Below are 131,238 nucleotides of genomic sequence, written 5' to 3' on the forward strand. Positions count from 1 at the left end.
AATTGATGCATTCTTTGAGAAAAAAGATGTTAGCAATTCAGAAATTAGGACACTTGTGGCTGTAGAAACAAATGTTGATACTTCAATACCTGATGAACACCCTGCCCTTTCCAAATGTTCAAGAATTCAATCTGAAGAGATAGATCATGATCAGGATCACGTAAACAAATAAGTGAATTCCCTATTAACAAACAAAATGAAATCCGACAAGCTTATCTCAAAGAAGGTCCATATCAACCTAAAAATATAGACTATCCATACAACGATGATACTCATTGTCGTCGATTTCAACCTTCATGGTTCGAATTGGCCCCCCCATGTAAAAATTCCTGGTTATGTCCCTGGCTCAACCTCTTTAACACATCCACGTTGACCTCTAGCAACCACATTGGTGCGCAACCAACCAAGAGAGATTTTTCCATCTAGTGCACTTGCAAGAAATTCTAAGTGGGCCCCAAGAATCTTTGGTTGCTGGTGTGATACTAGTGATGATGAGTCCATTCCCCAAGCAAATGTACCACAAAGCATAGCAATGTATGCCAGTGCATAACCCCCTAGCATCGCAACCATACCTCTAGATTCTCCACCTTCCTGCCCTAATCCATGGATTGATAGAAACCAAGGAGGAAGAGTTTCTTTGATGAAAGATTGCACCAAAACTTTTTTTACCACTAAATATATATTATTTTTAATGAAATTTAATAAAGAGAATATGAACATTATTTCGTCAATATTTGAGTTAATAAGGCTATTTACAAATTAGTTCATCAATTATAGCGAGCTAGAGGTGCCTTTTCCTCTTCTTGACAAGTGAATTTTTATGTTTATTTTTAATTTATTTGTTAATTTGTAGTCATTAATAACCCGTTGGTACTAAGTGGAGTTGGATGGATTGGGCTGGGGCCATTTTGGGTAAAAGTAGAGGATTTGTTGGCTGGGCTGGGCTAGGTATTAAAATAAAAATAATTTTTTCATAAATTGGTCCGACTTGAATGGGAGAGAATAATATTAATTTAATTTTTTAAGGTTATTATGGATTGGGTTGAGCCTATGACCTTGACCATGAAATGCTAATAATATAAAATTATATCTGCGGGGCCTGAGAATTTGGCAACCCCGGCCACCTTTACATCCGGCCCAAGGCCCATGCCGAGGAGGAAGAAATGCCTGAGGACAAAGTATAAGGGTCTAGGTTGCCCAAGAGCCTTGCCGAGGACAACCCTGTCTTCGGCCAACGAAGACCATGGGAGGAAGAAGTGATGAGCCACCAAAAGCAGCCTTCCTGAACATCTAAAGAGAAGGAACAAGTACGACATGTCAGCCACGGAAGCATGGTGGAGGAGCAAGCCCTGGATGAACTGTCACCTCCACATTAAGTGCACCCACATAAGTCTCTGGCCACATTAATGGAGACGTGACCCCTGGACAGTGCTGCCTCTGTTTCTACAACCCATAGGGGGATTGATAAGGTGGCTGATGGAACGGGTTGTCAAAGGGAGTCATGGGAGAGGGACCACTATCAAGCTCCTCAGACTGGGCCAAGAACAGAATTTGGAGGATAATTTCGATCCATCTGCGTTCGATGGTGGCAGCGAACACTGCATTGGGCTTTGTCCGCTTGCTAGGGCCTAGTTCTTGAACCCACTCTCTACAAATTCATTGTATTGGGCTAGCTGGGTTTGAGTCTACTCACTCAATAGTAGAGGTGCTCAAACCCCAGTCTCTATAATTGGCGTCGTCTGTGGGGAGAACTAGTGCGTTAGCAAGTGCAATGGTCTATTATTCCTACGTTGCTAGCTTGCACAAAGTTTGGCAAATTTTTCGTCACCGCCGCTAACACCGATTCCAAATTTCGTTAGAAAAAAAAAGAGAAAAAGAAAAAGAGAAAACAACGCACCCACCCAAGAAGCAGCTGTTGCAGAAAAATGAAAGGTTCAGAGGATGAAGCAAGTAAACAGTATAGCCTTTTATTAAAAAAAATAAATAAATACATCATGCGCCCAAAGGCTTAGACAAGCTTGTTCTAAAGCTGAAAATACGAACGATGGCCTGGAAAGGCTTGTTCTAAAGCTAAATGGACAAGCGGAAGCTTAGACAGACTTGTTCTAAAGCTAACCGTAGGAAAGGAAGGCTGAGGCAAGCTTGTTTTAAGGCTACCAACAACTCCAGAGCCCGTATGGATGGTACCAGCGACGAGGGAGGAAGAGGAGTGGAAGCGCCGGACGGCCCCATTCCAGGACATTCCCTTAATGCTCCCCTAGGCTCATGATAATTAAGCATTGAAGACGGCAACACCCAGGCACCGATCGTAGCGTAATCTTGCGAACCTTCATCGGCGGTTAAGCTGGGCACGAATCACTACCAGCTTGAAGGGCAGGCATAGATGCATACTGGAGAAAAGCAATATGTTCCACATGAACCTCCCTTCTAACCGCCAGGCATACTACCACCAGGATGACGCCTAAGCCTCGCCACGCTGAAAGTCTGACGCGATCTACAACCGCCGCGGATTTCGATTGAGGAAGGAGGACCTCCCTTCTTGCTCGGTTGAAAGGTAGGGACACCTTTGGCCCCAGTCCCCTTTGCCTCAATTGCATCGTCTAGGGTCTGGGCAGCATCTTTGGTTCTTGAAAGGGGCTCGGCTTCCTGGCCCCTGCCCTCATCAAGGGCCATCGCATTCCCCCGAGCCCTGATCACAATCCTGGCAAGGTGATCGGAGGAGCTTAGAGGGTTAGGGGCTTAGAGTTCTCGTTAAACTCAACGGTACGAGAAGTGTGGAAGAGCGATTCCCCCAGAGGGCCTTATATAGAAGGCGAAGGTTGGTGGGAATTAATCTGCATGAAATTCAAAGGAAGAATTGCCAGCAGCATTAAACCTCACCAATTTCTAAAGGGGCACCTAACCGCCGAACCTGCATCAATCCCTAAAGGTATTAATGAAGGCGTGTCTCGCGCACCGAAGCGTCACGTATGCAACTCGAACAACCAAGAGACACCTCGTAGTCAGGAACGGCGAAAAATTGGCGCAATGGGGCTATCGTCACATGTGAGAACGGAAGACCAAGCCACCCTCATCCAGGTCAATGCTGGACTAGGGGCCCAATCCGCAGAAGAGCCCCTCCTCGTTAAGGCAAGGCCAAGGCCATTATTCCTTCTGAAGTCGGCCTTTCAACGCTGAGGACAAGTCCCTTCGCTTCGAGCAACAAAAACCTGAGTAATAGACTGAACCAAGGTCTTGTATAGTCCTCGAACTCAAACTTATGGGGAAACTAGTTACTTATAGAAGAGCATAAGTGTTAGGCTAAACTAAGGTCTTGCATAGTCCTCGGACTCAAACTTATGGGGAAACTAACCACTTCAAGAAAAACTTGAGTACTAGACTGAACTAAGGTCTTGCATGGTTATTGGACTCAAACCTATGGGGAAATTAATTACTTACAGAAGAGCATAAGTGTTAGGCTGAACCAAGGTCTTGCATGGTCCTCGGACTCAAATCTATAGGGAAACTAACCACTTCAAGAAAAACCTGAGTACTAGACTGAATCAAGGTCTTGCATGGTCCTCGGACTCAAACCTATGGGGAAACTAGCTACTTACAGAAGAGCATAAATGTTAGGCTGAACCAAGATCTTGCATGGTCCTCGAACTCAAAACTATGGGAAAACTAACCACTTTAAGAAAAACCTGAGTACTAGACTGAACCAAGGTCTTGTATGGTCCTCGGATTCAAACCTATGGGGAAACTAGTTACTTACAGAAGTGCATAAGTGTTAGGCTGAACCAAGATCTTGCATGGTACTCGGACTCAAACCTATGGGGAAACTAGTTACTTACAGAAAAGCATAAGTGTTAGGCTGAACCAAGGTCTTGCATGGTCCTCGTACTCAAACCTATAGGGAAACTAACCACTTCAAGAAAAACCTAAGTACTAAACTAAGCCAAGGTTTCGCATGGTCCTCGGACTCAGGTCCCTGGAGAGACTGGCTGCATTCAGCAAAGGCGTAAACAAACACAAGCCCATGAGCATCACTTAAGGCATTCTGAGGCACATTGAACCTAACCCCTTAGCATAATCAACAACTAACGACTTTCTCAAGCATTTTTTACTGTTTACAGTAACCAATTCATAAGATGTTGAACCAATATTACGAAGTTGTTCCCTCAGTATTCAACCCGGCAAAAATAGGTCATGGTGTTACGGTGGTTCAACCATTGACCAAGGTCCGAGTGGGAACTATCACTATGGGCCTTACATTTTTTGGTAGCCAATTTAGAATGAAAAACATGCTGAGCTTCTGAGATTGTGAAGCTAATGATTAAAACCCAGGTTATATAAGTAGGAAAACTCATCACAATAACAATAAACACCAGGTAAAAAAAGAGGATTCGTACATTCCACTTAAAAGTAGCATTACAATGCTTTAAAAACAAAATATACAGCAGTAAATTAAGACGAAGAGTAAGGAAGACTAGGACGGCACATGTCAACAAAGCAAGGTGGCCTGACAAGATTGCCTATTTCTTTAACTTGATAGACAGCTTGTCCTTAGGGATATGCTGAGAAGCTTCATCTGATACCTCGAGATCCTAGCTCGGTAGTGCAACTTCGGAGGACTCCTTCTCGGCGGGGGGAGACTAGGAGTCAGCAGGAGGCTTCACCACATCCTGGGGCGCTACTGGATTGCCGATTTCTTCTTTCCCTAACGACCCTTGGTGCCCAGTCTCCTTAGTAGGCTTGTCAGTTGACATTGGATAGTTCGCAGCACTGGCCTGGCCTTCGTCCGTCACTTTAGAGGCGGTGCCAACTTCAGGGTTAACAGAGGCAGCCTCGCAAATGGCAAGGGGATAATACACCCTCTCTGCCTTCCTAAGCTTAGACAAGACCTCAATCCCAGCTTAGTTGAGGGCCTCATACCAAGTCTGGAAGCAATAGCATCTGCACACCTCGGGCACCTGAGCCTTGAGACTAGCCTCAATCATAGCCACTCCCTTGGCAAAGGTCTTTTCCTCTGCTTGCTCTTTCGAGCTCTCAGCATCTATCCTCGCAAACACGGCTTCTTTTTTAGCCCTTAAGGCCTCGTCCCTGGCGTACTCGGTAATGCCTTTGGCCCCCTCTGCCTTAGCCAGTTTCTTCTTCAAGCCGGCGATATGCTCTTTGGCAACCTGTAGCTGGCCCTTGACATCCCGCAAGCGCCCTGTCTGGTCCTCGACCTATTTCATAGCGCCAGCTAGGTTGGACGCCGCGCTGTCTCTAGCCCTCGTCATCTCCTTCATGTCCTCCTTTGCCTTCTTAAGATCAGTCTCAGATCTCTTAAGGGTATTCGCGACATCCAAGTACTTGTCGCGCTCTTGATCCACGGCTTTACCCTAGTTATCGGCCTCCTCTTCCAGCCTAAAAATGGCCTGGACAGCCTGCCAACCAAAACAAGTACATCGTAAGTTGGGTACTAAGGAATAAAATTCAAACGAAGGCATAAGTGTCCGAAGTCTTACCATACCTAGGTACCTCTTAAGGTTACGGGAAACTTCTTGCCTCCTCATGCCCCTCAGCTCAGCCATGTTAGTGGGGAGAAGCAGGGACCTTACCAGGGCATCGGCTACGCGAGCCCCCTCGCCCCCTCGGAAGTCCCTGAGGGTGGCATCATCCATCAAAGGCTTCCCATGAAGCGTGGCGGTGAGTAACCAGGCCTGGGGCTCGGACTACTGAATAACCCCTTTTCCCTTGTCCTGACCACTAATCCTCAGCTACTTGGAAGGTCGGCGAGCTTCATCTTCCTCTTGGGAGGAATGAGACCTCCCCCCATCCACTGGGTCTTTGTCCTTGGAAGGCCTCTTCCTCTTCGGATCGGTGAACTCGAGCCGAGGGTTTAAGGTCAGCAGGGCGGAAGACGACTTAGCCTGCGCAGGCAAAGACTTGGGTGGGGGAGAAGGAAGCTTGGGGGGAGGTGGAGGAAGCTTGGGTTGTGACTCCCTCGGCGTGTCCTTCCCCGGCTGTTCCTCAAGCAAGTCAAGTAGGCTGGTTTAAGGCTATCTCTTGAAACCTATCTCGGCCTGAGCACCAGTCCTTGGTGACAAAAGGTCTGCTTCAGATAAATAGGGATCGCCTAAATCACCAGAAGGATCCTCGGATAGATGGGCTTGGTCGAAGACACTAAATTCGTCCTTGGATGAACCTAGATCAACTACTTCTCCCTCATTTTCAAAACTTCCTTCTTCGGCCTCCGCGGCTTGGTGGGACGAGGAAGAGCCTGCCAACGGGACGCCCTCTGGGATGGAAGATCCTCCGGAAAACGAGAACCCGTGCTCTACCACAGTGATTTGGCGAAGCCAAGGATCACGAGCCCTGATCACGTGCTTCGAGGCCAGGAACGACTTCTGGGTCGGATCATACCCAAGGATCTTGTGAGCAGCCCTAACTTGACTATCGGTCTCGTTCACGAAGATCTCCACCCTGAGAACGGATTACAAGTCTTCCTTGTTGACTAAATGGAAGTGCCGTTCAAAGCTGTGTGGATCTGCAGAAGAAAAAGCATGTTCTAATCAGCAACCAAACGGTGCAAACTATGGAAACATAGCATATCAACCCTCCCCTACTCCGAGTACCCTACCTGACTCTCCCTCTACTGTTGGGCAATGGAGGCCGTCGTGCCATTCCCCTGACACAATGAGGAAATCCTGATTTAACCCCTTGCTGGACTAGGGAGGCATAGGATAAGCCGAACCCTATCGTCCCTCGTCTTCATGTAGTAAGACTTACCCTTCAGGTGTTGGAGGTTATAGCACCAGTTTACATCATAGTGTGTCAACCTCAACCTCATCTTATCGTTCAAGGCGTCCACACACCCTAGAATCCTAAACACATTGATGGCGCACTGGGTGGGAGTTAGCCGGAAGTGCCTAAGGTAGCCGCTCGTCACCAGCCCCATAGGGATTCTCATACCCCTTTCTAAGAAGGCGATTATAGGAATCACCACTTCGCCCTCTTTCCTCCTAATATACCAATCCCCTTCTTCGCAGTACCTCAAACCCACGTTACTGGGTATCCTATAGTCGGCGATGAATTTCTCCATCGCCTCTTCAGACTCAACTAACTTCTTAAATCTACCCATCCCTAACAACGACTAAAAGACTCAAGAAGGAGCGAAAGAAAGAGAAGAATAGGGGGAAAAGAAAATCAGAAATGGAGAAGCACGAGATAGAGTAGGAAGAAAGCTTACAGAAATGAGGAGAAGCTCCTCGGACAAGCTTTTTATGCTGGAAAGGGATGCAGGTTGGGTTGGAGGTTTGACCGGATTCAGAGTACGTGCGCCAGAATTCTTGAATGCAAAAGTAAGAAGGCAAATCGGTTCAAATGAGTATTTATATCCTTAATTAAAGATAACCAGGTGGAGTTTCCCGCCCATAAAGGCAAAAAATCCCCACCGTCAGATTACCATCACACCGTGGAACGTGGGAAGTATGGAGTCGCCAGAATTTAATATGGGTGCACGCCGTGTATCGAGGTGCCAGAAACGTGCATTGGATAGGAGAAAAGACTCCAACACTGACGTAGGCCAAGATTGGACAAGCTATGATGAAGGCTCGAGGATATCAAAATCCTCCCCCCCGTCCGAGGATACGGACAGCAGGATTTTGAGGGGCTATTGTAGGGCCTGAGAGTTTGGCAACCCTGGCCACCTTTACACCCGGCCCAAGGCTTATGCCGAGGAGGAAGAAATGCCTGAGGACGAAGTGTAAGGGTCTAGGTTGTCCTCGGCCAACGAAGACCATGGGAGGAAGAAGTGACGAGCCACCAAAAGCAACCTTCCTGAACATCTAAAGAGAAGGAATACGTACGACATGTCAGCCATGGAAGCATGGTAGAGGAGCAAGCCCAAGATGAACTGTCACCTCCACATTAAATGCACCCACCTAAGTTCCTGGCCACATTAATGGAGACGTGACCCTTGGGCAGTGCTGCCTCGGTTGCTGCAACCCACAGGGGGATTTATAAGGTGGCTGATGGGACGTGTTATTAGAGGGAGTCATGGATGATCAACAAGTGGAGGAAATGGATCGTTGGAGGAGGACCATATAAGGGGAAGAAACAGATCAAAAGAGGGGACCATCCCCATGGGAGAGGGACCACTATCAAGCTCCTCGGATCGCGTCGAGGACAAACTTTGGAGGATAATTTCGATCCATCTGCATTCAATGGTGGCGGTGAACACTGCATTGGGCGTTGTCCGCTTGCTAGGGCTTAGTTCTTGAACCAGCTCTATACAAATTCATTGTATTGGGCTAGCTGGGCTTGAGTCCACTCACTCAACAGTAGAGATGCTCAAACCCAGTCCCTATAATATCTTTAACAATTTATTCTTCAACCTATTATCTTGATTATATATAATTTATTATTTATATAGTTACAAAATATTACTTTTCATAATATATTATACAATAAATTAGAACTGATTTATGAGTAATGTAATTTACTTACAGATGGAAATCATTTAACAGTATGTTGGAAAAATTTGTGAATCACTGTATTCTAATGATTTGAATTCCCAAAAAGTAAGGATGTTTCCTTTATGGTGAATAGTGCCTTACAGTAACAAGCCAACATCTTATTGATATTTTATCAATTCATTATGTGGTACAATTAGAAAGTGAAGAACAAATAACATAGGGTTAATGCTGAAATTATAATAGATTATGCTCACTTTTCTATATATATTTATATACAACATTTGGCGCCAAAAAATAATTTGGGCCCTGAAATGTATTGCTTGTGACCACATTTTTGTATTATGCAGCTACATAATCATTTAAGTGGATTTTTAAAAGTTTTTAAAATGCATACAAGAGTAAACAAAAACGAAAAACACAAAAAATAAGAATTATTTTCTCTTATTAGGATTCAGCAATGGCAAAGGCACTAGATTAGGTGATGCTAGACTGTGGCATGAATTATGAACTTGGCATATTAGAATTATACTTTAAATCTAACATTTAAATAAAAGTACCATGAACATTTTTTTGAAAGAACATAAACATAAACTTAAACAAGGAAATATATGTTTTGCTTTATTTTGTACCAACAAACATACATTATTTTTTATTCAAATTTAAACATGATAATATATATGAAAAATTATTCCATCAATATTTGAATTAACTAGGATCAATTTTTAACGATAAGTGCAAGAGACACTTTAGGCTTTAGCCTCTAAACACTTTAGTGTCTTGCTAAATCATAGTGAACTATAATTTCAAGAAACCAAAAAAAAAAAAAAGGGGAAAAAATCTACATTATACTGTACTAGAATCACGAGATTTGTAAAATGTTATTATTTTTGTTATTGTATATTATTTAATTCACGCCAAGATTAACAATTCTCCGATAGATCAAGTGAAATTAACCCAATAATTAATGATTCTAACTCCCACAATAATAATAATAATAATAATAATAATAATATTGCAATTCAAACAATACTTCCTTTTCCTTTTCATTTATGTATTCGCTTGTGTTAACGGTAGTACTTGACAGGTTAGCACCAAAGGTAAATGAATATGCCCAAAAGTGAACATCTTGGGCTTGAGAATTACTCAATGTCAAGAGTCGATAATTTGGGATAAACACTAGGAGTCAAAACTACTCCCAAAAATCTAGGCATAAGGACACATCTAGATAATAATTACTTTGTGAGATCATAATATTTAACATCCATGTTCGTCTCTATTGGTTTCATTTTTTAAAAGTAGTATTAACTAAGAATTTAAACCAAAAAAAAACACTATGTAGAACAGTAGGTCTCTTGACCAAATACAGTCATTTCTCTCCCTCCAAGCTAGTCCACATAATACAGAAAGGAGTAAGCCGCAAAATCTCACCATGGTCATGATAATGCAGACACTTAAATCAGAGTCACCGTCACCCAATGCATTCCAAATAAACACAGAGTTAATAATTAAAACTCTTTGGCCATGACACAATGTAGACTCTTTCCTCTTTTATTCTCAAATATCGACAGTCAACCAATGAAGAGCTTCAAGAGGCTCATAAAATGAAGAAACCTCAAAATCACGTTTCTTAGATAGCCTCCAACACACTGCATCTTCATAATTCAAGAACTAGAAGATTAAAGTGCAGGGAATCCTAAAAAAGGTGTCAATTGCCTCTAGCTCCCAATCTTGTAAAGGTCTAGCGAATCCAATATTGCAAAGTAGAGCTCCTTCATGAATCTTACAATGGAATTTTAATTAGGACATTAAACGTGTTTAAAGTATATGAAACTGAAAGTTGTAAGTCCCACAATGAGTGTCATTCATGGGTCAACATTGAGTGTCATGTCCTCAAGTGTTTAAAATACAAGTTTAAGAAAAGAAAATGGCAAAGATCAAGTACAATTTTTCCAATTATGTACATTCACCAAACTCTCGGCCATTCCATCATAAAAGCAATTCGAGGTTGTATCCTTTTAACACTACCTCTTAAAATCGGGAAAACCAAAACATACAAGAAGTGTCAACTATGTAGACATCTGTGAATGAGAAATACAAGTGACTACATCAATTTTGTATGGTATCAAAGCCCTAGTTAGCCCATTTGATCACAAAAAAATGTTTACCTATAGAAGATTTTGTTAACAAAAACTTTAGTTATCATGGTCTGTCTAGGACATTGCAGTTTGCCTAATCAAGGGTGGACTTAATCCGTGCCATTCCACTTTATTATGCTTGAAGTGCTAAACCAGGTAAAGGAACTAAAACCAAATTGGTTGATATACTTTTGGCAATGTAGGAAATAAATTTTGTTAATCAATAACTTTTTGCCATAAACAGAGCCCCAGAAACAGAGTTTGTTAGCAGATACCCTAAACTAAAGGCAATTCATGGCCTTTATAGAGTAGGTTGAAAAAGATATGGCATTTAAATGGAAACATATATTTAACCATTTAGATTTATAAAGGAAAAGAAAGACAATCACACCATTGAACTAGGATTAGAAGTTTTGCCTAAAAAAAATAAAATAATAAAAAACTTCAAATAAATAGTGTAGGGTCTGTTTTTGTAGCCCAAGCCCAAAAGATATGGGTTAAAGGCCCAACGAACCCAAGACAATGAATTTGTAGAGGGTGGGCAAAAAAGCTGGGCTGGTTATGAAGTAAACAATGGTTGGCTAGGTTACTTGCAATGATGATAACATGAAATAATGCTTGTGCAACTCCATGAATGAATGTCCAAAGAGGTGTTTTATTAAGTGAACAGTGGTTACAACATTCAGAGTTACAGTAAAGGTTTTCTCTTTTTTTCTCCTCCCCCCTCTTATCAGGGACCCTTCTTCTTTATATAGCACCCTTTACCACCATCTCCACCGTCCACCTGTTCTTCATCTGCATATCCACTCAAGTGCACGTCACGTCAGGTGTCCGCTTTAGTTCTTGGTGAGTGGCGGTAGCTGAGGTTGCACTGTTCAGGGGTCTTCTCCACATAAATGCGGCCAGAAAACCTGTTGTAGTGCATTAAATGCGGAGGTAGCAGCTTTTCCTTTAGATATTTTTTGTTCTGATCATCTCCAGACCTACCCAGGACTTATCATTGTCATTGAGATTGCTAGGAAGATTATTCGGACCTTCCACACGTTTGTTTGGTCAGGACTATTTGTGGCCGAGGAGTAAAACATCTTCGGACTAGTAGGGAACTCTTCGGACGGTACTTCCCCTCTACTTCTAGGCTTCCTGCCTTCAGATGGACCGTCCCCACCCAACTGTTGCTCCTCGGAAATATAATGCTTCTTAACATGGTGCCCTAGGCCCGTTAAGTAGCTCTGGGTTTTCACCCCCCACAATAGCCCCTTAAAATCTCTATTTTTCCCTCGTGTCCAAAGAGGAAGAATGGGATTTTGACTTGTCACGGAGTAAAAGCTTGAAAAATAGACAAAAATTCGGCCTGGCATGTGTGTAGGTATAGATGCGCGCTCTCCATCATTACCGTCGTCGTCTCCCATATTCCCAAAACGCTACATTAATTACTCCAGGGGGCGCCTTGTCCTTTGCATCCAACGGTGGGCTATTAATCCAACGGACGGGGTTTTTCCTCGGGTTCTGGGCGAAATAACTTCCGCCCCTTCGTTTGACCTCGTATAAAATCTCAGAGGTAGACATTTCTCCTTTACTTTGCAATTCTCAGATCATCCCACAAGAACAAGCACACAAACGCTCCGAGCTCTTTTAATCGCTGATTTCGCTTATTCCCAGAGTCCTCAAGAATCCTTTTGCGAGTTCAGAGATCGGTTTCTAGTTCAGTTCCTGTAAGTTCTCATCATCTCAATCCTTCAGTTTCTCTTCGGCTGTCCTTTTTTCCCTTTGAGCGACCATTTCCGCGCTGCTACATCGTACCTCCATTTTTTCGTTGAGTTATGAGTAAACTCGAGTATTTGGTAGACAGTCTTGCCCAGTTGGAGAAGTTTTGGGCTACATACCGCATACCTCCAAACGTGGGTGTGAGGTATTGTCCTCCAGAGAAAATATTAACTGATCGGAAAATGGGGGAAGTCGTGATCCCTGTCATCGCCTTCCTAGAAGGGGGGATGATGATTCCTATGGGCCCTATCACCACTAGCTACCTTCGAAACCATAGGATCACCCTTTGGCAGTGCACGCCTAACATGTTTAGGATCTTAGGAACCATTGAGGACCTTAACCGCCACCTAGGATTGGGGCTCACTTGGCTCGACGTGGTGCACATGTATGAGTTCCACAGCCAGCAAGGAGCGGGATATTATTTAAAATCTCGTTCCGACATTGTTAGGCTCATTTCCTGCCTCCCCAAATCCAATAAGGGGATGAAGGATGACTATGTGATCATCTCGGGCGCGTGGCATGACGGCCTTCACTGTCCGACCAAGCCAGAAGAGCCAGGTGGGACACATTAGACTTAGGCACACTAACCATAGGCTCAGGATCTTCGTCTTTCAACAGTTTTTGATTCTTCTTGCGTTGCTGTTTTCCAGTTTCTAACAAGGCTCTGTTGTGACTTGTAACAGATAAAAGGAACATCTCTCCTCGGCTCAGCCTCACCAACTTCGCCGTACTTAACATTTTGCTACGGTCCGAGATCTTTGTAAGCGAGGACGGACAACTCCGATCGGCTCCCCTCATCTTAGGGTACAAAGCGAAGCTAAAAGACTTCCAACCGGTCGGCAACGCTATTACTCAAGGAGATTATCGCCTCAACCGCATTGACGTCGCGTGGAAGGGTTTCTTGGCACCGCACGATCTTCCACCAGTACCACACCCAAACCCTCAGGGTATACCCCCTTTCGTCCAGCCACCTCAGCAAGTTCCCCTCGGACCAGAGGTTGAGGGTGAAAAAGTTGGTTCTTCTACCTCCTCACTAGAGGAGCAGATCGACAAGTTCCACTTCGGGGGGGAAGCTTCGGGGGCAAAACAAGTGGTAGAGGTCTCGGACGCTGAGGAAGAAGGTGACAGGCAGTCCAGCGTCCACCCACTTTTGATAATTGCCCTTCCCGACGACTCTTCGGACGAAGACATGGCGGATTTGAAACGCCTAATAAGGAACAGGGGCCAAAAGACCGAGCAGAAAGGCGCTAGGACCTCTCACCCAACAGTGACCCTGCCTCCAACGCCTCCTCAGGTTCCTGACGTCGGCTTGAAGCCCATGCCAAACCTGCAAAAGAAGAGGCCCCTCGAACCTGAGGATAGGGAGCATGGGGTGCCACCAAAAATAAACAAACAACAGAAGACGGCGAGGGAGTCTCGAGGAAAAAGGGCCTCTTCCACTGAAAGTCGAGATGAGGTCCTCGGGGCTGAGGTTCGCCGAGGAGGGGAACCTCGCATCTGGTCCCCAAGGCTGGAGCTGGATGGCGCCTCCATTCCTTGGGATACATCCCTCAGGAATTATGATGGGGGAAGGGCAGGATATGTTGCTGAGGCCCTGCAGCAGCCACTCCTCCTCCCTCATGATATGGAGTCCTACATGCATTTTAACTAGCAGGAGCTCTTCTTATCCCTTAAGAGGGATATGGCCATGGTAAATGAACTCACTCTCTTAATTCAGGTTCTGTTTTCAATTTTCTTTGCTTCCTTTCTTCACCTTATGCTGAAAATATTGTCATGCAGATTACTCAGCAAATCTATGTGGCCGAGGAATGGAACAAAAAGTCCTACTTTAAGGCTCAAGTAGCAGCCCAGTCTCAATCCGAGGCGGAGAAAGCTTTTGGCCAGCTGAAGGAGGAGTATGCTCGCACGACTAAGCAGCTTAAAGTCGTGACCAGGCAGAGGGACAACTTCAATGCCGGCCTTTAAACCGCCGAGACCCAGGCCGAGGAGCAGCGCAAACAATTGCGCATGTTAGAGATCAACCTGGCGACCGAAAGGGAGCTAGTGAAGGGTTTCAAGGCTGAACTCCAAAAAGCCAGAGAGAGTGCCCGAGTAGCTGAGGAGAATGCTCGGCTAGCAAAGGAGGCAGTTGAGGCTGAGAGGAAGGCAGCCTACCAGCTAGGGGTAGAAGAGGTCGGGAACCAGCTCACAGAGCAATTTGCCACAGTTGCCCGAGATTACTATAATGTAACTTGGCAAAAGGCGTTAGACGCAGCTGGAGTCCCCCTCGATTCCAACCTGAGGTTACCTGGGACCGTTTATTATGATCCTGAGATCCAAGTGCTCCCAAGGTCTGATCCTCCTCCTCCTACACAGCTTCCTGAGGCTTCGGAGCAACCCCCAGTCGGCCAATTCCCCTCAGATAGCCTCGAGGTTGCAAAGGAATCTGGTCGGTCTGACGCGCCTGTTGAAGCTCCTCAGGACGAGGGCAAAGCTTTGACGGAGGAGAAGAAGACCCTTCCAGAGTCCAAAGACGAAGTTGCTGACCCCTCGGTCACACAGAGGAAAGCCTAGGGACTTAGGGGCCTCTCATTTTGTGTTTACTATATATTTTTTATTTGGTGAGGATTTTGTAAACTTGTCTCCCTTTTGATTAATGAGGACTTTTGCTTTTATTTCTCGCGTCTCCTGTTACATTCTCTATGACTCGTTATTGCTGCACATGACTGTTACTTTTAATTGAGATAACAATATAGCTAGGCTCATTCATCATATCATGCAGAAGATGTAAGCAAAAGTTAGTATTAAGAGAAACCGCTAGTATAAAACTTACTAAAAAGTTATGAACGAGCTTAAGTTGTAACGTTTAGGAAAACCGCAAAGGGGACCAACCCAAATCATCTGGTCCGAGGACTACAGGCATGAATGGATTTAAGTTTAAACACTTAAAGAAATCGTAACAGAGTGTTAACTAACCCATATCATCTGGTCCGAGGACTACAGGCATGAATGGATTTAAGTTTAAACACTTAAAGAAATCATAACGGAGTGTTAACTAACCCATATCATCTGGTCCGAGGACTACAGGCATGAATGGATTTAAGTTTAAACACTTAAAGAAATTGTAACAGTGTTAACTAACCCATATCATCTGGTCCGAGGACTACAGGCATGAATGGATTTAAGTTTAAACACTTAAAGAAATCGTAACAGTATTAACTAACCCATATCATCTGGTCCGAGGACTACAGGCATAAATGGATTTAAGTTTAAACACTTAAAGAAATCGTAACAGTGTTAACTAACCCATATCATCTGGTCCGAAGACTACAGGCATGAATGGATTTAAGTTTAAACACTTAAAGAAAACGTAACGGAGTGTTAACTAACCCATATCATCTGGTCCGAGGACTACAGGCATGAATGGATTTAAGTTTAAACACTTAAAGAAAACGTAACGGAGTGTTAACTAATCCATATCATCTGGTCCGAGGACTACAGGCATGAATGGATTTCAATTTAAACACTTAAAGAAATCGTAACAGAGTGTTAACTAACCCATATCATCTGGTCCGAGGACTATAGGCATGAATGGATTTAAGTTTAAACACTTAAAGAAGTCGTAACAGATTGATATGCTGATTAAAAGAAAAGTTTGATTAATAATAATACCTTTTGAGGTTATTTACATTCCATGGGCGTGGTATCACATGATTGTCCAGGTCTTCAAGGAAATATGCCCAAATGCCAGCTCCTGAAATAATACGATATGGCTCTTCCCAATTAGGCCATAATTTTTCCCAGGCTGGGTTCTTTGCAGTGCCAACTACCTTTCTTAGTACCAGATCACCAGGTTCCAGAGGTCTGAGCCTTACGTTGGCGTCGTAGCCCTGTCTAAGCTTCTGTTGGTAATGCGCTAATCGGACCATTGCATTTTCCCTCCTTTCATCAATTAGGTCTAAACTCTTCTCTAGCTTTTCATTGTTACCCGTCGGATTAAACGAGCTAGTTCTTAGCGTCGAGAACCCGGTTTCCAAAGGTATGACAGCTTCAGCCCCGTAGGTCATTGAGAAGGGGGTCTCTCCAGTAGACCTACGTGGGGTAGTTCTATAAGCCCAAAGCACATGTAGCAATTCTTCTACCCATTTACCCTTCGCGTCATCTAATCTCTTTTTCAAGCCATTCATAATGACCTTGTTGACAGCTTCGGCCTGGCCATTACCCTAGGGGTAAGCTGGGGTGGAGTACCTATTTATGATCCTTAGTTCACTACAATAACTCCTGAATGCTTTGCTGTCGAACTGCAGGCCATTGTTCGAGATGAGAATACATGGGACTCCAAATCGAGTAACTATACTCTTCCACACAAACCTTTGCACGTCTACGTCTCGGATGTTGGCAAGAGGTTCTGCTTCGACCCACTTGGCGAAGTAGTCAGTGCCGACCAGCAGATATTTCTTGTTTCCTGTAACCTTAGGGAATGGTCCCACGATATCCAGGCCCCATTGGGCGAAAGGCCATGGGCTGGATAGCGGGTTGAGAGTCCCCCCCGGCTGATGAATGTGTGGGGCAAATCGCTGACACTGATCACATTTTTTAACATAATCCAGGGCTTCTTTTTGCATGTTTGGCCACCAATAACCTTGAGTGATGGCTCGGTGAGCCAAGGATCTACCTCCGGTGTGGCTCCCACAGATTCCTTCATGCAGTTCTTCTAATAACAACTCGGCCTTTTCAGGATGCATGCACAACGAGTACGATCCTGAATAGGAACGTTTGTATAGTTTCTGATCTTCAGACAACCAGAACCTGGCTGCTTTCCTCCGAATTTTATCGGCCTCGCCCTTCTCTTCAGGCAAGATATCTTCCTTTAAAAACTTAACCAAAGGGTCCATCCAACTAGGTCCAGCTCTGACCTGATGTACTTGAACTACTTCTTTTCCTGTTTCGGTAGGTTTATGCAAGTCCTCGACGAGGATAACTCTTGGGAAATCTTGTGCCAAAGAGGTGGCTAGAGTGGCCAAGGAGTCAGCATGTGAGTTACCATTCCTAGGAACATGCAGCGAGCTGAAAGATTCGAACCCTGACTGCAGATGTTTAACTCGGCTTAAGTATCCCTACATTCTTTCATCCTTTGCCTCAAACTCCCCCTGTACTTGACCCACAATCAGCCTTGAATCCGAGAATAACTTTACTGCCTTTCCCCCCATCTTTTGGACCATGCTCATCCCCATCAATAGGGGTTCGTATTCTGCCTTATTATTTGTTGTCGAGAAGCCCAGCCTTAATGCTTTTTCAATAATGATTCCCTTGGGGGATATCAGCACTAGCCCCACTCTAGAGCCCCTCTGGTTTGTAGCACTATCCACGTACGCCTCCCAATGGGAAGGGCCTTGTTGAGAAATCATACCAACCGATTTTCTGTCCATGTCTGATGTTAGCTTTACCTCTTCTAATCGGGGCTCCGTGAACTCGTCCCCTATTTTGCAATTCTCCTAGTGTAGTCTGCACTTCGGAGTATAGCCCTGAGCGGAAGCTGGGTGAGAACGATGACTGTATGGGCTTGGAAATAATGTGGGAGCTTTCGTGTACCGAGCACCACTGCTAAAATAGCCTTTTCCAACGGTAAATAACGGACCTCGGCTTCATGCAGCGACTTGCTTACACAATAAACGGGTTTCTGCACACCGCCATCTGTTCGGATCAGTACCAAGCTTACAGCATGGGTAGCTACAGCGATATACGCAAACAAGACCTCGTCGGGCTTAGGGCTGGACATGATTGGTGGTCGAGCTAGATAATATTTCAACTGTTGGACGGCCACAACACACTCTTCTGTCCACTCGAACCCTTTCCACTTGTTAATCAAGGAAAAGAAGGGCTGGCACCTATCCGCTGACCGAGAGATAAATCGATTTAGGGCTGCCGTCATCCCTGTCAGTTTCTGAACCTCCTTGGGATTTCGAGGAGCTTGCAACTCATTGATGGCCCTTATCTGATCAAGGTTGACCTCAATTCCCCTGTGAGTCACCATATATCCCAGAAACTTGCCTGACCCCACACCAAATGAGCATTTAGCAGCGTTCAAGCGTAGCTTGTACTTCCTGAGAACTTCAAAGGTTCTTTCTAGGTCCTTCATGTGCACGACCACCACTTTACTCTTCACCACCATGTCATCTATGTAAATCTCAATATTCCTTCCCAGCTGTGGTTCAAACATTCTCGTCATCATCCTTTGGTAAGTAGAACCCGCATTTTTTAAGCTGAAGGGCATCACCTTATAGTAATAGTTACCTATGGGAGTCACAAAAGCAGTCTTCTCCTGATCTTCCTGGGCTAAGGGTATCTGATGATAGCCTTGGAACGCGTCCAAGAAGCTCATTCGGGGGTGTCCAACGGTGGCATCTACTAGCCGATCAATTTTAGGTATGGGAAATGGATCTTTAGGGTAAGCCTTATTTAAGTTGGTGAAGTCCACACATACTCGTCATTTCCCGCTCTTCTTCTTCACCACCACAGTATTTGCCAACCACTTCGGGTAGAAAACCTCTTTAATAGCCTTAGCTTGCTTGAACTTTGCTACTTCTTCTCTGACTGCTTCAGTGTGTTCCTTAGATGGACGCCGAGGAGGCTGCTTCTTAGGGGTGATCATGGGGTTTACTTTCAAATGGTGGCATATAAATTCCGGATCCACCCTAGGGGCTTCATAAGCGTTCCAGGCGAATACATCGAGGTTTTCCTTAAGAAGTTGCACTAACTCCTCTTTTTCCTGCAAAGGTAACTGGGATCTGACTTGAAAGAATTTTTCGGGATTATCCCCAATGAGGACTTTTGTCAAATCTTCGCACCCTACGCCCTTGTCCGGATCTTCAGTGGGCGATAACCGGTGCTTTGGTTGTTATAAGCCCCTTTCGGCTCTGGTCAATGACTCGGCTCCTGGTTCATGCTGAATGGCAGCCACTAAGCATTGTCTAGCTACGGATTGATCCCCCTGGATTTCGCAAACCTGGCTTTCGAAAGGGTATTTGATTTTCTGATGTAAGGTGGAAGAAACCGCCCCCAGCGCATGAAGCCAAGGTCTGGCTACAATTGCCGTATAGGGTGAAAAAACGTCCACAACTATGAAATCCACCTCCACCACCTCTGAGCGAGTCTGAACAGGTAGTCGTATTTGGCCCTTCGGGGTAACAAATCTTCCTTCGAAATTGATCAGCAAAGAACTATATGGTGTTAAGTTACTTAGTTTGTGGTTCAGCCCCTTGTAGAGATCAGGGTACATTATTTCTGCAGCGCTACCTTGGTCAACCATCACCCGTTTCACATCATACCCCCTAATTCTGAGGGTGACGACCAACGCATCATCATGAGGCTGGACAGTGCCCACCTTGTCCGCGTCCGAGAAACCTAAAACTAATTGATCATCCAGTTTACACCTCTTCGGACCCTGGCCAGATTCCCCCGCAGGTAACCGGTCCACCGACATGACCTTGGATGGCCAGGATCCTATTCTCCCTGGGGCTGCAAAGATAACATTGATAGTTCCCAGAGGGGGTTTCAGAGGATCATCCCTCCAAGACTCCGCACTCATCGGACCTCCTCGGCCACTAGTGTGATGTAGGAGATGTCGCAGTTTCCCTTCGCTGACTAGTTGTTCCAAATGAACCCACAAGTTTCTGCAGTCCTCAGTCATGTGTCCATGATCCTGGTGGTATTGGCAGTAGAGATTGCGATTACTTCTATCAGGATTCCCTGCCATCTTGTTTGGCCACTTGAAGAATGGCTCGTTCTTGACTTTTTCTAAAACTTGATGGACTGGGTCTCTGAATACGGTGTTGACAGTCTAGGGATTGGCTACTCCTAACTGCGCAGGAAAATCTCTCCTCGGTTTGCTGTTGGTGTATCGATCTGACCTGAAATCCCTCCTCTCTTGGGGGATAACCTTCTCCTTGCCTTTCCCTTGTTGTTGGTCTTCTTCAACTCTCTTATACTTCTCAATGCGGTCCATTAGCTGACGCATGCTAGTAACGGGTTTACCAGACAAGGATGTCCTTAAACCATGATCAGTAGGGAGGCCGAGCTTAAACGTTTCTAGGGCCATTGCATCAAAATTGCCCTCCATGTCATTAAACATCTCCCAATATCTATCCGAATACACCTTCAGGGACTCTCCTTCCTGCATGCTCAAAGACAGCAGAGAAGACAAAGGTCAGGCCACTCTTTGGCAGGTGACAAATCGTGAACCAAAAGCTTGGGTGAGCTCTTTGAAAGAGCTGATGGAATTTGGGTTCAGCCCATCGAACCACCTCATGGCAACTGGCCCAAGACTGGAAGGGAAAACCTTACACATCAGCGCTTCGTCCTTGGAGCAGACAGCCATCCTTTGGTTAAAATGACTCACGTGTTCCACGGGGTCTGTTTTACTGTTGTAGATGGTGAACTTTGGTTGGTTAAAGCGTCGAGGAAGTCTTGCCTCTTCAATCCTGCGCGTGAAGGGTGACCTAGAAATTTGGTTTAGAGCCCTGCTCATGGCGTCGTTTCCCACGTCTCCACGTGATGGACTTCTGCATTGCCCCTTGTGATGAGATTCCTCTTCATAGGTATAGGACTCGCTGGCTGGTGTCCTGGATTTGTGTTGATAAGTGACGTCCGGCTCGTCATCAAGGTCCTCATCAGAATACGAGGAAGCCCGTTTCCTCTTTGCATGACGTAACTCCCTTTTTAGCTTTTCAACCTCCCGCTGAAAATCTCGGTTCTTCTCTGCATGGGACATGCGGCTTCCGCCATGTGATTGGTTCTGACTAGGGGGCACGGTGTGCACGCTACCCTCGCGGTCTTGTCTTCGCTCCAGGTTAAGAAAAAGGTCCACGTGCTGAGATGCCCTAGACTCCGCTTCTTGTTGACCGTGTCCAGCCATCACCTACTGTTGTCTTCACCCCTGCACAAGCTCTCCCCACAGACAGCACCAATTGTAGGGTCTGTTTTTGTAGCCCAAGCCCAAAAGATATGGGTTAAAGGCCCAACGAACCCAGGACAATGAATTTGTAGAAGGTGGGCAAAAGAACTGGGCTGGTTATGAAGTAAACAATGGTTGGCTAGATTACTTGCAATGATGATAACATGAAATAATGCTTGAGCAACTCCATGAATGAATGTCCGAAGAGGTGTTTTATTAAGTGAACAGTGGTTACAACATTCAGAGCTACAGTAAAACTTTTCTCTCTTTTTTCTCCTCCCCCCTCTTATCAGGGACCCTTCTTCTTTATATAGCACCTTTTACCACCATCTCCACCGTCCACCTGTTCTTCATCTGTATATCCACTCAGGTGCACGTCATATCAGGTATCCGCTTTAGTTCTTGGTGAGTGGCGGTAGCTGAGGTTGCACTGTTCAGGAGTCTTCTCCACATAAATGCAGCCAAAAAAGCTGTTGCAGTGCATTAAATGCAGAGGTAGCAGCTTTTCCTTTAGATATTTTTTGTTCTGATCATCTCCAGACCTACCCAGGACTTATCATTATCTTTGGGATTGCTAGGAAGATTATTCGGACCTTCCACATGTTTGTTTGGTCAGGGCTATTTGTGGCCGAGGAGTAAAACATCTTTGGACCAGTAGGGAACTCTTTGGACGGTACTTCCCCTCTACTTCTGGGCTTCCTGCCTTCAGATGGGTCGTCCCCACCCAACTGTTGCTCCTCGGAAATATAATGCTTCTTAACATGGTGCCTCAGGCCCGTTAAGTAGCTCTGGGTTTTCACCCCCCACAAATAGTAAGGAAACTTTGACTAGAATGAGAGCAAACACTAACATTTGTTATATCTTTTTTTTTTTTTTTTTTTTTGAGAAATAACATTGATTATATCTGAATGAATAGTAAACGTAAACCGTAAAGTATATATCTTGGCTACAAAAGGAAGAATAATGCAGAACATCAAATAGGAAATTTCATTTTCGACACCCTTCCTAATTTTTTTTTTTTTGATAAACAAACACACACAGAAAAAGGAAAGAGGTTTTAACATATCCGATCTCCAAAGCAAAAACTGACAATAAATTGAGAAATTAAAAGATGTACAACAGACTAACAAAAAAAAAAGTTTGGTAGATAACTTACTGAGGGGTACTATAGATGCATAAGCAGATATACAATTTTATTTTATTTTTTACAAATTATGTTAGTATTTGATGAAATTGAATAACATTTGATAGCATATTATGTAGACTCAACAAATAAAAAAGAAAGCTGAACAAAGAGAATCAAAAAACCCTCATTCCATTGAAGGTAATGAGAGAGACGCAATGAGCTTTACCTTAAATGACACTTCCTCCACCTAAAAGAGTAGGTGGCAGGTGAGGTTGTGAGTGGTATTGTGTGTAAAATGATGAAGGATCTATTATCTACAATTTTTTTTAGATAAAGGATCTACAAATCTTAGTGCATGTAAAATTGTAGCCGCACATAGTGCGGGTTACATGCTAGTTTATTTTATTGAAGAGATATCCAAATTACTGTGTTGATTTTGTAAAATGGTATGTAATCTAACTTTATATCATCAACTTCAATCTTTTTTCTTTTTTTTTTTTCACAAACGAAACTTCTTTTCTAAACCAACACAAGTGAAACTTCTAATACAAAATATTGCGTATCATCAATTAAAATTCTGTAGTTACTAATCATATGCGTGCTTAAATGTGTTTTATTTTTTTAAGTGCAAATTTTAATTTCAATTATTTTCCTTATATTTGTAGTCTAATGAACTACTTACTATTTCATTTATATATATAATTAAAACTCAAAAAGTGTCACAGGTATACAAAATTTTCGATTTTTTAAACATAATATTATATGAAAAGTTAACCGAAACATAAACATAAACAAAATAAAATGTTTTACACTCTTTTTACCAATAAATATATATTATTTTCTATCAAATTTAAAAATGAGAATATAAACATCATTTCATCAATATTTGAGATAATAAGCCTATTTACAAATTATTCCATCAATTATTGCTGCTGGAGGTGCCCTCCTTTTCCTTTCCTGGACATGTGAGTTTTTATTTTTTTATTTTTAATTAATTTATTAATTAGTGGTCATTGATAACCTATTGGTACTAAGTGGAGTTAGATAGGGTTGGGCTAGGGCCATTTTGGGTAAAAGGCGAGGATCTGTTGATTGGGCTAGGTTGGGTTAGGCTAGTTATTAAAATAAAATTAATTTTTTCATAAAATTGGCCAGGCTTGAATGAGAGAGAATAATATTTATTTAAAAAAAAAAAAAAAAGGTTTTGATGGATTGGGTTGAGCCTATGACCATGATCATGGCTGTGAAATGTTAATAATATAAAATTATATTTTTAATAATTTATTCTTCAACATATTATCTTGGTTGTTACATTATTTATTATTCATATAGTCACAAAATATTACTTTTCATAATATATTATAAGATTAATTAGAATTGATTTGTGAGTAACGTTATTTATTTACCATAGGAAGTTAAGAATAGGAATGAAAAAAATGAGTCTCAATTTAATGTTACTTACGCATTTTCTATATTATTGATTTTGGTGGCAACTTCTTAAACGGAGGGTACAGTAATTTCAATCAAAGTTACGTTGCAAGGTGGTTTAAGGATAAGCTTTTCCTCAAATCAAGGCTATTCTTCTAATGGATAATAATGTCATCCAGAAACAAAACCAACATTTTACTAATATTTTATCAATTCATTGTGGTACTATTAGAAAGTGAAGAACAAATAACATAGGGTTAATGCTGAAATCATAATAGATTATGCTCATTTTTGTAATGGATAAATTTATATATAACATTTCGCACCAAAAAAAAAAATTGGGCCCTGAAATGAATTGCTTGAAAGATAGTGACTTTTATGACTGCATTTTTGTATTATGCAGCTAAATGATCATTTAAGTAAATTTTTGAAAGTTTTTAAAATGCACACAAGTAAAACAAAATAAAAAACACAAAACAAAATTAATTTTATTTTCTCTTATCAGGATATAACAATGGCAAAGGCACTAGTTTAGGTGATACTAGATTGTGGCATGAATTATGAACTTATCATATTAGAATTATTTTTTAAATATAACATTTAAATAAAAGTACCATGAACATTATTTTTAGAAAGAACATAAACATAAACTTAAACAAGGGTACATATCTTTTTCCTTTATTTTGTAACAATGAACATATGTTATTTTTTTATTTAAAAATAAATATGATAATATATGAAAAATTATTCCATCAATATTTGAATTAACTATGATCAATTTTTTAACTTGTGCGTACCCAAAATTTCCTTACTGGGCTGGGCTTAGGATTGGGGTCACAATTTATTTATGGCGAAAAGCACATTTTCGTCCCCACATTTTCACGCGATTCCCATTTTGGTCCCTAACTTTTTTTTTCACCGCTTTTAGTCCCTATCCTGGAAAACGCCTATCATTTTAGTCCCTGCCGTTACATCAGAGACGGAAAATGCTGACGTGGCAAACGGATGACACTGTTGGCTGATGTGGCCATTAAAATAATAATAAAAAATATTATTTGGTATTAAAAAAATTTAAAAATTAATTTATTAATTTTAACTAAGTAAAAAAAATCAAAACAAAAATAAAAATAAAAATTTATATGAATTAAGATCAAAAAGTATCTTGAAGAAGAACACTAAGAACACCAACACCAAATGCTCTGGTACATATCATTCAGTCAATATCACGTGACTGGTCCCAAATTTATCCTTTTAATTTAATTATTAAATAAAAATAAACTATCCTTTTATTTATTATTTTACTATTACATTAAATGATTTACATCATCGTTCTCCCCTTTCTTTAAAATCAAAAAGGAAAAGTTTTGTTAATAAAAAAAAAAAAGTTCAGACCGAGTCACATTCAAAAACATCTCAAACTCAAAACTCAAAAACGTATTAACGGTTCACGGAGTCGACTCAACCGGCTAACTCTCAAAAGGTACTCTTCTTCACCATCCATTTCATCAAATTTCCTCTTTCGTTTTCCATATTTTAATCGAATCAGATCCCACATTTTTTTTTTTTGATTGGATTGTAAAGAAAAGGGATGAGTGAGAGCGAAGCGAAGAGTGGTGGATCCGATGCGACGCGAATATCGGACGTTGAGAAATGGCTAGCTGCTCGATTCGGCGATGCCGGCAAAGAAGTCCCCGATTTCGAGTACACTCCCAGAAGTGTCTCTTATTTACACAAAACTCCCAGAAATAGTTGGTGTGTTTGGGTGGCCGGAAATGGTGGTTTGGTGTTTGGGTGGCTGTGGGTTAGTGTTTAGGTGGCTGGGTTGGTGTTTGGGTTGGCCGGATCTGTGTTTAGGTGGCCGGAAATGGTGGTTTGGTGGCTGTGGGTTAGTGTTTAGGTGGCTGGGTTGGTGTTTGGGTTGGCCGGATCTGTGTTTGGATGGCCGGAAATGGTGGTTTGGTGTTTAGGTGGCTGTGGGTTGGTGTTTAGGTGGCTAGGTTGCTGTGGGTTGGTGTTTAGGTGGTTAGGTTGCTGTGGGTTGGTGTTTAGGTGGCTGGGTTGGTGTTTGGCCGGAAATGGTGGTTTGGTGTTGGTGTTCTTAGTGTTCTTCTTCAAGATACTTTTTGATCTTAATTCATATAAATTTTTATTTTTATTTTTGTTTTGATTTTTTTTACTTAGTTAAAATTAATAAATTAATTTTTAAATTTTTTTAATACCAAATAATATTTTTTATTATTATTTTAATGGCCACGTCAGCCAATAGTGCCATCCGTTTGCCATGTCAGCATTTTCCGTCTCTGATGTAACGGCAGGGACTAAAACGATAGGCATTTTCCAGGATAGGGACTAAAAGCGGTGAAAAAAAAAGTTAGGGACCAAAATGGAAATCGCGTGAAAATGTAGGGACGAAAATGTGCTTTTCGCCTTTATTTATCTAGTGGGTTATGAGTTTCCTACTAAGGGTAGCTCCTTACCGAGTATCTTAGCTGCACTCTTTAACCCTCGTGAATTTCTCCCCTCTCTCCTTTAAGTTCCTATCTCTAGACAGTAATCTCTCTCTCCTTGACTCTCTATTTTTGCTCAGAATCACCAACCCCTTCTCTCGACTCATATGGGTGGGGTCCAATTTGATTATTCCTGACAAGGAATATGCTTCATTGAAAACAGTAGTAATGGCATTGAAACTGGTTCCAGCCTCCAATAGATTGCTTGGCAGCGATACTCCCTAAGGCAATACCGAGCTGCCGAGATCACGGGTTGTTCCGAGTAAGTATATCCCCAACCAATCCATGCCTAATCAGCATGGGCTTGTCTAACATGCGATCAAATGAGATGGGCTTACTGTTAGACTTGAGCTTGAGAATGTTCTAAGAGAGCGTTCGAGCCAAGGCTTAAGGCCCAATGGGCTTGGGGCTGTATACTGTACAATAGCCCCCCTCCCCCCTCCCCTTGATTTGTGTTGGCTATCGAGAACAAATCTAGGACAGTCTGACAGACTAAAGATTCCTCAGGAAGTTTAACTGTCAATAATTAAATGGAGGATATGACGGTTATTAATGCCCTCTTAAAAGAAACGTTATGACAACCTGTCAAGTCTAATCGCAATCATGACCTAACAGTTGGTGAACCAAGGCCACGCATGTGGGAGTTACAAGAAAGAATTTAAAAAGATTTTCTTGCCCATTTTCATTAAATGTCTTCCCCTTATAAATAATACCCTTTGACTCTTCATACTATTTTTTACGCCCCTACTCCTTCAACTTCTTCTTTGTAAAGTATACTCTTCCCATGCATAGATTCTCCAACCAAGATCACAAATTCCTAGAGCCCATAGTAAGTTTCTTCATTCATTTCTTTTTCTTACTCTAGAGTTAAGAATGGGTTTCTCTCATCTCCTTAACACCAAGGCATCTTTAGCTAACTTTAGGGCAGTCTATGATATCCTTGGGGATGTAGAAGTTGCTAATTGTCATAAAGGTGATATTGCTCTACAGTGGTGCCCTCAAGTAGTTTTTTTTTTTTTCCTTTAATGGCTATTTTAGAAGGAGGGGTTAGATTTCCCGTGGACCCTTTAATACCTAATACCTTTAGATTTTACGGTTTATGTCCCAACCAACTCCCCCCTAATCTTTACTGAGTAGTGAGTTGTGTCAGCCGATTAAACCAATTATACGGGCTACAACTAAACCACCATGATATAAATTTTATGTACAGTTTATGTGGTAACATTAGATTGACTACTACCTAAAAGTTAGGGATGTACAGGTACGACTCATATCGTGCCTTCTCGATTCTAATAGAAACTTAGCGGGAGAATATGTACGGGTGAGCGGCAATTGGCATGCCAACGAGCTTACCTGCCCAATTGTGCGTACACAAAATTTCCTTACTAGGTTGGGCTTAGGATTGGGCTCACAATTTATTTATCTGGTGGGTTATGAGTTTCTTACTAAGGGTAGCTCCTTACCGGGTATCTTAGCTGCACTCTTTAACCCTCGTGAATTTCTCCCTTCTCTCCTTTAAGTTGCTCTCTTTGGACAGTACTTTCTCTCTCTCCTTACTCTCTATTTTTGCTCAGAATCACCAACCCCTTTTCTCTACTCACTTTCACTATTTATAGCTTGAGGTTGGTAGAGTGCTCATGATTACGTTTTGGTCTCACTTGTGTGGGTGGAGTCTAATTTGATTATTTTTGATAAGGAATATGCTTCATTGGAAACAGTGGTAATGGCATTAGAACTAGTTCCAACCTCCAATAGATTGCTCGGCAGCAGTACTCCCCAAGCAATACCGAGTTGCCGAGATCACAGGTTGTTTCGAGTAAGCATATCCCCAACCAATTCATGCCTAATCGGCATGGGCTTATCTAACATGCGATCAAATGAGATGGGCTTACCGTTAGACTTGAGCTTGAGAATGTTCTAAGAGAGCGTTCAGGCCAAGGCTCAAGGCCTAATGGGCCTGGGGTTGTATACCGTACAATTAATATATATTGGTTTCCCAAAAAAAAAAATTGTTTGACACTTTGACCAATGTTCTCTAAATATAATTTTCAAAAAATTATATTATGTTCTCTTTGTGCAAAATAAGATTTTGAAAACATTTAAGATGATGTTTTCAAGACAAAGAAAATATTTTTAATGGCATAATTGTAAATAAATTGAAAATAGTGAAATCCATATATGCCCAAACTCTTCTATCTCTTTAAATTAAGGATTTTATCTTTATCACAAAAAAAGGGCACATAAGTGAACATCATTTTTTTTAGTATTTTGAAAATTATTCTTAAAAGTGGAAGTCAAACACATATAATGTAAAAATTATTATTTGAAAAGTGAAAACTAGTTTCAAATTCAATTTTTAAAAAAATTGTGGATTCGAAGCAACTAAGATTTTCAAGAGATGAGAAAACGGAATGATGTGAAGTGATAAAGAGAAAATGGAGAGTGCCTTTAGACAACCAACTTGGAAGACAAAGTCTCAGGGCAAAAATTTGGATTTTCATGCTGTGCGGTGCTAGAGGGAAATATGTGAGACGAGCAGGTAATAAATAATTCTAGAGATATACCCATTCACATACTCAATATCACAATATATTGATATGTGAGTGGTGGACACTTATGCTTGTAAGTTATGAAAACTAGGTGTGAGAATACGCGCGTTCTAGGTGCGCAAACTAGTTGCAATGTCATCTTTTTGATCGTTAATCACCACAGTACACTAGTTCACTGTAGATTATATTATTTTTCCTCCTTCATTTAGAGTGGTTATTATTGGGTACTTCCAGGGTTTGCTGAACAATAGATACAATTGATGTAATGGCCTAAAGCCCCCAAATAAAAGAAGGCCTTCACTTGTAAAAAAACATACATGCATATATAGAATGAAAAAAAAAAAAAAAAAGGTTTCTTATCAAAAAAGAAAAAAAAAATGATAATAAGGATCAAATTTATCACTTGTGTTCTTGGTGTCCGTTTCTGATTTTCTAATTGAATGAAATATTTGATACTAATATATTTTGGCTTATTATTTGCAGATTCCTCTAATTATATATAAGATGCATGTAACGTTGCAAAAAAAGATATAACATTTATGAAATAGATATTTCTAACTATTTACAAGTTTATACAATATATCTTGTCAGACCATGTGCCTTATTGACCCATCTAACGACCAATTGGTAAAGGATGAGGGGGCACAAATCTTTTATAGCATTCGATCGTAGACCAAGCCCATTGCTATTGGAGCGAATTGTGAAATCTCTTACAATCCCTCCCTTACAATGCGGCTCCAACGACTTGAACCTATGACCTTGGCTTTGATACCACTTGTCGGACCGTGTGTCTTATCGATCCATCCAACGACCAATTGGTGAAGGAGGAGGGGGCACAAACCTTTTATAGCATTCGATCACAGACCAAGTCCATTGGTATTGAAGCGAATTGTGAAATCCCTTACATATCTTAAATGAAAAAAAGTATGTGCTAAGATATTATTTTTGTTCTTAAAGTTTGTACTATGTCATAATATATAATTTAGAATTAATTAATTTATTACACATTCAAATATATGAAAAAATATAATAAATTTGCATTATAAGTTAATAAGTGAGGAAATGGGGGAGAAGAAAAATGAATGAGAGTCTCTGTGTTGAGAGAGAGAGAGAGAGAGTGAGATGAACAAGAGTAAATAGGTTGATATATGGAATGAAGTTGATAATTATATAATAGTATAATATTTGGTTTTAATTTAATTATACTTGTGTGATTATCCCTATATATATTGATTATTTGAATTGAAGAAGAGCTTATGAAACAATTTGTTATTGTATAAGGGTCCTGTTAATGGGTGCCCTTGGAGTATTTGTTAATAGACCATTTGAAGAAATTTTAAATACTATTTTCATGTGAAATATAAAAAGCTGTAAAAAAATTCATTTACTTTTTTCTTTTCTCATAAAAAAGTTTCTTAAAATATAAACTCAACCAATTCTCATACATCCCCTTACAAATCCTACCCATCTCCATTAGGAACCACTAAGCTCTAACATATTCCCAAATGGACACTTAAGGGGTGATATTTGCATTTCTACCACAAGAAAAAAAAAGAATAAAGAATTCTTTTCATATGGGACATAGGAAATGTTCAAGCTAAACTGAACAATCAATATCACGGGAAGAATGGCAAAAGAGCCTTAATTTTTAAACTATGAAGCCAAACAGCCCCCTTTTCAAAACTAGTCCCGGCAGGACTTGACATTAGCAATGTCGAGCTCTATGCATATTTTGCCATTCAATTTTTTTTTTTTTTTTTTTAAATTTTGTATAGAACTCGGCATTTCTAATGTTGAGTTCTAAAAGAGTGGTAAATGCCCTTTTGCTAGAAAGTTTAAAAATATGGTTGTTTGACTGCATAGTTTAAAAAATAAGACTATTTGGTCATTTCCCCCACCAATATCAAGTTCCAGATGTATAATAAAGGCATGCGATGGTAAGTTTTAACCTGTTAAGCTTTGATCATCACTTCTTTTTTTTTGCCCTGCATTGTAACATAGGAGGAAAGTTCATATATGATTTTCTTTTAAAGTTCAAATAAATTAAATTTTTTAAAATTTGACATGTCAATTTTCTTTTTGTTAAGAGCTAACATGACATCATTATTTTAAGGTTTCTGTTAGTGGATTATGACATGGTATAATTTTAATAAATTATTTTAAAATGAAAGGTTAATATTAAAAGAAAGATATATGATAGAGTACTCTAAGAACTCAAGAGAATCTTTATTCAAAATAGAGAGGATTATATTACCAAAAGCTCAACATTTGCCTTCTAAATTAAAATTTGTAAGACTAAAAGAAATTCGCATGGTAGAATACCTTAGGAACTCTAGAGGATCTTAATCCAAAATAGAGAGGATTCTATTACGAAAAGCTCAACATTAGCCTTCTAAACTAAAATTTATAACAAATTTAAGAAAATGACATTGTTTTGTTATGAATTGGGAAAAAATTAAAATGGGACTGCATAGGAACTCAAGAGGATCTTGATCCAAATTGGAGAGATTCTTTCACGAAAAGCTCAACATTTTCCTTCAAAACTAAAATTTGTAACTAATTAAAGAAAGCAACATTGTTTTTTTTTGAAAGGGAAAAAATATTAAAATGGGACTCTTTATCTCCCCAAAAAAATTATCTTATAAACTTATTTACAAACTTACACAATCTGATCTCATGTCTTTAAGAGTATATGTTTATACATATGTGCATATAAACATATAAATATTATATATGCTTAAATAGAGGCACATAAGTTTGGGAAATACAAGGTTGGTAAATCTAATTTTATTTTTTAAGATCATAAAAGAAAATCATTATATCTAATTAACTCAATTAATATAATTTTAGCAAGAAATTAGTTATTAATTAATCATTAGTATAGCTTTTTATATTTATAAATTTACATACAGTTTTGAGAGCAATCAGTTTGTTTGTAATTATCATTTTCTTAATGTTCATTCTCTACGAGATGAAGAGACAAGATATAAACTTTATAAAATACTGTTTTTCAGTGTTGTAAAACCAAAGTTACGAATCTTCAAGAAGGAAGAGAATTAGCAAAACAGGTACATTTATTCTTTTGTTTTACCACTATTATCATAAGAAAATTTTACAATTCTTAGGTTTATGCCTACACACAAATGTCCCATTGTTAGGACAAAAGCATTGTATTTTTCTTTTTCCATAGAATATAATAAGTACTAAAGCCATGTAATTTTAATTTCTCTTTTGATCTAGTGATGTATTTCATTTAATTGTTTAATATAGAGGTATATTCAAAAAGGTTTTGGCAACTCCAAACACACACCCACACCCAATATATTCCCTTGAGGATTTCCAAGCAAGGAAGGCTATCCATACCAACCATTAAATTGGTAACGGTACTTCACTAAAATGTACTGAATAAAATATCTAGCTATATCGAAGATTTTTTAGGTGTTTCGACCATTATAATAAACAATAATTAAAAAAGTTAAAAAAATAAAAATTATTAAACATGTTATTTAAACTAATACATTGGATTATTTTATCTAAGCTAATATTTGGGCTTATAAAATATGTGGATTTAAAATTATATGTTTATAAACATGTAAATAAATAAAACATATGTACATATAAAAATACATCCACACATATCTTATACATGTAAGTATATAAATAGAAGTAACCCCAAAATGGTACATTAGTATCAATTGATATGAAAACAATTTATTCCTCTTGCCAAACTAAAATGACATTCAGTATGAAATTGACTCCCTTCCTTCCAAGATCTTGAGTTTAATCAAAAAACAAGATCTTTTGTTTGTTCATGTTATTCCATAGTGTTCGTGTGTGTATATATAATGAAGTGGTGTTCAAGTCTTTGCGAGACCATTCTACTCTCTACTCACCCTCCTTAGAGAAAACTTTGCCCCTCTCACTCAGAAGTAACACTCCAATCTTCGTTTCTAGTGAACAAAGTTGTGTCTCTTTCTCTCTTTGACTAAGCAACTAATATGGTTTCTGTACGTATTTTAAAAAACCAGCATTTATGCACGAGGGACTGTCTATTGAATAGACACTTTGTTTTATAAAAAAATAATTACTACACGGTAAACATCCTATGTGGGACTCACAGATTCCACCAATTTAAACCATCTTTAATAGGGAACTTTAGCCATCAATTTCTTATTCACTCCTAGCGCATTTTATAGTGGACTCTGTAATAATATTTATTTTATTCTGATATACTGTGGATTGACATCTCATATTGTTGTGAAAATATTGTAAGATTTTATCGTGTCCCTATACGAACTCAAACAAAATAGGTCCCTTATGCAAGAAAAAGACTTTGCCACTTAAGGGAAAATAATAATAGTAATAATAATAATTAAAATGACACTCCTTTCCTCAAACTTCAGGCTTCAGTTTTTCCAATTTCAGTTTAGAGTAATGTTAGTAGCGACATGTTGTGATATTGATAGCATATGTGCTTAAGCTCAACTCTTGGGGAGGGCACTTTGAAATGTGGTTTCTATAGCCATAGGTGCCTCCTAATAAATTTCAACAAATAAAAACCCAAGCTTTCGTTTCAATTCAATTCAATTTTAAATCAAACAACCATTTTAAATCTCTAGGGCTTTCTTCTTTAGTGAATTGGAGTGACTTGGGCGGTGTCGTATTCTTCTAAAGAGGATCAAAAAATCAAAGGTCCAAGAGAAAGAGGCCCACTATTACTACCACTACCAATGCCTCTACTTGTTAGCATTTTAACATTTCCAGATGAGATTAAAACGAAAATATATATATATATATATAATAATAACTTTTCTACAGATGGTTAAAATCTTATAATTAAGTACCACGTTTTAATAGATGCCTAATACCCTCCCCACGCATAATCAAATTATTGATTTTGTATTCTTTATCTAAAACATGATTTTATCAAAGCTTACCTTAGAACATTAACAAATCAGCAATTCTAAAAATATGTGATTTTAACACATCAAAAAGTTAATTTATTATTTTAGTACACCATTTCACAATACACCATACATCACACCTTCTATTTTTTAGTTCAATATATTAAAATAATATATACACATATTAAAATAATGTATAAAAAATTAAAAACTCCAACAATATAAAAAAAAAAAATACAAAATACAAAACCCATATAACACCACTGCCACCATCACCCACAGCCCACACCCACCACTATTATAAACCCACCGCACCAATTAAAACCAACCAAACACCACTAACAAGCAAAATTAACCAACCAGCACTGACCATCTTAAACCCAACTCAAAATCAACCTAACCACCACCGGCCATCATAAAAACAACCACCGGCCATCATAAAATAATGTATAAAAAATTAAAAACTCCAACAATAAAAAAAATACAAAATACAAAGCCCATATAACACCACTGCCACCACCACCCACAGCCCACACCCACCACTATTACAAACCCACCGCACCAATTAAAACCAACCAAACACCACTAACAAGCAAAATCAACGAATCGGCATTGACCATCTTAACCCCAACTCAAAATCAACCTAAACGCCACCGGCCATCATAAAAACAACCACCAAAATCAACCCACCCCAACAATGGAGAGAGAGAGAGAGAGAGAGAGAGAGAGAGAAGAATTGATTAAAATAAGTAAAACAATTTTTATATCTGCCATTCTATCATACTATTCTATTATTAGAATGTTATTGTAGATGGATGCCAAATGTTTTAGAATCTGAAACATGTGATGTAGACCTTTTTTTGTGTTTGGTATGCCAAATGCTAAAGCCAAATGATGCTAATGTTCTTAGTACCCTCGCAACATAAATTTATAGTTAAAATCGAATATATGTAAGTGACCTATCACATGATAAAAATTTGGATAATTGGTGATAATTCTGTTCACTTTATTTACAATCCATGCACTGTCAATGACCTAACACATGAAAGAAGCACAAGCAGGGATGGTACCCACACACTCATCACAAAACGAAAAGAGGTGTCGATCCATAGTCTAATATCCACACTATCAAGTATTGCACTGCCCATTCTAAAAATTCACCTTTTCAACCCAAAATGCATGTTTCAAATTGGTACCAAATGGACAAAGTTGATTTCTTAGTATCATTTAGTGATTTTATTTATTTATTTATTTTTATTTTTTTACTTTGAATAAGTCCTACCAAAAGAGCACTTACTTCAGGTAGATCTCGCCTATTTATTGGCCTATATATCTCACAGTCCTATTGAGTGAGAACTAAGATATGTAACAATGATGTAGTCCTTTATTTTATGTTGGTTGGAGGGTCTAATCCATTTTATTCAAACAAGGCTAATTTGTGTTTCCTATGTGCATAGCTCACCAATCCTGCGATTTCTCATATTTCTGCAACATTAATGCCCTGTATGCCATTTCATCTATAGGATAATAGTGAGAAGAAGACTAGAAACATCAAAATAAAGTTGTGATAGTAAAAAATTGTGGTCAAGCATATGATTTCACATTAGTATTATGCTACTATAAGCCTATAACTTCCCAAAGAAGAAAATTTTCATTGTTGATTGAAATCATGATTCAAGACAAGATAAATATCTCAGTATTTACACACATGACATCACATATTATCATTTGCAAGAGGTGAAAGCCAGTCAAGCATAAAGGGTTTTGAATTTGAAGTGCCTTGGATAGCAAAGGCAGTGTTACTGAGTGATTGCAACAAAGACAGATTTTTTCACCTTCCATCTCCAATTATGCCACCAAACATGGTTTCAGTAACATTTATAGGAGAAGGCAATGGATTACCAAGTTGGCTAAGATCAGTGTTATCCTCATGATGCTTTCTATCTTCTTCACTCAAAAAGCTACTTGTTCTATCTTTGAAATTCCAATCAGTTAAATAACTCAGCTTTGATGTAACAATGCCTACCTCAATATCTCCTGTAAGCATGGCCACAACACGGGACATTGGTGGCCGCATGTTTGGTGATGCCTGTGTGCACATTAAAGACATTGCTATCACTCGAGCAGCTTCATTTTCATCAAATTTTGATAATGTGGGATCTAACAGCCTTAAACTCTGATTATTTTCATGTAGAGTCCATGCCTGGTGATTCATGACAAGGAGAGAAAATAAGAATTTTCTTTTTAATGCAATAAATTAAGAAATGGAAAAAGAGAGAAAAACTTCCTTTCCCATACCCATTCAAGGAGATAAATTTTTTCAGTGTCCAAGCTGTTGTCCGAGTTTGGTCTCCCACTTAGGATCTCCAAAGCAACAACACCAAAACTGAAAACATCAGCCTTCTCAGTCAAGTGCCCACGCATTGCATATTCCAGTGCCAAATAGCCTCTGCAAGATTTAAAATTATTATGCAAGTTTATTTAAAACTATCAATGTATCTGATCGGGTTCAATTTCCATAGGTAAATTGATTATTAGTAATGAAAAAAAAAAAATCCAATAGCATCCTCAAGTTTGTAATAGTTATTGATCATTCTTCAAATGAATCTAGTGATTATTGATTGACTGTTAGATACTTATATAAGGATCTACATCTTACACTGCATTATGCATCTTGGTACAATATAAAACAAGCATTAAAGACAATGGCTTTGAGAAAGTGGATAAGGAGTTTACATGGTCCCTGTAACTCGGGTGTTGATATGGGTTTTAGTGTCATCATAAAGCTTTGCCAATCCAAAATCTAATATTTTCGGGCATAGCTTTCCATCAATCAAAATATTGCTAGCCTTCACATCTCGATGTATAATCCTTGGCCTTGACTCTTCATGGAGATAAGCAAGTCCTCTTGTAGTTCCCAAGCAAACACTGAAGCGGGTAGGCCAATCAAGATGCAACTTACTTTTTCCTGCATTAGTAGTAGCTCCCATCTAATTAGATTAAGAGTCATCAAGCAAATGCCAAATCCTTATTTAGGAGTTATTTGAGTGCAATGATACAAAGCTTCCCATATGGATATTGTCAAAGAACATTATAGTTTGGAAAAATCAAATTATGTCCTAGGTAAAAAAACATATTGTCATATGAGATTTGGGCTACTTCAAATTATTTGGCAGTGGTCCAAAACATAATTGACAATGCTTAATGACATAATAACATTGCCTTAGTCCCAAAACTTGGGGGTTGGTTATAGATCCTCCACAGATTAATCAAGATTAGGCTCATGTATTCACTTTTGTCATTCTATCTTATCTAAAATCACACTTTTTGTTACTTCCTTAATTGGCATGTTTTTTTACTACTTCAAGCAATATTAATGAGAATATTAATCACACTCCTTGCACATAACTAAACCATCTCAAGTGACTCCCTCTCATCTTTTCATCAAATTTTCCTCTATTTTAAAGAAAATTTCTTCGTTTTAAATACCATTTTTCTTTGTATTTCCAATTATTCATCTTAATATTCTCATTTAAACTACAATAATTTTATGAACATGTTATTTCTTAAGATCCTAACATTTAGTACCACGAATCATAGTTTGTATTATAATAGTCTTATAAAATTTTTCCTTTAACTTAATAAGTACTCTACGATCACCCAATTTTTCTAATGTGCTTCTCCACTTCCTTCACCTTGCTTTCGTATATCCTATGTTCACATCATCTTCAAACTCTCCTCCCTTATGAATTGTGGATCTAAGATATCAAAGGCACTAACTCTTTGGTATTTCTTGACCCTCAAGTCTTAGAACTTATGAACTTTATTTATATTGTTACCAAACAAACATTCTATGTACTTCAATTTTTTTTGATAGGTTGTACTTTACTTCAATTTTTATTAGTAGAAATCCTTCATATTCTAAAACATCCCTTTAAATTTCTGATTTGACATTGATTCTGCATTTAGTTCATCCACTAAAACTATATCATTTGCAAAAGCATAAATCAGAGGATTTCATGTTGAATTGATTTGGTGAACTCATATAGCCAACACAAAGAGATATGGATTTAATATTTATCCTTGATGCAAACCTATAAGGATAGGAAACTTACTTGTGATGTCTTTCTATGTTCTCTTTCTAGTTACAACTTTGTCATATATATCCTAGTCAACTTAATATACAAAAAAGTAACTCTTTTTTTCTCTTAAAAATCACCACATAAACTCTTCAAATAACCTATCATAAGATTTCTCTAGGTCAATAAAACCTATATGGGGATCTTTACTGACTTCTTTATATCTTTCCTTTAGATGTTTATGCAAGAAAAAAGTAGGCATAAAAGCAAATTGATTCTCTGATATTGTTGTTTCGTGACTTAATCTATATTCAATCACACTCTCCCAAATTTTTGCAACCACCAAAAGAAAAGCACTACTCACATCTGTGTTATGCTCCAAAAGGGCTAGTGTAGTCACAATTGAGACTCATGATAGTTTTCATAAAACCCACAACCTAGTATACACCTTATATGGGACACAAAACACTTTGCTATTAACCATAAAGTGACTTCTTGAGGTATAACACATGATCCAAAAAGTGTGGATCAATGAATCCTTTTGGTTGAGCCACATAGACATCTTCTTTAAGGAACCCATTCAAGAAAGCAGTCTTTACATCCATTTGATAAAACTTGAACTTTAAGTGACATGCCAGGGCTAGGAGAGTCCTAATGGACTCTATATGGGCTACTAGAGCAAATGTCTTATCATAGTCTATTTAAGAGTATCCTTGAGCCATAAGATGAGCCTTGTTGAGGATTACATTACCCTCCTCATCAGTCTTGTTGCAGAAGATCCACTTTGTGCCAATGATGTGCTCACCTTCTGGTCTAGGTACCAGAGTCCAGGCATCATTCCTTTGAAACTGAAGCAGTTCATCATGCATAGCCTTAACCCAGCATTCATCCTTAAGAGCTACCTCAACCTTGGTAGGTTCAACTTACGAAAGATAACAAGAATATGACACAAAGTTAGCAACACATTTATCAACTATATGCTTCCTTAGTGTAAGTTCATTCATGTTTCTCACAACAAATTTAGGTGGATGATTCAACTTAATCCTGGAGGATGGTCCTTCCTCTTCATGGGATTTAGAGTCAGGTGAGGTAGGTATGTCTATTGAACCTTCTGCAACACTTGGAGTGCCGAGAGTACTTGGAGTTGTGGGCTCTTGATAAAAAATTTCGTTAACATCCTTGGGCTCAAGAGGAAGAATTTCTTTGGGAATTTCCTCACTAATTTTCTCAAAACCAGACTCTGAGGCTTCATCAATCACAACATTCATAGTTTCCATCACCTTCTTGGTTCTTTTGTTGTAAACCCGATAAACCTTACTTGTAGAGGAGTATCCCAAAAATATTCCTTCATAGCTTCGGGATGTCAAATTTCCCCACATTCTCTCTATCGTTGAGAATGAAACAAGTACTACCAAAGATTATGAAATATTTAACATTTGGCTTCCTTCCCTTCCATAACTCACAGGGAGTCTTCTTCGTACCGGGTCTAAAATACACCTTGTTAACCGCATAACACACAGTGTTGATGGCTTCTCCCCACAAGTTTCTAGCCACGTCCTTGTTATGCAACATGGCTCTACCAATCTCCTGAATAACCCTGTTCTTTCTTTCTACTACACCATTCTACTGTGGAGTGATAGGAGCAGAGAATTCTTGAGATATACTTAATCTAGTGCAAAAGGACTCCATGTAAGAGTTCTCGAATTCTTTACCGTGGTCACTTCGAATTCTATCAATCTTTAAACTCTTGTCATTTTGCAATTTTGTGCACAAGGCTTCAATGTGCTCAGGAGCATCTAACTTGGATCTTAGGAGAATGACCCAAGTGTACTTGGTGAAGTCATCTACCACAACCATGATGTATCTTTTCTCACCAAAAGACTCGGTTCTAGTAGGACCCATGAAATCCAGATGTAGTAGCTCCAATGGTCTAGATGTAGCGAATGTTTGAGTGCCCAGATGTTTGGCTTTCGTCTGTTTCCAAAGCTGACACAGTCCACACACCACATTGTTCACTCTACTAAGCTTTGGTATCCCCAAAACTAATTCATGCTTAGATGCAATTGAAAGATGTTTGTAACTAGCATGTCCCATTCTTTGGTGCCATAGATCTTTATTTGGCAAACGAATGCTATTACACACAATATTAGCATCAGGGACCAAACCATAACAATTTTATAGAGTGCGAACACCACTTATGAGTTTCTTTTCAGACTTATTCAACACAAGGCATTTCCCTTTTAAGAATAGCACCATAAAGTCTTGATCACATATTTGACTTACACTTAACAGAATTGCTCTTAGACCTTCTACATATAGCACATTTGCAATGTCTGACAGTCCAAGTAGAGAGATGGTTTCCTTTCCTTTAATCTGTGATTTGCTTCCATCACCGAAAGTGACATTACCACCTTTCTTAGACTCGAAAACCTTAGAGAGAAATCGGTCTCCAATCATGTGTCTTGCGCAGCCACTATCAAGGTACCACAAACCTGTGACCATAACCTTAAATGCAAACTTCATCATGAAGCACATCTCATGCTTAGATGACAAATCAGTAGGAATGGTGTTTTCTCTCATCTGCCATTTATGAACAAAGCTTTTAACTTTCACTTTGAACAAAATTGATTTTTGAAAATCTCGATAAATAGGTTATCTATCGAGCAGCTATTGAGCATTGGGCTAAACAAGCCTTTTAAACCTCGATAGATATTATTTGTCTAGCTAGCTATTGAGCTTTAAAATCCACTCTTCTTCACTTGCTTCTTGGACAGATTTGCATGGCTTTAACACTTGGACTTGAGCTCTTATTCCTTGAAGTATTAAACACATCCTAGATCTACCAACTTACAAGTAAAATGCATTTTGTCAAAGAATTAGCCAATTCTAAATGACAATATGTTCCTAACATGATTCACATATGTCCTAATAGTTGCAAAGTTCTTCAGTTCATCCAGATGATAAAGATCAATAAGCTCCTTAGTTACAAAACCCTTGGCGCAAAGACAAAACAGCTTCTACAAAGAAGATGAAGTAGGGCAAATTGTCTCCGGTCACAATTTGAGTGAATAATCACTTTACATCAAGTTGCATCACCTTAGAGGGCTCTTAAAATAATCCTTATATATGTCTAGAGTTGTGAGAAAAGAAACCCTATACAAATAACTTGGATGTGCGTGAAAAACAGATCTGGAAATCTGAATTTCGTAATTCTCGATAGATATAGTTTCTGTCAAGAATTATACATTAAATCTCGATAGATTTATATGTCGAGCTTTAATGAACAGCACTTCTTCACTTGTTTCTTGGACAGACTTGCATGGCTTCAATACTAGACTTGAACTCTTTTTCCTTGAAGTATTAAACACATCCTAGATCTACCTAATTACAAGTAAAGTGCATTTTTTTTTCAAGGATTAGCCAATTTTACATGACATATGTTCTAACAAGTTCCACATATGTCCTAACACATCCCTTGTCTTGTTGTCCCAAGTATATCAAGAAAAACTTTTAGCTAAACATTTGGACAATTTACAAATTCGAACAACAAGGAAAATCTACAAAACAATTAACATATTCAGATAATAATAAAAAAATCTTTGGATATGGTCTAAGTAAAATAATATATATATATATATATATATAACAAATCAATTATAAATCCTAGTAAAACAAATCACAAAAACCCAATAATCTTTACGCAATTTATGCCTCTCATTTGAGAGCTTTTTGTCCCTCTCAAATAACTCCACCCTACAGTCATAGAGACAACTCCTATTCTGCTAATCACTCCATCCACACACCAATTAGTCTCACCAACAACTAGGATTAGTTGATGTCTTTAACTTAATCTATGAAAAAAAAAAATTATTTTTGAAAGAGCTGCTACTCTTTAACACAACCTGTGAAAATTTTTTATTATTTTTGAATGATAGAATTTTATTAATTTTTAATGTTTTATTAACTTTGGAACACACTTGGCATGCATGCATAAATGTAATACACATGTGAAACAACAAAAATCTACTGTTTTGTGCCTTACCTAAACTACCACCAAAGCATGTGTGTGATTAGGCTATTGGTAATAAACTTTGTGCCTTAGCTAAGTTAATGTGGTATTGGGAAAAACTTTATTATTTACATAGTTGAAGACTCAAAGTTACTGTTCATTATCACGTAATTGTTTAACAAATCTCCTTTTCTTTTCTTTTTTTAATACTTTTTCAAAATGGCAATTTTTTAAAGGAAAAGATCTCACATCTTTATGCTACCTCAACCATAACCAAGTAATTATTTGAAAAAAAAAAATCCTTAACCAAGACACCAATAATTGTCTCACTCTTTTTTTCGCTAAATATTAGTGCATGATGTTGATTAACCATTATTTTATTTGTTTTATTAATGTAATACTAAACATGGATTTGAAATTTTAACTACAGTTTTTGTTTTTTTTTTTTTTTTTTTTTAATTTTTTATATATAGCATTATGAAGTTATTAGGTATAGAATTATGTGAAAAGAATAAATAGATACCCCCCGCGGTTATATATTCAAAAATCACAATTTGACTACGAAAAAAAATCTTGATTATTAGACCTTGAGATCATGGAAATGTCAAAATAAGTTAATTGTGCCTATTGAATCTTATATAACTTAATTTTATGGATCATAAGAAAAATATAACCAAAGGTTTTCTGTTCCTATATTGTAGGTATTTGTTATATCATGTAGGGAGTAGATGATATGAGTATATCAGGTAGGGAGTAGATGATATGAGTATGTCAGGTTAAAATTGGTGCTTTTCAGAGAATATTAAAGATGTGAGAAGAACCAATGAATATTTTTTTTCAAATTAAATGATATGATGGAGTAACATTGTTGTGGGGAAGTGTGAAATTATCATTGCAAGTAAAATTGGAGAGAAATATCAAAAGTAACAATGAAGAAACCGTTCAAACTAACTAAAGTCCTTCTTATGGATATGGGTGACGATCAATAATCGTACGAGGGAGAGGCCATGGAAGACATAGCTAATCCAAGACTCACGATAAACCCTACAAATAGATTAAAATACAAATAGATTAAAATTTTTATTTTTTTGCAAGCCAAAGCACCAATGAGCCGAGGCAGTACAACGAGTCAGCTTCGGACCCACTTTTGTATCATTTAATAATTAATACCCTAGCCAAGAAAGAGCCAACCAAAGCAAAAAAGGTTTTCAACACCAAAAATAACTTGGGAGTCACTAAAAAAGGTGGGTCCTTGATTATCACATCCACTCTGTTTTGCTCTGAAACCTAATAGAGGAATATGATTTTCTTTAAAAGTTAAAACAAAGGGTAAATTATAAAGTTGGCTTTTATACTTTATACCATATGTCAATTTGGTTCTTAATATTTTAATTGTGTCAATTTGGTTCCTAACATTTTCTATGTTATATCAATTTAATCCCTAACCTAAATAATCAAATTCAATTTATAGCAAATATATTTTTTTTTTTTAGCACGGTGCTTTAATTATGCATTGAACCATGCCACCAGTTTCACACAGTACACACATATAAAATTCAATAATACTATATTGTATATAGGGATAATTACAGTAAATCCACCTGTACTATGGCCTGTTTTCACTTTACCTACCCGTGGTTTAAACATTTACAGTTTGCCCACCTAAACTTTAATTTGTTACCCATCCGTTACCCACCTCTGTTAAAATCAGGGGTAAAAATGTATTTTATCTTCACTTTTATGTCTTTCTCCTCTAAAAACAAAAAATAACAGAAAAAACTCAAACAAACAAGATCAAAGAGGGAGGGTTTTGTAGAGAAACAAGATGTGTATCAAAACAAGATCAAATGGATAGGCCAACACATTTGGTTCAAAATGGTTTTCTATCTCTCATTTTATGTCTCTTTCCTCTCAAAACAAAAAATTATACCAAAAACAAGAAAAGAAGATCTAAAAGTAGATTTGTAAAAAATTTTAAGCTTGGGTTCAAGAACACACTTCCTCTTGGTATGAACAGTCTTAAGCCAATCAATCCAAATAAAATTTTCATATTCGCACAAATCATAAAAAAACATTTACAAAAATCCTACACTTGAAAGTGCTCTACTCTAATTTGACAAAAATCCTTTCAGATTCTTTCAATCATTCACAAAAATCATACACGGCTTCACGTTAGTTCTCTCTCAAATCTCAAACCAAAACGAAAGCAAACCCCTCTTTAAAACCCAGACCCACCACACCTAGCAACACAAACATAGACCCACTACACTCCAACAAAGAAAATAAGATAGCAGAGAGAGAGAGAGAGGCAGATCGAAATCACAGTCGAAGCCAAACTCAACGTCAAGGAACCCATGGCCAAAGCTAGAACTTGTCGAAATTGACCATAGAAGCTGCTTTGGAAGCAGTGGCCTGGACATCTTGGGGCAAGTTAGAAGTGGGTTGGGGTGGTGACCCGACTAGTTTGGGGAAGTTAAGGATGGCCGAGTTTCCCTTGATGCTTAGCGCTGCTACGTCGTGGGCCCAGGCTGCCATTTTTGAGGTCGAGAATGTTCCAAGCCAGTTCTGATTTTTCTTCCTGGGCTCTTGGATTTCGGACACCCATTTGCCCCATGTTCTCATTTGGACCCCAATTCCAACTTCAAACCCACTATGAATCCTAGCCATAGTAGGGAGAGAAGTCAAGATTAGAGTGGGATTTGTGTGCTATTCCTCCACTTTGTTCTTATAGAAGTTCTTAAGCAATCAAAACCCTTACTTTTTTTATTTTTGTTATGTTTGTTTTTCCCTAAAAATGTGTTTTTCTAATGACAAAAGGAAAGGTGGGCAACAAATCCCTAATGGAAGTTATCTCAGGTGGGCAAAGTGTAAATGTTTAAACCACGGGTAGGCAAAGTGAATAGGGCCATACCACAGGTAGGTTTACTGTAATTATCCCTTTTATGTATTACACATTAATAATATGTTTAAAAAAATAAAAGGAATCTGACAAGCCCGTTCTTCTACACCACGCTTTTTTCTTTTTCCTTTTTTTAGAATGAAATGAATTCGCTAATTGAAACGTTATATTTGTGTGATTATCATTATCCCTATTTTCACTATTTTGAATTTGAAAAAGGTTGATGAAACAATATGCTATATTGCATAATATAAGTAAAGAGTTTTACACGACAGCTTTATAGAATTTAATTTGTGGGTTTCAGTTAACTCAACTAGTAAAGTCTCTAATGGTAAAATAACAAATTTGGGGTTCAATCCTTGCCTACACCAAAAACTGATTGTTGTCTCGGTCTGATGATAAAAAGTGTAAATTTTTGATTTACAACAATGTTTTATGTTGGCTTTATTCCATGACAAAAAGTGTTGTAAGTGCATTAAATTATTTCCTTGTATTTTGTGAGATTTTATTGTATTGGGTTTAGTATTAAGTTGGTGAAGAATCGAGCATGAAATGAAGAATCAGTGCAGTTTCGCGATTGGAAGTGTTCCCGGAAAAAGGGCACACGAGAAGCACATGTTAGAAGCTGAAGAGTCATGCCAGCCTGGAGGATTAAACTAGTGTCTTACGGGTAAGGCCTTCCTATGAAATGCCACGAAACGTTCTGCTTGGAGCATTTTAAGAGTGACTTTCTTACCCTTCACCCATATTATATATACCCTCATTACCCACAAAAGTATGAGAGGCCATTCAGAAAAAAGAACCCTAGATAAGTTTTCTACAACACACACCCATCTTTTAAAGAGAGAGCTACTCATTCTTAGTGAGAAATCATTGTAACATCTTCTCCTTCCCTCTCCCTTTGACATACCATGAGAGGAGATTTGTACCCAAACACAACCCACACATTTTCGAAATATAGAGGCTTGGCGGATGCAATTGGGCGTATTGTGGGATCCGAAAAGCTAGAGAAGACATAACTCTGAGAAATCCGTTGGTCGCAGGAGCTTGGAGGGCTCAAATACATGGGGTAAACTAGGCTTAGAGAGTCTTTTGTTATTCGTGTACTCCAACTTTATTCTCTAGTGGATTGATTTCAACTTGGAGGGTCACGGTGAGGTTTTTCGCCGAGTTCTTCTGTTTCCTTTTCGATAACACATCTTGGTGTTATCTTGTATTTGCATCTCTCTTCCCTTATTCTTGTGCTTTACATTTATTTCTATTTATTGTTCATGATTGTGCACTAAAGTTATATCGGTTGATTGTGTTTCATTTACTTTTGTTCCGCACTTAGATAAGTTAGAGTAAAAGCAATTAAGCCGTAATTTTTTGGGGGGGGGGTCTAAACAAACTCTTGTGTTTTCACACAAATCCAAGCTTTCAATTGGTATCAAAGTAGGTACACTTGTTTTGGCTTTATTACCTAAGTGTGATCCTAGACCCCTTGTGTATTGCCATGGATAATGCTTTGTATGCTTCTATGGATGTTGTTGAGTGTAACAAGCCATGTGTTAGTGAAATTGTCTCTATGAGTGTTAAACATCATAATTATGATGACATGTTACATGAATCTATGGGTGTTGTTAATATTCCAAATGTCAAACTCTTGAAGAAAAAGTTTAAGAAGTTTCATGTGAATTTGAGCAAGTTCACTAGGGAAAAGGATGATTTGATTGCTAAGCTCAATGAATCTAATAAATTGGTTGAAAAGTATAAAAAACTTGCTGAAATTCTTGTGAAAAGTTGAAAGAGTTTGAATGTTTGAATATGAACTTGGATGCTAAACTTGTTTTGCCTAACAAACTTATTGATGATCTTAACTGTGAAAATGAATCTCTTAAGATACATGCCAAGTGTTTGATTGCTAAACCGATTGTTGAAAAGGATGAAAATATTTGTTGCAATCATGTTGTGGTACCCGATTTTGTGCCTATTGTGTGTTCTACCTCTGAAGGCAAGTCGGTGTATATTCCTCCACACAAAAGAGATCAAAAAGTGGAGAGAAAGACTCTTAAGTCAAAGCCTCTATTTAGGTCTCAACATAAGGTTTTGGATGGATCCAAATTTGTTCCAACTTGCCACCATTGTGGTATGATTGGTCATATAAGACCCCAATGTCCAAAGTTGAAGAGAAAATAAAACCATGTTGTTAGATCCCTTTCCAAAAAGCCTTGTGGACCTAAACACATTGTTTGTGCCTTCGGTCATTTTAGACCTCATTACTCTAAGTTTCAAGCTCTTAAAAGAATCAAAAGAAAAGAGAAACATGAGCTTCTTGAAAGTTGTGCTATGAAGAAAAACTGGATTTGAGGGAAAATGGTAAGTTGTTGAAGAAAGTTTTTGATGTTCTTACCTCCTTGTCTATGTGCATCTCCGGTTCTCATTCTTCCAACCCTTGTCCCACTTCTCATGAGACACTCATTCCAAACAATCATTCCGTTTGGATGAGGAAGAGTTCCTATGGTTGAGTTTATGCTCTCTTGGTCCTTGATCCAATTCTTTCAATCTTTGTAGGACTTTTCATGCATTAGATGCTTCATACACATGCATTTGTGCATCATGCATCTCTTTATATGCATTGTTTTGTTTTTGTTTTTTATCTTACTTTTATTTCTTTTTTTTGTGCATGTAAAAATCCAAAACCACATAAAAAGTGAAAAATTCAAAAAGTTTGATCGTATATGTTTGAGCACATATCACATGTGAGTTTGGCCTAGTACCTTCGTACTAATGGCGTAGTGCATTTACGAGCTTAGCTTGTTATGTATGCACATTTTCTAAGTGTGAGCGACATCTAGAAATCTATATTTTGATTGTTGTAAATAGATCTTTAAGCTTGTCATGAATGATTGGTCAATAGTCTTGCTTAATCTTGATACATGAGTAGGCGTGTGCCTATATATCTCCTCACACATTTTTTTTTTCTTTTTCAAGAGTTCGACAAATATCAATCTTGAAAAGAGATATTGAGCTGAAAAAACCATCGTACATACTAGTATTTGACTAGGAAAAAGGGAATCCGATTTGTATTAAAATGTATGGTGCCAAAGCCAAAGAGAAGTACATTTGATTCTCCAGTTGTATGCTCACTAAACTGTATCGAAGCCAAAGACAGTTTAGTGAGCATACATTAAAACATGTATCAAGTGACTCATCCACAATCTTTATCATTTTATTCTCCAAATTCCTCTACTCTTACCCTTTTCATCGACATATCCTTGAGAGGTACATTTGCAAATCCTTATCTAACCATACCTATATTAGTAAGGAGGTGTTTTGGTGCTTGGGAAGCAGTTCAAAGAGGACCAATTCATTTGGTTCATGCAATGGGCTTATTGTGGGATCTAGTAAGTTAGAGAAGACAAAGTTCGGCGTAACCTTATTGGAGCAAGAAGCTTGAAGGGCTTAGATTTACTAGGTAGATTAGGCTTGGAGGGTCTTTTGCTATTCATGTATCTCAACTTCATTCTCTAGTGGATTATTGATTGCTTGGAGGGCAGCGGAGAGGTTTTTCGTCGAGTACTTCGATTTACTCTTCGATAACACATCACCGTATTATCTTTGTGTTTGCATCTCTCTTTCCTTTCTCTTACCTTTCAATTGTGGCTGTGTGTGTAATTAATTATGGTTTAGAGTGTGTTACCAATTTGGATATAGCTTATATTTCATATTTTGCACATATACTGTTTAATTATAAGCTTGTGTTGGTAATTTTGTATTTGGGGGTCTAAACGTTCATTGGTGTTTTATACGCTATTTGAACTTTCAGGGAGTATGGCCAGATGAGCTACTAGGAGATTTATGGGCTTATATGACGACTGTGAGGACCCCTACAAGGAAAACTCCTTTCAAGCTAGCCTATGAAAGTGAAATAGTTATACCTGCAGAAGTGCACATGGAAAACCACAGGATGATGAAGTATCAAGACGAGGATAATGAAGAACAACTTCGTCTCAACCCTGATCTGATAGACGAGGTAAGGATGAACGTGGAGCAAAGGACAACGAGGTATAAAAATCTCATGGCTAGACAATATGATGCAATGGTGAAACCCAAGTGCTTTAACATTGGGTACCTCATCCTAAAAAGGGTCTCTTTGACAACCAGAAACCGAGCCCATGGGAAACTAGAACCTAATTGGGAAGGACCCTACAAGATTATTAATTGCAAGAGACAAGGATCATATTACTTAGAAGCCCTGGACGGGAGAAAGCTAGAGCACCCTGGAATGTTGAGCATTTAAGAAGATATTATTAGTAAAACATCAGCCTGGATGAACATCATCTTGGACGAGATCATCCTAGACGTTGTGGTCGCCCTGGAAGAGCTGAAGTTGTGTGTTACTTTCTATTACTTGCATTTACTTGTGTTTGTTATTAGTATTATATGTTGTGTTTTAATTCCCTAAGGGCATCAACTTCTAAGCATGTGCCAGAACTTGTGGACGATGTTTTGTAAATATGGTTTGGATTTCCAATGTATGTAAGGTTGTGTGAATTTCCAATTCTCATGTTGTTGAAGCTCTCATCAAAACTAATCCACAAGAAAGGCTAAAATCCCAAGACGAATAAAATATCTGGATGCTGGGATGTAACATCTATATGCTTTCCTTGAAATAAGGATAAAGCGGAGAAATAAGCTTAAGGCATATTCATCTGACCAATGGGCAAGGTAAACCCTTAAGCGTCTTCGTTCAACCAATGGATGAGAAAAATGCGTGCATGAAAGAATATTCAAAATCCATGGATAAATATAACCAGCCAAAACAATCCAATCTTTGGACGAGTAAAAGCTGGAAACATCTTGCCTAAAGATGAGTCCTATGGACAAAAAATAGAACCAACTGTCAAATCTCTAGATGATTATAAAACCAATGTCATTCGTAAGACGAGTTATACTTGCAAAATTTAAAGAATGGTGAAAATGTTGAACATGAGGAAATTATCTTAACATTGACAAGCTAAATGCCTTCATGAATGGACGGACCACACTTAAAACCAGTATAGTATGGATGATATAAATAAATAAAATTCGTCCATACAATAACATGTTCAATAGTAAATAAAAAGTAAATGAAATAAACATTCATTTCTAAAAGTTTAGAAAAGGATAGACGACTACCGTCCAAAAACCCTTATAATGTAAAGCCTAAAAGGCAATTGTTTGGAAGCTCATCCCAAAGATTATAGTTGAGTAAATTGTACTTATATAAATTCAAATGGTCCAAAACAATGGACCTCATAAAAAATAAAAAAAATTGGGGAAAATAAGATGGTAAAATTCATATTTTTACTGTGGGGGATTATCTTTAGTTTTAGGCTCGTCCTGGGTAGGCTAGGGGGAAGCATCATCCTCAATGTTCACATCTTCAGAACTAGTCTAGAGAAGAGAGCTTGCAGCACCAAGGTTGAGCTTAATGGAGCTAAAGTCCACTTCAGGAAAGCATTCTACAACGTCCATACGAAAATCTTTGAAACCAGCAGTATAGTTCGTGTCTAAAAGGTTAGTAAACTGTTTGGAAGCTCTGACCTCCACAACAATGTCCTTTTTGGCATTCTCAAGAAGGGTGCTCAGCTCATCATTCATTTTCTAAAGATGGTCAAGGTAGGTATCCTTTTCGACAATGTCAGCCTTAAGCTCTTCGACGAGGTTTTTCAGTTCCTTAACCTTGTCTATAGCCTTGGGTGCCACTTTAGCCCAACCCCTACAGTAGTCTTTAACCTTCTGGATCCTCGACTCAAGCTGTATCCTCGTCTTGTCCATCTCTGTGGCCTGCCTGGACGCTGTGATAAACTTTGACATTGCCTAAAGTTATTAAAAAAAAAAAAAAAATCTTGTTAGACGAGAAAAATGTAAAATGCCAAGACGAGGCAAAAGTGAAATTACATACCTTGAAGAGATCATGAATAACAGAATGTTCAAATTCTTTCAAGGACATGTCATAGCATGCAACCACGTCCTCATCAGTCACAGCCTTCTGAAACCGTTCCCAAGCCAAATCCTCATTTTCAACAAGATTCATAGGAACTCTTTGAAAAGGCTGAAACGAAGTAGGAGCAGTAGTCATGGATGTGGTGACTTCAATAGGCACAAACGAGTCTACATCATGAACTTGGATGGACGGCTATTGAGAGGTAGGAAGAATAGTAAGGTCAGGCTTGACAACCTCAATTTTGGATGACCTATGGTTCGCCCTCTTATTCTTGCGATGACTTGGAAGATTTTCCAAATCAACTGTCTTAGACAAATGTTTTCTCTTATCCCCAACAGAAGGACGAGGCTGAGACTCCGTCTCTAGTAAGGTTTCCTCATTCACTACCCCTTTCCATTATTTTCTTTCATGGTTGCCATCCCTGAAAAGAAAAAAATTAGAATTTAGCTAAAGTGTAATACTCAAATAAACTCTTAAGTAAAAACTCACGTGTACGAATAGTGAGCTCGTGAGCTAGAGCTTCAGGAGATGGTTTAGGACCAAGTCCCTAAGTTGCAAGATGATAAGGGGTGACTAAAGAATGGAAACTCCTGTCAGCAAATAGACAAGCTCTTTGGACGCGTTCAAGGAAGAATCTATTCAAAGATGGTCGTCTAACAGCTATATATATATATATAAATAAATTAAAAAAAAAAAAAGAGAGAAAAAAAAAAAAAAAAAAAAAAAACTTCCCTTTTCCTCTTTTTTTTTTTTTTTTTTTTTTGGAAAAGAATAACAAAAACAACCTAGTATGAAATGCATGAATATTATGCAATGCAAATCCTAGAAAAACAAAGAAAACAAAAGGGGAAATTGCAATTTACCCACCTGTGGTTTGGCCCGTTTTAACAATACCCACCCATGGTTTGAAATTTGTCACTTATCCCACCTGAGGTGGCCTCCGTTAGACCCCCGTTACCCACCTCTGCCATTTCCATTAGAAAATCCTCTTTACTATATAAGCCAAAATTAGAACTCAAATAGAACCTAAAAAAAGGAACGAGCTCTCTCCCTCTCTCTACCTTAGAACCCCAAACCCATTTCCTCTATATCAAGATCCCTAAAAATCCCCCTCAAAAAAATGAAGTTGTTCACGCAGAGCTCTCACCACTCTCTTCGAATCCTTCAATAACTCATTTGGAAACTAAAATTCAAATAAAATGCAGTTGGATTTTGACTAATGAACATTGAAAGTCAGCCCTAACTCATTGAAAGTCAGATCTATGTTAACACAACAATATGATAACCCGGGAAAACCAAACTGATAAAAAACTTGGGGAGGATTTAACCTAGCTATCCTCAAGGTAAAACAGATCCACTATGAAAGAATTGAAGTTTTACAATAGCAACTTAGACCACTAACATCCTATTGCTACCTTGAATAGAAAACTTACTACCATGATCACGTGACAGCTTCGAGTCCACGGACTACTTCTTTCCTTGATCCACAACGACTACAAGTACTCTCACTTGTGTTTTTCTTTAAGCTCTTTAGGCAGCAATTAGAACGATCATCAAGCTCTCGACATGAATCTTGATCTTGATAACTCTAAGTATGTATGAGGGCAAACACCTTTAGATCTCACAACAGATTCACACACACAGCATAAACAACAACCTAAAAACATGGCTAGGGTTTTTCCGTTTATATTTAAGGTAAAACATAAAACCCTACACGTCATATGGGCTTGGGCTGAGTTGGAAAATTCTGCAGAAAAACATTCTGCATGAGCTTCGATCGATCAAGTCTAATTTTCAATCGATCGAGCCCTGTAGAAAGTGAACAGTAATTCTTTGCAATTACTCGATTCCAAATTTACAATGAACATACTTTGAGCAGTCTAAATCTAGACTCTAAATTTTGATCATAGTTTGCCAACATTACACATGGAAGTTTTAAAATATTTAGATCCTAAATCCTTAGAACCTACCAGTCTTCATTTATTTAATGCCTTTTTAAAAAAAAATGGAAATTTTTAAATACTTAATTGTATTTTTTTTAATTTTAAAAAGTCATAAATAATAAGAAAATGTTGAACACTTAAATAAAACATTTAATGGAAATTGAAATTTAATGGATTTTTTTTTCTTCTAATTTTGTGCAAACTTTTGACAAAAATATTGGTGTAGGATGTCTAACTTGTCATTGTGATACATAAGACAGTTACTATTACAGACACAAACTCTGCAAACTCTTTTACAATATTTTTACAAACATCTGATGTAACTTTAGCATTCTTCAAATAATTATTGGTAAGCAAAAGTGTGATATTTTTACCAACATCACACTTATGCTTACCAATAATTATTTGGAGAATGCTAAAACCATATCAGTTGTTTGTAAAAATACTGTAAAAACATTTCTGTCTGTAGCATTATTTCTACCAATTATATGGTTTACCAAATATATCAATTTAGTTAAAATTATAATTTACCCTAAAACTTAATAAAATAAAATACAACAAAACATAGATTTAGAAAATATAATGCAATTCATGTGTTTAAATGAACTTATTTATCATTTTATTGGTGTAAAAATAATTGTACATTGAAATGAAATGAAATGAACAACTTATTAAAACATACACACAAATAAAAATTGATAGATTTGGCTTTGCCAACGTTTAAATTAAACCCCATGTGATGTGCTTGCTTTACTGCAATTTTATTTTGAGCCAACTCTATTACAAATTTGATATATTACAATTTAGGGTAAATTACAAAATTGATCTCTATCCTTTACATCATATCTCAATTTAATTCCTAATTTTTCAGTTATGTCAATTTGGTCCTTAACCTTTTCAGTGTCATGTCAATTTAATCTCTACCGTTATTCCTTGAATGGAAAAAGTTGATGCATCAAACAGAGTAATAAAAAAATATTTTTTTATGCCACATCAATTGCCAACTATATTGCCTTGTCGATATTAAAAAAAAATTAAAAAATTAAAATTTGCACACGTGAGATAAGTTTTGGGGAAATTAATAGGTCCTAAAATCCCTAAAATTAGTAATCCATCCCTTCTCCCTCTTCTCTATCCTAAAATCTGGACAATAAAGTTTTGTCGATTTATTGCCTATGATTATAACGGCAGATTGGCTTCAACTTCCAGGTGCTTTGATTCTTCTGATGGTGGTAGCCCCTAGTTTATTTGGAGACACCATAAGAGGCAACTGGGTTGGCGTGTTACTGTTAATATGCCTTGCCATTGTGTGTTATTTGCTGCAAGAACACATCCGGGCTGGTGGGTTCATAAATTCTTTCACAAGGGCCAATGGTCTATCAAACACAACTGGAATAGTCCTTTCGTTTGTCTATCCCGTTTGGCACTGGTACTTGATGTGCTATAGGCTCACTCTTAGCAGCAGTTGATTGTTTAATTGCTTGCAATTTTAGAACCTATTAGTTTTTCCAAACTTATCTCATGTGTGCAGATTTTATTTATTTATTTTTTTTAATTAACTGAAGTAGTGGTACAGTTACTCAGTTAGTAATTGATGTGACATAAAAATTAATCCTATATTGTTCCATTTGACACATCAATTTTTTCCATCCAAGAGATAACGACAGAGATTAAATTGACACAGCATTGAAAATGTTAGGGACTAAATTAACAAAATTGAAATGTTATGGCTAAATTGAGCTATGGTGTAAAGGATAGAGACCAATTTTGTACTCTATCCTACAATTTATATATACAGATTTAAGAGGTTCGTTCAGTACATTGAAATGAACAATTTATTACAACACACACACACAAATTAGTTCCTTCAGATGGATCTATGGTAGCAATTTGAGCATTTGAAATGTCAAACGATAGTAGGAAGAAGAACGAGAGACAGTAACCATAAGCAAATATTGATGAAGCTGGTGGCTTCACCTTCAAATTCATCTTCATTGCCTCCTATTTTACATGAAAACTGAAATATTATTTTGTTTAAATAGGTCATGTTAACCTGTGCTCTTATGATAATTGTTAATTAATCATTTTAGGAAAATTTTGATACAACTTTTATGGAAAATTAAAAAAAAAAAAAAAACAAAAAAACAAAGTTATCAAAACATTAATTGTCTTTTTCTTTCTTTTTCTTTTTTTTTTCTTTTTTTTCTTTTCCCATAAAAATTTTCCTAAAGTCACAAATTGCATCACCAGGGCTCAAATGTTAACAGGCAGAATTTTCTTATATTCACCTAATAAAAATTGAACAACAGCAGCACAAACGCAAAGCCACACTTCGCATAAGCTTCAATTTTCAGCCCAAGCTAAATATATCCATCATTACTGTTTATATGAGTTGGAAAACTATCTTAAATATCATGTTCCAAATACACGTTCCCCCTCATGAGTTTTTGTGGAGCAATCAATTTTGGAGGCATTTGGTTTGCCGTAATGTTATATTATGCTATAATATTACGTTATTGTAATATTAATACAAAAATACAACATTACATTATTTAGGAAGGTGATGAGATTAAGATGATTTGATATATTTTGTAATTTTAAATTGTGATAATGTTAAAAAAAAAAAATTTTAAAAAAAAACCCTTAATGTGACATGATCGTAATGTGCATCACATCAAGGATCGATCACAGTAAACGAAACACCCCCTTTCTGTTTTCTAATGGAGGTGGTAGTATTGCGGTGGCTAAGAACCATATAGGCATGTACCTCAACTAGCATTTCTTACTTCATTTAGGGTATGAAATTCACATACCCTCAATTATTAATTTATTACCAAAAAACAATTTTTTATGTTTTTTTTAATGAATAACTTCACATAATTAAACAACGAAACATAAAAACATACATGCATATATAGAATTAAAAAAAAATGGTTTCTTATCAAAAAAGAAAAAAATGATAATAAGGATCAAATTTATCACTTGTGTTTTGGTGTCCGTTTCTGGTTTTCTAATTGAATGAAATATTTGATACCAATGTATTTTGGCTTATTATTTGTAGATTTCCTCTAATTATATATAAGATGCATGTAACGTTGCAAAAAAAGATATAACATTTACGAAATAGATATTTCTAAGTATCTACAAGTTTATACAATATATCTTAAATGAAAAAAAGTATGTGCTAAGATATTATTTTTGTTCTTAAAGTTTGTACTATGTCATATTATATAATTTAGAATTAATTAATATATTACACATTCAAATATATGAAAAATATAATAAATTTGCATTATAAGTTAATAAGTGAGGAAATGGGGGAGAAGAAAAATGAATGAGAGTCTCTGTGTTGAGAGAGAGAGAGAGAGAGAGAGAGAGATGAACAGGAGTAAATAGGTTTATATACGGAATGAAGTTGATAATTATATAATAGTATAATATTTGGTTTTAATTTAATTATACTTGTGTGATTGTCCCTGAAGAGGAAAAATTATGCATGACAAAGCTATCTAGACGAAGGTGGCACGAACAGACGTGGCATGTACGGACCGAAAGGCCATGTGGTATCCGACCCATTATTATGTGGTCTCCAAGGAACCTTAAATAGAAAATACTTGCGACACACGATTAGCTCTGGTTTGTAGAGTCCTAGCATGAGTAGAATTCTAGAATATACACGCATTAATGAGTATCTTCCCTATAAGGAAAAAACTTGTTCCACAAACAAAGGAGTCTGGCCTTACGCTACTATAAAAACCTAAAGACCCTTAAGGAAAAGGTACGCACAATTTCTCTAAAGCTCATACTCTCTAGCATTGTTCGAACTCTCTTCTGACTCAACCTTCGGAGGGTCTTTGGCCGGTACCACATCGGTACTCTCTGTAAGGTCTTCTTCTTCTTTTTTGTGTTGGGCAGGTCTGGTATCGTGCGAGTTGGAACTGTGTGGCTCACTGGTAATTTTTTCAGCATAATCAGTTGGCACCATTTGTGGGAATCGCAGTTGAGATTCGTAAGCCATATTATCGTTTCCCGAACAAAAGGGTTGCATGGTACTCACTCGATCTATGGCAATCACTAACAACGTTCAAGGAGAGGAACCACCCACGACGGCTCTGGAGAGACAAGTCCAAACTCTCGCAGCTGCCGTGGAACGCCTAACCAAATAGAACCACGACCTGGAAGAACAGCTGTGCTAAAAGAATGCAACACCAAATGACCAACAAGAAGATTAAGAAGGGACCAGCGCTGAAAGGAGGAACCTAGAAAAACCTGAGGGTAGCAACGCCCTGAGCAGACCAGAAAGGCAACACATGAGCCTCCCATCCCTCACGAGCGCGGCTCCACCCTCTATTGTCGCGAAGATACAGGCAATGAAGGAACAGATGGAAGTCATGATGAACGCTCTCAAAGGACGAGTATCTAGCGACTTCGACGACCTAGTCAACAGAACTGACTCACCATTCATTGCCCCCATCAATGCCTTTCCTCTACCTCATAAATTTTGCATGCCGCATATAGACAGTTATGACGGAGTAAAGGATCCACTGGATCACCTAGAGACCTTCAAGTCCCTAATGCACCTTCAAGGGGTAGCAGACGAGATCATGTGTAGGGCCTTCCCTACAACGCTTAAAGGCCCCACACGGGTATGGTTCAGCTAACTGACGACGAACTCCATCAGCACTTTCAAGGAGCTAAGCTCTTAGTTCTCTACACACTTCATCGGGGGACATAGGTATAAGAAGTCCACAGCATGCTTGAGGAGCATCAGGCAACGAAAGGACGAGACGCTGAGATCCTACATAACGCGCTTCAATAAGGAAGTGCTCTCGATTGATGAAGCCGACAATAAGATACTGGTAGCAGCCTTCACAAACGGGCTGCGAAAGGGTAAGTTCCTTTTCTCTCTATACAAAAATGACCCAAAAATGATGTCAGAGGTCCTCTACAGGGCTACTAAGTACATGAACGCTGAGGACGCACTTTTGGCTCGAGACGAAAAGCCAAGAAAAAGAGAAAGGCAGGAAGATGCCCGACAAGACTGAGATCGAAAGGATGACAAACGCTCCGAGCCCACTGCAGGGAAATTCACGAATTTCACCTCATTGACTGCCCCAATAGACCAGGTACTAATGCTAATCAAGGACGAAGGATCCCTGACCTTTCCTGAAAAGTTAAAGGGAGATCCCAATAAGCGATCTAGGGACAAGTATTGCCGTTTCCACCGTGATCACGGAAATGATACGGCTGACTGCTACGACTTAAAACAGCAAATCGAAGCCTTTATTAGACAGGGAAAATTGCAGAAGTTTATCAGCAAGGAAAGGATGATCAGCAACATCAAGAGCAGCCACCATAACGAGAAAATGAGCACCCCAGACCACCTATAAGGGATATAAGAATGATCGTAAGGGGCACGATAAAGCTATCGGTGGCACGAACAGACGTGGCATGTACGGACCGAACGGCCACGTGGTATCCGACCCATTATTATGTGGTCTCCAAGGAACCTTAAATAGAAAATACTTGCGACACACGATTAGCCCTAGTTTGTAAAGTCCTAACATGAGTAGAATTCTAGAATATACACGCGTTAATGAGTATCTTCCCTATAAGGAAAAGCCTTGTTCTGCAAACAAAGGAGTCTGGCCTTACGCTACTATAAAAACCCAAAGACCCTCAAGGAAAAGGTACGCACAATTTCTCTAAAGCTCATACTCTCTAGCATTGTTGGAGCTCTCTTCTAACTCAACCTTCGAAGGGTCTTTGGCGGGTACCACATCGGTACTCTCTGTAAGGTCTTCTTCTTCTTTTTTTGTTGGGCAGGTCTGGTATCGTGCGAGTTGGAACCGTGTGGCTCACTGGTGATTTTTTCGGCATCATCAGTCCCTATATATATTGATTATTTGAATTGAAGAAGAGCTTATGAAACAATATGTTATTCTATAAGGGTCCTATTAATAGGCGCCCTTAGAGTATTTGTTAATAGACCATTTAAAGAAATTTTTAATACAATTTTCATGTGAAATATAAAAAGCTGTAAAAAAATTCATTTACTTTTTTCTTTTCTCATAAAAAAGTTTCTTAAAATAAACTCAACCAATTCTCATACATCCCCTTACAAATTCTACCCATCTCCATTAGGAACCACTAAGCTCTAACATATTCCCAAATGGACACTCAAAGGGTGATATTTGCATTTCTACCACAAGAAAAAAAAATAAAGAATTCTTTTCATATGGGACATAGGAAATATTCAAGCTAAATAGAACAATCAATATCAGGGGAAAAATGGCTAAAGAGCCTTAATTTTTAAACTATGAAGCCAAATAGCCCCATTTTCAAAACTAGTCCAGGTAGGACTTGACATTAGCAATGTCAAGCTCTATGCGTATTTTGTCATTTAAATTTTTTTTTTCTTTTAAATTTTGCATAGAAATCGGCATTTCTAATGTTGAGGTCTAAAAGTGTGGTAAATGCCCTTTTGCTGGAAAGTTTAAAAATATAATTGTTTGACTACATAGTTTTAAAAAATAAGACAATTTAGTCATTTCCCCCACCAATATCAAGTTCCAAATGTATAATAAAGGCATGCAATGGTAAGTTTTAACATGGTAAGTGATAGGTAGAAATTCTTGAAGTAAAGCTGACGAACCTATGGTAGCTGACGACTTTGCTTACATGCCCGTAAACAACTCCGAAAAACTGATGATCCATCTCAAAGACTGACGAGCACACTTGACAGTCGTCAATGTATGTAATAGAAACGATCAGAAGGCATTGATGGACAATGAGGCTGATGGGATAAAGCTTACGGGTTCAGTATAACTTAGTCTACACGCATAAGTATATAAGGAAATATCTTGCGCCCCACAATTAACCCTAATCAAGAAGACTTCTACAAGGAAAGGATTTCACAAGATACGCAAAATAAAGAGTTTCTTTCCTACAAGGAAACATCTTCTTAATCAAGGCACGGATGTCAACCCTACATTACTATAAAAATCCCAAGAGCCTTACAAACCAAGGTACGCATAATTTACCCCAGCTCGGGCACTCTAGAGTTGTGAAAAAGTTCTCTGACTTAACCTTCAAAGGGTCTTTGGCCGGTACCATACCGGTACTCTTTGAGGGTTTTCTTTGTCTTTGTTTTGCAAGTCTTGTTTCGAGCATGTGAGTATTGTGCGACTTACTGACGGGTTTCGACTTCATCAGTTGGCGTTGTCTGTGGGGATTCAGCAACAGCAACTTATAAGCCATATTATCATTTCCCGAACAAAGAGTTACATGGTACTTACTCGCTCAATGACGACCACCAACAACGATCAAGGAGACGAACCACGCATGACTGCACTCGAGAGATAGGTTCAAACTCTCGCTGTCACCGTAAAGCACCTCACCAAGCAAAACCATGATTTGGAAGAATAGTTGGGCCAAAAGAACGTAAGCCCTAATACTCAGGAGGAAGACCAAGAAGGCACTAGCGTCGAGAGAAGGAACCAAGAAGGGCCGAAAGGTAGTAACGCCCCAAGCAGGCCAAAACGACAAGACACTAGCCGACCATCAGTCACAGATACAATTCCACCTCACATTGTGGCCGAGATGTAGATGATGAGGGAACAGATGGACTTCATGATGAATGCCCTTAGAGGACGGGTGTCCAGCGACCTCGATGACTTGGTCCATCGAACTAATTTGCCATTCATAGTGTCTGTCACTTTATCCCCCCCACTACTGAAGTTTCAAATGCCGCAAGTAAAAAATTATGACAGATCCAAGGACCCCTTGACCACTTGGAGTCTTTCAAGACCTTGATGCATCTTCAGGGGGTGCCGGATGAGATTATGTGCAAAGCCTTTCCCACCATGTTGAAGGGACTTGCAAGAATCTGGTTTAGCAGATTGACACCCAACTCCATTGGTACCTTCAAGGAGTTAAGTGCCCAATTTGCCTCGCACTTCATCAAGGGGCGCAAGTATAAGAAGTCCACTGCATGCCTAATGAACATTAAGCAATGGGAGGACGAAACGCTGAGATCTTACATAACCCACTTTAACAAGGAAGCCCTCTCAATCAACGAAGCGGATGATAAGATACTCGCAGCAGCATTCACCAATAGGCTACAGAAGGGTAAGTTCCTATTTTTCCTATATAAGAATGACCCGAAAACTGTGTCGGATGTGCTTTATAGGGCGACCGAGACAGGAAGAACTACGGTCGGACAGGGGATGGAAGATGGCTAGGACCGAAGAACGGTGGGAGGATAAACGCTCTAAACCACCCGCAATTAAGTTCACAAGCTTCACCCCGCTGACTGCCTCGATCAACCAGGTTTTAATGCAAATTAAGGACAAAGGAGCCCTAACATTCCCGGCAAGCTGAAGGGATATCCTAATAAGAGGTCTAGGGACAAGTACTGCCATTTCCATCGTGATCATGGCCATGAAGTAATAAATTGAAGCTCTTATCAGGCAAAGAAAGCTGCAGAGGTTCGTTAGCAAGGATAGGGTGGATCCACCTCAAGAACAGGCTCCTCGCCGCGAGAACGAGCGTCCTAGGCTGCCCATAGAAGACATAAGAAGGATTATAGGGGGCACAACAATTACTGGGTCATCCAAAAAGGCCCATTAGACATACCTTAGGATGGTTCAGAATGTCCAACTGACGGGTTTCGTACCAAAGATGGCACGGATTGACAACCCCATCATTGAATTCTTGGAAGAAGATGCCCGGCATCTTCACCACCCGCATGATGATGCACTTGTCATTAGCATACGAGTAGGGGATTATAACACGCACTAGGTCCTAGTTAATAATAGCAGCTTAGCTGACATCCTCTACTACCCTGCATTCCAGCTAATGAGGATTAATAGAGAGGGACTGGTTCCGACGAACGCTTCGCTCGTTGGTTTTGGAGGAACAAGGGTGTTCCCCCTTGGTGCAGTAACATTATCTGTGACAGTGGGCGATTACCCCTAGCAGATCACCAAAGACATAACATACCTTGTGGTCGATGTGCGTTGACTTCACTGACCTAAAAAAGGCATGTCCTAAAGATAGCTACCCCCTCCCACGGGTCAATGTCCTAGTTGACTCTATGGCTCAACACCAACTATTAAGCTTCATGGATGCTTTTTCGAGTTACAACCAGATTAAAATGGATGAAGTAGATCAAGAGAAGACTTCGATCATCATTAGCCAGGGCCTCTTCTACTATAAAGTGATGCCATTTGGCCTCAAACATGTGGGCACGACGTATCAGAGGCTCATGAACAAGATGTTCACATAGCAGATTGGAAGAAATGTCCAGGTCTATGTTGACGACATGCTAGTGAAAAGCCAAAAGGAGGAAGATTACTTGGAAGACCTCAGAGAAACATTCAACACCCTTCGTTCCTACAACATGAAGCTCAATCCAAGCAAGTGTGCCTTCGAAGTGATGGTGGGAAATTTCCTGGGATTCATGGTGTCTCAGAGGGGTATCGAGGCCAACCTAGACAAGATCCAGGCCATAATATAGGTGGAACCCCCAAGGAATGTGAAAGAAGTACAAAGCCTCAACGGCAAGATAGCAGTGCTGAACAGGTTCATGTCGAGGGCAACGGATAAGTGTCTACCTTTCTTCCGCACACTGAAGAAATCTTTTAAATGGATGATTGAATGTCAGCAGGCATTCGAGGACCTGAAGACCTAACTCTCATCTCCCTCGTTGCTAAGTCCTTCCCAACCAGGGAAACAATTGTTCCTCTACTTAGCGGTATCCTCGGTAGCCATCAGTGCAGCCTTAGTCAGGGAAGAGGAAAGGGTACAGAAGCCTGTGTACTACACAAGTTGAGCACTCTGAGGCGTAGAGGAAAGATACCCACCAATGGAAAAGATTGCATTTGCTTTAGTTATAGCAGCCTGTAAACACAAGCCATACTTCCAAGCCCACACAGTGATCGTCCTGATTGACAAACCTCTACGGTGAGCGATCCCGAAGCTGTTGGATAAACGGCATTATTGGAAATAGAGTTGAGTGAGTTCGACATATAGTACCGCCCACGTACTGCCATTAAAGGACAAATAGTCGCTGACTTCATTGCGGAATTCACTAACGCAGAACACCAAGGGGCAGGGGAGTATCCTCAGTAGAGTATACATATAGAGGGATCATCCAACAAACAGGCTGGCGGAGTAGGCATTGTACTTTGTTCTCTAGAAGGGGACGAGATTGAATTCATGGTTCATCTCGACTTCCCTATGACCAACAATGAAGCAAAGTACGAAGCACTAGTAGCAGGGCTAGATCTCGCCAAAGCAGCAGGGGCCGTAAGTGTGATTATTCATTACAACTCCCAGGTCATCACAAACCAAGTAAACGGCGATTACGAGTGTAAGGATGAGAGGATGAAGAAATACTTGGAGCAAGCAAAAAGAAAGGTGAACGAACAACAGGCCAAGATCATTCAAATCCCCAGGGGGGAAAACGAGCAAGTTGACCATCTTGCCAAGGCCACGTCAGCAAAACACGTGGTCATCCTTGACAAGGTACTCTCCTTTATTTAGCTTTCGCCATTGATAGATACCCTTTTAGCCTTCTACCTGAAAGACAGCACATTTCCCAATGGTAAAAAGGCTGCCAAAAAGCAGAAGGTTCAAGCGGCACGGTTTGTCTTGATAAAGGAAGTACTATATAAGAGGGGCTCCTCTCGACCATACCTAAGATGTTTGAGCCCTAAGGAAGTAGACTATGTCATGAGAGAATTCCACAAAGGGATCTGTGGGAACCACTCAAGGTCACGATCATTGGTACACAAACTGATTCGAGAAGGATACTACTGGCCCACTATGCATAAGGATGCCCAGACTTATGTCAAAGCTTGCAAGAAGTGCCAAAGGTTCAACAACGTTATCAGACAGCCATCAGAAGAATTGACCCCGATGACAACCTCATGACCATTCGCTCAATAGGGGTTAGACATCATAGGCACATTCTCGACAGTGATACAATAGCTAAAATTCCTTATAGTAGGCATAGACTACTTCACGAAGTGGGTAGAAGCTAAAGCCTTGGCCACCATCACAAAGAAGAAAATGTGGAGCTTCGTCTGGAGGAACATTGTCTGCAGATATAGGATCCCCAGAGTCTTGGTTTTAAATAATAGGAAACAATTGGACAACGACTCCTTCAGGGATTTTTGCTCACAGTTGGGGATCAAAAACCACTACTCCTCCCCCGCCTGCCCTCAAGCCAACAAATAGGTTGAAGTCACAAACCAATCCTTGCTTAAAATTATCAAGACTCGGCTCGAGGAGGCAAAGGGTATATAGCCTGAAGAGCTTCTAAGCGTACTATAGGCATACAGGACAACGACAAGAACACCTGCAGGAGAAACATCGTTTCAGCTAGCATATGGGAGAGAGGCTGTTATTCCAGCAGAAGTCGAGCTCATAAGCTATAGGGTGGACAATCACGATGAAAGAAAAAATGACAAAGCAATGTGTCTACAACTTGATCTACTAGACGAAGTCAGGGTGACAACTGAGCAGAGACTCGCATGGTACCAAGATAGGAGACCTCGTCCTAAGGAAGGTAATAGGCGCCACTAGAGACACCACCCAAGGAAAGCTCAGCCCTAACTAGGAAGGACCCTATAGAATCACGTCATGGTAGAGGAAAGGCACCTATCACCTGGAGACACTAGATGGGCAGCAGTTGCACCATCCATGGAACACCGAACATCTCCGCAAGTAGTACCAGTAGATGATAACATGAAGAGCAACACTCCTTATTTTCCAATTTATTTTAGTTTATTTTTGCTACAATACCTTTTAAGCCCAAATGGCAGGTCTTTTTCTTTAAAGAAAAATTTTTCTTCATGCATTTATCATAATAAGAGGAGTTTATTTAGATATATTCATCTGTTTCTACATATTTACTCTATGCGTTTATCAAATCTACGGTGGATGGATCCATAATTAAGTGGACGGGTCCACAATTAAGTCCATAGGTGGATGAGTCTATCCCACAAGGATGAACCTAATATTATCAAGTCCACAAATGGACGGTTTCATGATTTAGTCCACAAGTGGACGGATTTATAATTAAGTCCATAAAGAGAACGAGTTCATCCCCAAAGTGGACGGGTTTATGATTTGGTCCACAAGTGGACGGATCCATAATTAAGGCGGACAGATTTATAAAGTCCATGAAGAGGACAAATTCATTCCATAAGGATGACTTAATATCCACAAGAATTACTTAATATGACTTAACATGACCCACAATTAAGGTGGACGGATCCACAAGAGGACGGGTTCATAACTTAGTCAATAAAGATGACGAATTCATCCCTTAAGGATGAGTTAATGCTGCTAAGTCCACAAGTGTATGGATTCATGATTCAGTCCACAAGTGGACAAATCCATGATTAAACCCGTAAGTAGATGGTAGAAGTCCACAAATGGACAAGTTCATCACATGAAGAGATTAAAATCCATAAAGGAACAAGTTTCTTAGCCCACAAAGTGGACGAGTCCACTATAAAGTTTATTAGCCTACAAATGGACGAGTTTGAAACAGACGAATCAAAATTATTATGTCAAAAAGTAGATGGGTTCATAAGGACAAGTGATAAACATACACATACTAATAAACAACACACATATTGAAAGTGACGAATATGAAATACCATAAATAAAATGAAGTTTTTACAAACAAAGCCCAAAAAACAAAAGGACATTAAACATTCTCTAGAAATTAGATAAAATTTACAATAAAGAGGAAAGAAAAAGGCAAACTTCAGGAGGCTGAGGGGTCTTATGGGATCTCATCACCCTTGGGAGAAAGGTCCTGGACATCTTAAGTTGAAGGATCTTTAGCATTTGGAGTGTTGGCCGACGAGGTCAGAGGAATGATTGGCTAGTCCACAACAGGTTAGGAAAGAACGACATTATCATCCTTTGGATCTGCCTCGGACTCGATGGAGTCATCATTCTCTTCAAGAGTAGTGTTGCCTGCAGGTGTTGATGGCAAAGGGTCATCCATGGAGACCTTAGACAAATCCAAGTGAGAGTAGATGGATTTGACTTGTTTAAGGCAATCCTCAAACCTGTCACCATAGTATTCGGCACAGGAATCAATGAATGTATGTGACGCCCTAAATTCCTTCACGGCGTCAGCCTTGACCGTCTCCACCTGGCGTAAAAGAGTCGTCAACTCCTTTTCCGCCACCTCCTTGGCTTCTTGCTCTTTTTTCTTCTAACGACCCTCCTCTTCCAGTTTCTCTTTCAACTCCTTTACCTCCTAGTTAAGGTTACGAAGGGCGCTTTTATATTGTTATTACCCGTCAATCAGGTTTTTAATACGCTTATGTAGATGGGTAATCACCCCTTCCTTGGCAATGCCCCTATCTTGCAAAGCTTTCATACAAACCAACGCCTACAAGATAGGATAACTGTCAGCTATTAAGCATAAAAATGAATAAATAGAGAAATAAAGGAAGAAACATACCCGAGCAAGGTCAAAAAGACTTGATGCCCCTAGCTCCTCTGTGGCTTGCTCAGCACAAGGGTCCACATCCTTGTCCCTAATAATGGATTCCATCATCTCCAAGGAATAGTCCTTGTGAGTAAGAAGACGACGCTTAGGATCTTAAGTGATGAGGTCGGACGTCATCATCAGCCCCTTGCCTGCCCCATGCTTTGGCTTGAGAGGTGATGGCTTCTTAGGAAGCTTCTCTCCAGGAGTGACAAACACCTTTTTGGACAAATGGTCATCCTTCTCATCGCCCTTCCTCTTAGTAGCCCCCTTACTGACGGCCTTGGGGGCTGATGAGGATGCCCCCTCCTGTCCTTTCCCCTTTTCCTCCTCTTTCTTGCATGCAGCAGCTACCCTTACCTACGCCCACAACCTAGCTGCCTCCATTTCTGCAAAAGGGCAAATAACGAGTATTGGAACAAGTGAGGCCTTGGACAAATCGATGGAAAAAGAAAAAAATAAGGGTTAAAGTGGATAAACTTACGACAACGAGAGTAAGCATTAAGACGATGGGCTACCAGTGTTAGCTCTGGACCCCCACAATAAGCATGTAATGTGTCGAATGTAATGAGATCTCGACACTTTCACTCGTCCAACGGGATTTCTGTTACCAAACGAATAAAAGCTTCTTGCTCATCTGTGATATATGGATGAACACTAGCTGAAAGAAAAGAAAAGTAGACGATATTAGAAAGTCGAAACAAATAAACTAAAAGAAGCAGATGGGATTAACCTGAATCCTTGACATAAGCCCAAGTGTTGATGAAACCATGAGGCATCATCTCCCACTCTTCCTGACGATGTACCAAGTTCGTCCCTTTGACGAAGAAATATCTGCCCTTCCAATTCCTATTAGAATCGGGCATATCGGATACCAGCCTTAGCCCCTTCTTCCTTTGCAGTGAAGTGGTATATTCCCTAGGACGAGACGATGTGTTGAGGACAATAGCACCAAAAGAACTCATCAAGAGTTAGTTTACGATTCCCTCCACTTAGATGCCCCCACAAGATCTTAGCTCCAATGAATATCCTCCAAGCATTGGGAGCAATTTGGTTGACAAACAACCCCAAAAAATTGGCCAACCGATGGTGAAGTGTCATCAGAAGTAGTCTCAATCCTGCCGCGAACATGTTGTCATACAGCCAATGTCCACGGTCTTCTCTAAATAACACTTCTCAAACTTCCTAGGTAGACGGATTAGGATGTTGTCCAAAATTTAGTAACGGTCACATAAAGTGTTGAAAACCTTGTCCGACATCGTCGGTACAAAGTCATTAACCGTCCATTTTTTAGGGAGAGTGAAAGGACGGTCATCTCTTGGGCTTCCTGAAGTACTCTCTAAGACCTCCTCATCACCGTCATTTTCATCCCCATCACTCTCTCTCCCCCTTTCATCCTCGTCATCCTCGTCTTCGCCCACACTTACTACCTCATCTTCTCCTTCACCACTTTCCATTTCCTCGTCAAAAGATTGGGCGGACATTTCCCTCTCTAACGACTAGGAGAAGCCCTTCTTGGGCTCATGACTTGATGGGAAGACCTCGTCGTAGCCCGCTTCCTCGCGAACTGACGACTGTTCACTCGTCGCCTCTCTAGACATCTGACTACCTACAAGCGACGGAGGTATTCTAAGAACCTAAGTTGACGGCCTCTCTAAAAACGTTTCACAATCAAATAGGATAAAAGTAAAAAGATAGGAGGCAGTTAGAGTAAAGGTGACTTACCAAGTAACTGTTAGGACATATGTTTTTTCACATGTTAAGAATATATGTCACTTATTTATGTAAATTGGTTAATCCTTTTGACAAAACGCACTCTACTTGTAATTGGGTAGTTCTAGGTGTTTTTAATACTTCAAGAAACAAGGTTTCAAGGTCAATTGTTGAAGTCATCAAATCTGTCCAAAAAAAATCAAGCTGAAGTGTAAATTCATTAAAGCTCGACAACTGCTCGATAGCTACCTCGACACCTGCTATTTGTCGAGATTTATAATTTTAGATTTTCTAATCTGATTTTCTTGGGATCCGTGAATATGCTTTTAGGCCTTCTTTTCTCCAAACCCTAAATATATAAAAGGATTGTTTTAAGAGCCGTCAAATAGTACACAAGTTGCAAAAGCATTGAACAATCTCTGTTCAAGCAAATTGTGATCAAAGACGAAGTTCTTGACCTAGTTCATCTTCTCTGAAGAAGTTGCTGTGTATTTGCACCAAAGGGTTTTGTGACCAAGCATCTTCCTGATCTTCATCATGTAGGATGAACTGAAGAACTTTGCAGCCAACCTCTCCTTCTTAGTTGTTGTTTTGAAGTCGCGTACTAGGATCTGCGCATTGGTTTGTCACGTATTTGGGAGCCGTGCATCAAAGGTGAAAATTGTCACTACAGATCAAGTCCAATTGGGTATTAGGGTAAGGGTTCAATTGTAGATTGGTAAGGTACTTGGGATTCCTTTACTTGTAACCGCTTGATTTAATAATAGTGGAGTTTCGGGAGTGGTGACCTGAAAATCACCCAGTGGGGTTTTTGCCGCAAGGGTTTTCCTCATTCGTAAACAAATCACCGTGACTTTTAATTTCCGCTGCATATTTAGTTTTTGGTGATTTTTTTGTGCTTCCATGCAATTGCATGATAAATTGATTAATTAATAACTTGGCTAATTAATTAATTGGTTTAATCACAAGGGGTCATTCAGTTTGTGGCCTATCAAGTGGTATCAGAGAAGGCACACTCTGATTAGGTTTAATCTTTGCTGTGTTGATCCATTAACCCCTGTTGTCATGGAAACTCTTAATTGTTTTGATTTACATGATCTTATGTTGAATGATGATGATGATATTCAAGATGCCTATTGCAAGCTTTATAATTTTTGTATGAAATCTCTTGAATATTCTGCAAAATTAAAAGCTAAATTTAAAAAGGTCAAGCTTGAAAAAGATGATTTGATTACAAAAATGGATGAAGCCAATAATTTGAATGAGAATTTTAAAAATCAAATTTCATTTCAGGTGGACAAAATTAAGAGTTTGGAAGAGCAACTAGTTGAATTTAAAACTGAAGTTGAAAAATTAACTAGTGCCAAACTTGTTGTTGAGCCTAACTCAAAAGAAAAAGATTTTTATTTTCCCCCATTTAAAAGGAATAACGAAGAGTTGAAGGCTAATATTGCTAGGATAGACAAAGGTAAAATTTCTGATGTTAACGCTGAAATTTCTAAACCTATGTCTAAAACTCCTCCTAGGTTGAATAAAAATTCTGAATTTGTCCCCACTTGTCATCATTGTCATATTGTTGGTCATATTAGGCCAAATTGTCCTAGGTTGTCAACCTCTAAGGTTAGACCTCCTTCTAGGAAGTCGAGTAGCTCTAAAACTACTCATGTTTGTCACCATTGCAGTGGTTCTGGTCACACTCGCCCTAATTGTTTCAAGTTGTTTCCCCATAAGCGAGTGTCAAATAGGTCTCATCCTTTGTCTAAAGGCTCTATACCTATTCTTGGTGAGTTATTAAAAGCTTTGAGCTTTTTGACTCAATTTCAAGGGAATTCTAATTCCTCTATGTCCTTTAGTAATCGTACTAGGACACGTGCCTTTTCATCTTCACAGCCAAAGACTCGTGCTGTGTGGGTGATAAAGGATTCTAAGACTTAATTGTCTTTTCTGTTTGTTCTCTACTTTAATTCTTTCTATCTATAGTAGGACTCTCTTTGCTTGATTTCTTATCTACTTTTGAAATCATGCTTTCATGCATCTGTATCTTTCTTTCATGCCTTCATGCATTTGTATCTTTATTTCATGCTCTCATTTTGATTAACATGTTTTTGTGTGTTTACTTTCAGTTTTTTTTTTTTTTTTTTTTTTTTGATATAAAAATAAAAATAAAAAAAAAAAAAAAAACTGATATGTTTCCTCTTTTTTTTTTTTTTTTTTTTACAAAAAAGGGGGAAAAATCTTACACTATGGCATAATGCATACACTTATACTCAAGATCTTACACAAGCTAATTTGGTGTAAGATTTTTTTTCCTTCTTCATATTTTAAGCTGGTTGGGCCTATTTTTGGCATCTGGGCCTTAAAAAAAAATTGATTCTGATTAGGCCATGATTTGGTTCGAGAATTAGGCCTAAATTTGTCCTAGCTTGACGGGGCTCACGAGGCACGCAGAGTCCGTCGGGGGTGGGTTCGGGCCCCGAGAAAAACCCATTTAGTAAACGGGTTGGGTCTAGGCCGTGGGTCGGGTTTGGGTATGGAAAAACCCGGCCCGAACTCGACCCATTGCCATTCCTAAATTTCAGTTTAAAAGGCTAATGTTGAGCTTTTCGTAATAGAATCCTCTCTATTTTGGATTAAGATCCTTTAGATTTCTTAAGGTATTCTACCATGTGGATTTCTTTTAGTCTTACAAATTTTAATTTAGAAGGCAAATGTTGAGCTTTTGGTAACATAATCCTCTCTATTTTGAATAAAGATTCTCTTGAATTCTTAGAGTACTTTATCATATATCTTTCTTTTAATCTTAACCTTTCATTTTAAAATAATTTATTAAAATTATACCATGTCATAATCCACTAACAAAAACCTTAAAATAATGATGTCTTGTTAGCTCTTAACAAAAAGCAAATTGACATGTCAAATTTTTAAAATTTTAATTTATATGTACTTTAAAAGAAAATCATATATGAACTCTCTTCCTGTGTTACGTTGTAGGGCAAAAAAAAAAAAAAAAGTGATGATCAAAGCTTACTAATGAAGCCAAAAATTGTCAGTAAGCCGCACAATACTCACGTGCTTAAAACAAGACCTGCAAAACAAAGACAAAGAAAACCCTCAAAGAGTACCGGTGTGGTATCGGCCAAAAACCCTCCGAAGGTTAAGTCAGAGAACTTTTTCACAACTCTAGAGTGTCAAAGCTGGGGTAAATTATGTGTACCTTGGTTTGTGAGGGCCATGGGGTTTTTATAGTAGTGTAGTGTTGACATCTATGCCTTGATTAAGAAGATGTTTCCTTGTGGGAAAAAAACTCTTTATTTCACGTATCTTGCAAAATCCTTTCCTTGTAGGAGTCTTCTTGATTAGGGTTAATCGTGGGGTGCAAGATATTTCCTTATATACTTATGCGTGTAGACAAAGTTATACTGAACTCGTCAACTTCATCCCATCAGCCTTGTTGTCTGTCAATGCCTTTTGATCGTTTCTATTCCGTACGTTGACGACTATCAAGTGTGCCGTTAGTCTTTGAGATGAATTGTCAGTTTTTCAGAGTTGTTTATGGGCATGTAAGCAAAGTCGTTAGCTACCACAGGTTCATTAACTTTACTTCAAGAATTTCTACCTATCAGCTACCCCCTACTCCATAATCTCGTCAGTTCTAGCTATCGGGTTGTGGAGTATATATATATATATATATTTCAATAAATGGGGCATTTTTTGATTGGTTCCTCAAGTAGCCATAAATGTTTTAACACGTGGCTCAAGCCAATAGGCCTTGTTTCTGGATAAGGGTGTCGCTTCATCCTTTGTGCACTTTTCATCCTATATATACCCTACTTCCTTCCTTATTTTCTTCTATTTCATTGCTATTGATCATTAGAGAGAACCCGTCACTTCAAGGACTTCGCTCACATCATCGTGCTTTTGTCATCATCCTTTTGTTGAGACCGTCATTGCTCTCGGGACTGTTTGCATTACTGATAGGCCACAAATTGAATGACCCATTCTGATTAAACCAATTAATTAATTAGCCAAGTTATTAATTAATCAATTTATCATGCAATTGCGTGGAAGCACAAACAAATCACCAAAAACTAAATATGCAGCGAAAATTAAAAGACACGGTAATTTGTTTACGAATGGGGACAACCCTTGCGGCAAAAACCCCACCGGATGGTTTTTAGGTCACCACTTCCGAAACTCCACTATTATCAAATCAAGTGATTACAAGTAAAGGAATCCCAAGTACCTTACCAACCTACAGTTGAACCCTTCCCTAATACCCAATTGGATTTGATCTGTAGTGACAATTTTCACCTTTGATGCACGGCTCCCAAATACGTGACTAACCAATGTGCAGATCCTAGTACGCGACTTTAAAACACCAACTAAGAAGGAGAGGTTGGCTGCAAAGTTCTTCAGTTCATCCTACACGATGAAGATCAGGAAGATGCTTGGTCACAAAACCCTTTGGTGCAAATACATAGCAACTTCTTCAGAGAAAATGAACAAGGTCAAGAACTTCGTCTTTGATCACAATTTGCTTGAACAGAGATTGTTCAATACTTTTGCAACTTGTGTACTATTTGATGGCTCTTAAAACAATATTTTTATATGTTTAGGGTTTGGAGAAAAGAAGGCCCAAAAGCATATTCATGGATCCTAAGAAAATCAGATCAGAAAATCTGAAATTATAAATCTCGACAGATAGCAGGTGTCGAGGTAGCTATCGAGCAGGTGTCAAGCTTTAATGAATTTGCACTTCAGCTTGATTTTTCTTGGACAGACTTGATGACTTCAACACTTGACCTTGAAATCTTGTTTCTTAAAGTATTAAAAACACCTAGAACTACCCAATTACAAGTAGAGTGCGTTTTGTCAAAAGGATTAACCAATTTACATAAATAAGTGACATATGTTCTTAACATGTGAAAACACATATGTCCTAACAATCTCCCCCTTTGGCAATCCGTGACAAAACCACAACAGACAAATGAACATATGAGAGAAGTCATAAATCACTCAACTCATATTCGCTTGTTGAATACAATAAAATCTATCCTAACACAAACTCTTGAAAAACTTTGCAAGAAGAGAGTTTATGGCAAGTAGATTTTGACAACCTGTATTTCTAAAACACTTTAAACAAAACTCATCAAGGCATCTTATGTGAAACAGAAATAATGTATTGCATACAAGTATAAAGAACATGTGTATAAAGATAGAGAAGAAACAACACATGGAGAGAGAGGTGAAAGAAACATACATACGCATATAGAGAAAATAAGTACAATATATGTAAAACTGGTCAAAAGACCTCATATACAAGATCAATATATCTATAAAGAATAGAAAAGAAAAGATACATCAAAACCTCACTACATCCCTCAAAAATATCAACACTCCCCCTATCAAAAATATCCTATACTAACTCTCCCCCTAAGATGACTACTCTCATAACCCAAAACTACTCTCCTTTTTTGTCACGAGTGACAAAGGGTAGAGTGTCATGTAGACATTTTATCAGTAGAGCTAGCATCTCCATCATCATCATCCTCAGAGTCTGAAGCCACTAGAGAAGGTGGTGAAGGAGTAGCCTCTGGAGCAAAACTACCCATGGTCACCTGCCGTTGTGCAATACAACCAACACGAACATTCACCTGATACAACTCAGAGGAGAGTGTATCGAGGCGAGCATCCATGCGCTGCAGCTGCGCTATGATGTCTCCAAGAGATACATCGCTCGTAGAGGAAGAGGGAGCAGATGTAGGTGGAGCAGATCTGGATGGAGCTGAACGAGAGGGAGGAGTGGAATCTGTCTGTCTCGACCTAAACTGAGCCTCACTACGTTTTACAGTAGCGGCATCTATGACACAAATGTGTGTGAAGTGGTTGGACACAGGAAAGGGAATAGAAAAATGGCGTAAAATCCTCGTGATAGCGGAAGGAAAGATGAGCTTATCACGGGACGCCGAATCAAGATGAGCATCTATGATAGAAAGAATAAAGTGATAAGGAAAATCTAAAGTAAGATGCTCTAAAAGAGATAACAAAAATCGAGCACGAGGCTCTGTGATAGAGTTGTAGTGAGAGAGAGGATGGAGTACAAACATCATCACCATGTTTAGGAATCTAGGACCTTTAGCAAAAGGTCTACATGATGTGTACTGATGCTCACCCCAACCAGCAGGACGCTGACAAAAGGCAGAAATGAGCTCATCTTTGGACACAGTCCTCAGATGCTCACAAGAAGGATAGTCAGGAAACTCTATCCTAGGAACCCTAAGCACATCCGCAACTAACTGCGGTGTGACAGGGATGCGCGTACCTCGAATGTGAGTGAAAAAGAAAGGTACTGAATGATCTATCCCGTGCATGTTGGAGTAAAACTCCTGAATCAGCACGAGAGGACAAGTGACCAAGACGTCACATAGTGACTTCCATCCCCTACTGTGAATGACAGAGGGAAGGTCAGTGTCGGCAAAGTCCGTCAAAATAACTTGGTGTTCCGAATGAACACCTCGTCGAGAAAAGTTCTTCGAAAATGCCTTATGGGCATCTCCATCACGGAACTAAAGGTTAAGAGGAGCAGAATCAGAGGAAGAGGAAGCTCCAGAACACAGAGGGTTCCGAGCAGGAGTGGATTTACGTTTGGGTGCCATAGACACTGCTAACGTAAAAGAATGAGAAAGAGATAGAGAGGGAGACAATCATAAAATACCCAACACAGTTCACATATATCAAATATATTGAACAAGACGTATGTATGCATGGGAATGCATGAACATGTGACATGCAAAGTGAAAAACATCATGGGCTCAGCCCAATCCAATCCTACCAGCACACAAACATACAACACACATCTAAATGCATGTAAATATCATTTTAATGCACATGAAATGCAATGTATGACATTTTGAAAACATTTAAGCGAAAACCTAACCCAAAATTTCAAGAAAAACTTATTAATTTTGAAAAACCCCAAAAATTTCCAAAAATCTCAAAACCTAAGTATCAAAACATGAAATGCATGAGAAAGGAAGGGAAATTAGATCTTANAAAAAAAAAAAAAAAAAAAAAAGAGGAAACATATCAGTTTTTTTTTTTTTTTTTTTTCTCTTCTTTGTTAATTCAGATTTTTCACCATCAAAAAAATAAAAAATGCAAATCACAATCCCAAACATAAACATAAACAAAAACACAAATCAGCTTGTTTTTTTGGCTCTTCTCTGTTAATACATATTTTTTACCCAAAAAACAAAAAAAAACCACAAATCACAAACAGAAAACAAAATAAATAAATCCCTATTTTGATTTTTTCGTATTCGATACCGGCATCAATGTCGCCGAGCGACATACGCGCTGTGGCGGCGTGTGCAACTGAGTCTAGGTTGCATAGATCGTCGAAGGAAGATATCATTGTTTTGATTAACACATATGAGTCTTACACTTAGCCAACAAGGAAAAACATCCGCTAGGATTTGAAGGATCTGGAGCGATCGGCTGTGTCTGGAGAGTGAGAGTGAGGCCGTGAGGGTGGGTGAAAGTGAGTCCGTGAGGGGGGCAACGACCATGCAGGTGGATGAGAGGAGCATGAGACAGAGCGTGACTGCGTGAGTTATGAGGCCGTGTGCTGTGTGAGGCAATGAGGGACGAGGGTGAGGACTGAGGAGGTGTAAACTAAAATGAGGAAGTGGGGGTAAGGAAGCTGGACTCTGGAGGCGTAAGCTAAAAAATGAGGGAGTTAGGGTTAGTGTTTATAGTTATATATACATATATATATATATAGGGGGTTTTTTAGTAATTTCATGGTAACTGGGTCTTATCCGGGTTGGGTTTCAGATCGGGTTTCGAGTTTTTTTTATAAAACCCCGACCCGACCCGCACCTGCTTCGGGGTTTTTTTTTTTTTACCCATACCCGACCCTATTCTTTATCGAGCCGGGTAAAATCCAACCCATTAGGATCGGGCCGGGTCGGGTATCCACGGGTCGGATCTAAATTGCCATCCCTAGTAAAATTTATAACTAATTTAAGAAAATGACATTGTTTTGCCATGAATTGGGAAAAATTAAAATGGGACTCCATAGGAACTCAAGAGGATCTTGATCCAAATTAGAGAGATTCTTTTATGAAAAGCTCTACATTTTCGTTCAAAACTAAAATTTGTAACCAATTAAAGAAAGCGACATTTTTTCGTTGGAAAGGGAAAAAAAAATAAAAGGATACTCTTTATCTCCCGAAAAAAAAAAAATCTTATAAACTTATTTACAAACTTACACAATCTAATCTCATGTCTTTATGAAAGTATGCTTATACATATGTGCATATAAACATATAAATATTATATATGCTTAAATAAAGGCACGTAAGTTTTGGCAATACAGGGTTGGTAAATCTATTTTATTTAGATCACAAAAGAAAATCATTATATCTAATTAACTCAATCAATATAATTTTAGCAAGAAATTAGTTATTAATTAATCATTAGTATAGATTTTTATATTTATAAATTTACATACAGTTATGAGAGCAATCAGTTTGTTTGTAATTATCATTTTCTTAATATTCATTCTCTACAAGATGAAGAGACAAGATATAAATTTTATAAAATATTGTGTTTCAATGTTGTAAAACCAAAGTTATGAATCTTCAAGGAGGAAAAGCATTAGCAAAACAGGTACATTTAATTGTTTAATAAAGAGGTATATTAAAAAAGGTTTTGGCAACTCCAAACACATACCCACACCTAATATATTCCCTTGAGGATTTCCAAGCAAGGAAGTTGTACGACACAGGATCCCCAGGCCCATTTGGGCCTTGAACATGAACCTTAAAATGCAGCCCATGGCCCCAATCCCTTTGTTCGAAGCTAGTCCCTAAGCCTGCTGAGGGCCTCGAGCCCAGGCCCCATGCCTTTATAATCGACCCAAAGCCCATTCGGCATGCAGTTCTACTCTACACGTCAAAGTTCATAATCTAAGGCTTGCCCAGCTAATCACATCTCAAACGGGAACTTGATTGCTCAAGAGCCTTATATCTCGACTACCCGATATTGCCCTAGGGAACACCGCTGCCGAGCATCCCTCATGGAGTGGGAATCAGTTCCAATGTCACTACCACCTTACCCACCTAAACACCCACTTAAAGACAATAGAATTGGACCTTCATTCGAACTAATAGAGTGAAATAATCATAACACCTCCACTTATCTTGGCCTATAAATATGAGAAGAGGATAAGGAATCAGGGGTTGGCAATTCTGGGAAGAATACTAAGAGGAGAGCAAATACTCAAAGAGCAAAGGAGCGATCCTGTGAGGGAGAGAGAAAGGCTTGAGGAAATAGAATTGTATTTGGGTCTACCAAGCATAGGACCACCCACAGTAGGAAACACCAAAGCCCATGAAACAAATAGATTGTGAGCCCAAGCAGAGGTTAAGCTCAATAGCCATATATTTTGGGTCACAGAAGTCTATCCATACCAACCATTAAATTGCTATCAGTACTTTGCTAAAATGTACTGAATAGAATATCTGGCTATATCAAAGATTTTTTAGGTGTTTCAACCATTATAATAAACAATAATTAAAAAGTTAAAAAAAATAAAAATTATTAAACATGTTTTTTAAACTAATACAATAGATTATTTTATCTAAGCTAATATTTGGGCTTATAAAATATGTGGATTTAAAATTATATGTTTATAAACATGTAAATAAATAAAACATATGTACATACAAAAATACATCCACACATATCTTATATATGTAAGTATATAAATAAAGGTAACCCCAAAATGGTACATTAGTATCAATTGATATGAAAACAACTTATTCCTCTTGCCAAACTAAAATGACATTCAGTATGAAATTGACTCCCTTCCTTCCAAGATGTTGAGTTTAATCAAAAAACAAGATCTTTTGTTTGTACGTGTTATTCCTTAGTGTGCGTGTATATATATAACGAAGTGGTGTTCGAGTCTTTGCGAGACCATTCTACTCTCTTTTCCCACCCTCCTTAGAGCAAACTTTGCCCTTCTCACTCAAAAGAAACACTCCAATCTTCGTGTCTAGTGAACAAAATTGTGTTTCTTTCTCTCTTTGACTTAGCAACTAATATGGTTTCTATACGTATTTTAAAAAACCATCATTTATGCACGAGGGACTCTCCTTTGGTATTGTGCCATATGAATAGACACTTTGTTTTATAAAAAATAATTACTACACGGTAAACTTCCTATGTGGGACTCACAGATTCCACCAATTTAAACCATCTTTAATAGGGAACTTTAGCCATAAATTTCTTATTCACTCCTAGCACATTTTTATAGTGGATTCTGTAATAATATTTATTTTATTCTAATATACTGTGGATTGACATCTCATATTGTTGTGAAAATATTGTAAGATTTTATCATGTCCCTATACGAACTCAAACAAAATAGGTCCCTTATGCAAGAAAAAGACATTGCTTTGCCACTTAAGGGGGAAAAAATTTTAAATGGCACTCCTTTCCTCAAGCTTCAGGCTTCAATTTTTCCAATTTCAGTTTAGAGTAATGTTAGTAACAACATGTTGTGATATTGATAGCATACTTGCTTAAGCTCAACTCTTGGGAAGGGTAGTTTGAAATGTGGTTTCTATAGCCATAAGTGCCTCCTAATAAACTTCAACTAATAAAAACCCAAGCTTTCATTCAATTCAATTCAATTTTAAACCAAACAACCATTTTAAATCTCTAGGGCTTTCTTCTTCAGTGAATTGGAGTGACTTGGGCTATGTCGTATTCTTCTAAAGAGGATCCAAAAATCAAAGGTCCAAGAGAAAGAGGCCCACTATTACTACCACTACTAATGCCTCTACTTGTTAGCATTTTAATATTTCCAGATGAGATTAAAACCAAAAATAATAATAATAACTTTTCTACAGACGGTTAAAATCTTAAAATTAAGTACCACATTTTAATAGATGCCTAATACCCTCCCCACGCATAATCAAATTATTGATTTTGTATTCTTTATCTAAAAGATGATTTCATCAAAGCTTACCTTAGAACATTAACAAATCAACAATGCTAAAAATATGTGATTATACCAAAAAGCTAATTTATTATTTTAGCACACCATTTCACAATACACCATACGTCACATCTTCTATTCTTTAGTTCAATATATTAAAATAATATATACATATATTAAAATAACGTATAAAAAATTAAAAACTCCAACAATATAAGACAATACAAAATACAAAACACATATAACACCATTGCCACCACCACCCACAGCCCACACCCACCACTATTACAAACCCACCCCACCAATTAAAACCAACCAAACACCACCAACAAGCAAAATCAACCAACCAACACTGACCATCTCAACCCCAACTCAAAATCAACCCAACCACCACCGGCCATCATAAACATAACCACCAAAATCAACCCACCCCAACCATGGAGAGAGAGAGAGAGAGAAGAAGAAGAAGAAGAAGAAGAAGGAGGAGGAGAAGAAGAAGAAGAAGAAGAAGATGAGTAAAACAATTTTAACATCTGCCATTCTGCCATATTGTTCTATTATTAGAATGGTATTGTAGATGAATGCCAAATGTTTTAGAATTTGAAATATGTGATGTAGATGATTTTTTGTGTTTGGTAAGCCAAATGCTAAAGCCACACAATGCTAATGCTCTTAGTACCCTCACAACTTAAATTTAAGGTTAAAATCGAATATACGTAAGTGACCTATTACATGATAAAAATTTGGATGATTGGTGATAATTCTGTTCACTTTATTTACAATCCATGCACTATTAATGACCTAACACATGAAAGAAGCACAAGTTGGGATGGTACCCACACACATCACCAAACAAAAAACAGTGTCAATCCATAGTCTAATATCCACACTATCAAGTATTGCACTGCCCATTCTAAAAACTCACCTTTTCATCCAAAAGGCATGTTTCAAATTGGTACCAAATGGCCAAAGCTGATTTCTTCGTATCATTTAGTGATTTAATTTTTTTTTTTTTTAACTTCAAATAAGTCCTACCAAATGAGCAGTTACATCAGGTAGAAATCACCTATTTATTGGCCTATATATCTCACAATCCTATTGAGTGAGAACTGAGAAATGTAAGAATGATGTAGTCCTTCATTTTATGTTGGTTGGAGGGTCTAATCCACTTTATTCAAACAAGGCTGATTTGTGTTTCCTATGTGCATAGCTCACCAATCCTACAATTTCTCATATTTCTACAGCATTCATACCCCGTATGCCATTTCATCTATACGATAATAGAGAAGAAGACTGGAAATGTCAAAATAAAGTTGTGATAGTAAAAAATTGTGGTCAAGCATATGATTTCACATCGGTATTATGCAGCTATATGCCTATAACTTCCCAAAGAAGAAAATATTCATTGTTGATTGAAATCATGATTCAAGACAAGACAAATATCTTAGTATTTACACACATGACATCACATATTATCATTTGCAAAAGGTGAAAGCCAGTCAAGCATAAAGAGTTTTGAATTTGAAGTGCCTTAGATAGCAAAGGCAGTGTTACTAAGTGACTGCAACAAAGACAGATTTTTTCACCTTCCATCTCCAATTATGCCACCAATCATGGTTTCAGTAACATTTATAGAAGAAGGCAATGGATCACCGAGTTGGCTAAGATCAGTGCTACCCTCATGATGCTTTCTATCTTCTTCACTCAAAAAGCTTCTTGTTATATCTTTGAAATTCCAATCAGTTAAATAACTCGGCTTTGATGTAACAATGCCTACCTCAATATCTCCTGCAAGCATGGCCACAACACGGGACATTGGTGGCCGCATGTTTGGTGATGCTTGTGTGCACATCAAAGACACTGCCATCACTCGAGCAGCTTCATTTTCATCAAATTCTGATAATTTGGGATCTACCAGCCTTAAACTCTGATTATTTTCATGTAGAGTCCATGCCTGGTGATTCATGACAAGGAGAGCAAATAAGAAATTTCTTTTCAATGCAATAAATTAAGAAATGGAAAAAGAAAGAAAAACTTCCTTTCCCATACCCATTCAAGGAGATAAATTTTTTCAGTGTCCAAGCTGTTGTCTGAGTTTGGTCTCCCACTTAGGATCTCCAAAGCAACAACACCAAAACCAAAAACATCAGCCTTATCCGTCAGGTGCCCACGCATCGCATATTCCGGTGCCAAATAGCCTCTACAAGATTTAAAATTAATGTACAAGTTTATTTAAAACTGTCAATGTGTCTGATCATGTTCAACTTCCATAGGTAAATTGATTATCAGTAATGAAAAAAAAAAAAAAAAAACCTCCAATAGCATCCTTAAGTTTGTAATAGTTATGAATCTAGTGATTATTGATTAACTTTTAGATACTTATATAAGGATCTACATCTTACACTATATTATGCATCTTGGTACAATATAAAATAGGCATTAAAGGCAATGGCTTTGAGCAAGTGGATAAGGAGTTTACATGGTCCCTGCAACTCGGGTGCTGATGTGGGTTTTAGTGTCATCATAAAGCTTTGCCAATCCAAAATCTGATATTTTCGGGCATAGCTTTCCGTCAATCAAAATATTGCTAGCCTTCACATCTCGATGTACAATCCTTGGCCTTGACTCTTCATGGAGATAAGCAAGTCCTCTTGCAGTTCCCAAGCAAACACTGAAGCGAGTAGGCCAATCAAGACGCAACTTACTTTTTCCTGCATTAGTAGTAGCTCCCATCTAATTAGATTAAGAGTCATCAATCAAATGCCAAATCCTTATTCAGGAGTTATTTGAGTGCAATGATACAAAGCTTCCCATATGGATATATTAAGAGAACATTAGAGTTTGGAAAAATCAGGTTATGTCTTTGGGTAAAAAAACATATTGTCATATGAGATTTGGGCCACGTCAAATTATTTGGCATTGGTCCAAAACGTAATTGACAATGCTTAATGACATAACAACATTGCCTTAGTCCCAAAACTTGGGGGTTGGTTATAGATCCTCCACAGATTAATCAAGATTAGGCACTTCTGTCATTTTATCTTATCTAAAATCATACTCTTTGTTACTTCCTTAATTGACATGTTTTTTTTTTTTTTTTTTGCTACTTCAAGCAATATTAATGAGAATATTAATCACACTCCTTTGCACATAACTAAACCATCTCAAGTGACTCCCTCTCATCTTTTCCTCTATTTTAAAGAAAATTTATTCATTTTAAATACCATATTTCTTTGTATTTCTAGTTACTCATCTTAATATTCTCATTTAAAATACAATAATTTTATGAACATGTTATTTCTTAATATCCTAACATTTAGTACCACAAATCATAGTTTGTATTATAATAGTCTTATATAATTTTTCCTTTAACTTAATAAGTACTCTACGATCACACAATTTTTCTAATGTGCTTCTCCACTTCCTTCACCTTGCTTTCATATATCCTATGATTCATATCATCTTCAAACTCTCCACCCTTATGAATGGTGGATCTAAGATATCAAAGGCACTAACTCTTTGGTATCTCTTAACCCTCAAGTCTTAGAACTTATGAACTTTATTTATATTGTTACCAAACAAACATTCTATGTACTTCAATTTTTTTCGATAGGTTGTACTTTACTTCAAATTTTCTTAGTAGAAAACCTTTATATTCTATGTAAGGTTGAATTTATTCAATCATTTGTTGGCTTTATTCTGTGCCAAATTTTCTTGTAATTTAGCAATTAGATACCCTGTATTTAGGTGGGAATTATGTAAAGGCAGTGTGTGAGAGAATGTGAAGAAATCTCAAGAGTGTGCAATTCAAGGGAGTCTCGCGACTAGCAAGTTACCAGAATGGCACACGTGTGAAGCATGTAAGGGGGAGCTGAAGGGTCACGCCAGCTAGAGCACTACAGGACAAAACTTCCAATCTGGCCAGGCAATTAGCTCGCGACTCAAACTTGCGAATCGTTCCAGTCGTGAGCTTGAGTCGCCAAAATACCCTATTTGTTAGAAACCTGACTTTTTGCATTCCCCATACACACCACTATAAATACTCTTATTCCTACGAAATGTAGAGCGCTTCCAAAGAAAATTTTAAGAGAGAAACCCTCGAGAAAAACAAGATTGACTCATCCAAAATCTTCATCCTTTGATTCTCCAAATTTCTTTACTCTTACCCTCTCCATTGGCATATCCTTGAGAGGTACATTTAGCCAAATCCTTATCTCACCATATCCATATTAGTGAGGAGGTATTTTGGTGCTTGGAAAGCAGTTCAAAAGGGACCAATTCATTTGGTTGATGCAATGGGCTATTGCAGGATTCGGTAAGCTAGAGAAGACAATGATCAGCGTAATCCTGTTAGAGCAAGAAGCTTGGAGGGCTTAGGTGCACTGGGTAGATTAAGCTTGGAGGGTATTCTACTATTCATGTATCCTAACTTTATTCTCTAGTGGATTATTGACTGCTTGGAGGGCGGCGGTGAGGTTTTTCACTGAGTACTTCGGTTTCCTCTTCGATAACACATCGCCGTGTTATCTTTGTATTTACATCTCTCTTCCCTTACTCTTTACCATTTAATTGCTACTATGTTTGTGATTAATTATGGCTTAGAGTGTTTTACCAATTTGGGTTTAGCTTATATTCATATTCCGCACATATATTGTTTGATTATAAGCTTGTGTTGATTATTTTAAATTGGGAGGTCTAAACGTTCATTGGTGTTTTACACACTAATTGAACTTTCAATTGATATCAGAGCGGGTACACTTGTTTGGTTTCATTACCTAAGTGTGATCCTTGACCTCTTGTATTTATTGCCATGGATAGTGCTTTGTATGCTTCTATGGATGATTGTGAGCGTAACATGCTATGTGTTTGTGATAATGCCTTTATGAGTGTTAAATCCTCATAATTGTGATGACATGTTGCTTGAATCTATGAGTGTTGTTGATATTCCAAACATCAAACTCTTGAAGAAAAAGGCTAAGAAGTTTCAGAAGAATTTAAGTAAGTTCATCGGTGAAAAGGAAGATTTGGTTGCTAAGCTCAATGAATCCAATAAATTGGTTAAAAAGTATAAGAAACTTGCTGAAAATTCTCTTGAAAAACTAAAGGAGTTTGAATGTGGACTTGGATGCTAAACTTGTTTTGTCTAACAAACTTGTTGATGAGCTAAAATGTGAAAATGAATCTCTTAAGATGCATGCCAAGTGTTTGATTGCTAAACCTATTGCTAAAAATGATGAAAATATTTGTTGCAATCATGTTGTGGTACTTGCTTTTATGCCTATTGTCTGTTCTACCTCAAAGGACAAATCAGTGTACATTCCTCCACATAAAAGAAATCAAAAGGTGGAGAGAAAGACTATTAAGTCAAAACCTTCATTTAGGTCTCAACCTAAAGTTTTGGATGGATCTAAGTTTGTTCCAACTTGTCACTATTGTGGTGTAATTGGTCATATAAGACCTCAATGTCATAAGTTGAAAAAAGAACAAAACCATGTTACTAGATCCCTCCCCAAAAAGCCTAGTAGACCTAAACACATTGTTTGTCACCATTGTGGTGCTTTTGGTCATCTAAGATCTCATTGCTCTAAATTTCATGCTCTTAAATAATCAAAAGAAAATAGAAACTTGAGCTTCTTGGAAGTTGTGCTAAAAAGAATAAATCGAATTTGAGTGAAAATAGCATGCTGTTAAAGAAAGTGTTTAATGCTCTTAATTCCTTGTCTATGTGTATCTCTGGTTCTCATTCTTCCAACCCTCGTCTCACTTCTTATAAGACACTCATTCCAAACAATTGTTCCATTTGGATGATGAAGGGTTCCTATGGTTGACCTTTTGCCCTTTTGGTCCTTGATCTAATTCTTTCGATCTTTGTAGGATCCTTCATGCATTGAATGTCATATCTTCAAGCATTTTGTGCATCTTGCATTTATTCATATGCATTGTTTTTGTTTTGATCTTACTTTTATGTTTTTGTTTTGTGTGAGTAAAAAATCCAAACCCATATAAAAAGTGAAAAATTCAGAAAGTTTAATCGTATATGTTTGAGCACATATCACATGTGTGTTTGGCGTAATACCTTCGTACAAATGGTTTAGTGCATTTATAAACTTAGCTTGTTAGATCTTTGTGGGAAAAATCTTGACATCTATGTGTGATTGTTATAAATCGATCTTCAACCTTGTCATGAATGATTAGTCAATAGCCTTGTTGGTTTTGATACATGCATAGACTTGTGTCTATATCTCTTCCCACTCATTTATTTTGCTTAAGAGCTCAACCAATGTCAAATCTCGAAAAGAGATAATAAGCTGAAAAAGTTATCGCACATGCTATAATTTGACTAGGAAAAAAGGAAAGTGACTTGTATTGAAAATGTACGGTGCCCAAAAGCCAAAGGCTTGTTCATCAAATTGAAATATCAAAAATTTCAGGCATCAATCTTAAAAAGAGATGTAAAGATAAAAAATGATCAAATGTTGTGAATTGTAAAAAAGCCAAATGAAAAGCTTCAGAGATATGTAATCATTTTCTTGTGAGAGGTCATATATGTTCATTTCTATAATTAAGATAGACCACTTGACTTAGTACTAGTTGTGTATAACTTGATTGAATTGATCATTGAAGTTTCACTCTAGACTAAGGACTATTCCACATTTGATATTCATACACAACACACAGGTCTTATGTTCAATGAATGTCTTATTCATTTTTTCGATTGTACTTGATTAAATGTGTTGTATGTGGGCTCAACTACATGTTTGATCAAACTAAAAAAATTTTGATCATTTTATATGCATTTGGAAGTGATTTTTATCACTCTTTGTGTTCATGTTTTGTGCTTACTTTGTTTTTCATTGTTTTAAACATGTTTTGTATTAAAAAACGTCAGAGTTTTTCGTGACTCGCGAAAATTTTTGTGACTCATCTTGCAACTTGCCCTCATTTCTTCTTGACCCTTTGGCTATTTGTGACAAAAAAGGGGGAGAGTATACTGAAGAGTTTTGTCATTTCTATATGACTCTTGTGCACATTTGTAAGGGGAGAGATATTCCATAGGGGAGATGCATATACCAAGGGGGAAAAGACATTGTGTTAATAAGAAAACTTTGTTTTGTTTGTTTGTTTGTTTGTTTTTGTTTTTGTTTTTTTGTTTTTTTGTATTTTTTTGTTTTTTTTATGGTGCTTAGAGTTATGCATAGTATTTATGTTTTGTTGTTCTCATTGCATCATGTTTATGTGTTGGACATGCATACATCCTTATGCTATTGTTCTTCATTGAATGCATGTTCAGATGATGTTTTGCTTTGCTATGTGATCATTGTAGTCATTTATATATGACTATTTTGGTGTATGGTCAAGTTGCTTATATATTTTACATCATGTTTGCTTGATCGCAATTTACCTGTTACATTATACTTGTCATTTTATTACTTGCTTTACCTTGAGGGTCTAGTGTGTTTTGTACAAGTGTTTCAGGTTACAGGTATATATGTTCCAAGTTCATCACAGATCCTATGATTCATGATAGGGGGAGTGATATGATATGAGGAGAAAGAGAGAAAGAGCTTTATGTTATATTAACTATGTTTTTCCTTTACTCATAGTTCATGATTATGTTTAGCTGTTTAAACTATGCTTCCTATGATTCATGATAGGGGAGTGATATGATATGGGGAGAAAGAGAGAAAGAGCTTTGTGTTATATTAACTATGTTTTTCCTTTGCTCATAGTTCATGATTATGTTTAGCTGTTTAAACTATGCTTTATTTATGTACCCATGCTTATGTAACTTAGTACTTTTAGTTAATGTTATGCATTTTTTTTAGTACATCACTCTTGTGCCCTTGTTGGATTTTATATCCTTGATGCAATTACCTTGTGTTTTTGTATCGGTTGAGTGTTGGACATGCAAATGATACTTTGCATTGAGCTTATTAGCTTGCATGTCTAGATGTTCATTTCTTGTGTGAATGATCATTGTGATCGCTATTTATAGTGATTGTTCATGTTTGGTCACGCCATGCTTTATTGCTTTAATCTTTATTTCTTGATCGCATTGTGCTTGCTCCGTACGCATTTCAAGATTTCTGCTTACAATGATCATCTTGTGTTGTTTTTTTCAGGAAATACTTATTCATCTGGTTCAAGCGCTTCACAGATTCTAGAGTTAGGTATGAGTGAGTTTTGGCAACTATTCCCAACTCACATATTAAGTCTAGAGTTTGTTTTAGGGTTTTGTCAAGGAATAGCCAAATGGAGAGATTGTAAGGTTGAATTTATTCAATCATTTGTTGGCTTTATTCCGTGCCAAATTTACTTGTAATTTAGCAATTAGAAACCCTGTATTTAGGTGGGAATTATGTAAGGGTAATGTGTGAAAGAGTGTGAAGAAATCCCAAGAGTGTGCAAATCAAGGGAGTCTCGCGACTAGATCTCACAATTGGCAAGTCGCCAGAATGGCACACGTGTGAAGCATGCAAGGAGAGCTGAAGGGTCACCCCAGCTAGAGCACTACAGGACAAAACTTCAAGTCTAACCAGACAATTAGCTCGTGACTCAAACTCACAACTCATTCTAGTCGCAAGCTTAAGTCGCCAGAATGCCCTGTTTGTTAGAAACCTGACTTTTCGCATTCCTCATACACACCACTATAAATACCCTTATACCCACAAAACGTAGAGAGCTTTCAGAGAGAATTTTGAGAGAGAAACCCTAGAGAAAAACAAGATTGACGCATCCACAATCTTCATCCTTTAATTCTCCAAATTCCTCTACTCTCACCCTCTCCATTTACATATCCTTGAGAGATACATTTAGCCAAATCCATATCTTACCATATCCATATCAGTGAAAAGGTATTTTAGTGCTTGGGAAGCAGTTCAAAAGAGACCAATTCATTTGGTTGATACAATGGGCGATTGCGGGATTCAGTAAGCTAGAGAAGACAAGGTTCAACGTAACCCTGTTAGAGTAAGAAGCTTGGAGGGCTTAGGTGCACTGAGTAGATTAGGCTTAGAGGGTCTTTTGCTATTCATGTATCCCAACTTTATTCTCTAGTGGATTATTGACCACTTGGAGGGCGGCGGTGAGGTTTTTCGCCGAGTACTTCGGTTTCCTCTTCGATAACATATCGCCATGTTATCTTTATGTTTGCATCTCTCTTCCCTTACTCTTTACTATTTAATTGCTGCTATGTTTGTGATTAATTATGGCTTAGAGTGTTTTACCAATTTGGGTTTAGCTTATATTCATATTCCGCACATATATTATTTGATTATAAGCTTGTGTTGGTTATTTTAAATTAAGGGGTCTAAACGTTCATTGGTGTTTTACACACTAATTGAACTTTCATTCTAAAACATCTCTTTAAATTTCAAATTTGACATTGATTCCACATTTAGTTCATCCACTAAAACTATATCATTTGCAAAAGCATAAATCAAAGGATTTCACATTGAATTGATTTGGTGAACTCCTATAACCAACACAGAGAGCTATGGATTTAATATTTATCCTTGTTGCAAACCTATAAGGATAGGAAACTTACTTGTGATGTCTTTCTTTGTTCTCTTTCTAGGTACAACTTTGTCATATATATCCTTAGTCAACTTAATATACATAAAAGTAACTTTGTTTTTCCCTTAAGAATCACCACATAAGCTCTTTAAATAACCTACCATATGATTTCTCTAGGTCAATAAAACCTATATGGGGATCTTTACTGACTTCTTTATATCTTTCCTTTAGATGTTTATGTAAGAAAATAGTAGGCATAAAACCAAATTGATTCTCTGATATTGTTGTTTCGTGACTTAATCTATATTCAATCACACTCTCCCAAATTTTTTGCAACCACTAAAAGAAAAGCACTACTCACATCTGTATTATGCCCCAAAAGGGCTAGTGTAGTCACAATTGAGACTCATGATAGATTTCATAAAACCCTTAACCCAGTATACACCTTATATGGGACTCAACACACTTTGCTATTTGAAGTGGGTAACAATATGGATGACGAATCCATTTTAATAAAACTTGATGACTCTAGATCAGTGGGGCTATGGTGGACGGATCCAGAGTGCACGGACATAAGGTGGATGGGTCCAGAAGGCCACGTGGCATCCACCTGGTTTAAGTAGTTTCCAAGGAATCCTAAATGGAAACACCTTGCGTCTCACGGTTAACCCTAGCTTATACAGTCTCAACATGAATGGAATTCTAACGTAAGTAGGATTCCAGAATATATGCTCATTAATGATGATCTTCCCTATAAGGAAACGCCTTCATACGTAAGAAACGAAAGTCGATTCTACACTACAGTAAAAACCCAGAGACCCTCAGAAAACAAGATAAGCATAATTCTCCCCAACTGTGGCACACTTGAGTTATTGGAGATTCTTCTATCACTAACTTAACCTTCAAAGGCCAATGAGAAAATGACCTGTATAAGGACGAAGGCAAGTTCGACGGAGGATAAGCTGAACAAGCTGATGGCCTGGAAGACGGTCCAAGAGAAGAAGCTTAAATTGTCAGAGGAAGTTAGGGATGATCTAGAGAAGCAGACAGAGCAGTTGAAGCTTATCTTGGCAGACAAAGAGAAGGAAATCCATGATGACAAAGACTAACTCTAGCAAGCGAAGGAAGAGGCGATACTTGAGTACCGTGACTTTGACACCCTTCTAGCAGAGCTTGGGAGCTCCTTCGCTGAAGGATTCAACAACGTTTCTAATGTCACCATCAATGCCTAGAATCAAACCTCAATTCAGCCCATCATCTCCGAGAGTACGAATGAACTTTTTACTGATGATGCCTCTATCAATGACCTTTATGGTGACGGAGGAAATGTTGTTGAAAGTCAAGCCAATGCATACTTTGAGTCCTCAGGGAGGAGGACGAGTAGCTTTTCTATGACGGAAGGGCCCTTCATCAAACCCTCTTTTCCCAGGCTAAGAGGAGTGACCGTATTCATGGTTTCAGCCTTTAACCCCACGACGAGTTCATTGACGGTCTTGGGCTTTTTAGGTTAATGGTCAGACTTCTCTGGCTACTCCTTTTGGTGGACGGGTGGGCTGAACCCATCCCTTTAGAGGACTGGCCGCCCTGTTGTTTCTGCAAGGCAGCTTGCTGCTTAACTTACACTCTCCTCCTGGCAACATCCATTTCTACATAAAGAGGACGGATGTTAGGATATTAATAATATTAAAATCAAAAACAATGAAACCAAAGCGTGGACGATGGACTTACGTTGATGAACTTGAGCGTCATAGCAACGGGCGGCTGTAGTTGGCTTTGGACCGTCACAATACTAGTGAAAAGTATCTAAGGTGACCAACTTGGCCCACGTCCTCTCTTCTAGCTTGGATTTGCTAAAAAATTTCACCAAAAAACTCCACTGCTCAAGTAAGACTTATGGACGGGCTCGAACTGTAAAAGAACACGGTTAGTGACATGTTAATCAAGAAACTAAACTGAATATAGACGGATGCATACCAGACGGAGGCATTATGCCCCATGTTGTGTCAACGAGCATATGTTTAGTGTCACCAAGACGACACATCCATTCATCACCTTCCATGAAAAAATACCGACTCTTCCAGTTTTTGTTGGAGTCAAGGGTCTCACACACAAGCCTCAACAACGGGCTTCTAGGCACAAAGCTACACATGCCCTTTGACTGGGCAATCTCATCTGGACAGTAACAGTGGAAGAATTCCTCCACTGTCAACATCCTGGCTCCATTGGACATAGCCCCGTATAAGACCTCTACACTGAGAAAGGCCCTCTAGGCGTTAGGGGAAATCTTGGTGACGACCAATCCTAGGTATTGGAGGAGGCGACGAGCTTAGGGGGAGTTTGAGCCCTGCCTTCAGTATCTGCTCATAAACCCCGACACCTTCAACACCCCTATAATAGCATTTCTCTGACTTGTAGGGTAGATGGAAAGGTATGTTGTCGGGTATTTGGTACTTAGACCTAAGTGATTTAGAATGAGATTCTTTGATTGAGGAGTTAAAATCATTAACCGTCCACAAAGGTAGCATGATGAATTCCCTGAGTCCATTAGGACCAATGATGGATTTGATTGAGGGCTCAGCACTGTCTAGGCCATCACTAGAAACACCCTTTGACCTATCCATCTCCAAACCCTCATCTCTTAAGGAAGGAGAAGTGGTGGACAAACTCCTCTCTTCACTTGAAATGTCAAGGTCTTTTTGACCTAACGGGAACACTCCATCATAGCTCTCCCTTTCGCGAGCAAATGATTGATTACTCAACGCACTAAACATCTGTCAACTACACGTGACGATAAACCCTAAGACACTAACGAATCTAAAATAGATGATGACAGTATGAAGTCTAAAAAATAATAAGAAATTTGAACGGACGGAGAGGGGTACTTACCAGTTAGAGATGAGCAGCAAAAAGGTATAGAAGACGGATGCACCAGGTGTACAGTATGTTTGGCAAGAGTGACGGTAGCGCTCTGATCATAAAATTTCTGAGGAAAGTGGAAAATGAGTGAGGAGGAGGCAAGTTTATATAAAGGGAACAGCACGAAAGACGAAGGGACACTTCGTTCCAAGTGATTGACCACTAAGTAGATGTCGCGTGTCCTTACGACATTAATGACCCTAAGCCAGCCTGTCAGGCTAGGTATGCTTCTTAGGGAACATATTGAACCGTCACTCCATAGGACCATCCACTCAGAGATCACGTACCTATAGAGTGAGGGGGCAACTGAAGTGGGTAACAATAAGGATGATGGATCCATTTTAATAAAACCTGACGGCTCTAGATCGGTGGGGCTATGGTGGACAGATCCAGAGTGCACAGTCACAAGGTGGAGAGGTCGAGAAGGCCACGTGGCATCCACCTGGTTTAAGTAGTTTCCAAGGAATCCTAAATGGAAACAACTTACGTCTCACAGTTAACCCTAGCTTATAGAGTCTCAACATAATGGAATTCTAACGTAAGGACGATTCCAAAATATATGCTCATTAATGATGATATTCCCTATAAGGAAACTCCTTCCTACGCAAGAAACGGAGGTCGATTCTATACTACTATAAAAACCCCAAAGACCCTCAAAAAACAAGGTACGCATAATTCTCCCCAACTCTGGCACTCTAGTGTTGTGAAAAGTTCTCTAACCTAACCTTCGAAGGGTCTTTGGCCGATACCACACCGATACTCTCCTAGGGTTTTCTTTGCTATTGTTTTGCAGGCTTTGTATCGAGCACGCGAGTATCGTGTAGCTTACTGACGATTTTCAGCTTCATCACTATTCAATATCAACCTAGGGCATCACAAGATCCTCCACGTAAATCCATAATGTTCTCGTCCAAGCCCACTTTGTGGGGGCAATGTCTCTGAGCTCAACAAGAGGTTACCAAGTTGGCTTTAATATTATTTGTAACCACCTGGAAAAAAAAGTGCTAGCCCCGTCTGCTCTATATCCCAAAAAGACTAGTCTAGTCACTATTGCTCTAATACAATGTTAAATTACCTATTAGAAAATGGTAAATTTAATCATTTAGCCACATAATTTTAACACTCTCCCTCATATGTGAGCTTAAATGTCTACAACAAAATGTATTTTCAATGATGAAAGTTTTCGTCACTAAATGTCCAATACGGGGGATTTTGAATGAGAGGTAGAGTGGAGAAAACAATGATCAAACTTAGGACCTCCTAAGTTGATACCATTAAATTATTAATTCTCCCAAAAGTTTAAGCTATTAGGAGATGGTGGATTTAATAATTAAACTTCATAATTCTAACAATAATTAAATATTTCTAATAATTGAATGAATGATGATTTTATGTGTGGCATGGAAGGTGTGAAATGAGTATAAAGTATGTTCCTACCAAATAGTGCCTGATCAAGGCTTCCGTTTTCAAGATATTCATAAACAAGAAGGCGCCTTTCTCCCTCAATGCAGCATCCGTATAGTTTTACAAGGTTGCAATGTTGCACAGCAGATATGGTAGAAATTTCAGTTACAAATTGTCTCTTCCCTTGGTGAGATGCCACTGATAATTGCTTCACAGCTACAATCCTCCCATCAGATAGTGTGCCCTGTGAAGTAAAAATCAGTGACACGAAAAGTGAAATTCAGGGTTTTTTTTTGGTTCAAAAATGGGAATGTTGGTATGTTCCTTGAACATTGCACTACTCATTTATTCTTTTAAGCAACTCCGATAAATAGCATGACAAAACTTTATTACTGACTGTAGCTAAAATGTTAAAGATAGCCAATTACATACAATTCTTAAGAAAAAGGTCATTTTCAGTACACAAAGCTCCCACTTTTTTTTAAGCCTTTGTAAACATAAATATATATTTTTTTAAAAGAAATTACTTTCTTAAAAGAATATTTTAGTTGCGTTTAGTATCATTTAGGTGAAGATTTTGCTGACTTAGTTTTGTCATCAAACGTAATGTCAAGTGTCTATCCAACATTACATACAATAATGTACTTTACCTTAAAAACAGGTCCAAATCCTCCCTCCCCTAACTTTTTTGAAGGGTTGAAGTCTTCAGTCGCACTTCTCAGCTCAGCATAACTGAAAGTGCTTGGTCGGAGGACTATTCCAAGAAGCTCTGCAGGTTCAAGCAAGAGAGGATCTAGTTAACTGATTTAAACTCTTCATTATTGTCAGAGTTATACATTTTGAAGAATTTGATTTTTCTTTTGACCGGGGGGGGGGGGGGGGGGGGGGGGGGGGGGGGGGATTTTTTTTTTTTTTTTTTTTTTTTTTTTTTTTTTTTCAGGCGTGAGAGGGAGCAAAGCGGAACTGTGCGCTACTGTGCGGATACGGTTCACATGAACAGTAGCCGCATTTGTTGACTTCTGTCCATAAACAGTGCATTTGTGCACTGTTCACGGACCCACAAATTTCATTTTTTATCAACTTTTTCATTAAAAATGGGTCCCACGGTACTATTTACACATTTAAAAATTATTTTGCTAAAGTGTTTTCAGTTTTCAGTTTTCAGTTTTCAGTTTCAGCAACAATAAGTTCAATCCAAACGGACCCTTAGTATCATTTAGGGGAAGATTTTGCTGACTTAGTTTTGTCATCAAACGTAATGTCAAGTGTCTATCCAACATTACATACAATAATGTACTTTACCTTGAAAACAGGTCCAAATCCTCCCTCCCCTAACTTTTTTGAAGGATTGAAGTCTTCAGTCGCACTTCTCAGCTCAGCATAACTGAAAGTGCTTGGTCGGAGGACTATTCCAAGAAGCTCTGCAGGTTCAAGCAAGAGACGATCTAGTTAACTGATTTAAACTCTTCATTATTGTCGGAGTTATATATTTTGAAGAATTTGATTTTTCTTTTGAGGTGGTAACATAGGATTTCAATTTAATGATATTAATTATGTAGAAAATTCCAGCTAGACCCTCATTCCCTTTCATGAAAAGGATCCATATCATTATCCAAGCAATAATAGTACTGATACTTTTCTAACAACTACTCTAGGATTTAGCCTTTTCAAATATCAGAGAGTAACTTGAATTTTAAACAAAAGTGAATGGTACAGAGTCCATTAGTGTTTATTTCTTAGGCTGTATTTCACCAGTACCTCCACTACTGCTGTTATGTTCTTACCGTCCTCATTATTGTGCTGTGGTTTTCTCTTCATGTAGAAAACTGCAAATATGAAAATCAAGCTCACGACTCCAACAGGGACTGCAATTCCTACAATCAAACCCAACCTGCTTTTCTTTCCTCGATTGCTTAGTGGAATCCCAGTAACATTAGATACAAAATCTGAGGTAGTATTTATTATTAGTAATAAGCTGAAAATAATCATATCAAAAACATCACAAATCAATTCATAAATCATATCATATACATTACCTGAAACAACATGAATGGCTGAAATTAGTGGCCCATAATAACCTTGTATAGGTACGCAACAAGTGCCCTTACCAGCCCAAAATAGATGAATTTCAAGATAATTCTCTGACACATTAGCCCTAAAAATCTTCGGGAGTGCTCTCTCAACGCCACCTGCCTCCTTTGATATGTCAAAGTCCTTCAATTCTAGACTACCCTAGAAAACAAATTATATGATAATTTTATATTTCTTATTGAATGAATTAAATTCCATTTTGAAATTAAAAAGAATTTGTATTATAGAAACTCTACACGAGGAGGTAATGATCTTTATTCAAGAATGGAATATATTTTTCTCTAAAGCAATCTATAGTCACCTGAATGTAGATATCGAATACACGCCTCCCTTGACTCTTCCAAGTTTGAGAGCTTCGATAATCAAAACCAGTTTCCGCAAAAAACAAGCTGACATTATAAAGACCATTATCAAGACCTAGGCCATAATATCTAAGTGATTCTGGGGACATCCTTGAAGTTTGGTAAAGTTCTGGGATGTTAGTTGCAATGACTTGTGATTCTGTGTGTTGAACATAACTTTGATCAGTTCTCTCTGCAAACAACCCCACATTGCTGACTGCCCATTTTTCTGTATTAGTTACATAATACCATGCTGCACCAAAGGATGATGAGTTTTCAGCGTCGTACACTATACCCTCAGCAGGCATCTCTGGGCCACCACACTTGATTGAAAAGTTTGCATCTGTAGAATCATTATGATTGCACTCGTCATGATAGAAAATTAAAACTTCAAAAATAAAAGATGCACACTGAAGCTTTTAGATTATTTAAACTCAACCAATTTCACTTACTGATGTTTTCCCAAAAGAAGCTAATACAAATTTCTGTTCAGAATAAATATATTCAGGTTGATCTTGGCTTGGAACAGTGTGATTATATAAGACCAATTTCACTTACTGATGTTTTCCCAAAAGAAGCTAATACAAATTTCTGTCCAGAATAAATATATTCAGGTTAACTCTGGCTTGGAAGAGTGTCATTATATAAATTACATGCCAATGCAGTATATTTTACCTTTCATTTCCAAGTATAATTGAAATTAATAAAGTAGGCACCATACATTAACCATTCAGGTTATCAGGGTAAAATTAATAGTTGCAGAAAGCAACAACTCTCTCTCTCTCTCTTCTAATACACACAAGCATGTATAAAATAAGAGGGTATTGCTTCTGTCCATCCTAAAGTTGGCTCTATAAAAGATGAAGGCTCAAGTTTGTAAAATTTCTGGCTTTCCAAGTTGTAGCAAAGTTCATGCATACTCTTTTGTCAATAACCATCTGAGTTTTAGATTATTTAATCTCAAAAGGAGTTGTAATGAGTACAGCTCAGAGCTGCCACAAAACCAAATTTCAGTATGACTTTCTTGTTCCTTTTTTGACATCTATAGAATTAACATAAGCTAGCCTGCCTTCTTACTTCAAGTTTCTCATTGCAGAGCAATTTTCCTTAACTTGATATTAAATTAAATCATAAATAACTAAAGGGATAATCTATGGCAAACTACCCTATCAATATTAACAGGGTCTGACCCACTTTCTGCTATAATAATGCCAGGTTTTGTAAAAATTCGTCCATTCAACAGATCAAAGGAAGCTCTTAAAAGGGGAAAGATGAATTAGATTATTCTTTCCTTTTTCAAAAAAATGAACATAATTTTTTAGCTTATACATGAAATACCATTTATTGTTCAAATATTTTTGTCTACACAATACTCAAGAAAATTGGAAGATATCTAATTTTTTATGGTTGTAGATTAATTTGATACAGTTTGATTTGAATCTATATATGATCCCACCATCCTATGGGAAAATACCGGGGCCCATCAATCATGATAGGTTGTGCCTTGCAATATCCCATAACAAAGTATAAGAAAGAAATAACTTACAAAGTGGAGAATTCCTATTGCATGGGAAATTTCTCTGGAGGCAATTCAGTCCTGGCATAACACTGCAAACACAGGGAATGACTACTGCTTATTTAAATTAACAAATTTCGTGAAAGAATTCATTCAACTAAAGATCTGAAATGGTAATCACTTTCTTTCTCATGCCTACTTTTGGACTTTGTTAAAAGAGGGTGAGAGGAGGAACCACAGCTCACCTTATGTTTGATTTGTCAAATACGAAGTTGTTTGCCACCAAATTCCTACATAATTTCATCACTATCAACTGATACTTATTACTAGAGATGATATATAGGATAAGAAATTAAAACATTGGTACAGCAGATATTTACAAATGAGCACTGGCTCCTGAAGTCACCCTTCTTCAAAAATCAGTAGTTAACACCCACTGAGGTATAGTGAAGAGCATTGTTAGGGTTCTCATAAAATAAGGGAAAACGGTTAACCAAGTAATAGAAGAGGCATAAAGATTTATTAGCGTTTGACATGACCTTAAAATAAAAAATAAAAAGAAAAGAATTATGCAGGATGGGCTATACCTAATATAGTTTCCACCATCTTTGTCAACCTAGTTAACATGATGTTTATTTTTTCTTTTCTTTTCTTAGTTTTAAAATGGACATTAGAAATTTTCTTTTGAGGTAGCTAATCATCATTTCCAGAAGCTCTAGTATAGATAGACACCCATAGAATGAAAGAAATCAAGTTCAAGTTTCTAACCAGTATTTATTAATATTCTTTAAATTACCATGGCTGGAATAAATTAATTTGATACTTCAATTACATTCATGTGGCATATACTAAAATAAATAAGTTAGGCTTATGTCAATAGCACCCGGTGTTCATACCTAGGTGTTAAATTCAGAAAAAGATATGAAAGAAAAGAGTACTATCACTTGAGATACATACAGTTGTAAGTTTGAGGATGCAGTTACCCATGAGGGAAATCCTCCAGACAGTTGATTGTAGGAAAAATCTCTGCATGCAGAAGAATGTGAAAAGTATTGAGCAGACACATAATGCACCCCCACCAAAAAAAAAACCGAATAAGAAATCTACAAAGCAACTAGACTGTTTTATCAATTGGTCACATGCCAAATGCAAAATGTTCAGATTTGAACACTTTATTGCAAGAAATTTAGAAGATACCGTACAAAGTAAAAAGGTTTCTTCTTCTACTTCTCTTTTTTGCCCCTTGATCAATTTAATATAAGAATTATGCAAACTTGAAATGATAATAATAGCAATTAATTAATATTTTTAGGTATATTTTACATATTTTATTTGTAGTTAGGCAATAAAAATAAAGAAAGAAAAGAAAGTAGAATACTAGAATATGACAATACTATTATTTAAGCAAATAAAAAGGGGGAGTTTCTCCATTTTATAGGGACAGGAAACTTTCTCCATTGTTAGGGTTATACTAGCCGCGAACCCGCGCGTTGCGCGTGATAATTATTTTTATGGTGATTTTATTAAAAAAAAAATTTACAATTTAAACTAATCTAATAATGAGTAATGTATTTCGTAATTATATTTTTATTTATTATAAGAACAATCATAAATGTAATATATGATCAATCCAAAACACCAAAAAAACATAAACTAAAAAAAATTAATAAAACTTAACAATGATTAATTCAACCAATATTATGATAAAATTTTGTTTTTGATAATCTATTAAGGTTATTTTCTTTGTAGAAATTATAATTTCGGCCCCTCAAAACATATTATCAAATAAACAATTATTAGCAAAATCTAAGAATTAAATTTCTATACATGCATTGTAATAAAATAATAATAATTAAAATAAAATTGCAAAAGTTAAAATTTGTCACCTATCCGATTATTTTTGTTTGGCTAACCTTTGCTTTTCTTTCGTTTGGCTAACCTTTACTTTTCTTTAAATAAATGGCATTATAAAGTACTTCTAGTATAACTATTAAGANGAGAGAGAGAGAGAGAGAGAGAGAGAGGGAACCTTTTTTTTGTGAGTGAAAACTATGCATAGAATAGAAGAGATAGTGACAAATTTATAGTAAGAATGTGTGAATAAGAAGAGACAAAAATAAAGGAAGATGAAGGGAAAGAGGAAGAATGATATTAATGTAGAGGGTAGTGGGGAGATGAAAAGGTAAATGAGGGAAAAAGATTGAAGAAGTAGTGGAGAGATGAAATGGTAAGGGAGAGAGAAAGGTTGAAGAAGTGTAAATAAGTAGTAGAAGTAAATAAATAAATAGTGGATTGCATTTATAGGGTTGAAAATTTAAAAATTATTTTAAAATTGTAGGAAAATTATATTTTAAAAAAGAAAAGAAAAAAAATGACGTGGCAGCTGATGTGGCGCAACGTGAGAACAGCAGTATTAAACGCTACGCTTCAGCTTTTAGTAATATATAGATTCGCTCAAGTCCATGTGTGGGCTTAGGCTCATTGTACTATTTCTAGAGTAATTTTTCTACTAGTCCTTAAGGTTAGCAGTTGTATGGATTGTAAAGTTGTAATTTACAATTATGTGTTTTGTTAGCTTTAATTATGTGCCAAATTTGATTGTAATTCTATTCAATCTTTTGTACCCTGTATTTAATGTGAGATTTCATTGTAAGGATCGTGTGTGAGAAAAAGTGTGTGAAGACTCAAGGCAAATTGAAGACTGAAGTGTTTTTGCGGGTAGCTTGCGAGTATGCATCCCGCAAAGTGATGCATGTGCTCTGCACATGACTGGAATGTGAAGAGTCAGGATAGGATGGAGACAACTGGTTTTCACGAGAGTCTCGCAGGTAAGGCCTTCCCGTGAGACACTCTTGAAACATTCTGTTTTGCCAAATTGTCATTTCTGATACACACTATCTATACCCACACTATATATATACCTACATTACCCACAGATGTTGAGGAGTGCTTCTAAGAGAAAACCTTAGCCACAAACCTTGAGAGTTAGAGATTGTTATATCTACAATTTTCTACACAATTGCTTGTGGATTTTCCTCAACGCCTACCTCTCCATTTCCATACCATTGAGAGGTTGATAGCCTAAACACTTACCACACCTTTTTAGAGTGTCAAGTAAAGTTTTGGTGCTGCTGGATAGCATTGGAAGAAGACAGGCTTTGGCGGATGCAATTAGGCGTTTTGTGGGATTTGGAGAGTTAGACAATACATGGTTCTGAGAAGTCTTGTTGGAGTAGAAGCTTGAAGAGCTTAGGTGCATTGGGTAGATTAGGCTTGGAAGGTTTCTTGCTAACTCATGTATCCCAACTGATTGTCTAGTGGATTGATTACTGCTTGGAGGGCGGCAGAAAGGTTTTTCACTAAGTTCTTCGGTTTCCTCTTCAATAACACATCGGCGTGTTATCTTGTGTTTGCATTCTTCTTCCCTACTCTTTTACTTTTCATTTTACTGTTGTGTTATAATGATTATGGGTTAGAATACCTTATTTGCTTATCCGCTCGCATTTACTCTATTTCGCACTTAGTATTAAGTTAAAGTAAAATTAATCAAGCCGTAACTTTAATTTTGGAGTCTAAATAGCTCTTGTGTTTTCACACATTTTTGAACTTTCATGGATCCTAACTTGTGAAGGAAGAATTGGAGTAATTCAAGGTAGTTGTGGACTCCCAAGAGAAGGTAGAGAGAATTTAGAGAGAACTAGCTTATCATCTACATTTATATATATCTAAAAACTGAAGCTTAACATTTACTATTACTACGCTCCCATTGAGCTACATTAGTTCCATGTCATTATCTTAATTCTTTCCAATTTTTATATAATTGTTTTTAACATTTATTTTTTTAATATTTACACTCTCCAACTTTTCTTACTCCCTTACTTTTTCATCTCCCTACTACCTCTCCAACCTTTTTCCCTCCCTTACCTTTTCATCTCCCCACTACCCTCTATATTAATATCATTCTTCCTCTTTCCCTTCATCTTCTTTTATTTTAATCTCTTTTTATTCACACCATCTTAATATAAATTTGTCCATATCTCTTCCATTTTATACATTTTTTCCCTCAAAAAAAAAAAAAAAAGGTTCTCTCTCTCTTCTCTCTCTCTCTCTCTCTCTCTCTCACAATATTTTGGTGGATTTTTTTATTTTTCTTGCATCTCTTCTTTAGGTTGATTTTTTATATTCTTTAAAACTCTACTTTGGGTTAATGTGATTTAGTTTTTTTTTTTAAATTGTTTTTTTTTCCCTCTTTAATTGTTAAATGTTATCCTATTGCATTATAAAGAATTAAACATAACATAAAAAAAATATATATATATATATATATATGATTCTATTACATAGTATGATTTGGATAATTTGGTATTTATTCTATTACAAAACATAATTTTTTATAGTGCTCAATTTAGATGTTAAACTATGAGACTTTACTAATTTTTGTTTATTTTTAAATTCTTTATAGCGGACAAAGTACTCTTAATAGTTGTATTAGAAGTACTCTATAATGTCATTTATTTAGAAAAAAGCAAAGGTTTTGCTTAGCGAAATGAAAATAATCAAATGGGTGACAAATTTTATTTTAATTATTATTATTATTTTATAACAATGCATATATAGAAATTTAATTCTTAGATTTTGCTAATAATTGTTTATTAGATAATATGTTTTGGGTGGACGAAATTACAATTTTTGCAAAGAAAATAACCTTAACAAATTATCAACAACAAAGTGTTTTCCTAATTGGTCTAATTGATCATTGTTAAGTTTTATTAATCTTTTTAGTTATGCTTTTCAGTGTTTTTGATTGTAGGTAGAAAAAATAAGGTTTGAGAAAGTTTGTTTAAAACTAAAAAAATAATTTCAAAATTTTATATTCTTTTTAATGATTCACAAAAAGTTATAAATAAATTTTATTAAAATTGAATATTTTTGTTAACTTGCCTTATGAATCTCAGAGAAAAATTGTATTGTTCTCATTTTGGAACGACAAAATTTATATTTATGATTTATGATTGTTCCTATATTACATTTATGACTATTCCTATAATAAATAATAATATGATTATGAAATACATTACTTCTTATTAAATTAGTTTAAATTGTAAAAAAAAAATTATTAAAACCACCATAAAAATAATTATCACACGCAACGCGTGAGTTTGCGGTTAGTTCACATAATGCGCAAGTATAAATACATGATTCTATTTATACTCGAGATCTTGATATTTTTTAAGCAAGATTATCTCTAAATAACTTCTAATTAACGAACCAATTGTAACAAAGTGCTCTAACAACTACCTAAATGAAATTCAATCTTTAGCTTCCTACTTGCCTATTTCCCTCACACGTCATGATTCTCACACATAATTCCTACACGTGATGCTACTTTCACACGCTTACACACATAATTTTGGCTGTTGGCTTGCTTGCACACGACATATGGGTTGGGGTTGCGTGGCATGCATAGCACAAGGCCCTTACTAGGTTCCCAAGATATCCCTCCCTTTGAAAAGCACCTTGCCCACAAGGTGAGGGAATTGGAGCTACAAGGTATGGAATAACTCTCATGTAACATAATCTGCATGAGTGCCTTGAGTTGACAAGCACCTCTATAGCAACCTCGTTGCCCAGCTCGATCACTGTTCTTTGTAAGATTTCTTTGAGTTCGGGAGAGAGATCCCCCTCTTTGTTAACTTGAGGATATGTTGACAAAGGAGTGGTGTGTTTTCCCAATTTTGGCCTAAGGTAGATACTTGAAAGACTGGATGGATCTAAAATTCAAAGGAACCCTTTGAAGGATCTAAATGGAACAAAGTATATTGGTGACAGTTTCAAATGGCTTCGAAGTCCCAAATATTTTTGTCTGTAAGGGAGTCTCAAGAAAAACCAATCATCCACTGAGTATTCTTAACTAATTATGTGTTGTCAGCTTGTATTGTCATTCTTTCTTGGGCAGCTACAAGATTGTTTTTGAGGATGGACAAGATCTGCCCCCATGTCTTCAACCATCTATAATTTGCTAGTACTAGGTATGTAGTCTATGAGCCAAGGGGGTGGAATTGGAAACCCATACAAGGCTTCAAAGGGAGTCTTGATGGTGGTATGAAAAATGCTGTTATTCCAAAATTTTGCCCAGGGCAACCAATCTGACTACTTTTTAGGCTTGTAACAAGTATAGGATCAGAAGTAATGCTACTCTACCCAGTTGACCATTTCAATTAGCCATCTTTCAAAGGATGAATATTGTTAGAAGATACCAAATACTCACTCACACACACAATTAGACACAAATTTGCTTAAAATGAAAAAGATACACATATCCAGGAGATTCACTTGAAACATAAAAAATAAAAAAGAATAATGTTAAAGCATATTGAAAAATTAGAAGGGTTAACATTAAATATTTAAGATGACATTATTATAATCTCATTGGAACATAAGAATAATGTTAAATCATACTGAAAGGGAAAACATTAAGAGACTAAGATGACGCATTATTATGTTATGAGAACTTACACATTCAGAAGTCCTTCACTCTTTAGGCTAGGAAGTGTTCCAGAGAGACTATTATTTCCAAGAAACCTAACCATTTTGATAGTGTAAGAGAAAGCACAGGAGAATTAAAAAAGGACTGGGGTGGGGTTGGGGGGTGCAATTATGCATGGATAAAACATAAGTACACGATGATAACAAAAGAGGGCATAGATCAAGATTTTTAAGCAATGGGGACAAAGTGCTCAGCCCTAGCTTAGGTGGTAGAGGGGTAGGTTGGGTGTAGGCCTTAAGTTTGTAACTTTGAATCCTTCTGTTGCAAGAAGAAAGGAAAAACAAGAAGGCAAGGGCATACTTACAAGAATTGGAGAGAACTTATACTGAACAAACCACTTGGTATTTCACCTGTTAGGTTGTTGAAACTCAAATCCCTGAAAAAGTAAGTGATAAATTAAGAGAAATAAATAGAACAGAAAGAAGTCTCAGAAATCAGTCAGAATTTAAGATTTGACTGTCCATTGGAACTTACAGTATTTGTAACATTTTGTATTCTCCAATATCAGATGGAATATTTCCAGTAATCAATGCATTTCTTAGAACTCTATGGGAGAAATAACAATGGATAATTAGTGCATAGGTGAATGAGTTTAGATTGTATATTTGGTAAAAAAAAACAATGTTGGATGGCATATGAGCGAATGGCAGGGTAAGTTAACTTACAGGTTAGTCAAGGACGTCAAATTTATAATAAAGTCAAGGGAGGAGCTCACATTGTATATATCACTGATTCGCCTACATGTATACACAAACATTATGAAACTAGTCTTGTTGAGAGAGATGTAGATTACAATAATTTGAAAAATATACTCACAAACTTTGCAATGAGGTCAAGTTAGAAAAACTGGATGGTATTGGACCTTCAAAAGAGTTTCCTTGAATTCTCCTACAAAAACATTTAACCGGCTTATCAACAGTAGGATTATAGTAGCCATACTTCTCTACTTTGGAAGAATGCATTAAAATCTAGAGACGACTACAACTTATCATCCACGTAAAATACACTTGAAGATGTAACCAGAAACTTTGATGGCTTACAGAGCTGTTAGCTTTGTCCAGTTTCCAATGAAGTCTGGTATCCTTCCAGTGAAAGGACTGTCTGATACCCTCCTGAAACCCAAGCATACCTATTGTAAGCTGTGCCCATGATAAAATCTTCATCTACATGAGTAATATAAATAACTAAAAGTGATGTCCTCTTAACATGATTCGCATGTTTTGAAGGTTGGAAAATGTCGAAGGGATTTCACCACCCAATCCACTACTGTCAACGTAACTGCAAAATTCACAAGCCAATATGATTTAGACATTGCAATTTGACACAATCTTGCATATGATTAAATTGAAGTAAAAGAACGTTAGAACTTACATTTGCTCAAGTTTGACCAAATTACCCAGTTCTGGAGGAAGTGTTCCTGAGAAATTATTTGAAGCCAAAGACCTGCGTGGTATACATCCGGAGAAGTTATATGTCAAAGAAATCATCAAAATTCATATGGTGTATTTTTTTCTCCCAGTAATCAGTTTCAAAACTGATTTCTTTGACTATTTAATTAAATGCAACTTCTGATTAACATTCAAGAGCTTTTTCAATCTAGTAGTAAAAAAGGCCTTCTTTTTATTTATTATGAAATAATGTTTAGACAAAATGAGCCATATAAAAATTTCTAATTTTGATATTATCATATTTTAAGCATCAGTTTTGCAAATCATCAAAACTAGTTAAATAATGTCAAGAACAGAACCAGGTGAAATTTATTTTAAGTTCATGATCCTAGATGACTAATGTCTTAAAATACAAGTTATCACTGCCATTTAAGAGGTTTCTTGACTTCTGTAGTAATGTTAGATAGAATGAGCCTTGTAAAATTTTCATTTTTAAGTTGACATTTATGAAAGCTTTATATTTGTTAAGTTTCCAATGAAATAAGTGAGATAATATCAAAGATAGTCCTAGTTAGATTTCTGTCTATGTACCTTTTGGACATTGAGCCTATTATCATATCAAAAAATTCACAATTATAATCTAGATCACTTGAATATTTATGTAAAACTCTTAACATTTCTAGCAAAACACAATTTGGATAGGAATAATAAAGTGACAACTCAGAAAGGGTAGCTAGTATCCAGGCCCAGAATGCTACCTTTTAAGAATTTTCAGATAAGTCATTGCCAATAACAATAGGTAGTATTTTTTGCACAATGAAACCGTTCCCAAACTCACTTTTACTTTCTATTATATTATTTGCAAGATTTTAAAATGAATCTTCATTCCATGGAATTCAGAGAAGCAATTAACTTCCATCAAAATAAGGCCATGCATTTACAAAACAAAACTTTTGATTGATGCTTTCTTTTCACAGAATAGTTGATGTTTCACTGTAGGGTTCTTTCGTGTCTTACAGCATATTTAGCTCCTTCAGGTCTCCAAGCTCCTTTGGGATGGTCCCAGAGAACATATTGTGGGCAATTGACCTAAAATGTTAAAAAAAACAATAAATCTACGAATCAACAACCAGATATTCTCAGCAACTATACTTTATAATTTACCCACCAGTATTGATCAATTATTTCTATAAATAACATCACATTATATTTATATGGAAGTATCAAAAAGCATAATTAAGAAAATGAAATAATTGTTAAAATGAACAAATAGTAAACAGATTATAACTGGAAAGGACAAAAGAATTTTGGTATGAAAAATGTCCAAGACAGCATACGTTGCTGGCTTAATGTGTAACTGTCTAAGGTAGCAATAGAAGTCCTAAGGCATGATAATTCTTGTTACATGTAAGGTTTCACCTTTTTCAAGCGAGGGTAACAGAGGATTTGAGGAGCCTGGATAACTAATTGAATATCAACGCATGTTAGGCACGCATTATGCAAGTTCCTGTGCTGCTTGCGATGTGGATTTGAGGAGCCTTGATGATTACTTGAATTTTTTGTTGTGAAGATTCATATTATCTGAAATTCATTTGCTGGGGAAACTCTCTCTATAGCCCATTTTCGAAATGCAGAAGGCCTTTGAAAATTAGATATGAACTAATTCTCCTCTTAACAACTATTAAAATAAAATAGAAGGCAAGGTTTAGGCCTTTCATTTCATTCCCTCTCTCCATCCACATGATGGGTACTTGCATTCATCCACGACACAAGCAAAAGTTCTACTGAACCAAAATGATTCATGGTCAGATAGTTTATATTGCACTTAACAAGTTGGGTATGTTTTACATGTTTTTACCGAATATAAATGCAATTTAACAATGTCCTTATGTTACCTTAGTCATTGCAGAAACGTGAACGTACTCTAATAGATGACAAGCATAAAGTCAAATATTTGCTTCAAAGTTTGAACTATATATATGCCTTCTTTCAATACTTACAATAACTGCAATGCAGATAAATTTCCAATAAAGGTTGGCAAGGGGCCTGTGAAGAAATTTCGATCAATCTTCCTACAGATGTAGAACAAAATTATCATCTTTAAATCTGAATCTCTCATTCAAATGAAAATTTTAACAATCTAATAAACAATAAGTTTCTTTTCCCACCTTAAAAAAGACAAATAGAAAAAATGAGTTAACTATCATAAATCAAATGCAGAGAGTGAAGAAATCCATACAAGAAGGTAAGAAATTTTAAAGCCACAAGTTCTTCTGGAATCACTCCAAGTTTGTTCAATTCATACACCCTCCTGGAAAAATATAAGAACAGCTAGCTTGCAATAAGTAAAGAAAATGATATGTATTCAAAAAGATATGTTAAGGTTAGTACGTGATAGACTACAACTTATTCCAAAAGTTTAAATTGATTGAAAAATGGTGAATCTAATCACTTAACTATTATCCTAACAATCCCATCACATGTCAAGAGATTTATGGCTTAGTGACTCTATCGATTCTCTCTCATGAGGAGAGGTTGGGTTCAAATCCCCCCTCTCCCACTTGTTATAAGTCAAAAAATCCCCTTACATATGGGCTCAAAATTGCCTTCAATAAATAGGATCCAACGTGTTGAATAACTTTTAAATTCAAGGTAGAGTGAAACTAGACTCAAATTCAAGAGTATCCATTGTCCCACAAAAGTTTAAACTGGAGGTAAAATGTGAATTAAATCCTTACAATACTAAGGAGGAGGGTTGGGCCTAAGAAGAAATGAGGAATGAAAGTAGGGCACTATGTATCTATTAGGACTTAGGAGACATGTCTCCACTCTCCAATGTTGAGTGAGAATCTCTTGAGGTGTAACATTATTGATGGGCGATGGCACCCAAACATTTTTTCATGGCCTCTCTAAGGGAGTTGAATATATCTCAAGGGGTCAACATGGAGGGTCTATTTGGGATTCACTTATTTTGCTAAAATTGAAATTTTTTTGCTAAAAGTACTACAAATAAAGGTAAAAGTTAGCTGAAATAGTACAATAGAACCCATAAATAGTACCAAAAATGCAGTAAAACCCATAAATAATAATAAAAATAAGTTGAATAATAAAATAAGTTGAGAAAAATAATATTTGCCAAACGAACACAGAAAGATAAAATATACTCTACAACCTACTATCAGAGTTTAAATAAATCTTAATTCTGAACTACCTATACATGTGAATCTCGAATGGATATGGAGTCCATTTCCTTGGTTGTATTAGAGAAAAAAGGCACAAGAAGGTAAGATATTTGGACATAACTTGGGTCCAGTGCACTCTGAACCGATACAATGAAAACACGTGTCCAAACCTTGCCACTTGTTTAGACCCAAGGCTAGAGTGAATATTAGAACTTGAGAATAGATTATGGAAGGAATTTGGTGATAAAATGCAAACTAGTATTTATTCTCTTTTGATGTCCTATTATTTTGAGAGAGAGAGAGAGAGAGAGAGAGAGAGAGAGAGGCATACAATTGTGTAACATGGCAGATGGTACCATTGCTGTAGGTACAGTCGCATTTGATAGATGGGTTATTCATTGGGTCCTCCAAATCAGTATCATTTACGGCACTTCCGCTACATGGGTTTCCACTTATGTTCCACAATGCCACTGCTTGTGCATCCCATTGTTGGAATATTGAGTTCAATGCCCTCACTGTAACACAACCCTCAATATCATCACATCACTATCACATACTCAAATGATATAACCAAAATATAAAGATGTTCCAGATTCCAAAATACGCTTTCATATAAAACAAAATTCAACTTCAAAATTTCTTGCAAAAGGACCTAACCAAATCTAGTATATAATATATAGCCAAGGCCCAAGATCTTTTCTCTTAGATTTTTGGGGATTAGATTGTTATGTAGCCCAAGGCCCAAATCTCATATATAACTATAGATGGCTAAGGCCCAGTACACTTTTTTTTTTCTATGTAGCCCAAGATCTATTTGGATAATCCTAAAGGCTAAAGCACGTTAAACATTTCACCAAAACAATAGTTTTAAAAGTCTCCTATCAAGTGATAGTGCACTATTAACGAGTAATGACATCCATCCCTTAAGTTATGTCGTGATTTCCTTCCCCTCTCCTACTATTTATCTATCACCAATACAAATAAAATAAATAAATAAATGAAGCAATCTCTCTATTCTTTGTAAATTGTTTACTGAAATCTAATTAAGACTTTGTTTTTTGGACAAAATCTAATTAAGACTTGACACAAGGAGAATATAGATTTGTGTGTGAAAATAGATGTGTCTAGGGTTAAATTTTCTCTCTGGAGTTATAAATATTATTCTATTATCTTTTTTAGTTGGTTCTATTTGATTTATGACTGTGTTTATTCTATATTCATCATATCTTTCATTTTTTTTATTTATTTGGTCAAGGAATAAGTTGCCCAATTCATAGATTAAATTTTAACGGGCAATTAGTGAATCATTTGGTTATGAATTATCGATTTTCTTTTTTTTTCCTTTTGAGTTTCACTCAATTCATACATTTATAGATTTATTTGTTAGAGTTCTTTTCTTCTTTTTTTTTTTTTATAGAAATATAATTATTTTGATGACCCTTTTTTTGTTTCCTTTGCTACATTTAGGGAAAAAAAAAATCATTTTAACTAATAATTCTTAACTATCAAAATGTTAAAGGAAGTTACTTTATTATTAATTAAAAACAAGGAAATCAATTTTGTACCGAAAGCCGTTTCAGTTTAGCTAATAGAACGATATATTTCGATACTGATTAATACTGATGTATTATTTTGGAGTTACCACTATATATATATATATATACATAGTATTTTAAATCCTATGTCTTTGAGTATATTAGGCTCAATTCATCATTAATTTTATCATTTTATAATAGCCCAGTCCATTACATATAAATCTAAATGGTCTAATCATTATATTTAAAAAAATAATAATAAAACTTAAAACAAGTGTAAAAAGCATATTTCTCCACGAAAAAAAAAAAAGTGCAGAAGGTATAGACTCTACCTAACCCACGTGAATTCTGAATTGAATTCCATGCCTGACATTAGTTCTCACTTTTACCAAAGCCGCATGTTACTTCAAAAAAATAATAAACACAACTTCACAGCCACACGATTTAAAAATGCATTGAGAAGCTATAAACGACTGGTACGAGAAGTCTGTGTTGGGCGAAGAAGAGAAGACAAACCAGTAAGAACAAGAGATGCAGATTAACAGAACGAGGACATGATGCAGTGGCGGGCTTCGCCAGAACTTCGTCATTGTATCAGTGTCACGGATCTATGGGTTTCTACCGGAAAAAATCAATTTCAAAGAGGTAATTTTCTTCTGAAATCAATATTTCGGCCGAAATGATCGGAACTTTCCGAAATAGCCGAAATAACCCGAAACAGCCCGGTATAAAAAGCGGTACGAAACAGGGGTCACCTGTACCGGTTTTCCCGCCGGAAAGAGAAATTTCGGCCGTACCGGCCGGTATGGTTCAAAACTGACTTCTTTGACTAAAAATGAAAGCTACTTAATTTATAATATTTGGATGGTTCCAAACTGACTCCTTTGACTAAAAATAAAAGCTACTTAATTTATAATATTTGGATAAGTACAAGCTACTTTAAAGTCTTAACTACGAAATTAACAATAATGAAGTTTGACTAAACACGCCGCCCTTGATAAAAATTGCATTATGTAGTATAGTAGTACCTTTTTTCATTTTTTGGTCATGTGTTGTCACAAATGTCAATGCCATGCTTCAAAAGTTTTGACTGTCGTGCTCAAATAATTCCAAAGTGATTCGAGAAAGGAAGCCTTGTCAATGCATAGGCGTTGGTGGTGATGAAACAGAATAATTTACTTGGAATTTTGTTCAAAATGCTTAATGAGATTTTTCAAATCAACATTCACTTTTTGAACGTAGAATGAATTGTTTAACCGGGAAGAAAATAAATAAATAAATAAATAAACATCTATGAAATGAGGTTTCATATTTTAATTTTTCAATAGCTAGGCATTTCAATCTCGAAACAATTAAGCATTGTCTGTAGGGCATAATTCTTCAGTTAATTAGTATGGTTTTTCTAGTGACTAAAAATAAGAAAAGTGGTCGTTTATATCCTTATGATTTCATACACTTTGTCCTCAAAAAGTTATAATAAACTTCATTCAATTTAAATTAAATTAATAAAGTCATAACATATAAATTGATACATTTTGCACGGAGGTTCTGAGAAAAGAAAAAAGTTGATGCAATTAAAGTAACAAATAATTGACGATGTGATATCAGGTTCGCACGAAAATATATCAATCAAATTAAAAGTTAAAACTATCAATCTCTAGCACATCTCATGAAGATGCCACGTTTCTTGGTTAAGATACATATATGAAGTAAAATAAAATAAAGATTAAGAAAATATAATGTAAATAGTGTGTTTGGATGAACTTATTCATCAATTTATTAGAGGAGAGAAAGAGAGAGAACTAAAGTGTGTTAATTTATGTCGGTGCAGGTAAACTTGTACTACGAGCTTCTCTGTATGAGTGAGTCCTTGCTAAAATCTCTTAATATCTCATACAAAGCTAGGAATAAAAATGGACAGATTTGGTTTTGCCAACGTTTAAATTAAACCCCATGTGATGTGATTGCTTTACTGCAATTTCATATCGAGCCAACTCTATAGAGATTTGGTTTATTAGAATTCATATATACAGATTTGAGAGGTTCATATCAGTATATTGAAATGAAATGAAATGAAGAATTTATTACAAAATATACAAAGAGAGAGAGTAGTACCTTCAGAAGGGTCTGTGGTTGCAGTTTGGGCGTTTGAGATGTCAAACGATACTAGGAAGAAGAACAAGAGACAGTAACTATAAGCAAATATTGAAGAAGACTGTGGCTTCACTTTCATATTCATCTTCAGAGCTTCCTATTTTACAAGGAAAAATGGAGTAGATCTAGATATATATAACACTTTCAGTTACATATATCTTAGTAGTAGCAATGACCAATGGAGCTTAAACACTATATAGGGACACGTGACAAGACAAATTAAATTTATTGTTCAACTTGGAGGTATTGGCCACGTGTCAAGCAGTGAACCCAAAACAAAACCAAGGAATAGTGATAGCCATTGTGTGTACGGATTACATACCTATGTTGTTGTGTTTTCATCATTCTCAGTTACAATTAAAATTGCATTTTTGAAAACATAGTTTTTATAATTGGGTCCTATTAACGAGAGTTTTTATGTAATGATCAATAAACCATATTAGAAAAGTTTTAACACCACTTTTATGAAAAATATAAAAAGCTATTTGAAAAATTAATTGTTTTATTATTTTCCAATGAAATGTTTCTAAAATTAGTCTCTAAATCAATACCTTGAGGGGATTTGTCAACATTTTTCTTTATAATTTGTGTGTACAACCTAGGATGTAGGGACACGAACACGGGTACAAGTGCAGGTATGGGTACGACACAACAACATGAGCAATTATAATATGAAATGGTAGGTACGATACTAATATGACACATATATAACATAGATACAGTACTCTTAAATGAAGTGTACATGCATCTTAGTGTACAACTAGTTGTATGTAAGCAACAATAATTAACATAAATTTATATATATATATATATACACACACACATACTAGTTAAGGCAACACGTACTTGCCATGGAAAGAGAGTAGTGATTAAGGTATTTTAGATTTTATTTATATCACAAAAAAAAAGATATAAATAATTTTATTTCTAAAGTACATAGAGATTTATATTAATCAAAAGAGATATTAATTTTAAAAATTTTAATAATTATGTCATAAAAAAGTTAATTTCGTTCGTATAAGAATTTTGATCACCTACAAAGATAGGGTAGTTATTTAACATATAAATATTTATTTTACTATAATAGTTTTTTTAGTACCTATTTGCTAAAAGCAATATATCCATTCACTAAAAAATTCTAAGAATGGTAATGAATATCACCATCTTTCAACAATAAACAATTGAGTTTTGCTAAGGTTAAAAAAAAAATTTTTTAAAAAAAAGACGTGTTATCGAATTTTTCATTAGATAAATTACAAGTTTCAAAAATTTAAACCTAGAAAATCAATGGTTTTTAGATAACAAATAAAAAAATTTATATCATCATTCCAACTTTCCAGGAATTACTATTATCTAAAACTCAAAATACATGAAGAAAATTTTTGGGATGTTAAAATTTAGTGGGAGTATTTTAGACATTACACAATAAATATTTTAAGAATCATAAACTTTCTTTAGGGTTTAACTGAGAGAATAACAATATGGCATATTTGCTATTTCCCAAAATATTAAAGGAAAAATTGCTTGATTTTAAAGTTTAGGAGGAATTGTAAACTATCCCAAACATGAAGGATGAAAAGTGTTTTTATCTTAAGTTTTGTTTTGTTTTATTGTTATTATTATTATTATTATTATTATTATTATTATTATTTAGTTTTTATTTTTTATTTTTTATTTTGTAAAACTATGTGTTTTTACTTAAAATGATGCATAAAGAAAAAAAAATACAAAAAGTCAACCTAAGAAAATTGTATGTGAAACGGTGAATTTTAGCTCAACAAAGTTAACTAAACCAACAAAAGATTTCTAAAAACACAAATGACACAAAATTCTCATAATACCTTTATAATTTTATATATATATATTTACTTGTAAAGAATTGACAGCTCAGCAGTTTTGAGAATATTGTGATGACAACAAGATGTCTTGCCCCCATGTGCATGATATTTTCCTCTTCGGGCCACCCCAAGAGGACAATATCGTGCACATGGGGGCGGGGCGTGACATCACCACTCCCGAAAATCTACTATTATCAAAATAAACGATTACAAGTAAAAGGAATCTCAATACCTAATACCAACTTATAGTTGAACCTTTACCCCAATATCCAATTAGACTTGTAATGTAGTGATAATTTCTTCTTTCAATGCACGGCTTCCAGTACATGACTAACCAATTGATGCACAAATCCAAGTACGTGACTAACACACCAACTTGAAGAAGATGTTGGTTGTAAAGTTCTTCAGTTCATCCAGTGATGAAGATCAAGAAGCTCCTTAGTTACAAAACCATTGGTGCAAAGACGTAACAACTTCTACAAGGAATATGATGAACTAGGGTAAATTCTGTCTTCAGACACAATTTGCATGCACAATCAAATTGCATTGAGTTGCATCACTTTGCATCACCTTTGATGGCCCTTAAAATAATCCTTATATATGTCTAGGGTTGTGAGAAAAGAAACCTTACACAAATACACATAGATATGTGTGAAATTAGATCTGAAATCTGAATTTCGTAATTCTCGACAGAAACAGCTTCTGTCGAGCTGCTATTAAGCATCAACATTAAACCTCGATGGATATGGATCTGTCGAGCTTTAATGAATAACACTTCTTCTCTTGTTTCTTGGACAAATTTGCACGGCTTTAATACTAAACTTGAATTCTTGCTCCTTGAAGTGCTAAACTCATCCTAAATCTACCAAATTACAAGTAAAGTGCGTTTTGTCAAAGAATTAGTCAATTTACATAACATATGTTTCTAACAATATCCACATATGTCCTAACATATATGCATCTTACGCGTGAGATACTACGGAGTTTGTAAACCTATATCTTTTTAATTCCTTTTATAGAGCCTTAACATTGTGACAAGGGAATGCAAACCTTCTATCCGACCTTTTGTGTTTCACTTTATACCATATCCATTGCAAATTTCTTTGTATTCATTTGACTTTCATTATAAAATAACAACAATTTAAAATGGAAAACAAAAACGTGACATGCTATGAATGGTGAAGGATATAGAACATAAAAAGTGGGAAAAATGTCTTGGAATGAATAATGTTGTGCTGGGGCTGCAAATGCCATAAAAATTTGGGTAACAAGTAAATTCTCAATGGGTCTCTCACTTATCAAGTCACTAGACTACATAAACAGACCTACCATAACTAGTGCTTGATTGGTGTTTAAGACCAACCATGTTAATAATTTTAATTGATGTTGAAGTTCAACAACATATGATACTGATTTATGGTCTGTTTGGATTGAGGGAGAGAGAGGGGGAAGAGAGTAGATTTAGCATAAAATTATTTACCCCACCATACTATCCTAGGTTTAATACTCAATTATCATGTTTTTCTCACAACCGTTGCATTTCATAACACATACCCTAAGCAACCCTATACCTCTCACATGCCCTACATGCCCTCTCTTGGCTCAAACGGGCCTTACAGTTAGGTTTTGGGAATTCACTTTATGTCTAGGGTGGCACCAACAACAGTAAGAAGGGAACATAACAACAGAGTATCAAAGGTTCGTGTAATAACAGACAAGAGATAAAGACCCAACAACACTATCATCGGCCAGAAAAGAATGGCTCTGATACTAAAATGAGGGGAAGGGGACGCATAGCTAAAGAGATGGAAGCACAGTATAATATATTGAAAGTATATTGATAGTAAAGTAAGCAAAGTAAAACCAGCCAAGAAGGCGGTATTGCAAGTACAATTGAAGTGCAGATAATTTAAAACAATACTAAGGCAGTAGAACCAGCCAAGCAGTATATATCAAAATAATTCAAAGTATCCTAAGCAACCCTATACCTCCTACATGCCCTACATGCCCTCTCTTGGCTTAAACGGGCCTTACAGTTAGGTTTTAGGAATTCACTTTACGTCTAGGGTGGCGCCAATGACGGTAAGAAGGGAACACAACAACAAAGTATCAAAGGTTCAGGTAAGCATAGACAAGAGATAAAGACCCAACAACATAATCACCGGCCAGAAAAGAATGGCTCTGATACTAAAATGGGGGGAAGGGGACGCATAGCTAAAGAGATGGAAGCACAGTATAATATATTGAAAGTATATTGATAGTAAAGTAAGCAAAGTAAAACTAGCTAAGAAGGCAGTATTGCAAGTATAATTGAAGTGCAGATAATTTAAAACAATACTAAGGTAGTAGAACCAGCCAAGCAGTATATACAAAATAATTCAAAGTAAATGAAAGCAATTTAGAACCGTCTAAGATGGCGGTAGCAACAAGTAGTATATTAAATAGAAAGCTAAAAATACTTGTTATTGAAAGTAGAACAAACACTTACAGTAGTAGTGAATACAAGATCTCAACAGTATAGGTTAACAGTTACAAAACTTGAACTAGTCCTCGTTACAAGGTTTGTAGGGAAAGTAGTAGTAAGAACAAGATAGTAGGAACTCTCTAACTCAAAGGAAAGCTTCTAAGGAAAGAAGGTTTTCTAAGGAGAGAATTTTGAGAAAAATTCTTTGAAAAATTCTGTCTTAAGCTAAAGGGACAGCCCCCTTTAAATAGGCAAAAATTAGGAGTGAACAGTAAAAAGTGAATAGTGTCAATGAATAATAATCTGTGAACAATAAAAGTGAATAGTGTTTTTTTCACTTTTTGGCTTAAAAATCAGCTGAAAATTTTTGTCCTTTTCTTCATCCTATAATGTCTAGACTTTGTCGGAAGAAACATGGCAATACCAAAGTATGAAAGCATGACAAGACCAAGGATTCTTTTTTTTTTTTTTTTTTTTTTTTTTTTTTTTTCTTTTTCTTTCAAGAACTCCAATATGAGCCTTAAGGAATATCTCTATTCCTAAGGGCTTGTCAGACGCATGGGATTACACAGGGACTTCACAACAGGCGTATAAGTTTGTTAGACGCATGGGATCACACAAGGACTTCACAATAGGTGCATAGGACTTCATCATAGAATTTTTTGAATATTGTAACATTTTTAGCCATTGTGCATTCTAGACAAATAGAGAAATCAACTATCAGTCAACTGCAAGATTAGGAGTACCTTGACCAAACAGTTTATAATTGTGGGAGTAGTATGAGAGAGTAACTTTATTAGTGAGATCAAGAATTTCAAAACAGTAGTACTATAGCAATAACAATAATCCGAGGAGGCCACTCATTAGTCAGTGGAAGGAGCATTGGATGATAACCCTCAAAATGATCAAAAGGACTTTGTGGAGAATCACATTCATGCTCATGGTAAATAGCTTATTTTCAACCAACTCTACTCTACCCTACTCCCCTTCACTACCTTTTCTTCCCCCCTGAAAGTTCAAAATGTGTATAAAACACCCTTGAACGTTTGGACCCCAAATTATAAAATATCAATTCAAACTTATAATCAAACAATTAATGTACGGAACATGAACATAAGCCAATCACAGAATTGATAACTAATCTAAGCCAAATATAAACACATCCACAATAGTAAATATAAGGCAAAGATAAAGGAAGGAAGATGCAAACACACAGACAACATGCGATGTGTTATCGAAGAGGAAACCGAAGCCCTCGGCGTAAAACCTCTCTACCGCTCTCCAAGCAGTAAATAATCCACTAAAGAATATAGTTGGGATACATGAACAGCAGAAGACCCTCCAAGCCTAATCTACCCAAATACTTAAGCCCTCCAAGCTTCTTGCTCCAACGAGGTTACGCCAAACCTATTTCTTCTTTAACTTCCCGGATTCCGCTACTATACCATAGCATCAACCAATGTATATTGGTTCCTTCCAAACTGCTTCCCTTAGCACCAAATGAACCTTCTCACAGACGTGGGTGTGGTGAGATAAGGATTTGGTCAATGGCGTCTCAAGGATGTAACAATGGAGAGGAAGAGAGTAGAGGAATTTGTAGAGTCTCTAAGGTAAAGATTGGGGATGAGGCAATCTTGCTTTTCTCTAGGGTTTCTCTCACAAAATTCTTTCTGGAAGCTCTCTTAAAATTGTGGGTATAAGGGTCTATATATAGTGGGGTGAGAAAGGAATACGAAGAAACAGTTTTTGCCAAACAGGGTAAATTGGCGGCGTGGTCTCGCGGCTTGTCCAAGTCGTGAGTTCAAGTTGCGACGTAACGACCTGGCCAGCCTGGGACTTTTGTCTTGTAGTGCGACAACTGGCGCGACCCTTCAGCTTCCCTGTGTGCATCTCACGTGCCTGCATTTGGCGGCTTGTAGCCGCAAGCCACCCACGAGCCACCTGCGAGTCCTAGCAGTGAAGCTCTGTTTCTTTGCACATACTTGAGCTTTTCTTCACATCTTCTCTCACACTACCCTTACAATAATCCCACCTAAATACAGGGCTACTAAGTGCTAAACTACAAGTAAATTGGCAAGGAATAAAGCCAACAAGATGGTTGATAAATTTCAACCTTACAATCTCTCCCTTTGGCTATTTCATGACAAAACCCTAAAACAAACTCTAGACTTAACGCGTGAGTTGGGAACAGTTGGAAAACTCACTCACACCTAACTCTAGAATCTGTGAAACTTTTGAACCATAAGAACAAGTATCTCCTGAAACACAACAACACAATAAGTTCATTGTATACAGAAACTTGTAATGCATATGAAGCAAGTACAATGCGATCATGCACAATGGAGTAAAGCAATAAGCCATGGCAAGACCAAAACAAGCAATCTCTATAACCAAGTGATCACAATGCCCATTCACACTTGGAATGAACATCCGGACATTCAAGATGACAAACATAAGGTAAATCACTTGAATGACCAACACTCAACCAATGCACAATACATGAAGTATGTGCATCTAGGAAAAATCCTACACGGGCACAAGAGTGACAGTACTTCACAAAGAATGCATAGCATTAGGTTAGAAGTATTGAATTAACAAAGCACAAAGGCTGCATAAAGCATGACACAAACCACAAAGGCCTACAGGAGTGCATGAAACTAAACCCTTAAAGCTTACATAAGCAACATGGGTACAAAACACAAAAACCAAAAACCTTAAAACCTACACAGTTAGCAGAGGTACAAACCAACACATAAAGAAAGATGTGTTGAATAAATACAAAGTGGATACTGAAATATAATATGGTAGAAGCTAAAGATAGGCAAAAGCAATAAACAAAAGCCTGTTAGCTGAAATCTCCCCCTTTTGTTAAGCTCCCCCTGCCAACAGCATTTCCCCTTTTTTGTCATGGAATAGCTAGTCTTCATCATTTTGTAGCTTTCTCTGAATTTGATCCAATTAAGCTTGGAGAGAAGTGAACTTTGTATCCCACCGAAGGTTAAGATGGTGCAAGATGGATGTAAGTCCTGACATCTTTGTACCCAGCTCGTTGACAGATGCTACAATAGAGTCTAGCTTGTCATCGGTGGTGAAAGAACTAGAGTGTGAACCACTGTGGGACACTGAAGCTTCTGTTTTGATTCCTTTCTTGCGATGGCCAATGTTAGCGTTGAATGTATGCATGTTGATTGGACATGATTTTGGGCATGGAAATTCATTTTCAGAGGGATGGATCCCTTTCAGCTTCAGAATCCTTGAAATGAGGCAGCAAAAAGGAATGCAGATTCTTGACTCTGTTCGTAGAACAGTTTTACAAAGGATATGAAATATATGTGCACATATATCAATCTCAACATCAAAAATCAGATTATGAAGGAACAGTGCTCGTCCGAGGTTCATATACCTGTGCTGGATAATGGATACAGGTTGTGAAACATGACAATCGTAAGCACCCTCAATTTTGGAGGAAGAGATGAAACACTGACTGAGTTCCCATTTGAGGAAAACTCCAGATCTTTTCCAAGAACAGCTTTAAGTAATTCCTCATCTGGATGGAGATCATCATAAACTAGTGAGGCCCCAAGCATTGGCCGATTGATGTGCAGGATTTCTGCTAAGTATGTGGGAGATACCAAGAAACTCTTTCCTCTAACCCAACACTTAAGTTCGTCTCCATCGACAATTGCATTGGCATAAAATTCTTTTACCAGATTTTCATATGCATCATCAAGGTCGGAAAGGAGATAATTCCAATCCTTGTAGGCAAACCATTGAGGTATGTTGGTGTCAAAGAGAGAATGTTGGTCAAAGACTCTTTCAATTAATGGTGTAGCCTTTTTGAAGTAATTTTCAAAAATCTGAAAAGCAGCATACGATTGGAACTTGTTAGGATCGAAACCACCGGATGGGGAACGAGTCCTTTTTGGTGTAGGGGAAAAATCATCAATTTCAATGACAGGTTCTTTCCCTTTGCTGCTTCCTCCTTTCACAGCTGATCTCTTGAATGGAGACATTTTGTTACTGCAACATGATTTAACACATACAAGAGATACCAGACAAGACAACAAACATTATTAGCAATGTGTCATTTTCACACCATGGATATTGAAGAAAACCCTAAACACATGAGATTTAGGTTCAAATCATGACAATGAGACTGTGTATACACCCAATAACCAAAGAAGGTACACAAGGTAGAGAAAATAAGTGTAGAGATCATCACAAACAGACATTACAAACATTAAATGAGAAACCCATGTTCAAACATGATACACCACAAACCACAATAAATCAGCACAAATCAAAAAAAATTCCCAACGCAGTAGGTATGAAGGAAAAGGAAGAAAACCCATACCTTTTTTATGAAGATTTGAGAAGAAATAATGCAGAAATGGATGATTTTTAGAGAAATACTCTGAGTGTTTGTGAGAGTGAAATGGGGAAGACAATGAACAATCACAATAAGTAAGAGGGAAAAATTGAAAATCATTTTAAAACTGTCTTCAAAACGCAAAACACACGTTTTTCGCGACTGGATCAAGTCGCCAGTAAGTCGCCAGGGTAAGCTGCGAAACACTATGAAACAGGATTCTTGAAAAATCTTCCAAGTGTTTTTTGCGACTGAAAGATCTACCCGCGAGAGAATCGTGAGCTGAGCCGCGAAAATCTCTGTGTACCCTTCGTGATTGGACCTTCCACTCGTGAACAAGTCGCCACATTGAGCCGCAAAATATGCAAAAACCCAAAATTTGAAAATTTTTCTAAGTATTTTTCACGCCTAGGTCATTAACTCGCCAGTAAGCCGCGAAAAATCTCTGAGTGGGCTCGCGACAGGGGCTTGCGACTTGGCTAACTCGCGACTTAGCCGCCAAAACAGGGCAACACTGTTTTTGAAATTTTTTGACTTTTTGTAAAAAAAACAAAATACTATTCCAAAAACAACTAAAAACACTCAAAAATCTTTTTGTGTTTGATCAATAAAGATTGAGTATGTGAAAACACATTTAATCAAGTACAATCACATAAATGAATATGGCATTCATTGAACATAGACTTGTGTGTTACGTGTGGATATCAAAAATAGGATAGTCCTTAGTCTAATGTGAAGCTTCAATGATCAATTCAATCAAGGCATACACAACTAGCACTAGATAATGTAACCTATCTCAATTATAGAAACATGCATATATGACGTCCCACAAGCACTGAATAACAATTCTTTGAAACTTTTCATTTGGCTCCATATTCACATATCATTTGCATTTTTGAGCAAAGAAAATCTCATTTTGAGATAGATGCTTGAAATTTTTGAAATTTTAATTGATGAGATAGCCTTTAGCTTTTTGGGCATCAAACATTTTATATTGGTCACTTTTCCTTTTTCCTAGTCGAATACTAGTATGTGCGACGGGCTTTTGCAACTCTATATCTCTTTTCATTTGGAGATTTACAATTAGAGAGCTCTTTTAAGTATAAAAATAAAAAGTGAGAAGATATATAGGCATAAGTCTATGCATGTCTCAAGATCAACAAAACCATTCACTAATCATTCATGACAAGGTTGAAGATCTATTTACAACAGTCACATAGATTTTAGAATTTCTTCCACTATGATATGAATGCATAAGAGACAAGCTACACTCGTTAAATGCACAAAGCTATTAGTACAAAGGTACAAGGCAAAACATGCTTTGAGACAAAACTTAACAAATCCGATCAAACTTTTGGATTTTCTACTTTTTATGTGTTTTTGGATTTTTGGCACAAAAGCAGTAAAAGGTTGATCAAAAACATAAAAAATATAAAAACATTTGAATCAAAGACAACCACTCATACAAAATAACAACCTAAATACTAGCAAAAAGCACACAACTAGGCATATTCACAAACATGGGAAGTATTGATGCATGAACATGTTGTAATGCTTATGCGTGAGTACCCTTCATCACTCACACGTCACGTGCGTTTGGGATGATATCCTTGACAAATCGAGTTCAAGAGTTGGGACTGTCAAACCTTCGTGTGAAGCTTTCCAGGCAATTGGTGAAGGCACCGATCATCTTCATCACGTCCATCATTCCTGGATCACGATTTTGACTTCTTGGTTGTTCACCACCCCAAGACCTTATGTCATTTCTTCTTCTTCGTAACCGAGGTGCACTTGCATTGTTGTCTACTCTCAACTTTTGACAGTTGGGTCTAGTATGTCCTTGCAATCCGCAATAGTGACAAACATATTCCGTTCTCGGACCCTATTGTAATCTTGGAACTGATCTCCCTCTAGCTCCATATCTGGATTTTGATTGACTACAGGACTTATTTATCACCCGTTGATCAGCCACATTCTTCTTCTTCTCAGCCTTAATTTTCTCAGGACTGGACCTATCCACAGTCGTCTCCTTAGCCGTCACAAACTTCACTTCTTTGGTAACCTTGGTTGACGAGCTACTTCCTCCGGTGTATCCTAAACCGGACTTGTCTGAGGCATGTTTCTGAGATGAAATAACATCGTCTAGTTTCTTGGAGGAGACTCTATCTACCTTGGCATGAGCTTGCACCACCTCTTGCTCAAGGAATCTTACTTTGATATAAGCTTCCGACAGTTCACCATTTAATGTCTCAATTTCACACTTTGCCTCATTGTATCGTGCCAGAAGACTTTTGTAATCTTCCTCAGCCCTCTTCATCTTCTTAATGGCTACATTAGCCACTTTAGCATATTCACCGGTCTTTTCAAAGAGTGAGTTGTAAGTCTCTTGCAATCCCACTGCTTTTTCAACTTCCTCATCTTCAAACTCCTCAACTATTCCAAATTACTCCAAGTCAGAATGTTCCCCAAGCTCCTTCACAAGTGAACCCAAATCATTCGAGGGTTCTACATGTACAATGGTCATGAATGCGGAGTAATTTTCTTCTCCGTCACAACTATCTTCAGAATCAGAATTTGATGAGTCAGTATCACTCAAGGTAGTGGTATAGACCTTTCCTTTTGACTTCAAGTAATTAGGACATTCCTTTTTGAAGTGTCCATGTCCAATACACTCGAAGCACACAAAGTCCACAGGAGATTGAGAATCCTTCCCTTCACTTTTCTTAAAGTCTTTCCTATCACCTCTTGAAGATGGAAACTTCCCTCCATTGAATGGTTTCCCACTGTTCTTCATCTTCAGAAATTTGTAGAAGTTTTTTTACAAGATACGCTACTTCCTTTTCCACTCCATCTTCTTTGGAAGGATCATCCATTCTTTCGGTGATGGTTTTAAGAGCAAGCGATTTACTCGTCTTATGGGAAGGCAGTCCAAGCTCATACGTTTGAAGTGACCCAATGAGTTCTTGGATCTTAATTTCATCCAAGTCCTTGCTTTCCTCTATAGCTATGACCTTTGGTTGAAAGCTCTCCGGTAAGGACCTCAAAATTTTTCTCACCACCTTAGTATCCTCAATCTTCTCACCAAGATTGAGCTTAGCAATAACAATTTCGTTGAGCTTCCCATAGAATGAATCAAACGATTCATCTTCACCCATCTTGAGCTCTTCAAACTTGGTGGTAAGCATTTGGAGCTTTGTGTCCTTCACCTTTTTAGTCCCCTCATAAGTTGCCTACAAAATCTTCCAAGCTTCCTTGGCCACTGTCATGTTAAATATCCTGTGAAATTCATCTAGAGACACACCACAGAATATAGCATTTAAGGCCTTACTGTTAGCATTGGCTGCTGCAAGGGCTGCCTTATTCCAGGTGAATTTTTTAGCCTCCGGCCTGGTCCAACCTATTTCAATCGCATCCCACACGGTGTCATCAATAGAACATAGAAATGCTCTCATTCTAACTTTCCAGAAGGCATAATTGTTACCATCAAAAAATGGTGGAACATTGAGAGATTGGGACCTATCCATCTCAACAATAGGTCAAAGATCAAGCTCAGGTATTTAAACAACAACAAGTGTACCCGCTTTGATACCAATTGAAAGTTCAAAATGTGTATAAAACACCCTTAAACGTTTGGACCTCAAATTATAAAATATCAATTCAAACTTATAATCAAACAATTAATGTGCGGAACATGAACATAAGCCAATCACAGAATTGATAACTAATCTAAACCAAATATAAACACATCCACAGCAGTAAATATAAGGCAAAGATAAAGGAAGGAAGATGCAAATGCACAGACAACACGCGATGTATTATCGAAGAGGAAATCGAAACCCTCAGCGTAAAACCTCTCTGCCGCCCTTCAAGTGGTAAATAATCCACTAAAGAATATAGTTGGGATACATGAACAACAGAAGACCCTCCAAGCCTAATCTACCCAAGTACCTAAGCTCTTCAAACTTCTTGCTCCAACGAGGTTACGTTGAACCTATTTCTTCTTTAACTTCCCGAATTCCGCTACTATACCATAGCATCAACCAATGTATATTGGTTCCTTCCAAACTGCTTCCCTTAGCACCAAATGAACCTTCTCATAGACATAGGTGTGGTGAGATAAGGATTTGGTCAATGGTCTCTCAAGGATGTAACAATGGAGAAGAAGAGAGTAGAAGAATTTGTAGAGTCTCTAAGGGAAAGATTGAGGATGAGGCAATCTTGTTTTTCTCTAGGGTTTCTCTCACAAAATTCTCTCTGGAAGCTCTCTTAAAATCGTGGGTATAAGGGTCTATATATAGTGAGGTAAGAAAGGAATACGAAGAGACAGTTTTTGCCAAACAGGGTAAATTGGCGGCTTGGTCTCGCGGCTTGTCCAAGTCGCGACATAACGGCCTGGCCAGTTTGGAACTTTTGTCCTGTAATGCGACAGCTGGCGCAACCCTTCAGCTTCCCTGTGTGCATCTCACATGCCTGCATTTGGCGGCTTGTAGCCGTGAGCCACCCGCGAGTCCTAACCGCGAAGCTCTGCTTCTTTGCACATACTTGAGCTTTTCTTCACATCTTCTCACACATTACCCTTACAATAATCCCACCTAAATACAAGATTACTAAGTGCTAAATTACAAGCAAATTGGCACAGAATGAAGCCAACAAGATGGTTGATAAATTTCAACCTTACACCCCCTCCATCTAAACAAACCATTAAAATCCATTTATTGACGATTCCATAACATATAAATAAAACGCACTTTGTAGCCTTTTGGCTAAGTGGTTGTAACTTGAAGTATCTATATTGGATAAAAATGAGAATTAATGACACAAACAAAGAAAGAAGAAAGATATAAATCTGTAGTGGGCATCTAAGCTTGGCTACGCGCACAAGTAGTGGCCATTGGGACACTCCCACTAATGCAGATAGTGTGGACTTTGGAGGCAATATTCACGCTTATAACCCAAGTTGTGATTGGAACTTGGGAGTTGCACACATTGGTCCTCAAAGATTAGATTTGGCCATCTAAATTTCTTGGAACAAGCCTTTTTTAGCAAGTTGATCTAATAAAAGTTCTTTCTTCAATTGAAAATATGAAAAATAAATAATTGAACAGTTTTTAATTGAAAAGTAAAAAGGTTCTAAATTTTGGTATCAAAGGTTCTATATATATATATATATATATACACATGATTAAACAATCAAATATATGAGCGAAAACTTTTTATGAAACGAAAACGTTGAAAGGGTTAAAACTTAAAAGTCTTTAATTTTTCACAAACTTTGAATTTTCATTTTCAATTGTAGGAAAAGCTATTTAATTAAAAATTTGTATTATTTTCTTCACCTAAGAAACATTGAGCTTAAATCCTATAAAGCTTTTTATTTTTAGAGAGTTTCAACTTATAGTGTCTATTTCTGAGTTTTGATGATAACTCTTTCCAATCGATTTTTAGTGTAGACATGGATTGAACTCCAAATCAGTTATTCAATTATCAGAGACTTTTTCAATTGAGATAAGAAATCCTTTAAAGTCGTTGTGTAAAACAACTTACTTATATTTTGCAATATAGCATGTTTTTTCATTAGCTTTTTTCAAATTCAAATGGTCAAAATAGGGATAGTGATAATCACACAAATATAATGTTTTAATTAGAGAATTCATTTCTGAAAGTTCAATATGGGTATGAAATACCCTTGAACGTTTAGACCCCAAGATATAAAAATACCAATTCAAGTTTTATATCAAACAATTAATGTACGGAACAAGATAATAAGCCAATAACATAATTGATAGACAATCTAAGCCAAATATAAACACATCCACAGTAGTAAATATAAGGCAAAGATAAAGGGAAGAACGATGCAAACACACGGACAACACACGATGTGTTATCAAAGAGGAAACCGAAGTCCTCCGTGTAAAACCTCTCCGCCGCCCTCCAAGCGATGATAAAATCCACTAAAGAATGTAGTTGGGATACATGAACAGCAGAAGACCCTCCAAGCCTAATCTACCCAGGTACCTAAACCCTCCAAGCTTCTTGCTCCAACGAGGTTGCGCCGAACCTATTTTTTCTTTAGCTTCCCGGATTCCGCTACTTGACCATAGCATCAACCAATATATATTGGTTCCTTCCAAACTGCTTCCCTCAGCACCAAATAAACCTTCTCACAGACGTTGGTATGGTGAGATAAGGATTTGGTAAAATGCCTCTCAAGGGTATGACAATGGAGAGGAAGAGAGTAGAGGAATTTGTCGAGTTTCTTAGATGAAGATTGGGGATAAGGCAATCTTGTTTTTTTCTAGAGTTTTCTCTCACAAAATTCTCTCTAGAAGCTCTATACATTTAGTGGGTATAAGGGTCTATATATAGTGAGGTGGTATGAGAATACGAAGAGACACATTTTTTGCCAAACAGGGTAAATTGGCGGCTTAGTCTCGCGGCTTGTCCAAGTCGCAAAATCAAGTCGCGACATAAAGGCCTGGCCAGCCTGGGACTTTTGTCCTATAGTGTGACAGCTGATGCGACCCTTCCGCTTCCTTGCGTGCATCTCACGTGCCTGAAGTTGGCGACTTGCAGCCGCGAGTCCTAGCTGCGAAGCTCTGCTTCTTTGCACATACTTGATCTTTTCTTTACAACTTCTCACACACTACCCTTACAATAATCCCACCTAAATACAGGGTTACTAAGTGCTTAATTTACAAACAAATTGGCACGGAATAAAGCTAACACGATGTTTGATAATTTTCAACCTTACAATTTCATATTAAAAAAAGAGAAAAAGAAAAAATCGTGGTGTAGAAGAATGGGCTTGTACAATTTCTTTTATTTTAAAAAAAATATATTATTAATGTGTAATATATAAAATGTAGTTTTATTTAATTTTAAATGTGTAGTGTGTAAAACTGGTAACATGGTTCAACGCATTATTAAAGCATCGTGCTCAAAAAAAAAAAAAAAAAAAAAAAAGGCTATAAATTTAATTTGATTATTCGACTAGTCATTTTATTTTCTTATTTTTTTGGGCAAAAATCGACCATTCATTTTCATCATCGAAATTATATGTAAATTGCTTTTTTGTTGTAAATTTACCCATTTGTGTCAACATAGTACTCTGATAGGAAAGAACAAGAAAATCTAGTTGCATTGCCAAACCTCTAAAATCTTGAGATTTTTTTTTTTTTTTTTTTTTCTTTAGAAACATAAGCTTGGCCCTCCTAAAATTTTAATCTTTCGTTTCTTTTAAAAGAAAAAAAAATGTGTCAGAATATTCAAATTCTAATATACAAGACAGGTTCCTACTTTTAAGAAAATAAATGTGATAGTATTAAAAATGAGAATAAAACCATACGAATTAACTTTATTCAATTTTTTTTAGTAACAAGTTAAATCTTTAAAATTCTTAGGATTTTATCATTTTATGACAATTTCCTATCACTCCTTCTACCGCAACACAATTTGCCATAATTTGATAAAATAATTGATTGTAACTGATGTACCATCAATTTCAAAAAATAGAATAAGTTATTAATTTCCAGTTTTTCGTTGGATGAAATTATTTTATTATCAACATGAAATACATAAAAGTATTCGTCAAATTAATGGTGTTCTCTTAGAGACATTCACTAACAGCATTGTCATTATTTTTCAACAAAAAAAAAAAATCTCATCTGCACGGTAAATTCGCTTTGCTACGATGGTGGATATTTATAGATGTGTGGCTTTGCTACGAAGTCAAGTCAATAGTGGATATTTATAAATGTGTGGCTTTGCGTATACGTCAGGATAAGGACTAATGTCCAAGAGTGGACATATGTCCGCAATCATACAGAAACACAAGTTGTACCTTTATTATTATTAGGAGTTTGTTTAGGTAGAATTTATTTTATTGAAATTAAAAATTAAAAATTAAAAATATTGTAATAAAATAATTTTTAAATGTATAAATAGTGTCATATGATTTATTTTTAATGAAAAAATTACCAAAAAATAGAATTTATGAGACCCATAAATAAGGCACACGTATACTATTCACAAAAGACTTGATCGAATCGAATGTTATGGCTGAACAAAAAAAAAAAAAAAAAAAAAAGGCAAAACACGAAAGAACAAAACGCAGCTTTCAACCCAAACACATACTAGGTGAAACACAGCATCTTTGCACCATTTGGGCCCCTGGCTGACAACGTAATTATTACACAAACCTAGAAAGCAAATATATATATATATATAAAATGTTAATTATTGTTGTATACATACAATTAGTGGTACACTAAGATGCATGGACACCATATTTAAGATACTATATTTGTGTATACATGTATTATATTGGTGTCATATCTATTATTTTATATTAAAATTTTAAAAAAATTGCTCATGTTATTGTGTTGTACCCATACTCGTATCTATGCCAATGTTCATATCCATGCATCCTAGGCTGTACACACAAATTATAAAGGAAAATGTTAATAAATTTTCACATGTATTGATTTAGGAATTATTTTTAGAAAAATTTCATTGGAAAATAATAAAACAATTAGTTTTTCTGACAAATTTTTATATTTATCATAAAAATGGTATTAAAACTTTCTTAATATAGTTTATGAGTAATGCTACAGGTACAAACTATTTTACAACATTTTTACAAATTATTGATATGGCAAATTTTTATTTGTTCTAATATCAATCTACTACTAACATCACCTTATATTTATCAATAATTATTTAAAAATTATTAAAATCACATCAATAATTTATAAAAATATTATAAAATAATTTGTTTTTATAAGATTACTTTATAATTTATTAGCCATTGCATAAAAATACCTGTTAATAGGACCCAATTATAAAAACTATATTTTCAAAACACAATTTTAATTATAACTGAGAATGATGAAAACATAACACGATAGGTAAGTAATCCGTACACACAATGGCTGTCACTATTCATTGGTTTTGTTTATGTTTCAGTGCTTGACCCGTGGCCAGCTACTTCCAAATTGAACAATAAATTTAATTTGTCATGTCACATCACATGACTTTATAGTGTTTAAGCTCCATTGGTCATTGCCACTAGTCTAAGATATATGTAACTGGAAGTGTTTTATATATCTAGATCTACTTCATTTTTCCATGTAAAATAGGAAGCTCTGAAGATGAATAAGAAGGTGAAGCCACAGTCTTCTTCAATATTTGCTTATGCTTATGGTTACTGTCTGTTGTTCTTCCTAGTATCGTTTGACATCCCAAACGCCCAAACTGCAACCACAGACCCTTCTGAAGGTACTACTCTCTCTCTCTCTCTCTCTCTCTCTCTCTCTCTCTGTTTGTATATTTTGTAATAAATTCTTCATTTCATTTCAATATACTGATATGAACCTCTCAAATCTGTATATATGAATTGTAAATTTAGGGTGTGCAGTTAATTTGTAAAAACCGAACCAACCTAATCCAACTCAACCCACTGAATTGGGTCAATTTTTAAGGTTTGGTTGGTTAGGTTGGGTTATAAATTTTTTTTTTTTTGATAATGGGTCGGGTTGGGTTTGGGTTATAAAATTTCAAACCTGACAAACCCAACCTAACTCACTCATATATTTAATATATATATATATATATATTTAAAATATATTATACAATTAATAAAATTTTTAAAATAACCAATTGTTTCTATCTTATATAAAATCTAATTAGTTTACATAAACTCTAATAAATTATTATTATTGTTTAGTTATTAGTGTTATTTGTCTTTAAGAAGTTACACATACTAATTTTTGAGTTTTTTTAATATATTTATATTTATATTTTTTTACTTAATTTAATAATAATAATAATAAATTTGTCTTACCATGGTTCAACCCGATCTATTTGGGTTGGATTGAGTTGGGTTGAATTTATGTGATGGGTTGAGTTGAATTTTTTTGATCCACTATAATGGGTTGGGTCAAAAAATTCCTTTAACCTGACCCAATCTGACTTATGCACACCTAATTGTAATAAACCAAATCTGTATAGAGTTGGCTCAATATGAAATTGCAGTAAAGCAAGCACATCACATGGGGTTTAATTTAAACGTTGGGAAAGCCAAATCTGTCCATTTTTATTCCTAGCTTTGTATGAGATATTAAGAGATTTTAGCAAGGACTCACTCATACAGAGAAGCTCGTAGTACATGTTTACCTGCACCGACATATATTAACACACTTTAGTTCTCTCTCTTTCTCTCCTCTATTACTGTTTCTACTTCCTAGCATGAAGTTTTGTTAGGATGATGAATTGTTTTCACTTCAAAATAAAACTTGCAGTTTTTAAGACATCAATTTTTTTGTTTTTTCAAAATATAATTACGTTTGCACTAATAAATTGATGAATAAGTTCAACCAAACACACTAATTACATTATATTTTCTTAATCTTTATTTTATTTTACTTCATATGTGTATCTTAACCAAGAAACAGGGCATCTCCATGAGATGTGCTAGAGATTGATAGTTTTAATTTGATTGATATATTTTGGCGAACTTGATATCACATCATAAATTTTTTGTTACTTTAATTGCATCAACTTTTTTCTTTTCTCAAAACCTCCGTGCAAAATATATCAATTTATATGTTATGACTATGGTTTTAAAAACCGATACCGTGAAAATACTAGAATAGAGAGCGTTTATCAGTTTTGTGGTCCAACCGGGTTCGACCAATGATCGAACTAATGATATCATAAATAATAAATAAATAATTATTAATTATAAAAATAAATAAATAATTTTATAACTAGTCATTTTAACTAAAAAATTTAATAATAGTAAAACATTAAATATTAACTTACCAACTTTTGGACACCACTTAACAAAATTCAACCAAAAAAATAAAAACCATAAAAAGGTAAATTGTAATAATTACCAAACATTTTTAGTTATTTTTTAATTTGTCAAATAACCAAAAGAAAGTCACCAATAGGTAACAATATATTTACCCACATGATACTTTTTTCCCACCTATCCTACACTCACACGTCTATATCACACCCACCACACATTTATTCAAAC

The 131,238-nt window shown here is 37.0% G+C and overlaps 2 protein-coding genes across 6 annotated transcripts; both read right to left on the bottom strand.

The window, feature by feature from the left end:
- Positions 1-35,421: 35,421 nt before the first annotated feature.
- On the bottom strand, positions 35,422-36,235 carry LOC112024411 (probable LRR receptor-like serine/threonine-protein kinase At1g56130). The gene is made up of 2 exons (XM_024057047.2): positions 36,088-36,235; positions 35,422-35,992 (listed from the first exon to the last, which is right to left on the bottom strand). The coding sequence occupies exons 1-2, from the start codon at positions 36,211-36,213 to the stop codon at positions 35,621-35,623; spliced, it is 498 nt and encodes a 165-aa protein (XP_023912815.2). The 5' UTR covers positions 36,214-36,235; the 3' UTR covers positions 35,422-35,620.
- Positions 36,236-36,506: 271 nt separating this feature from the next.
- LOC112024410 (probable LRR receptor-like serine/threonine-protein kinase At1g56130) lies at positions 36,507-111,649 on the bottom strand. Of its 5 annotated transcripts, XM_065768359.1 has the most exons (24): positions 111,488-111,648; positions 108,169-108,352; positions 106,895-106,966; positions 106,656-106,727; positions 105,673-105,744; positions 104,639-104,710; positions 104,474-104,545; positions 104,308-104,379; positions 104,084-104,155; positions 103,933-104,004; positions 103,742-103,813; positions 103,572-103,643; positions 103,237-103,302; positions 97,678-97,746; positions 96,966-97,010; positions 96,751-96,812; positions 95,165-95,547; positions 94,809-95,004; positions 94,557-94,718; positions 94,075-94,193; positions 92,806-93,016; positions 81,416-81,647; positions 80,986-81,136; positions 80,320-80,890 (listed from the first exon to the last, which is right to left on the bottom strand). In XM_065768359.1, the coding sequence occupies exons 1-24, from the start codon at positions 111,609-111,611 to the stop codon at positions 80,519-80,521; spliced, it is 3,096 nt and encodes a 1,031-aa protein (XP_065624431.1). In that variant the 5' UTR covers positions 111,612-111,648; the 3' UTR covers positions 80,320-80,518. The 5 variants fall into 5 exon arrangements, with proteins under 5 accessions (XP_065624435.1, XP_065624431.1, XP_065624433.1 ...); XM_065768361.1 differs by lacking the exon at positions 106,895-106,966; XM_065768360.1 differs by lacking the exon at positions 96,966-97,010.
- Positions 111,650-131,238: the final 19,589 nt, after the last annotated feature.

This window comes from Quercus suber, unplaced genomic scaffold, assembly GCF_002906115.3.
Source record: "Quercus suber isolate HL8 unplaced genomic scaffold, Cork oak 2.0 scaffold_925, whole genome shotgun sequence".
In the NCBI taxonomy this organism is placed as follows: Eukaryota; Viridiplantae; Streptophyta; class Magnoliopsida; order Fagales; family Fagaceae; genus Quercus; species Quercus suber.

Coding starts and splice junctions, on each gene's coding strand:
- LOC112024411 (XM_024057047.2), bottom strand. CDS start 36,213: ATGCGTGGGCACTTGACTGAGAAGGCTGATGTTTTCAGTTTTGGTGTT. Junction 35,993..36,087: donor AAATTTATCTCCTTGAATGG/GTATGGGAAAGG, acceptor ATGAATCACCAG/GCATGGACTCTACATGAAAA.
- LOC112024410 (XM_065768359.1), bottom strand. CDS start 111,611: ATGAATATGAAAGTGAAGCCACAGTCTTCTTCAATATTTGCTTATAGT. Junction 105,745..106,655: donor TTATCTGCATTGCAGTTATT/GTAAGTATTGAA, acceptor TTAACATTTTAG/GTCAATTGCCCACAATATGT. Junction 96,813..96,965: donor TTTGACAAATCAAACATAAG/GTGAGCTGTGGT, acceptor CTGTGTTTGCAG/TGTTATGCCAGGACTGAATT.